Source organism: Mus musculus, chromosome 6 (assembly GCF_000001635.26).
Source record: "Mus musculus strain C57BL/6J chromosome 6, GRCm38.p6 C57BL/6J".
NCBI lineage: Eukaryota > Metazoa > Chordata > Mammalia > Rodentia > Muridae > Mus > Mus musculus.
The window spans coordinates 47,407,983-47,530,041 of NC_000072.6; the positions used below are offsets into that span (position 1 = coordinate 47,407,983).

At 40.0% G+C, this 122,059-nt stretch overlaps 1 protein-coding gene and 1 pseudogene across 5 annotated transcripts; one reads left to right on the top strand and one right to left on the bottom strand.

The window, feature by feature from the left end:
- Gm18584 (predicted gene, 18584) lies at positions 24,141–24,838 on the bottom strand (annotated as a pseudogene).
- On the top strand, positions 45,750–118,162 carry Cul1 (cullin 1). Of its 5 annotated transcripts, none has more exons than NM_001355551.1 (22): positions 45,750–46,047; positions 76,762–77,062; positions 87,085–87,259; positions 89,239–89,406; positions 93,186–93,236; positions 93,717–93,807; positions 94,445–94,608; positions 100,244–100,406; positions 100,991–101,121; positions 106,813–106,920; positions 106,997–107,103; positions 108,493–108,541; positions 109,120–109,251; positions 110,183–110,300; positions 111,154–111,230; positions 111,666–111,797; positions 112,811–112,903; positions 115,096–115,143; positions 115,222–115,304; positions 115,717–115,822; positions 116,535–116,648; positions 117,572–118,162. In NM_001355551.1, the coding sequence occupies exons 2-22, from the start codon at positions 76,923–76,925 to the stop codon at positions 117,650–117,652; spliced, it is 2,331 nt and encodes a 776-aa protein (NP_001342480.1). In that variant the 5' UTR covers positions 45,750–46,047; positions 76,762–76,922; the 3' UTR covers positions 117,653–118,162. The 5 variants fall into 5 exon arrangements, with proteins under 5 accessions (NP_001342480.1, XP_006506252.1, NP_036172.1 ...); XM_006506189.4 differs by having other exon boundaries at positions 45,985–46,196; positions 117,572–118,094; NM_012042.4 differs by lacking the exon at positions 45,750–46,047 and adding an exon at positions 46,337–46,501.
- The last annotated feature ends 3,897 nt before the right edge of the window (positions 118,163–122,059 follow it).

The following is a 122,059-nucleotide window of genomic DNA, read 5'->3' on the forward strand; positions in this document are numbered from 1 at the left end:
CCTAGTTTTCACACTACCATTAAAATTTAGTAAAATCCGACCATGTCATTTGCTTTCTAAAAGTATAACAATGGTCACTATTTCTCTTAAAGTAAATAAATTTCTGATTATGATAAGATCTAACATAATCAGCTCTCATGATCCCTCCTCCCTCTTCCCATACTGATCTCCTGTCTCTGCTAAATCACTTCCCAAGCCACACTAGTCATTTCTGGTTTGGATCCTAGCACACACCCTATTGTTTCTCTTCTGTGCCCAGAAGCATCTCTTCCCTTGAGCTTTTCAAACTGTCACTCCTGAGATGTCCCCACCCTCCTCATCCTTCAGTCCTCAGCTCAGTGTCATTTGCTGTAGAATGATGGGCTTCATCCTTCCATGTTGAATGTCCATCCTCTACAGCACATTCAATGCTCTATCAGTGCTTCTTTGTTTCCTGCTGCAGAGATGGGTTCTGCTTTCATTTAGAATGGTTTAAATGTGCTTTATTGCCTGTCTCCAAACCAGGGTGGGGAGTCTTTGAAGAACCTTGAAGGCCAGCTGGCATATGGAAGGAGTTCAGTGATATTTCCTGACGGAATTAAATGATGCCATGCTTCTTTCCCCCGAGACTACAGGTCAGTGTTTTTAGATAGCAGGAAATAATGCAATTCACGGAAAATGAATACCCAGCGAAGCTTAAAATCATGCCTCCTGTCTTTGCTCAGAGACTCTCATCGTGAGATTCATGCTTGCTCTTCTCAGAGGCCCTATTTCAGGAAGCTCTGTGGGACAAGCTCTTGAGACTCTTCAGTATAGAGAACCTTGACTTCTTTTTGTAGCTATCAGACAGCCCATGTGTTGCACAAATACGAGACTCTGATCTTAATAACATCTGACAACCCTTTCCACTGCAAATTATTTATATGCTTCAAGTAAGCAGTTAGAAAGCTGACAACAGCTCTGACATTAAATGGCCCTTCCTGATTTGCTCTGATGGCCTTCAGTGTGAGATAGATACCAATGGTTTTAGAAAGTAAGAAAAAAGGAGGGCTGGAGAAAAGGTGCAACAGTTAAAACACTTGATGATTTTTCAGAGGCCCTGGGTTTTTTGTTTTTTTGTTTTTTTTTTTTTTTTTGAGACAGGGTTTCTCTGTATAGCTCTGGCTATCCTGGAACTCACTTTGTAGACCAGGCTGGCCTTGAACTCAGAAATCCACCTGCCTCTGCCTCCCGAGTGCTGGGATTAAAGGCATGTGCCACCATGCCCGGCCTGGCCCTGGTTTTTATTCCAGCACCCGCACAGTGGCTCACAACTTTCTGTAACTCCAGTTGTCGGGTATTTAATACCCTCTTCTGACCACCATGGAGGTGATGCCCAAACACTTGCAGAAAGAAAAGGAAACATACACATACAATAAAAATGAAGTAAATAAAACTTAAAGAGAAAAAGCACTTCTGTGTTACAGTTATCTTTCCAAATGACTTGTCTTCATCCAAAGCACACGTGATTCCAAAAATCATCACTATGATTAAGCATTTATTCTTTTCTTACATTTGTTCTGGCTTTCTTGTTTGGGTAGCGCTGTGAATCAAACCCAGAGCTCCACCCATTCTAGGCAGCATTCCGCCACTCAGCTACGTCTTCAGCCCCTCTAGTGTAGCTTTTGTCCCTTCCCCTCCCCCCAATTTTTTTTTAAAACTTCTCAATGGTAAGGAAAAGGAAAATAAAGGGAGAAAAGATATACACACAAAGAGAAGAGGAACCTCACAGTATCTTCACATATGGAGAAAGATTTGCACATATTTATATATAATCTAGATATGTGTGTGTGTGTATACTTATAATAAGCTCCAAAATACTTATTATTAACTTCCAAGGTTGTCTTTTATAAGTGAGTAAAATTTCCATGGATGTATGTGAGCACATATAAGTATATATAGAAATGCATGTCACATGCATGCATACAGTCACATAAAAGATCACAATATACATATTAATATATACATATATGTGTATGTGTATATATATATATATATATATATATATATATATATATGTCAGTGAGGCACCTCAGAATGTGACAGCAGCAGGCCCACATAGCCTGCTGAAGGCCAGCTTATACTTCTTGCATGTCCCAGACAGGTCTCTGTGTGGCAACTGTCCTGTGTTCTTGTCTTCAAGAACAGATGACCTTCCCAGAGGAAGCCAAGGCCACCCTGCTGCCAGCAGGCCTGCACCTGGCTGAGCCACTCCTCAGGAGGAATGTGGGATGCTGTGTTTTTATGGACCAGAAGGCCTGGATTTTTACAAAGCTGTAGAATTAATTAGCTGTGCATATCTCTTTCCTTCTCTGAGCTGCCTTGGTTCCTCTCTTGTCATCTAAGGAATTTGAACGAAGTTATCTCTAAGTTCCTGTCAGTTCCATGATTGCTTTCTAACTTTCTAAGTCTCCTTTTACAGATGGGTATGTAAAAAGGTCACTGCCATTCCAGTCTATTCCATGTAATAAAAAACGTTTGAGGGGCTGGTGAGATGGCTCAGTGGGTAAAAGCACCCGACTGCTCTTCCGAAGGTCCGGAGTTCAAATCCCAGCAACTACATGGTGGCTCACAACCATCTGTAACGAGATCTGACTCCTTCTTCTGGAGTGTCTGAAGACAGCTACAGTGTACTTACATATAATAAATAAATAAATCTTAAAAAAAAACGTTTGAAAGTTTAATTAGAGCTAAATACCTTTTCTAATTAGGAGTCTGGGTAATCCAAAAGTAGATCGATGGTAGTCAATACTTTGAAAAAGGATCTTGCACATAATATCCCTTCTACTAGCTGAGCCTTAGCAGAGGAAGTAGTATGGAGAGGCCATTTGTAGACTAGCTTATCTCATTTAAGAAGTCTGGAAGCAACAACAATAGCAGACCTCCTGGCACAGATTCTGATGGGACAGGAAGATGAAATCTGGGAGAGAGGGGAAAAGATGGATTATAGAAAACTGGAATCTTTACTAGTATACTTGCATTTGATGTGTGAAACCATATGCCATTTTCACACTCAAAAGAAAAAGGTACATAAAATTAGTGAGACATAAACTCCCACAGCACATTTCTTATGTTCTGACAGGGTTTATTTTGCTCATGGCTGCCCTCTGGTTTAGTCCTGTTTCCCTTCTCCCTGTTCACCAAGATGAAAAGGAAAGTCTTACAGTTTAATTAGTAAAATATTAGAACCTTGTGCCACACTACCAGCAAGAGGGAGGGGAACACATAATTAGTTCTTCTCTTCAGAATGAATGCTTACTTCACGGAACTTTGAGTCCAGCAATGTCTCACCATGATCAGGCAAGACATAAAAATTTACTTGAGCAAATTAAAGGCCTGAAGGACAAACAAAGCACAACTGAAAGTCACTTACTAGTCTTTTAAGAGCCTTAGACAAATTTCAACTACATCACTTTACTGGGATTTCCTATTGATAATTGTATAATAAAGGGGAAATGGTTACTACCAGTGAAGTAAAATCATTTCACTTTTGTAAAATCTCTCTCTCTCTCTCTCTCTCTCTCTCTCTCTCTCTCTCTCTCGTGTGTGTGTGTGTGTGTGTCTGTGTGTCTGTGTGTGTGTGTGTGTGTGCTTTCATGTGCAGAACTGCCACAATATGCATGTGGGGGGTCAGAGGACAACTTTTGGGAGTCATTCTTCATCTTCCACCTTGTTGAGGAAGTATCTCTTGTTTTTGCTGCGTCTCTGCACATGCCAAGCTAGCTGGCCCTCAGGCTTCTGAGCAATTCTCCAGTCTCTGCGTCCCATCTTGCAGTAGGGGTGCTGAGGCCACAGGTATACACTATGTCTGGGTTTGTACATGGGTTCTAAAGACTGAAGACTTACACAGTCAGCATCTTTACCTGCTGAGCCATCTCCAGACCCCATCTACTGTTTGCATTGTAACTATAGCAAAAGCTACCAGTTATCCTTTGTGTCTTCTTTACCCATTTGCTTCCCCTTCTTATTATTTCAATTGTGCAAATTGATGGGCTATAATATGATAATTAAATACATCTAATAAGGAAACCAGCTAGTTAACATTTTAAATTTTAAAACATTCAAAATTTTCTGATAGTATGTATTATTAGATAAAGTTGTTTCTGCTGTTCTAGTCACAACAGCTAAGATACAGGACCAACCCACCCATCAATGGATGAGTGGGTAAAGAAAAATGGTTTACCACTCTAATAATCTGTTTTAATGAATAAAGTTTTATTGAAACACAGTCACATCTTTTAATCTATATGCTGCCCATAGCTATTTCCCCACCACAACAGTAGAGTGAGTTCATTCAGACATAGGCAGAAAACACACAAAACATAAAATATTGCCAGCTGGTCCTTTTTTGGGAAAAAAAAAAAAGGATTATTGACTCTCATTCTATAATAGAAGTCACAACTTCAAGTGTGTAGAAGAGAGAATTTCCTAGTTTTCCTGAAGACATGTCCTGTGTCTAAAGGGTGATAAGAAAGTGTTAGTGAGTACATGGTCACTGGTAAGTTGTCCATGCTCATATAGGCAACACTAATTAAACCTAGTGGGCTAATTTAAAAAAAAAGAAAAAAGGATGTGAAGTTAGGAGAGGCAACTGTTTCAGGGGTGGGGGGTGGGTGGGTACAGGGAGTGAGGTGGAAGAGTTGAGGTAGATACAGTCAAGATATGTGTATTACATGTATTACAATGTCAAAGAATAAATAAAAATATTTTAAGGAATAAGAGTGAAACAATGTTGTTTTCAGCTATGTACAAGATTTTAGAAAACAAATTAAGTAATAAGATAATTCCAGAAGTGTCCCCTAGTCCATTTAGCAAAGGCACTCTCATGGGAATTAGCAGCTTCCTCATCTAAAGCTGTGATGTCTCTGTCTTCCTTATTCTTAACTGGATGCAGAAAGGATGTCATTTCTTGTATTGACAATAACTATTCAGCAAAGTTGTCAGGTCCCAAGTAATTGAAAATGCTAAATCCAAAATGTCTGCTTTCCTAAACGTGTCATCACATATTAATTGACATTTGTTGGGAAACATAAGTCAGGGACATACTGACTGTGCCCTGCTAGCTGTGACTTTCTGTCTGCCTTCTTTGTTAGGTAGTGAAACTGTTCCATCTTACCAGGCAAGAAACCTGTGCCTGGTAACACAGCAGGTGTGAGTCACATGTTTTAACAAAATGCCTTTTTATTAATTTAATTAGCACCTGTGATCTCAGACACAAGAGGGAGAAGCCAAACACAGATTACAGTCTCCCCTCCCCCACAGCCCCAATCCTAAAGGCATTTGTAATGGTTACTCCTCTTTCTGGGATTAAAAAGGTGAAAACGGAGTACACACCTTTTTTCCCAGCACGGGGGTAGAGGGTGCAGGGGGAGGGCAGTGGTAGTAGGATCTCTGTGAGTTCCAGGCAAGCCTGGTCTACATAGTAAGTTCCAGAATATCCAATGCTACATGCATAGCTACCCTGTCTCAGGGGGAGGAAAAAAAGGTGAAAATGAGCCTTTTTTTTCCCTTTTTTCTATAGTAGAAAATGCAGTAGTTTACCCAGCCATTTCATTTTGCTTGAGAGAAAAGCTTTGAACGTTGGAGAATGTGTATAATTTAAATGCTTAGAGCAGAATTACAGACATTGAGATGGTAAAAAACAGCCTTGACCTCACTTGGTATATCACCTTCTTATTTTCCAGAATACTGACTGCTGTGGAAGTAAGGTACTTGGTTCAAAGTCATAGGAAAATCTGGGTTAGGAAACCAGTCTTTGATCTTGTACTCCAGGCTCCTTACACAAACGCCATGTACTCTTTCAGCCTCAAGCCTTATTGTTTTTAAATTTGACACTGAGCTTGTGTGACAGCTTGTGCCCCTATAGGGGATGTTTCCCAGGGAGCTTGGATGTCTTCGGGCATGCTTACAGGGTTGGGATGATGACAGGCAAACAACAGATGTCAATAAAGAAATCAAATCAAAGATTCAGCCATCCAAGACAATCAGAAAAACCTATAAACTCAGCATTCTTCTTAGTGTGTGGATTTGGCTCCACAAGGAAACTTTTGGATATGACCATCACTCCAAGTTCATGCCATTGCTTCTGGTTTTGTCTGTTTGACACAGGGTCTCACTATGTAGACAGGCTGGGCTGGTATTCACCAAGATCCACCTGCCTCTAGATCCTTGGGATGGCAGATATCACTACCATGCCGAGCTATACATTGTTTTGTTATTCTCTTTATCACTTAGTAACAACTCCAATTTTCTTTCAATTGTAGAAAGTATCCTTTAGTTTTTTAATGATAGACCAAAAATAGAGGATAAATGATAGATTCATTTGCAGGAAAGTTTAGGATACAATAGTTTCAGACAAGCTTGCATGCAGATGTTAAGTGACATCATTAAGAGTCTGCTTCCATCTGTCCACATTGCTTCCTTCTGTATTAGCTTCCTCCTCCAGCCACGTATTAAATTGTGATGATAAAAAGACTACTGCCAGCTGAACGCTTACATCAGCTTACTTAGTGACCTCAGAGGGGTCATGAGTATACCCTGTAATTGTTACATGTGGTCAAACTATTTGAACCATATGGGCTCAGAAGTGTGTGGTGGAAGATGCCTGTTGGAATGCTGACATAGGTTAAAACAACCCAAAGGACAAGACCCTCATTTGTAGTTTGCCAGCTTCCTTGTAAACTTTCACTGGGGGCAGGTTTCAAGTTAACCAGGTAGTTTGTGAGCTGTTATAGCTCTACCTTACTGATAAATTTCTACAGCTTTGAACCATGGAAAATCAGAAAATGTAGCAGAACAATTAGAAAATGATGGCTTCTGAGTATAGATTAGCCTTTCTTTCTTTCTTTCTTTCTTTCTTTCTTTCTTTCTTCCTTCCTTCCTTCCTTCCTTCCTTTCTTTTTCTTTCTTTTGCATTCTTCCTCCTCTTCCTCTTCCTCCTCTTCCTTCTTTTCAGAGACAGGGTTTCTCATATAGCCCAGAGTGGCCTTAAACTCTGTGTACAGCTGAAGATAACTTTGACTATCTGACTCCACCTCTCAAATGAGATTGATTACAGGCATGTACTTACATGTACAGTTTACACCCTGCTGAGGATTGAACCCAAATTTTTGTGTCTAACAGGTGAGCATTCTAACAACCCAGCTACATCTCAACCCCTATAACTATTATTTTCAAAAATATATTGAACTCACTACAACTTTACAGCCTCCCAAAGGCAGAGATTACATATATGGTGCCATGCCTGTCTTAAATAATATGTTTAGATACACTGATAGTTTGAGTATGGTTGGCCCTGAGAGTGGCACTATTAGGAGATGTGGCTTTGTTAGAGTAGGTGTGGTCTTATTGGAAGAAATGTGTCACTGTAGGGGTAGACATTGAGGCTCCTATCCTCGAGCTCAGCCCAGTGTGGAAGACAGCCTCCTCCTGGCTGTCTGCTGAAGCCAGTCCCCTTCTGATGCCTTTGGATCACGATATAGAACTTTTGGCTCCTCTACTACCATTTCTGCCTATACAATGCTATACTTCCCACCATGAGGATAATGAACTGAACCTCTGAAACTGTAAGCCAGCCCCAATTAAATGTTTGCCCCTATAAGAGTTAGTCCCTGCCTACTCTACTGACTAGCAGGGGGCTTCTGTTATTAGTAAAGGGGGGGGCTGAATGCTAAATAGGCAAAAGAGATAGATGTCTGTTGGAATGATGTTTTTGTTCATGGTATGAAGATGTATGTGTCTCTGTCCTTCCTTGCCTGCCTAAGGTACTTTCTGATTAGTTAGAATAAAAAGCCTATGATCTATAGCAAAAGGCAGACTAGTAAAGTGGGACATCAGGCAGAGAGAGGAATTCTAGGAGGCGGGAGGATCAGGAATTCAAGGTTATCCTCAGCTAACATACATAAAGTGAGTTTGAAACAAGCCTGAGCTACATGAGACCCTATCTTAAAACAAAACAAACAACAAACCAAAACAAAATAAGAAAAGCAAAAACAAACAAGCAAACAAAAAACTAAACCAAAACAAAGCAGAATTATTTATGAAATTGTAGAATTTATAAAAATTATGGTCATGTAGTTCAGTATTTAATATAATGAGGAGTGTCATATTTTTTTTACCGGTGTTGATCTTGCTAAAATTAAATCTTTGCAAGATATTATGGCTACTAATCTGCTTCTTTGAGAGGGGTTCATGTCTTTGTATTGATGCAATTTTTAGGCATGTTACTATTAGAAGGATGCTATATTGTTATTCTTTAAATAGCAGCTAGACTTCTGTTCATTTTTTTAAAAATCAGTATTACTTCAATTGAATCTCTGCCATTCCTCAGAAGAAAAAAAAGGCCAAAGGCATAAAATTTAAATTTTTAAAACATTTTTATCTGTTTTATTGGGTGGTGTGTGCATATATGTGTGGAGGTCAGAGGATACTTGTGAGCACCTTTTACCTGCTCAGCTATCTCTTTTTTTTTTTTTTTTTTTTTTTTTTTTTCCGAGACAGGGTTTCTCTGTGTAGCCCTGGCTGTCCTAGGACTCACTTTGTAGATCAGGCTGGCCTTTGAACTCAGAAATCCACCTGCCTCTGCCTCCCAAGTGCTGGGATTAAAGGCATGTGCCACCACGACCCGCTCAGCTATCTCTCTAGCACCACAGATGGAGCATTTTAAAAATATGGGTAGGGGGTGAGAAGAAAACTCAGTGATTAAGAATGTTCTGTGCTCTTGCAGAGAACCAGAGTTTGATTCTCAGAACTCATATGCCAGCATGCAGGTCAGAGCCTCCTGGAACTCCAGCTCCAGGGGATCTGACACCACCTCCGACCTTTGAGATCACCTGCACTCACAGAGACATATACCCACACATAGATACACACATAGACATAATTCAGAGGCACATAAATGAATCTTCAAAGTTGTTAGTCAATAAAACACAGCAAGCCACTTGTGTCCTCAGCACAGAACTGTCCATTTCTTATTTCCTGCCACATTTTCAGAAAAACAAAACAAAAACAAAAACAAAAACAAACAAACAAACAAAAAACAGTATCTTGGAGAGGTAGGTCAAATAGCACTTGCTGGCTGACATTCTTGAATCCTCATCTCACATTGACCATGTTTTCAGCAGGTATCATTTTTGTGTGTGAAATGTGTTTGAAATAAATGCACAACTCCACACATGTATACATACACACACACACACACACACACACACATCAGAAGAACAGGCTAGTGAAATAATCAAACATACCAGATCCATATAAGTCCTTCAACTTGAACCATATAAAAGGAACAACCCCTTAAACTAGGAGATGGTTACTTCAGACAGTCTAGTACATGTGCCATCAGACTGACTGTCCCTGGGGCTACAGCTCAGCATGGTGACCCTGATTGATATGTACCAATCACATTGCCATATGCCCATACCCAGGTGTCCCCACAGCCCTGTGCCTCAGGCCTTGCCTGACTTTACCTTGAGCTTTAAATCAGCTCTTCACCTTCCAACAACTCCCTACCTGGCTTCTTTATCCAACCACCTACTTATACTTTTGATACTTTTCTTTGCGCCTCCTCAGATCTCTGCCTCTGCCTTCAGTACAGCCTCTTTGAACACAGTAGCTCCTTTAACCCATTCTTAGCCATTATTTATTTATTTTATGTATATAAGTATACTGTAGCTGTCTTCAGACACACCAGAAGAGGGCATCAGATCTCATTACAGATGGTTATGAGCCACCATGTGGATGCTGGAATTTGAACTCAGGACCTCTAGAAGAGCAGTCAGTGTGCCACTGAGCCATCTCTCCAACCCCATTCTTAGCCATTTTAACACATACAATTGTGTAATGTATACCTAGTGAGAGCTGAGAGCTAATATTAGCAATAAAGACTGGAATTTAAAAAAAAAAGTTACACTGGGCAGTGGTGGCAAATGCCTTTAATCCCAGCACTCGGGAGGCAGAGGCAGGTGGATTTCTGAGTTCGAGGCTAGCCTGGTCTACAGAGTGAGCTCTAGGACAGCCAGGGCTACACAGAGAAACACTGTCTCAAAAAAAAAAAAAAAAAAAAAAGAAAGAAAGAAAGAAAGAAAGAAAGAAAGAAAGAAAGAAAGGAAAAGAAAAGTTACAATTGCTGTCCCCACCCCTTCCTATGAGTTGGGTCTACCTGGAGCTCAATCAGCAGAGGTAAGCTGAACACTGTTCCCTGACCTCCATCTTCTGGCCCACAGCTCTCTCTGCTTTCCCACGGAGGCCTGCAGGAGCACTAAGAACATCCAGCTTAGACCTCCTCCACCAATCCCCTGCTTGCCAGGTCCACTTGGGGCACAATCAGCAGAGGTTAACAGAGTCTTGTTCCCTAAGATTCATTGTCACGCTCTGCCTGCCTCCCTGAGGAGTCATTCTGGCATCAGGAACATCCAGCCAACACCAGGGACAACCAGATGGCTAAAGGACAGTATAAGAACACAATCAACAAAAGCCAGAGCAATATGGCACCATGGCACTACCAGAGCTCAGTCAGATATCCTGCCACACCAAGCACCACCGGGTATCTTAATACAACCAAAGCACAAGACGATAACCTTAAATCCAATATTATTACAAATTATAGAGGCTTTTAAAGAGGAAATGAATAAATCTTTAGCTTTAATTTTTTTTCAAAGTATACTTTTAATGATGATCCCTAAACTCTTTAACCTCCCTTCTAGCCCACCACACACCAGAGGTAGTAGAAAAGAAAGGATATGGGGGAGGTAGACTTGTTTAGAAGTTGTTCTTTGTAGCAAATCCCATCTGTGTTGTTAGGAAATCAGCAATTCAGTTAACAGATCAGCAGCAGCAGCAGCTCCATCTCCTCACAAACACTTCGTGGAATATACCAGCAGTCCAGTTCAGTAGCAGCAATGGTAGGTGTGACCTAGCAGGAACAGCCTGGCTTCAGCCAAATCAACTCGAGTCAGCAAGAAGGGTTAGAATCATCAGGAGCACCAGGAGAAGTTCTTAGCTGTGCCTCTCTCAAAGAAGTGAAGATCAGCAAAGACTCAAGACCAAGAAGTGTTGCACAGCTAGCTCGACCAGCAAGCCTCTCACAGTCCGCTGAGTCCTATTTATACTCCCTCCAAACATTACATGTCCTGAATGGGTCTTAGCTTACCATATGTCTTGCCTCAACATGTGAGTCTGTCTCAGCTGACATCACTCTGCCAATCAGCCAGAGTCCAAGAGACAGGAAGAAGTTGCAGCATACCACCACAAGTTTTTTGGTGTGTTTCTCTCTATGAAGTCCTGACAAATGGAGCTCAACTATGCATTGTAAGGTAGACCAATACATCTGAGTCCTTAGCAAAGAATCCTTTATCACGTGTCCTTTCACATGCTTGCTTATGCAGAAAGTCCTTTCACCCATGTCTGCTTTAGTGAAATGTTCCTTCACAAGTCTGCCTTAGTAAAACACTCCTTTACATGTTTGCCCCAGCACAACACCATCTGACACAACTGACTTTCTAAAGAGCCTTTTAAGTTTCCACTTCATAAATCCCTTAAAGAAATACAGGAAAATACAATCAAACAGGTGACAGAAGTGAATAAAACTGTCTAAGAACTGAAAATGGTAATAAAGCAAAAAAACAAAAACAAACAACAAAACAAAACAAAAAAATCCTGAAGGAATCCTGGAGAGGGGAAACCTAGCGTAAAGAACAGGAACTACAGATGTAAGCATCACCAACAGAATACAAGAAAGAGATGTAAGAGTGAATCTCAGGCGTAGAAGTTGCAGTTGAAGAAATCAACACACTAGTCAAAGAAAATATTAAATAAAAAAAGTTCATAACACAAAGCATCCAAGAAAATCTATGAAAAGGTCAAACCTAAGAATAATAAGAATAGAGGAAGAAGAAGATTCCCAGCTCCTAGGTCCAGAAAATATTTTCAACAAAATTATAGAAGAAAATTTCCACCAGGAAGTGGTGGCACATGCCTTTAATCCCAGCACTTGGGAGGCAGAGGCAGGTGGATTTCTGAGTTCGAGGCCATCCTGGACTACAGAGTGAGTTCCAGTAGAGCCAGGGCTATACTGAGAAACCCTGTCTCGAAAAACCAAAAAAAGAAAAAAAATTCCTCAAACCTAAAGAAAGATATGCCTGTATACATACAAGAAGCTTATAGAACACCAGATAGATTGGACCAGAAAAGAAAATCCTCCTGACACATAATAATTAAAACACTAAATGTACAATACAAAGGAGGAATATTTAAAACTGCAAGGGAAAAAGGCCAAGTCACAAATAAAGGCAGACCTATCAGAATGACACACAATTTCTCAACAGAGACTAAAAGCCAGAAGGGCCTGGGCAGATGCCTTCCAAACCCTAAGAGACCACAGATGGCAACCCAGACTTTTATATCCAGCAAAACTTTCAATCACCAGATGGTGAAAACAAGATATTTCATGACAAAACCAAATTTAAACAACATCTATCCACAAATCCAGCCCTATAGAAGATACTAGAAGGAAAACTCCAACTCAAGGAGGCTAACTATAACCCAAGAAAACAAAAGAAATAAATAATCCCTTACCAGCAAATCAAAAGAAAGGAAGCATGTCCACACATATACATACACACACACACACACACACACACACACACATACACACACACACACACACAACCACCACCAACACCAAAATAACAGTAGTTAACAATTGTTGGTCATTAATATCTCTCAACATCAATAGACTCAAAATCAATAGACTCAAAAGACATAGTCTAACAGAATAGATGTGAAAACAGGATCCTTCATTATGCTGCATATGAGAGACACACAATGAAAGCAGTGGTAAGAGGAAAACTCATAGCTTTGAGTGCCTCCAAAAATACACTGGAGAGAGCTTACACTAACAGCTTGAAAGCACACCTGAAAGCTCTAGAATAAAAAGAAGCAAATACACTCAAGAGGAGTAGACAGCAGGAAATAATCAAACTCAGGGCTGAAATCAACCAAATAGAAAGACCTGTAGCCAGACTAACCAGAGGGCACAGACGGGACCAGTTTCTTATCACAGAGCTTGAGATCAGACATTAACTCCATCAGGGCTTTCCAGTCTGAATGTGAAAATCAGTACTAACTCCATAATCATTTCACCTACCTTTGGAGCCAAACTCATCTTTCTGGTTAGAAAGCTGAAGCAATTATCACTTAATCATCTAATTGTTCATACCACACATTAGAAAAGTAAGAGTCTCTAATACTATAATTATGGCACCCTCTGCAGCCTCTGTACTTCCTAGCTGCTTCCTAGACACCCTGCTAAAATAGCTTCTGGCTAGAATTCCCCAATTTAAAGGAGATTTATTCTGTATATCTGAAGCTCTTTCCTCTTAATTTTTATGTCCCAGCTTGTTGGGCCAGCTGCCTTAAGCAGATGGGAATTCGGTCCCTTAAATAGCCTGTGACTGTTGTGTACCTGCTGGCATAATTTCCTTCCATTTGTGTTGAATTGCAGATACTTTTGCCTGCTGGCTTCTCCAGCCACACCTTAAATTACACCTAAATTTAATTTTCATTCTAAATACAAATTAGAATACCAAATAAAAAACACCTAATTAGAATGTTTTAAGTTCCTAGTATAATAATATAAGGAGAACAGGGAGAAGTGCTATAAATATAGAAATAAAGAAAGGGTATGTCTAGGATGGAAAGCTGGATCAACCAGTAAATGCACTTTTCATGAAGCCTAGTGGCCTGTGATGGATTGCCAGGATGGATCCTTCTATCCTTATTGTAGAAGAGAACTGACATTAGCTCCTACAAGTTGACCTATGCACACACACCATAGCACATGCATGCCCACACATTCTCCCTATCCAACCCTCATAAAATTATTAAATAAATAGAGAGGATATTCCATAGTCACCAATACTGTTAAATCTTCTCCTTTACCTATATACAGAGAGAAATAGAATATTTTGTTCTAAATTTTTTATTTTATTTTAGTGTGTGTGTGTGTGTGTGTGTGTGTGTGTGTGTGTATCTGCATGTATCTATATAAACGACATCCATGTAGTGTCTGCCAAGGCCAGAAAGGGATATAAAGTCCCCTGAAACTGGGTGGTTGTGAGCTTCCCAGTGTGGGTGCTGGACATTGAACAAGGGTCCTCTACAACAGCAGTCAGTGCTCTTAATTTCCAAGACATCTCTTCAGGTTCAGAAATAGAATATTTTTAAATCATCACCAAATTGTCCTGCTACCCCCTAGATTCACAGACTACAATTTTGCATAGCTGGTTTTCTCACACAGCTGAACAACTATGCCTTTAAGAATCAAGCCTTTGTAACTGGAAAGATGGCTCAATGGTTAAAAGAACTTGTTTCTCTGAAAGAGAATTCAGGTTCAATTCATCACCCACATGGCTCACAAACATCCTTAATTTCAGTTTTAATCCAGACAACTTCTTTTGATTTCCACAAGCACAAGGCACACAGAGTATACATGCAGAGAAAACATTCAAGTACATAAAATAGAAATAAATAAATCTTAATAACTAATCAAACATTTAAAACCATAATCATTCTTACTTTGAATGTTTTTCAAGATGTATTCTACTAAATTTATAAATATTTAATGTACTTTTTCATGATAGTCATCCTTATAGGCAGTGTCCCTTGGACAACATATTTGCTACAGTTACCACAATGAGACAAAAATAAGACTTGTTCATTTCCTTCCAATACCACAAACATTTGCTCTCTCATTGCCAGACATGATGCTGAATCCTAAGAATAGAAATGAATGAAATATGGGTCCCATGTCCAGAGTTATTCATTCTCGCAGAAGTCACATGAGAACGCAGGACATGCACAGTGAGAGGTCCAAGGCAACTGGCCTTTACCAGATAAGCAAGAATCAGATTATAAGACTTTGGACTTGACGCTGAAGTATTTTGCAGAGAGAGGAACCTGACCAGACTCAAGGGATTACCCAAAGAACAATATGAGTACACATGGCAAAGGCAGACTCCGAGCCAAGAAGAGGAGAAGCTTAGCCTAGCCTTACAGGAGAAACGCTGCAACACAAGCAACGGTGCAAACGACATGTGAGGGACTGAGCTGGTGCTATCTACATGGTGCAGTGAAGAAGGAAATATCTTGCTGGGGCAACTGGGTAGATGATGTTATGAGCCAAGATGGGGAATTTGGAAAGAATGGACTTCCCAGGGAAAGTCCTGAAATCTTTTTTTTTTGTGGGGGGGCGGGTTGGGAATAGTGTTTTTTGGATTTTCTGTTTCTATTCTTGAGACAAATTCTCACTATCTAGCCCAGGCTGACCTCAAATTCATATAACTCTTGCCTCAGCCTCCACAGTATTGAAATTATAAATATGTGTCACTGCACTCTACACCCTGAATTTGTTTTTTATTCACTCATTCAATCAGTTCTTATAGGCCACATAGGCGATATCAGTCACTACACTGGAACTTGGGATACAAAGGTAAGCAGAGACAAACTTCTATCCAAGGTTATAAAATAGCATTTGCAGAATAATCTCCTAAATGTATATGCAAACACATCAGCTGAGATGATTGCTAGAAAGGAGAAGAGTGTGGGGCTATGGGGGCCTTTAACTGAAACCACTGAAGAGGTTTTGATTCTTAAGAGAGTCAAAGAAGATTCCTGATGAATCCGTCTTGGATCAGAGGTAGGAAGAATGAGGGTGAGCCAAGAGATGGAGGGCAGAAACAGAATGTCCAAGGCTGTCCAGTGGGCATGAAATATTTTCAAGTAACTCACAGAAAACCAATGTGATTGGAGCAGAGAGGATAGGAGACAAAACTAGAAATGTGGATAGATGCCAAATCACAAGAGGCCATGGGAGCAGTCTGAAGGACTACCAATATGTGCCAGTGTGACAATGATGTTGTGATGGCTTTACCCATTTCCATGCCAATTCTTGGGCTTAGAGTGTGAGATATCCCCCCATAGACTCGTGTGTTGACTCTCAGTGGCACTTTTTGAAAGGTTACGGAACCCTTAGAAGATGGAGTGAAAGTGTGCCATTGGAGATGGGTCTTGAGGTTTTTATGACTAGATCCCAGCTCCTGTTCCTTCTCTACTTCCTGACTGTGGATGCAATGTGGTCAACTGCCTCATGCTCCTATTTCTACTTTCCCCACCATAATGAACTATAACTCTTTAAATCATAAGCCAAAATAAACTCTGTACATTGAATTGCTTCTTTTCAGGTATTTGGTCACTGCAACAGGAAAGGTAACTAATACAATAGTTGACAGCTGTTACACTAAGCACACCCTAGTGTCTCTGTTCCCCCACCCCCTACTTCCTATAGTTGTTTCCATAGGTGTTCATCCTCAAGAATTAGCATACAAAATAGTGATGCCTGGCATAATAGAAGGAGGGATAGAAACACTTCTCTAAGATGCTGAGCTGTTCTGATGAGTCAGTACCTGTGCACTAATAGTCATTAAATATTTTGACAAGAATAATGAGACACCTTTGAAATAGATGAAATGATCAGGAACATGTTTTGAGAATAGCACGCCAAGTGCAGGGTAAATAAGAGATTGGGGAGGAGCCAAGGGGAAGGCAGATGGACCAGTTGGTAACTGATTCATACTGGCTTCTATTAGGGTGCCGAATGTGGTAAAGATGTAGAGAAACAAAACAGATTCAAAACATAGAGAAGAAATCAAAATCAAAATCAAAATTCTAACACTGATGCTCTGAGTTTGATCCCTGAGACTTATGGAAGAAGAAAAGAATCAGCTCCCTCAAGCCATCCTCTGACCGCCACATGTGTACCATGGCATGCCAAAACAAAGAAATAAAATATAATTTAAAAGAAATGTAAAAATCCCAGTAGCCTGCATTAGAGAAATCAACAGTCTGACTATAAAGTGTATGAGGAGAGTTTAAACGTTCTCACTAGTCAAAGTCTAGAATAGACCAAAAGGAAAATAAAGTTGAAAGATTGTTTCTAACTGTAAGAGCTGTTCCTAACTGTAAGAGCTACTAGACCAAGTACAAATTTCAGGATGGTTCCTTATGGCATAATGATAAACAAAACATTGTAAACGGAATGTAGAACAATCCAGTTTTTATTTTGTTTTGTTTTCAGCCTTGGACGGGCTTGGGAGTAGGCTAGACTGCATTTCCAGTGAGCCTCTGGGATCTGCCTGCCTCTGTCTCCCTGGTGCTGAAATCACAAGTGTGTACCTCTATGCCTCATGTATGTGGGTACTGGAAATCAATCTTAGGCCCTCCTATTTGCAAGGCATTCTACTGACTGAGCCATCTCCCCCAGACTCTTGGCATTTTTTTTCCTTTGGGTTATTTGTTGTTGGCAGGAAGACAACTAATTTTCAAGTCTTGGGTTTGTATCCTGCAACCTGGTTATGTTTATCATTGTCTTTAACAATTTTGTTTGTAAACTCTTTAGGATTTTTACTTCTAAAATCACACCATCTTTATACAGACAGTTTTTCTTCTCTATTTCCAGATTGGATTTTTTTGTTTATTCAGTTGGTTGGTTGGTTGGTTTGGTTTGGTTTTTTGTTTGTTTTGTTTGGTTGTTCTGGCCAGCCTTTCATTACTATGGTAAATAAAAGGTGCAAATACTGGCATCTTTATCTTACTCCTATCTTTAAAAAGCTGTCAGCTTTTCACCAGGAGCTTAATGCCAGCCGTGTGTTTCTTACATCTGGCCTTCCTCAAGCTAAGGATGTTCCCCATTACTTGGATATTATGAAAGATATGAATTCTGTCAGCTGTTTTCCTGAACTCATGAAAATACTCTTTTTTTTTCCTGTTAATTCAGAATATCATTGTTGTGGGAAATATTAAAAAAGAACCACCGAGTTCCCATGCTCCATCTAGCTACTCTCTGTCTGCCAAATCTCTGGTGGGGTTGGGGCTCCTGAGTTCCTTTCACTGCCACACCAGCCTCAGGTAATGATCTTCCACCCCTTGGTCAGCCACCACAACACGCAGCAACCCGGTAGAAACAAAACTCTAGAAGTGCCTCCCTCGGACCAGCCTCAGTCAGCCTCCGTGGAAGAAATCGGGGATTCCGGTTACAGGCGATTCCGGTTGGCGAGAAGGGGCTGACAAACAGACACAGACAAAAGGGAGTGCTGTACCTGGCTGCAATTTGTCTCAAAGCATGCACAAGTCTTATAAGTGACTTTTACACAAAACAGAGGAATGCATACAAAAAGCTAACTGGAACCAACTGGGATAGAAATCAGTGTTAACAACTGGGATCAAAAGCAGTTCCACCTAAGGTAAGCTTAATCTTAGAAGCCAGGGGCAAGGGCTTCGTGCCCTTGCCTTATTTCCAATTCAAGTCTATTGTATAGTCCACCTTCCCACTAGGCCACTATAAATTCCTGTGTATGGAAGTGGCTCAGCTATCTATTGTTCTAAGTAATTACTCTAGTTCCTTCTTAGACCACAACCTTCCTTCTTCCTAGGTCACTGTAAATTCTTGCATATGGGAGTAACTCAGCTATTATTCTAAGTGATTTTTGTGGGGGGACTTTCTACTAATAAGTAATATAGTCTGCCAAACATAACTATAATAAGAATTCTAAACTTACTTTGCTAAGCTTGCTCTGAGATTTCTAACTCTATGTAGTAGATAGTAGTGCCTGATTTCTTTCACCGTCTCTCTTACAATACTAGAGGCAATTCTGAATGTCACTGAACATTCAGGCAACATTCTTACTGAATTCCAAGCCCAGGGTCAACTACCTAGGGCATTGGTGAAGGCCAGGAAGCAAAGTTCCATTTTGCTTAGGTATTTGGCAAGTCATTGCCTGGAGACACCTATAATAAAACAATACTGAGGGAAAGCACACAGATCTGTTCACTGACTAAAGCCAGGACATTATTGGAACATTCGTTATACAGGATGCCACGGTTCCAGGAGACTAAGTTTCCGTGAACTTTTCGCCTCGGGACTGCATCCATGCTTTTGGGCCTGTCACTCAGGTCATTACTGGAGTGGATATAACATAGAAGTTTATAATTAACAAGTCAGATTTATGTATCATTAAATTCTCAGTTGACAAGATGCCCAAACAATAATTTCAGAGCCAATTGATAATGATACAAGCTGCCCACCTAGATCAGAAAAGTTATCCCAATTATTTCATCCCTAGATGATATACATAACTACATGAGGCTATTTAAAAACAGAATCTTCTTCCTGTCTGTTAGCCTCTATCTTGGATTCTCCCTCCTGAGACACTCTCTGTCTCTACCACTCTTAGTGACACCTCCATTTTCCCTGTTCAATCTCAGGCCTCCTGCTGCACTAATATCTTAATGTAATTGGATAGGGAAAATCCTGCCACATATCATGATGACTGTTCATTTTTGTTTTTCACATTTGTTTGTGTCATGTATGTATGTGTGCTTACCACAGCACTTGTATAGCAGTCAGAGGAAAACTTGCAGGACTAATTCTCTCCTTCTACCAAAGGCAGTTAGACTTTGCAGTGAGAGCACGAACTCTCTGATCCATCTCACCAATCCTAGCTAAAAAAAAAAAAAAATTATTATTTTCTTTATTTACATTTTAAATGCTATCCCGAAAGTTCCCTATACCTTCCCCCTGCCCTGCTCCCTTATCCACCTACTCCCATTTCTTGGCCCTGGCATTCCCCTGTGCTGGGGCATATCAAATTTGCAAGACCTAGGGGGCCTCTCTTCCCAATGATGGCCCACTAGGCCATCTTCTGCTACATATGTAGCTAGAGACATGAGCTCCAGGGGGTACTGGTTAGTTCATTTTGTTGTTCGACCCACAGGGTTGCAGACCCCTTCGGCTCCTTGGGTACTTTCTTTAGCTCCTCCATTGGGGGCCCTGTGTTCCATCCAATAGATGACTGTGAGCATCCACTTCTCTATTTGTCAGGCACTGGCATAGCCTCACACGAGACAGCTATATCAGGATACTTCATTCCTCCTTAGGATAGGGAACAAAATACCCATGGAAGGAGTTACAGAGACAAAGTTTGGAGCTAAGTCGAAAGGATGGATCATCCAGAGATACCATACCCGGGGATCCATCCCATAATCAGCCACCAAACCCAGACACGATTGCATATGCCAGCAAGATTTTACTGAAAGGACCCTGATATAGCTAAAAAAAAAAAAATTAACATTGAACAATCCTTGTAGTTCACTGATAAATCCACACTGACTGACTGATTTTTTTTTTTTTTACAAAGATCCTAAAGCAAGTCAATGGAGAATTTTTGCTAATAATCGGTGCTCACAAAAGTTGGGTTTACTTATGGGACACAAACAAACCTGGACTCTAGCCTTATATGACAATCCAAAACTATCATAATGAATCACTGAAGAAAGATCTCCATAAAACTTTGGGAAGGAAGCACTGGCCAATATTTTTGTGACCTTGGTTAGGCAATAGTTTCATAAACAGAATTTTTTAAATTACAAATAATATCTTTTGAATGGAATTTCCAATATACACTTTACAAGTTACTTGAAGAATTAATTTAGACATTTACCTAATAGTCCTAGTTTTCTGACTGTTACTATAATAAACACAATGATCAAAATGCCACTTAGAGGTAGGAAAGGTTTATTTCAGCTTACACTTCTAGGGACAGACAGTTCATCTCTGTAAGAAGTCAGGGCAGGAGCATGAAGCAGAAACAATGAGAGAATGAATTTGGTTGCTGTCTTGCTCTCTGGTTCACAGCAAACTTTCTTATAAAGACTGGGTAGCCCACCTATGGGTGGTTCTGACCCCCTATGGGCTGGGCCCTCTCACATCAATCCTCTCAGACATGGCCATAGGCCAATGAGATGCAAACAATCTCCCAGATGAGACTCCCTCAGATGACAGTGGAAGTGTGTCAAGATAACAGTTGAAACTAAGTAGGACCTCATACAATCTAGTTGTCAAATCCCTTGGTATTTGCCTAAAAGGACTGAAAGCTTAAACATACACAAAAACCTACACAAGAACGTTTATGGCACCTTTAGTCATAGTTGTCACTTCTTGGCCTAGTGAGATGGTTCAGTGGGTAAGAATTCTTGCTGTCCAAGCATGAGGACATGAATTTGTATCTGTAGCATCCATTCAAATTGTTGGGTGTAGCCAAGACATGCCTATAACTCCAGCAGTGTAAGGGACAGAGACAGGAGGATTGCTGGAACTTACTAGCTACTGCTCTAGCTCCAAGTTCAGTGAGAGACCTGGTCTTAAGGGAATAAGACAGATGGTGCTAAAGTAGGACACCATAAATCTTCTTCTGGATTCCATACAAACATATGCCTACCCACCCACCCAGAGATACTCAAAAACAACAACAAGACCATTACTAATTGCTTTAATATAATATCTTCTTTTTTGAGAATTTCGTATATGCATCCAATGTATTTCAGTCATATTCATCTCCAACTCCTCCCAGAAGCTCCAGTTCATGACTGGAAGTAACCAAGACTTTCTTTAGTAGGTTAATGGATAAATAAATTATGTACATCAAGAGAGTGGAAATATCATTCTGTGAAGAACATGAAGGAACTATAAAATCACATGAAGATTGGGAGAAAATTTTAATGCATGTCATGAAGTGAGAAGAAATAAATCTGAAAAGCTGACCCAGTATATGACATTCTAGAAAAAGTCAAAATTATGAATGGAATGGTTGGTGAGGTTGGGGGCTGTGTGTGGATGAGTATATGGTACATAGAATTTCAGGGCATTTAAACTCATCCATGTTATACTCCAACTGTGAATTCACATCATTATGTATTTGTCCAAATCTATGGAGTATACAAGACCAAGTGTGGTCCTTGATGCTTTGGATGATAATGATGTGCCAGTGTAGGGTCAAGCCACATAAGAGTATCTGAAATAAGTGGAAATTCTCCATCCTCTTCTGCTCCCAGCCAGTTCTCTAGAGAGAATCAATGTTTTCAGGGTATGTCCTCTCAAAAGCCTGTTACTGCAGAAGCCAGCAGCACTGGCTAACTACGCATTCAAATATCTGAAATAATGGTGACCATTCTTATTTAAGCTACCACAGATGCCATGAGTTCAAGGCCAGGCTAGACTACAGAGCGAGCACCCTGTGTTGAAAATGAAAAAGACACTCTATGATAAATCTTAGCAATTCTAAATTACATCCTCAGTGCTAAATTCAGTTTATGTTTTAAAACATTGACATGAACTAATGTATGTTATATATGCATCATATATTCTTGTAGTTGAAACATTTTTTTTTAGTTTTTGTTGTTATCATTTAAGAGAGTTAAATCCTCATTTTGTTAGGTATATTTTAATGAAGCTTTTCTGCATTGAAAAAAAGCAAGGAAAAAAATGTTTAAAACAACAATATACTCCTTCCTACTTGGAAAGCTGAGGCTACTTTGAGATTACTTGAGCTCTAGGAATTTAAAACCAGCCTAGGCAACACAGGAAGATTTTTATCCCAGATAAGTTGGTTATTATGGTAATTTAGTTAAATTACTAAAATGCAAGCTTCAGAGTGAGAGAAAACATTTACAATAAATATACCTGGTATTTATATCCAGAGTATAAACTAGTTATGATAGACTCCACCTTTAATCAAAACACTCAAGAGGCAGAGGCCGGCAGCATGGGCTACATAGAAAATTTCAGGCCAGTCAGTGTTACACAGTAAAACTCATCTCAAAATAATAATAATAAAAAAAGATCATAAATCTCTCTTACAACTCAGTAACAAAAGAACGAGCCAAAACAAAACAAACAAACAAAACCATACAGAAGGACATGTATGTGCCTAGAAATAGGGATGTGTGTGAATTTACCACTTTGACTGTTTTAGATGTGTGGTGGCACAAAATATCTTAATATAGTTTCAACATGACCACCACCTACAGTGAGAGCTTTGTAGTTTCACAAACTGAAACTCAGTACCCACTAAATAATAACTCCCTGTTTCTTGTTTCTATGCCTCTTGGTAATACACAATTTACTTCCTGTTTCTATGAACTCCACCCCTTTAGGTATCTCACATAAGCAGAATCATGCCATGTTTGCCATTGTGTATCTGACTTGTTTCACTTAGCACAGTCTCTTTGGGGTCCATCTGTGCTGCAGCCTATGTCAGAATGTCTTTGCGTTTTACTCTACAGGTTGGTCACATTTTGTTTATCCATTCATGTGTCAGTCAACACTTGGATCAAATCTTTTGTTGGCTGAAATAAATAATACTACTATAGACAAGGAGGGTCAAGTGTCTGTTTGAGACTTGGCTTTCAATTATTTGGATTATGTACCGAGAACTTTTGAATCATTTGATGACTCTTGGTTTAAGCTTTGGAGAAGGAAGTATTTTAAACTATTGAGACTGTAGTAAGTATTATTATTGTTTTGGTGATGGGTGTGGTATTGTAGGAATAAGGGATGAAATGAGTTATGATGGGCACATGGAATACTGTCCTTTCAACTTTCCTAAGAGAACAGCTCTAGGAAATTTGATGGAAAGAGTTCCAGCAGAGTGACCCTGGCAGGTGAAGTTACTGCAGCTGAGGATGAGAGAAGTTCAGGACACTGCATGGGGAGACCCACCTTCATGCTCCCCCAAAAGATAGATGAATGGAAATGCTGAGTCGAGGGAAGAAGTGGGAAAAATAGACATGAGTGATAAACATCAGGACTAAAAAAGGGGAGACGAGTCATGATTCTCAAAAGAGATGACAATGAGCAAAGAGATTGTCTTAGTTAGATTTCTTTTTTTTTTTTTTTTTCAAAAGGAGAACAAGCTCACCATGTTTATTCCTTATACCCTCATGACCCAAGGCCAGAGAGAGCAGGGTTTTGGAAGCCAAAGAGCAGCATTTATTCAGGACTCCAATAGATTCATCCATCACCCACGGAATGAGGACAAATCCTGTGCTGGCTGGGGCCCTGTGGTTCATGGCTCCTTGCTTGCCTGTGCCTTCCTCAGTCTCAAGGCAGACAGGCTGTGTCAGAGGTAGAGATGGCACCTCTGGAGGGTACCAGAGCTAGGTGGATACATGGACCCAGGGGCAGAAGGAGCAAGAAGTAAAAGATGCATATCCATCACTGCAGTGGGATGCTACTTGCTACCCGCCATGATCCTGAGGTACTGTAGGGCGCTGTGAGCAGCATCACCTCGGGCTGCCTCCCTGGTGGTTGCAGAACCATAACACACAGTGGCTGGCTGGGTGGACAGTTCCACTAGGCACTGGCAGAGCCCACTCAGGCTCAGTTCCTCAATATCCAGATAGCTGACATGGAAAGCCTGCTCCTCAGAGAGCTCACTGAGGACACTGCAGCAGGCAGAGCCCAGAGCCCCTAGAGAGCCCACGGAGCAACTTCGAAGGGATAGGATCTTTTCTCCCACAGAATTCCGCAAGGAATCCCAGGTGCAGCCTGGCCCACGATTCCTCAGTCCATCCAGGCGGGAGCTCACGCCAATGGAAAAATGATCGTCATCAGGCTCTGCCTCATTGCCATCCCGGGCATCCAGAGGTACAGTGTGCACTCTAAGGAGCATCTTAACTGCTGCGTTACGCTTTGCCAGCTTTTTGGAAGTGCCACTGCCAATCTCAATGAAACGCTCCACCCGGCAAGTCATGGTGAACTCTTTGCGGTGAGCAGGCCCAGACTCTTGGGTCACCATGTACTCTGGCAAACGCCAGCCTTTTTGCACCACCAGCTCCTGGTTAGTACAGCAGATGGAACAGGGGCAGCAGCTTCTGCAGCAACGACAGGAGTGTCCTCAGGCGGTGAAGAGTCTAGGAGAGAAAAAGAACTGCTGTCCTCCAGGGCTGGTTCCAGCATGCTCCCCCCTTTGAGGTGTTTGAGGGCCACCTCAGCTGCCTTGTGCTTGGCTGCCTTCTTGCTGGGGCCCTGACCAGTGCAGCTGGTGTCGCCAACGGTGACCCGAAAGGTGAAATTAGGTTGATGGGCTTGGCCCTCGGCTTTGAGAAGGTCGTACACGGGCGTCTTTCCTATTCTGGTCCCATACTCCTGAAGAAGGCTGATCGGGGTCTTGCCCGGGTTGGCGGCCAGCATTTGCTCTATGCAAATACACTGAACGTCGGGGCATAAAGCCCAGGGCTCTAGTGCAGTCTGGGAATCCTTAGTTAGATTTCTATTGCTGTGATATAAACAACAAACAAATGACCAAAGGCAACTTGAAGAGCAAAGGGTTTATTTGGATTACATATTCCAAGTCACAGTCTACTGACAGAAGCCAAGGTAGGAACCTGGATAGTAACTGAAGCAGAAACCATGGTGGAGTGTTACTTATCTCTTGCTTATTTACAGCTTGCTCATCGTGCTTTCTGACATAACCCAGGATCATCTGCCCAAGGTGGCACCACCCCCAGTTAACTGGGCCCTCCTGTATTGATCCGTAATCCAAAAAAATGCCCCCATAAAATTACCTAAAGGCCAATCTAGTGGAGGCAATTCTTCAACTGAGTACCTTTTCCAGATATGTAAGGTTTGGGTGAAGTTGACAAACACTAAGCAGCAAAGTGAAAAATAGCTTGGAAATGGCAGCTCAAGGCCAGACAATGCAGAGATATCTTTTTTTCCTGTGCTGTGGTCAGGACAGAAGACTGAAACACTTTGTAACAAAACCTTGAAAAGATTCAAGTTTCAATTGTAACAGGCCTCAAGACCTTAGCACAACAATTGCCAAGTTAGAGGCACCATTTTGACCTTAGAACTCAGCACATGGGCCCCAACACTTGCCAAAACAAAGACAAAGATCTAATCGTCAGAGACCTAGTCCATAGTTCCAGGATTCTGGAAAGTTCCTAAATGTACTAACTTTGCTTTTTTTGACTTTTGTAGCTTTGCATCTCACTAGCTGTTCTTGCTAATCAAAGAATGTCAACCAGCATCTGGATCTGTGAATAGAAGGCAAAGACCCACCAGTGAGGCTTGGGCTGCATGGTTTGGGCAAATTCCACATGCAGCCTCTGGCCAGTAATACAAACTTTCTATTTAGCTTTAAGAATGTCCATGTGTCCCTCTGCCACAGCGTTGGGAGAGAGGGAGACTCACAGGAGTGCAGACAGGCCTGTGAGGGCAGGAAGGACCTCCACTGCTTCTCAGAGGAACAAGCCTGGAACCCTCAGGACACAGGAACCTAGAGGCTGCCAGGGACTGGACTCTTCCAGTCTTCTTCTATGCCCAGAGCTGATCCTGTGCCACAGAGCTACATACACAAATACTGCAAGGATTGAGCTGGTCTCCCAGGAGTGCCTACACATCTTCAAGCACAGGTAAGACCACCACTTCTCTTCAAATTCCTGGACCAAGAGGGAGCCTCACAGAGCCGTCAGGACACAGGAGCCAAGGATCAGCTGGGGACAGGATCTTTCTGGTCTCTGTCTGCACCCCAGAGCTGACCCTGTACCACAGCTCTCCATACGCAAATTCCTCCAGGAGAGAACTGATCTCCCTGGAGTACTGACACACAGGCTTGCAGGAGAGATAAGCCATAATCAGAGACACCAAGACCAGCTAACAACAGAGATAACAAGATGGCAAAAGGTAAGTGCAAGAACATAAACAACAGAAACCAAGACTACTTGGCATCATCAGAACCCAGTTCTCCCACCACAGCGAACCCTGGTTACCCCAACACACCAGAAAAGCAAGACTTTGATTTAAAATCACATCTCATGATGATGATAGAGGACTTTAAGAAGGACATAAATAACTCCCTTAAAGAAATACAAGAGAACAAAGGTAAACAGGTAGAAGATCTTAAAGAGGAAACACAAAAATCCCTTAAAGAATTACAGGAAAACACAACCAAACAGGTGAAGGATCTGAACAAAACCATCCAGGATCTAAAAATGGAAATATAAGCAATAAAGAACCCACAAAGGGAGACAACACTGAAGATAGAAAACCTAGGAAAGAGGTCAGGAGTCATAGATACAAGCATCACCAACAGAATACAAGAGATAGAAGAGAGAATATCAGGGGCAGGAGATACCATAGAAAACATTGACACAACAGTCAAAGAAAATACAAAATGCAAAAAATTCCTAACTCAAAACATCCAGGAAATTCAGGACACAGTGAAAAGACCAAACCTAAGGATAATAGGTATAGAATAGAGTGAAGATTCACAACTTAAAGGGCCAGTAAATATCTTCAACAAAATTATAGAAGAAAACTTCCCTAACCTAAAGAAAAAGATGCCTATGAACATACAAGAGGCCTACAGAACTCCAAATAGATTGGACCAGAAAAGAAATTCCTCCCATCACATAATAATCAAAATACCAAACACACTAAAAAAAGAAAGAATATTAAAAGCAGTAAGGGAAAAAGGTCAAGTAACATATAAAGGCAGACATATCAGAATTACACCAGACTTCTTTCTCATCAGAGACTATGAAAACTAGAAGATCCTGGGCAGATCTCATACATACCCTAAGAGAACACAAATGACAACCCAGACTACTCTACCTAGCAAAACTCTCAATTGCCATAAATGGAGAAACCAAGATATTCCATGACAAAAACAAATTTACACAATATCTTTCCACAAATCCAGCCCTACAAAGGATAATAGATGGAAAACATCAACACAAGGAGTGAAACTATACCCTAGAAAAAGCAAGAAAATAATCTTCTTTCAATAAACCCAAAAGGAGATAATCACACAAACATAAAAATAACATCAATAATAACAGGGAGCAACAATCACTATTCCTTACTATCTCTTAACATCAGTGGACTAAATTCCCCAATAAAAAGACACAGACTAACAGACTGGATACGTAAACAGGACCCAGCATTTTGCTGCATACAGGAAACACACCTCAGTGTCAAAGACAAACACTGCCTCAGAGTAAAGGGGTGGAAAACAATTTTCCAAGCAAATGGTCCCAAGAAACAAACGGGAGTAGCCATTCTAATATTGGATAAAAATCAACTTTCAACCAAAAGTCATTAAAAAATATAAGGAAGGATACTTCATACTCATCATTATAATAGTCAGAAGCTGGAAAGACCCTGATGTCCTTCAACAGAGCAATGGATACAGAAAATGTGGTACATTTACACAATGGAGTACTACTCAGCTATCAAAAATAATGAATTTATGAAATCCTTAGGCAAATGGATGGCACTAGAAAATATCATTCTGAGTGAGGTAACCCAATCACAAAAGAACACAGATGGTATGCTTTCACTGATAAGTGGATATTAGACCAAAAGCTCAGAATACACAAGGTACAATTCACAGACAACAAGAAGCCCAAGAAGAAGGAAGACCAAAGTGTTTACTTCTTAGAAGGGAGAACAAAATACCCATGGGAGGAGTTACAGAGTCAAAGTGTAGAGCAGAGACGGAAGGAATGACCATCCAGAGACTGCTCCACCTGGGGATCCATTTCATATACAGTCCCCAAACCCAGATACTGTGGATGTCAACAAGTGCTTACTGACAAAACCCTGATATAGCTGTCTCCTGAGAGGCTCTACCAGTGCCTGACAAATAGAGAGGTGGATGCTCTCATGCAACCATTGGACTGAGCACAGGGTCCCCAATGGAGGAACTAAAGAAAGGGCCCAAGGAGCTGAAGGGGTTTGCAGCCCCATAGCAGGAACAACAATATGAACCAACCAGTACCCCCAGAGCTCCCAGGGACTAAACCACCAACCAAAGAGTACACATGGAAGGACCCATGGCTCCAGCCACATATGTAGCAGAGGATGGTCTTGTCAGTCATCAATGGGAGGAGAGGCCCTTGGTCCTGTGAAGGCTCTATGCCCCAGTGTGGGGAAATTCCAGGGCCAGAAAGATGGAGTAGGTGGGTTGATAAGCACAGGGAGGGGGAAGGAGGCTGGGGGTTTTGGAGGAGAAACCAGGAAAGGGGACAATGTTTGAAATGTAAATAAAGTATCTAATAAAAAAAAAAAACCTCTAAAAGAAGAAAAAAAACAAAACAAAACAAAAAAGAATGTCCATATGGTGGTCTCTGGTGGGCTTACCTCAAACATTCTGGAGTTCCTAGTGAGATTCCTAGAAACTGAGATGCCAGAACACAGGTGGCCTTGGGTCCCTACTAAGGTAATAGTGTGGAGAATGGACAGTTTCGTGGGGGTGCACACCCTGAGAAATTGCAGAGCCCTGGAAACTTCTCTCACCTCTATTCCTACTGCCCCAGCGGCTCCAGATGCCTCCACTCTAAATGGGAGATTATAGAAAGTCATCTAATTAGTCACTTCAAGAGGTGAGTCTATCTATGGTGCCATCTGAGTAGTACATGTAGGAAAGACTGCATGAAGCCCAAATTCCAGTGTCTAGGATCTGTATGAGAAGCCAACTGATCCCCTAGGTTAAGTCTTTACTTGTCCCTATCTGCAGGTCCCTCTGTGGTTTTGTCAGTTCTATTGGCTGGAAGAAAGGAAGCAGTGTTGGGTTGGGATGTGTTAATAGACCCAAGATACCATTGAAGTGTATGTAAAACCATGTCAAGGTAGGTTTTGTAGATGAGGATGTGTATGGTCTCCATCTCTTGCTTGGAAAACTCCAGACCTTCTGTGAAGTATATTGGCCTTCTTTTAAAGTCAGGTGGCCCAGTGATAGATCTCTGGACCCCCAGATGGTTCAGGCTATCTGGAATGTGTTAAGTAGACACTCAAGCCACACTGACCAATTTCCTTACAATGACTTATGGTTTTCTCTGGTACATCCCCTTGGCTTAAAGCTACCCCTTTGTTCAGAATGGAATTAGGTATGCCTGGGCTACAGTTGTCACCTTAGACAGAAAACAGTTTGGGCCCAGTCTCTCAGCCAAAGGACATCAGCACACAGGGACTGATTAGTCCAGGCATTTAGTAGAGGTTGGGAGTACCTGTGTATTTGGGGCAAAGTCATCAGTGTGTGAGGTGTGTGCACAGACTATTCATATGCATTCACCACAACTCATGTACAGGAGGCTCCTCACCTCAGCTGGAAAGAAAATTAAAAACAAAGAAGAAATTCCGGCCTCCAGAGTGCTGCTTCATTATAACGATGATGATCATAACGATGATGCAGCAGCACTCTGAAACTGCTACCAAGCCGTCAATGAAATGGTTTGCTTTATAAATTGTCTTGGTTATGGTGTCTCCTCATGGCAATATAACAATAAATAAAACAGAAGAAAAGTCTTTCTGCATTCATATATTTGTTAATACAGGTCAGGGAGAGAAGTGAACGTGTACGTAAAACCCATTTTTTAGCTAAGTTCTGTTTTCAGAAAGTTCCACTAAATGGTTTTTATAAACCTTATGTAATGATTCACAAAGAATCTCAAAACCCTGACTATCATATTGTATTGTCAACTGGAGCTTCCTTTTTGCATTACCTGTTAGCATGTTGAATGACTGCCTATTAAACAAATATGTAAAGACCTAAGTATCAGAAACTTAAAGGTTAGGGAAAGCTTCATGAGAAACTTATAAAGTTCTCTTCTCTCTCTCTTTTTTTTCTTATTGTCTGCCTTCTCCTTCCCTTTAAAAAAGTTCTTTCCTGTTATTTATTCCAGTCATCAGATTGCATGCAGGACTTTTATGGGCTCTAGTTTCTGCATCAGGAGGTTCCAAGAGAGGTCAGTCGTAGGCTGACAATGGAAAGAAACTTCAGTCTGCTTTTCAGAATCTTAAAGGCAAACTCAGTAATTGTGCAGTGCCTAGAAGTCTTTGAGTATTACCTTTCTACAACAACCAAAATAATTAAATACTATGTTTTAAGCATCAAATTGAATGCTACTATTTGCAAAGCAATATAACAAAGTTGTTATAAAAGAGAAGACAGGGGCTGGCGAGATGGCTCAGTGGTTAAGAGCACTGAAGGTCCTGAGTTCAAATCCCAGCAACCACATGATGGCTCACAACCATCCGTAATGAGATCTGACACACTCTTCTGGTATATCTGAAGACAGCTACAGTGTACTTAGATATTATTTTTAAAAATAAATCTTTAAAATAAAACAAAAAACAAAAAAGAGAAGACAGAGATCTGGTCCTGAAAGCCCTTACACACACAGCTCAGTGAAACAGACAAGAAACCCCAGAAACAATAGCTTATATATATGTTTGACTGCTTCTCTTTTGTTTGACATATTTCCAAAAAGAATAGCCAATGGAGAAGGAACAGCTTTTTTCAACATATGCTTAAACCCCAAACCCTACATTAAAAAATTAACTCAAAATGGATCTCACAGTCAAATGTAAAACAAAACTATAGGGCTGGCAGGATTGTTCAGTAGATAAAGGCACTTGGAATGGAAACTTAAGGGTTCCTTGGAAAATTAGTTGTGTTGGATGGTATTTTGCTAAAGTAAGCACATGAAGGAATATTTCCTTAAGTGAACATAGGTAAAAGACTAAGGCAGACTCACGAAGGAGTGTTTTGCTAAAGCAGACACAGGAAAAAGGATGTTTTGCTAAAGCAAGCAAATGAAAGAACATGTGATGAAGGATTCTTCACTAATGACACGCATGCATTGGTTCACCTTACATTACAGTTAAACTCCATTTGTCAGGACTCCATAAAGAGAAACAAGCCAAAAAGCTTCTGGTGGTGTGCTACAGTTTCTTGTTACTTCTGAGGTCTCTAGGGCTGATGGGCAGAGTAATGTCAGCTGAGACAGACTCACATACTGCAGCAAGATACCTGCTGAGATAAGCCCCATGGAGGACATGTGATGTTTAGAGGGAATACAAATAGGCCAAATGGACAGTGATGGAGGCTGAGCTAGGCTTGCTTGTAGACCTAGCTGTGCAACACTTATTGGTCTCTAGTCTTCGCTGAAAGAGCCACAGCCCAGAATTTCTCCTGGCATCCCTCCTGGTCCCTCCTGCTAACAGAGGCTGAGCCCTGGTTGTCTCTGTTAGGTAGTGCCACCGCTGCTGATTCATGTTTGCTATCCTGACTCTATGGAACTAGAATGCTGGTACATCTGTGAAGTGTTTGCAGGTGGATCAAGCTGCCACTGCTAACCTGTAAACTGAACTGCCAATTTCCTGACATTGCAGATGGGAGTTGCTCCAAAGAACCATTTCTAAACAGGTCTATTTCCCCCATATCCTTTCTTTTCCACTACCTCTGGTGGGTGGTAGGCTAGAAGGGAGGTTAAGGTATTTAAGAACCATCATTAAATGTAGACTTTGAAAAAAATTAAAGTTACAGGCACTTGTTGCCAAGCTTGATGACCTAAGTTTGATCCCCAGAATATACATGTTAGAAGAAGAGAGCTGACTCTGCAATTTTTCCTCGGACCTCTACAGTTTTGCTGTGGCATATGCAAATTTATGTACATACACTGGAATAAATAAATACATACATAAATAAAAATTATAGCATATTTAAGGAAAATTTTAGAATATCTTCGAAGTCTATGGTGAGAACATTCTCAGACTTGACAGAATAAGAGGATAAGCTGGACAAAATGGACATTATCAAAATGAAAACACTTGCTCTGTAAGAGACCATATATGAAGATGAACAGACAAGCAGCCTAGTGAGTAGTGAGACAGAAATATAAACAAGACACTTATAGAGGACCAGATAAGGTATCCCAAGAACATAAAGGAAGATGAGAATCTCATGTGCCCAGGGACTCTTCAAAGTCTGAAAAGATGAGACGTGACCTAGGATTTAAAGGACAAAGAGACACAATGGATGGATAGACTCAGGAGAGCAAGGAGCATGCAAGACAGAATGAGCAACTTCCAAGGAAGGAAAGTGCAGGGCATGCTGTTGTTAAGGTACCCTGCCCAGTACAGATGACAGTATGAGAGAAGAGCCAAGGAAAGGAGACCTGGAAAAAATGATGTAATTGACAATGGGGCCATAGCCCCACTTCAAAACAGTTGACTGCTAGAAAGCATTTAACACCATAAGAGGTGTAGAAATAACTAACGGGTATGATCTCTGGGCATTTAGAAGAATAGAGTCATTTGGTTAGGGGCCATGTCGAAAGATGCCCATTTGCTCCACACAGAGACTGAGGGTAGGAAGGGCAGAAAGGATGCTGAGCTGTTTTTTGTGTAAGGTGTAGTGATGATACCCAAGCCTGTCTTTGCCCCATGGAGCCTCTTCTTTCTCATACTATGAGTGCGGATGTAAAGGCTGATTTGAAGTACAACCTTGGTGGGGTGACATCTTTCCTTGCACTACACTTTTTGGATTTGGGGAGGAGAAAAAGGAAACGGAGGTCAGTTAACAAGGAGTTTATGAAATGTTTACTTAAGAAATACATCTCAGCAAAGGCTTTACTATGTCCTCTAATCCATTGTATCATAAGTGACTCTCCATTGAGCCAAGAAACTGCCATTTGGGGACATTCATCTATGCCCTCCTGAAAAACAGGAAGACACACACACACACCACCACCACCATCATCATCATCATCATCATCATCATCAGGTTCTGTAAGGGAGCCTAATAAATTCATTGGTTACCCTGAATGAATTTTGGTAGAATTATGCCTGCTTGTCACTAGAACCTTGGGAGGAGGGGTAGGTGCTACTTTATGTCTGTCCCTTGGAATGAATTTTAGCAATATATAGACATCCTGGGATTTTTAAAAGTCATCTTGACAAGTTTTATATTTACTGTACACATCTACTCCTCTAATTTAGTCAAAAGAGTTGAGCCCTAAGCATTTATGACTCAGTAAACTTTACCAGTTGCCATTTCCTTCCAGTGGTGTTAGTAGAATACTCTCAAGTCCTTTTGAAGTATTCAAGTAAACAATGCAGGCAACTAAGCCAGTAATCTTTTAACAGCTAGGGACTAGGTGGCTGGATGATTGCCTAGTGCCAATCATTTAATAAAAATTAAGGGTTGGGTGTTACACAGTGGTAGAGCACTTGCCTAACATGCACAAGGCCCTGGTTTGAACACCAGCACTGAAAAGAAAAGTGGTAGAGAGAGTTTGATGGTTACTATTGTTTGTCAACGTGACAGGATTTAGAATCACCTAAGAGACAAGCCTCTGAGTACACTGGTGAGAGATAACCTAGGTTAAGTTAGCCTCTGGGTATGCCTGTGAGGGGATATCTAGATTAGGTTCATTGATACGGGAAGATCCATTTTTATTATGCACAGTGCCATACTATGAGCTAGGATACTGAATTAAAAAAAAAAAAAACTTGAGCTGAGTATCAGCATTTATCACTCTCTGTTTCCTGGCTGTGGATGCAAAGTGACCAGCCACCCCAAGCTCCTGCCACTTCTTCACCATGCTGGACTATAAATCCCTGAACTGTAAGACTAAATAAATCTTTAAGTCGCTTCTTGCCAAATGTCTTGTCACAACAATGACAAAAGTACCTAGCACAGAGGGGCTGGGAAAATATGAAAGAAAAGAATAGGAAAGTTTACCAACTAGGAGCTAAGTCTGGGTGCTCAGTGCATTGAGCTGTTGACTTTCTGCCTACCTCATCTCTTGCTCCACCTAGCAAGTTATTCATGGGGAACAGTTGCAATACTTGTTCCTATCTCATGTTTCCCTTGGATGTTTAACTATTGGTGTTCCCAGAGGCAGACTTGAGGCTGATGGCATCTTTATGCTCAGAGAAATCAACCAGACAACCTACTTAATGACACAATTCTAAATTTCTATGACATTATTAGTAAAATAATATGTACCACTCATGGTAGAAGGGCCATTTGACTTCTGACTTTACTCGACATACAAAGCAGAGTTGGTAATCCAGATTCTAACTCTAAATTAGATACACATTCTTTAAAAAAAAAAAAGTGGTCAAAGAAAACTTACAAATTCCAAACTGGTGTCTTTATTGCCAAGAACATAACATTTTAATTTTGCCCATTATATTTGTATTGCTTACCTTCCGGTTATTGAGGACACCGGTCTTATGGCTCCCTGTGCTTTATTTTCTATCCCTAAAGTAACCATAGAGTTAAAAGCAACTGACCTTACAGATCAAGAAATCCAAGCTCTTAGGTCACAGGAATTTCTTGAATGCTATGTGTATATTCTCTGTCTTTAAAACACACAGCAGATACTGGTGATGAGTAATTGCTTACTTTTCTATAGCTATGACAAAACACTGCAACCAAGGCAACTTAGAGAAGGAATAGTTTATTTGGGCTTACAGTTCCAGAGGGATAGGAGTCCATCACCATCACAGCAAGGAACTGTGGCAGCAAGTACCTGGCATGGGGGCAGAGCGGCTTACAACTCACATCTTAAACTCAAGCAGGAAACAGAGCAAGTGAGGATGGTGAGAAGCTTTGAAACCTCAAAGCTTACCCTCAGTGATGCACTTCTTCCAGCAAAGCTACACCCCCTACCCTCTCCCCAATGCTCAAGAATATGGGTGATGTCTCATTCAAACTGTCAAAATGGGCCATCAAGTTTTTCCTAGAACAAATGCACTTACAACATTGAAAACATTCTTTATTATTCATGACTAGAATGTTCTCTCTAATATCCACTCTACTGGCTAGTTTTGTGTCAACTTGACACAGCTGGAGTTATCACAGAGAAAGGAGCTTCAGTTGAGGAAATGCCTTCACGAGATCCAACTATAAGGCATTTTCTCAATTAGTGATCAAGGGGGAAAGGCCCCTTGTGGGTGGGACCATCTCTGGGCTGGTAGTCTTGGGTTCTATAAGAGAGCAGGCTGAGCAAGCCAGGGGAAGCAAGCCAGTAAAGAACATCCCTCCATGGCCTCTGCATCAGCTCCTGCTTTCTGACCTGCTTGAGTTTCAGTCCTGACTTCCTTGGTGATGAACCCTTTCCTCCCCAACTTGCTTCTTGTTCATGATGTTTGTGCAGGAAACCCTGACTAAGACATCCACCAAAACAAACTTGGAATATCCTAGGATGTACTACACAAGTGTTACATGGGTGCATGTACAGGCCATTAGTAGTTCAAAACTGAAACTCAAATTTTGGCAATTGACAGAGAAAGTTCAGGGAGAGAGAGTTTCTCAGAGGTCTTACATTCAGTATTTATGGATCCCAGGGCACAGTGAATGCATTGTTATAACTTCTTTCTTAACACTGTTCTATGAAGTGTTCCATTTTATAGATTAAAGAGACTAAGGCACAGACGGGTGAGATAATTTCCCCAAGGTAGTCTGTGCATAGTGATAGACATTTCAGTCTGGGCCATCCAGCACCAGAACCTCTGCTTCTCTCAGAGACTACTATGCTGGAGAAAACAATGTGGTTCTGTGGATGGTGAATCAGAGCACAGACCAGAAGCAGGATGACTTGTCTAGAGACCAGCGAAGCTATCCAAGTGAAAACTAAACAGGTCTGAATTGGCCAGGATGTTATTTGAGATGTGGGGGAAGAGGGACTCTAGGTGACACTCAGTGGTAGAGTGCTTCCATAGCATGAACAAAGCCTGATGTTTGATCTTCAGTGCTCAGGAAAAGTGAAGGTGAGACTAAAGAGAGAACAGAATGAGAACAGAGGCTTCTGCCTTGAATGACAAGGTAGAGTTGAGACCAATAATATCGCCTGACTCCACCCCAACTTTCTCTCTTCTGGGAATGAAATGTTGGAATACTCTAGATATTTGGCAGGACATGTCTAGGTGATCTGTTTGAGCTGAGCTAGGAATATAATTTGAGTTTCAAGTGCTTTATCTATGAAGTTTTCATGCATAAGTAAATTATCACAAGTCATTTGAGTGTGGACGTTTTATTGGAGAGACCCCACCCTAAACTGTGCACAAAAAATCACCACAAATCCTATATGTGTCCATGGACAGAATTGGAGGCAACGGGTAAATAGACAATTGATACCAGCAAGGTCACATGATAAGGGAATAGACTATGAAAAGGTAAAGAACTGGCATTTAAGTGTAGGTAGAAGATAGCAAAGGAAAAAAATCTTATCACCTAGAGGAATCACATGACTGCATGAATTTGGCATGAGAATAAGAAGTTGCAAACTAATTTGGGGCTGCATCATATATCACATACAGAAGAGAAACTTAAACTCAATAGGTAGGTATACATAGGTTGGAGTCATAGGAAGCAAGAAATCTGAGGCTTTGAGGCTGTGTGGTTTTTTGTTTTTATTTATTTTATTTATTCTTTTTGTTGTTTTTTAGAAGCAGGGTCTCATGTAGCCCCACTGGCTACAATGTCTAAGCCTAAGATGACTTTGAGCATCAAATCCTCCTGCTTCCATCTCCCAAGTCCTAGGATTGTAGGAGTGTATAGAGAAAATATCTTGTGTCTGTATGGATGTGGCACCTGTCAATAATAATTCTGATGGTCTATAGCTTAGGCAGGAAATAGGGGGTGGAACATCCGGTAGGAAGAAAGGATCCTGGGATAGTGCCAGATAGGAGACTTGCCTGGGAAAATGTGATGTGACAGAAGCATGCTACCTGAGCACAGGTAACCAGCCATGTGGCAGAATGTTAATTAAAATACAAAGGTTGTTATGATCTAGTCAGAGAAGAGCCTAGCTATATGGCCAAGATATCTGTAAGTACATTTTGAGTCTGAGTCTTATTTCTGGGAGCATGGATCTTGGAGGAAGAACTACCTATCTTCAACAAGAGTGAGATACCATGGTGGGTTTTATTCAGTTCTCAGGATCTACCCAGGGTTTTGTGCATGTTAGTCAAGCACACTATCAGTTGAATTGTCCCCATTGCCCATCTTTTTATAGAGAAGTCTAATTCTATTTGCTATGTTATGTCTAGGGCATTCTGCTCAGTTCTTATGTCTTTCATGACAATGCCTTGATATTTGGTCAAACATTACTTCACATATTTCCATGAGGGTTGGTGCTTGTTTGCTTGTTTGTTGGATAAGATTAAAACTCACCAATAGACTCTGAATGAAGATGATTACTATTCCGATGAACCTCATACAGGAAAACCACAAAAGAATAGCATCTAAGTTAAATATGGACATTGTAGTGGTTGAAGTATAGAGGGTTATAAAGTGTCCTGAACGAAGAAATTTTAGAACACTGCTCTGAATAATTCTTCATAGAGACTAGGCTGAGTCTTATTTCTGGGAGCATGGGCCTAGGAGGAAGAACTTTCATGAGTCCAGTCTAACAATGTTATGGCAATGACTTGCCTTCCCTAAAATGGCAGATTTTAAAGTAAACATTTACCCCAACATTTTTCTGGGTCTGAAAACAAGAGGCCTAGGACTGGCAATACACAAAATCCAAACTTGGACACGGCAATGTTTTAAATCTTTTCTTTTCCTGCATTCCTTTTTGAGAGACAGGGTCTCATCCTATAGCCCAGAATGGCCTCCAAATGATAGCCAAGACTTTTGCCTCAGCCTCTTTAGTGCTGGGATTTTAGGTGAGAGCTATCATGACCAGCTTCATTCTCTTCTTGCTTGTTTCCTCTTTCCAGAAGCTTTTGACAAGGCCTTCAGCCTGCCTGAGGCACTTGGTGTTTCTGCCAAACCTGATTTGCCCAAAACATTTTGTTTTCAGGTGCTACTCATAAATGTGAGACAAAGCCAGGTAACCTGATTCCGCCAGGTAATAGGAATCTGTGACTATCTAGAGTCTGCTTACCACCTCAGAGCTGAGTCTTTGAGAAATGGTACTTAGGAATCTTTGGTACAAATGTAGCCTAGAGAAACAAGGTCTTCACATATCTATTTGAGAGATTTAGTAGGCAGGAATTCAATGCATTGGGTGACTTAGAAGTCAAGAGCTGAGAGCTGGCTGTACAATGGCACATATCCATAGTGTTAGCTACTGAGGAAGCAGAAGCAAGGTTGCTGAGCCGGGAGCTCACCTAAGTCACAGAAAGACCTGGAGAAAGAAAGAAAGAAAAATTCTGTTTTTCACTCAAGCAGTTCCTGACTTTAAGATAATATTGGCTTTGTATTCTGCATCTAGCTGCCTTTGCACATCACTAAAAATATTTCTTCATTGACATTTGATGAACCAAAATGAGCTATGGACTTTTTTTTTCTAATTAATTAATATAGTCGATTGAAAATCTTCTTCAAACAAGTTAAGGTTGTTTGAAGTGAAACAATCATATTATTTAACCACTTTTCTGTTTCTTTCTGATACATCTCTTGTTGAATTGTTCTGTATAGATATAGGACATATGTAGCAATTTTTTCCTAAGAGGAACTGGTTTTTCTTTAAAAAATATGAATATATCTTCAATTTGGATTAAGTAAATAAATGTAACCTACAAGGGCTAGAGTGGCTCAGTGGTTAAGAGAACTTACCACTCTTGCAGAGGACCTCAATTCAATTCTTACTACCAACATAATGGTTTACAACTGACTGTAACCCTCTTTTGACCTCTAGCATGTTTGCAGTGCACACACACACACACACACACACACACAAAACAGATGAATATTGAAAAAACGTGCAAATTAGTTTGTGCTGTATCCCTCGAAGGCAGTTCTGTTGGACCTGATCCCTCTTGGAGACTCTGAGAAAAACTCCCACCAGAGAATACACTGTCATGGAAAAGGAGATCCCAACAAGCCAAGAGGCAAAATGTTTTCACATATCACACAAATACAAAACAAACAAAGACTGTCCTGAAAGAAGAATCTGAAGGCTGAAAATGTGACAATAAAGTTGACAAAACTTTTTATGTATGGTGGTCTGATTGAGAATGTCTGCCATAGGTTGTTTTTGAATGCTTGGTTCCCAGTTCGTGAAACTGTTTGGGAAGGATTAGAAAGTTTGGCCTTTGGGAGGAGGTGTGGTACTAGGGGTGGAATTGGAGGTTTCAAAAGCCCAAGATATTCTAATCCACTACCTTTCTATGTCTTTGGCTTGTGGATCAGATTTAAGCTCCTAGTTGCTGACTCAGCATCATGTCTGCTTTCCTTCTGTGTTACTCACCATGATGGTCATGGACTCACTCTCAGAAATAATAAGCAAGTCCCCAATTAAATGCTTTCTTTTGTCTTGGTCTTGGTATCTTTTCACAGAAATAGAAAATTAACTACTACACTATGCCAGAGATAAAAGTTAAGCTTCTCCCAAAGGTAATGAGAAAAAAAATCCTAACCTTCTGTAGTGGCTATTCTGGGTTGTCAACTTGACTATATTTGGAATGAACTACAATCCAGAATTGGAAGGCTCACCAGTGACCCTTATCTGGAGGCTGGGAGATAGAAGTTTCTGATCTGGATCTTGGTATGGAGATCTTGAGGCACAGTGGCTATGGATTCCAGAAGATTTAAGACAGGGAGATCTCTTGAGTTCAAGGTCATCTGGGATTAAAGATGTGGTGGAACACACCTTTAGTCTGGGCTACAACTTCTGCTGGAGACCATATAAGGACATTGGAAGAAGGGAGTCTCTCGCTCCTTTGCCTGCTTGCCGTGTGGGACTGAGTAACTGCTAGATCCTTGAACTTCCATTCACAGCTACTACTGAACCATTGTTGGGAATTGGACTGCAGACTGTAGGTCATCAATAAATTCCTTTACTATATTGGGACTATCCATAAGTTCTGTGACTCTAGAGAACCCTAATACACCTTCATAAAAGACTACCACCTTATTCTTTCTGATTTGCTCTGAACATCATCCAAAGATAAAAAGCAAACACATCCCTCCACTAGGAATACTCCAAAATGTAGTGAAATGTGGTCTGAATAATTAGCTAAAAATAACCAGATGAACAGAACCCAGCTAAAGGAGAAATATGCAATGGATGCCAAGGACAGAAGCAAGGAGGAGGAGGAGGAAGAGGAGTAGGAAAAAGGAAGAGAGGAGTAAGATATGAATAAACCATTTTGTGATGTGTGAGGTGTATGTGAATTTAGGCAATTGTATGGCTAAGAACAGGAATTCAAGTGTAGCTCAACAAGAGCTTCAGCATAAAAAACAAACTTTTTGAAAAGCTGGTAATATTCTTTGAAAATATTTAAGAAAATGGAAGTTGTAGTTCTGTGAGGGCTACAGAGACTACAGCTTCTGTTATTGGATGTTCCTGTTCTATGGTGTTTTTAAATTTTTTTTTTATGTGTGGCAGCATAACTCTACAAATTATCACCAGTAATGCATTTAAAACTTTTTTTAGAATGTTGCATTTGTGTTTTTTGTTAATTGCGATAGAATTATATAAACTTAAAAAAATCTGAGGTGGGGAGTGGAGAGATTGCTCAGCAGTTAGAGCACTGACTCCTCTTCCAGATGATGCAGGTTCAACTATAACTCCAGCTCTAGGAGGTCCAACCACCTTACACAGACATACATGCAGTCAAAACACCAATGTACATTAAATAAATTTTAAAACATTCCGAGGTTATCAATGGTATATTATGGTTTGGTCTTTTGCTATGAATTGTAATGCTGAATACTGGTCCCCAACATCTGGTTGCCTCCAGTGATGAGGACATCCTCATGTACACTGTGATGTTATGTAACCTTGCTCCTTAAAATTATTGGTAAAATAAAGATGCCTACAGCCTCTAGCTGGGCAGAAAAGAGGTAGGCAAAGTTTCAGCTACTACGCTTGGGGTCTGAGGCAGAGACCACCATGAGAAGAGAATGTAGAGAGAGGAGAAGATGCCATGGGGTGAGGGAATGTGAGAACTGGCCACGAGGGCTGGCCAGTCAGAGTACGAGGAGACCAGGTATAACATGGCAAGTCAGATCTCAGGGTTATGGGCAGGGAAGTAGACATAACAGCACAGAGGGTAGACACATGCCCAGCTCGAGCTGATTAAGGCTCATTACAAATATAAAAGTTTTGTATCTTTTATCTGTGAACAAAATGATCTAAGGTGGGGTAGAAACCCCCAATTAGAAGTCAGTTATGTCAACGGATGTTTACCTGAAGCAGACACAGGTGAAAGGATGTTTTGCTAAAGCAAGTACATGAAAGGATGCGTGATGAAGGATTCTTCACTAATGACTCACATGTATTAGTTCACCTTACAGTATAGCTGAGCTCCATTTGTCATGACTCCATTGAGAGAAATGCACCAAAAACTTCTGGTGGTGCTCTGGGGGCTTCTTACCACTTCCTTAGACGCCTGCTGATTGGCAGAGTGATGTCAGCTGATACAGACTCAAATGGAGTTTTGCTAAGGCAGACTCACATGTTGAGGCAAGACTTTTCATAAGGCTAGACCCATGGAGGACACGGGATGTTTGTAGAGAGTATAAATAGGACTCAATAGTGACAGGCTTGCATAACTTTGTAAAGTTTCTTGGTCTTGGGTTCTCATTGATCTTCATTTCTTTAAGAGAGGCACCACAAATAACTTCTCCTGGCCTAATCATGCCAGGGCTGCTGATTTGTGTTTGCTATACCGACTACTAAACTGGACTGCTGGTGTATTCATGAAGTACCTGTGAGTGGATCGAGCTGCTGCTGCTGCTGAATTGTGTGAACTGAACTGCTGATTTCCTGACAATGCAAATGGAATCTGCTCCAAAGAACAATTTCTAAATGGGTTCACTTCCCCTATCTCCTAATAACCTTTCTTTTCTACTAGCCCTGATGGGTGGTGGGCTAGAAGGGAGGTTAAAGCATTTATGAACCATTATTAAAAATAGGGTTGAGAAAAATCAAAGGCCTACAAGGATGTACTACTTTTGACAAGGAACCAGGCTTAGTCTCCAGCACCCTCTGGAGACTGGCCTCTTCACAAACTGTAAATTCAGCTCCAGGGATTAGATACCTCTGACCTCAACAGATACCTGATTTTACATGTACATACTCATACACCCCAAATACATACATAAGTAATCAAAAATGTCTTCAAAATTGTATACACAATTAAAAATAAATATATATTTTAAAAAATCTCATTTACTTGACTGACCGACCCCTGGTCAGTTTTGTGATATAGGCTGGCCTTAAATTCACAAAGATATACCTTCTCTGCCTCCTGAGATTAAGAGCATTTGTCATTATGCCCAGCCTAATCCTTTTATAACAATTACGTTGAAGGCTAGGGAGATGGCTCAGTGAATTAAGAGCTTTTTGCAGAGGACATGAGTCCTATTCCCAGCACACAAATGGTAACTCATAAGTGTCTGTAACTCCAGATCCAGGGGCTTGAACACTCTCTTCTGGTCTTCTCAGTACCAGGTACGCATGCACAGATAATACATATATGTGAAGGCAACACACTTATACATGCAATTGCAGGTTTTGCTTTTATACAGTGCACAAGAGAGTCTCTCAACACATACCCATAAAAAATTAAAAATTGCCAGGTGTGGTGGCTCACGCCTTTAATCCCAGCACTCGGGAGGCAGAGGCAGGTGGATTTCTGAGTTCGAGGCCATCCTTGTCTACAAAGTGAGTTCCAGGACAGCCAGGGCTGTACAGAGAAACCCTGTCTCGAAAAATCAAAAAAAAAAAAAGAAAAAAATTAAAAATTACACAGCCTAAAAACAAATTAAGTTCATTAGAACATATAAAGCATAGTAAACATTGTAGGATTATAACTTTAAAAACTTGGACAGAAGGAACATGGAGTGGTTCCCAAATTCAGGTTCTGGGTCTTTATTATCATCAGAAATATCAATGTTTAGCTAACATTCCTTGAGCTATTATCACCTCCATATCAGAGGATGATGAAACACTGAGAAGTTTAATAACTTGCTCAAGCCTACCCAGTTAAAAATGGTTCACACAAATATAAACTCTGGTAGTGTCAGCTTCTGGTTTTGCTCTTTTCCTTCCAAGTTTGGGTCTTAGATCTGAAGTTTGCAATTATGTCTCTGGGTAATTCACAAACCTGTGAAACCCATTTACTTTCCACAGACTAGTTTCTTACCCAAGTCTTAGAAATAATAGTTCCTATGGTTGTTCAAGTGACTCAGTACTCTTCAATCTGAGTAGTAAACATGCTGTGAGCAGGCTTCAATGTTCTTCCAGCAAAATACTGGAAAAAAAAAAAAACTGGCAAACTTAAGAAAAAATCCTGCACCCCAACCCATACCTGAAGGCACACATGGGAAGCTAGCAATGAGGTATTTTAAAAATAGCTATTTTAAAAATAGCTAATCTAAAACTTGCGTTTTTTCCAGTTCATTATTGTTTCTAATTTACAAAGAGATTTTAATCCCATTGACTTTGTCCTGATAAAGACCTTTGGGACAGTTTTGAGCTTTGATTCTGGTGTCACTCTCTTTCCAAACTGGCTCATCCAAAGAGATATCCATTTTGCTGAGACAGAGAAGATGAAGAGTGTTTTGAGCATGAAAGTTACTATTATATCTTTTTATCCTGTTAGGTAGGGTTATCTGCTCAGAACAGATGCCACCTGGTTGCAAAGTGGACACAGGTGAATGAACAAATCAATGAAAATGATAGTATTGACAGTAAATAAGATACTTTAAAACAAGGAATGGAGGCAGGGCGAATCAGGGAGTGGATTCAGATAGATTAAATACTTGTATTAAGGCAAAATGGGTTGGAGAAAACCCTCAAGTTGACATACAAACTCATATCCAGAGGTGAAAAATCACAGGAAAGGAGACCATATAGACTGGTGAGACTGAAGACAACAGATTAGGAAATATAGAGAGGAAGTAAACTGTTTTCTATGAATACATGGGAATCCAGTTTAAAATGAAAGCCAAAATATACAAGGAACAAGCCTTACATTTATCTCCACCCTTACCATATGTCTACAGAAAAGTTACTAAAAACATGTTTCTTTTGAATGAGTTATTGAGGTGTTTGACATAAAACAAATTAAAAACCTTTTCCCCAGACAAACGTAAAGATAATATAATTTGGTATACACATGCAGAAACAACACTTCTAAAAAATACTTAATAGATGTTGACAAAAAGCTACAGTTCGATAGAAGACACTAAACCAGCAGTTCTTAACTTCCTAATGCTGTGACTCTTTAATACAGTTCACCAGGTGACCCCCAATCAGAAAATGGTTTTTGTTGCTATTTCATAACTGTAATTTTGCTGCTATGAATCGTAATGTAAATGTGTTTGGAGATAGAAGTTTGTCCAACGGGTGTCCATCCACAGAATGAGAACTGCTGGACTACACACCAGTGGGACTTTCTTTTGAGAGGAAGCACGGGTTACTCAAGTTGTGGATTTGAGACCTGTCAGGTCTGCTGAGGATTTCTGCCCCGAAATGGTGCATTAGAAAGAATCTCTGTGGTGTTCTAGTTTGGTGAAAAGTTACAGAAGTTACATCAAATACATCTTTGGCCCAGATGATGAGCTAACTGAAAATCTTCCCTTGCTAGTTCACAGAATTAAATGGCAGATCTAAGCTAGGATATTAAAACAGCTGCCTCTAACAAGGTATGGGGTAAATCCATTCTTTCTCCAGCCTCTCACCTGTGGCTAGGGGTGTTGCCAAATTTACAATTGAATATTACAAAGCACAAGATGACAGCAGCTGATTTCCAATGGGTGAGATTATTCTAGATGTAAGAATACTACTTCATGCCATCCCAGGTTGGAATCGCAACTCCCAACTCTCCCTAACTAAACCATATACAGTGAAAGTGAAAAAAGGCTCTCAAGAAGGAAGGGAGGCCACTGCTGAAAAGTATTAAAGAGGGAGACACACATCCACGTGGGTATGTGGGCAAGCTGGAGGTTTCCGCAGGAGGATCTCCAAGGCCTGCAGGTAGAAAGGGGGGTCGGTGAAGCAGTAGCACTTTTCTCTTGAGTCCGCCTGCCCATTTGACTTTCTCATCTCACGGTTGGGGATACTGCCTCTGGTTCAACTCCAGGACAGGAGACACCAGCCAGGATCAGTGCAGTTGGGACCCATGTCAGCTCCCGGGAGGTGCATGGAGGGGAGGGGCAGGGGAGCTCAAAGCCCCTCTCCCACAGCCGCTTCCGGAAGTGTCTTCAGAGGTCAGAGCCCCCAGCCTCGGCTCGGTCTCCACGAGAAGTCCGAAGTGGCGGGAAGCCGGCACTCGAGAGGCCGCCCCGACGCGAGGGCGGCGGGAAAACCTGGCGGAGGATTCCGCTCGTCCGGCAGGACCCGGCTCGGCGTTTGGGAAGCAGAGGCCATGGCTCGCAGGTAGAAATGCCCGCGCGAAGCGGGTCCTGGCCACGAAGCGGGTGACCAGGGCCTCTGGGGGGGCCGTTTCCGTGCCCCTCCCGCGCCGCCGCAGGCCCGGCGATGGCGGCGACGGTTTCTTGGCTCCCCCGCCCCGGACGCCGATGGCGGTGCGTTCCGGCCCTCCCTCCCCCACGGCTTCGCCCCGCGGTCGCCAGAGCCGGTGAAGCCGGGAGGGCGGGGAGCGGCGGAGGGACGGCGAGAGGGCGGAGGTTGCGTGGTGCAGGCGGCGGCGGCGGCGGCGGGAGGAGGAGGGCCGGCAGGCGGGCAGGGGAGGAGGAGGAGGAGCGGGCGCCGTGTCGCACGCAGCTCCAGGCGGGGCAGCCCGGGCGCTGAGGGACGCGGCCAGACCTCGGCGGGCCCCGCGAGCACTACACGCCGTCGCCCGAGCGTCGGGGGGCGCCCGGAGATGCGGGTGAGTAGCGGCTCGGGCCGCGGTGGCGGGAGGCAGCGCAGGCCACGGCGGAGCCGCGGCGTCGCAGTGACTCGGGCCGCGGCGTCCGAGCCCGGGCTGCCGGCGAGGCCTGAGGCGCCGCGCCGCGGCTAGGCGGAATGGCGGCCGGGCCGGAGAAGTCGTGGGCGTAGGACGCCGAGGGCGGAGCGGAGCGGCCAGGCCCGGCCTGAGTCACCCGGCCGGCCAGGCTCGGCCTGGGCCGGGACTCGCAGGGCCAGGCCCTGGCTACGCACTGGGAAAAAGCCGGACTCACCGCGGCCTGTGGCGCCGACCTCGGCGCCTCACGCGCCACCCCTCCCTTCCCCTCGGCCCTGGGGGTTCCGCTTGGCCGGGGTGGCTCAGGGCCGGGGGACTCGTGCTCTCGGGGATCCGGGGGCACTCATTGTTGCGACGGTGCGGGGCATGATTATTGGGTAACAGTGGTGCCGGGCTCCGTTCTCTCTGGGAGCGTGGCCGAGCAAGGCGCGCCGGGATGCGGTGTGCTTTTCCAAAGGAACGGAGCCCCCGGGCGTCCGCCAGCTCTCCTCAGTCGAACTGGGCCCTCCCTGTGCGGCGGCCTCGGCGCGTCCCCGGTCCCGGCGGGAGCGCGCGCTCTGACCCCAAAGGTAACCCGGCACCGGGCCAGGAGGACTGAGTCGGGGGCTGTAGACTCTGCGGGCCTCTATTCTTAAATCCCGCGTGGCCCTGAGAACCCCCTCTTTCTGTCACCTGTGCACTGTGTTGTTACTCAGGAGATAACTAAGAAAGCAAGGAACACTTGCACTCTCATTCCTTGAGCCTAAGCCCCAAAGTTAAGGGAGCTAGGTATGCCAAAAAAGGAGGATTCCCCTTTTCTGAGAGGTCACTGTTGATACTTGTGGTTAGTTCACAGTCGTTGGGGGTTTGTGGGACGGGCACGCATGCCGAAATGCAGTCAAGTTGTTCAAGTGCTTTTAGTTGCCCTGTGTGTACTTGCTCTTTGCTGGAGTAGCATTAAAACAGCCAAAAGCTAAGAATGGAATAAATGATTACTGTTTTAGAAAGGCACTGGGGTGACAAAAGAGGAACTAAGCTCCTTTTACTTCAATTTTTAGGACCTAAACCTAACACTCTGAAGAAGCCAGTGTAGTTGAGGAAAATAAGGATATGAGGTCTTTCTTTGTTTGAGAAGGCTTTAAGATTTCTCTTTTTACTTAAAACTTGTATTTGTTGCTTCCCATAGTAAGTTGAAACAGTTATAGCTCATTTTAAATTCTGAGTATGCAACACAACACTGGCTTGTTTTATCTTCTATTCTGCCCATTTTTGGAGGTTTTGGGGAGCATTTACTAAGCCTTAAGCCTGGGAGAAAAGACCAAAGTGCTTTCTAAAAATGCTAACCTTTCTCTTTCCTCCCTGTTGGCATCATCTTTAAAAAACTGTTTTGCCCAAAAGACAACCAATTTTAGATAGGCTAGGGTGTTTGTAAGATACATCTTTCCTGAGTCTTATGGTCAGGCCCTGGAAGGTGTGGCCCAAATTCCTAGTATGTCACATACATCTGAAGTCTGAGCTAATTTGGCCAGGTGTCTTTAGATATTACATAGACTCTGTTGTTCAGGGAACTCCACCTTCTTGCGCTAATTAATTTTGTCAGTGCAGGCTTATTTCCCATACATGTGACTATGAAATCATTGAAGACACAGACTAAGTCCTTTACTTTGTAACCCTCAGATAACAGAACATGATCTTGCTGGTACCATGAATGATTTTTTTTTTCTTTTTTGGACTAATCCTAGGGTTTTACTACTCCCCTTCATTTTGGCTGCAGAAAACATAGTCACTGTTGCTGCTGAGCTTGTTAAAAGTGCAAGTTTACTATTATGTTGCATGCTTCCCTAGAGTGAAAACTGTTATTTTTCTTGTGTCCCCCTTCCACCTGCATAACTACATACTGTATCCTAGGGAAAAAATGGTTGAGGGTTTCTTTAGTTGTGGAAATCTAAACAGTTTGTAAAATTAAAATTAATCATTCTAATTTAAGGAGTCAGTATTTTTTTAAAAAACAAGTTTGTTTACCCCTTTGCCTTTGAAGTAAAGCCGGTTAGTATTTAAGGCTGTTACCTGCTGGGAAGATAGTCCAGCCCAGTTGTACCAAAAGTTTCTGTGGGAGGATAAGGGACCTTCATTTCAGCAAGGAAAATTATGTTTAAATGAACAAACCTTAAGTCAAACAATAGTTACTTGGCATTCTTAAGATTTAATTTGTTAGGGCCCCTCAAAGTTATAACTGTCTTGAAGTTTGAGCACTTCATAAGTCCCAAAGCCTAGTCTTTTTTACCTTTCCCATGAAGTCATGGGATAAATTGATTTTTGAGAATCAGTGGTTTCATTTTGAACTCATCTTTTAGGTATGCTTGGAGGAAAAAGCTGTTAACCATCTATTTTAAAGGACAGTTCTAAATTCATCTTTTAAAAAAGCATGTATGTGCATGCACCACAGTGCACGTGTGAAAGCCAGAAGACAAACTTCATAGTCTCTTCTCTATCTTGTGGGTCTCAGGGATTCCGTAAACTTGGCAGCAGTTCCTGAGTCTTGGCAGCAAGCACCTAAGGTAGTTTTTAAGTGATACCATCTAACTTCTAAGTTCTTAAAATGAGTGGATTCCATGGGAACATAACCAATGAGACATTGGAGAACTACCTTATAGAGCATAGTATATCATTTCATGTTTGATCACCAGGGTTATGTAAAGTCTTGATAGTATTTTTTTTTTCCCTTGGGAAACCTGGACAGAAGGAAGATTCTGCTCTCTGGCTTCCACTCACGCTTCAGCTTGATTGTACTTCTGATCTGTTCTGGGTCTTTTTCTTATCACTTTAGCTCAGGCATCTTCATTTTAGGAAAGCTGGTCTTGCCATCCTGTCTAGGACCTTTCCCTAGGTCCTCATGTTGTCTATGTTGTTTATGTCATGTTGTCTATGGATCTATCCCAGTGCTTAACATTCTGATGACACTTGGTGGTTTCTTCTATTAGACTGACTTTACCTAGGGGCAGGTGGAACAAATCTGACTCTAATACCTAGCACAATGCTCATGTCAAAATCTATGTACATCCTCCCACTTCAGATCTTTACAAAGCCACGTGAAGTGTAAGTACTGACATTTAGCTCTCCTTGTAGAAAATAGAAGGGTCCTGGACTTTGGGTAGTTTTCATCAAGACTATGAAGGTGTAAAGCCTCAGGTAGGAGGTTAGAGCAAGATGGTCATCCCAGAGTTTGAACTTTTAAACAAGGGACTCACCTTGAAAGTGATGTATATGAAATTAAAGGAAGATTAGCAGAGATTAAAATGAAAGAGTCTTTAAGGATTGATGTCTGACCATTACAACAGAATTCATCATACATAATAAGTATGGTTGGTTCCCAAGAATGAGTTTCTTCTTCCTGGTCCTTCAGAAAACACTAGAGAGTAGACAGTGATGGTATAAGCATAAACATTTGTAGAACTTTGGGGCTATTGTTAAATTGGGTGTAATGTTATGATTCATTGGCCTTGCAAAAAATCTTAAATCCATTTAATAAGCTAATTTTTTAAAGGCCTGTGTCAGAAAATACTTAAGAAAACAGACTACCAATTTAAGTATGTGTAAAGTATGCAGTGGCTTAAGTAATTAAACCACTGTAAAATAGTAGTGATTTTAGGTGAACTTGTGTCTTTTAAAAGATTTTTATAAAAAAATTAGTAACAAAGAAAGTATCAATTTCAAGTCTCAGGTTTGAGAAACTTAATACCAAAAATAGACTTTAAAGAAGAACTGATTACTTCAGACTTGTAAAACTTCCTTATGGTAAAATCTTGTAAACAAAATAAAAGGCAAATGACAAACTAAGAAAATGGTTTTACATGCAAATTTATTTTTTATACTATCAAAGGGGGCTTGTAGACTAATGGGAAAAAGATTTCCTCCTATGGTAAAAAAATGGGAAAATTGGAATAGGAAACATGAAAAATCCTGAGCTAAACTAGCAGTATTCCCAGAAGTGGAGATCTGTAATGTTTTAAAATAAGTCACTTTGTTGAGAAGATGGAGAAGTATGCCTACTCATTGCTAAAAAGAATATAAGTAAATATAGTTTTTTAGAGTACATTTTTTTTAAAGGTTTGTTTTATATAAGTACACTGTCACCGTCTTCAGGCACACCAGAAGAGGGCTTTAGAACCCATTATAGATGGTTGTGAACCAGCATGTGATTGCTGGGAATTGAACTCAGAACTTCTAGAAGAGCAGTCAGTGCTCTTAACCACTGAGCCATCTCTCCAGCCCATAAATACAGGTTTTTAAAGAATTTGGTTTTGTGTGTATGAGTTTTTGCATGCACATGTGTATACATTCCATATGTGTGCCTGGGCCCAGAGACCTTGTGACCTCAGAGGGTAGAAGACAACATTAGATCTCCTGTAACTGGAGTTAAGGACTGCCATGTTGGTGCTGGGAACTGATCCTGGCTTCTCAGGAAATGCTCTTAACTGCTGAGCCATCTCTTCAGCCCCAATTAAATATTTTTCAAGAGCAAAAAGTGTAGCAGAGACTTTCAAAATGATGTGTAGTTTGAAATAGCTCACCTGCTTTTAAGGAATTTGTTAACAATATAAAAAGGTGATCAATAGATTAGTGATTTTTTTTCCCTCCTGTATTCTTATCATTCATTTTCAGCTTGGGGTTATTATGGATGACTATTCCAGCATTGTTTAGGTAAATCCTTGCATTTGTGTAATACTATATTGAATATTAAAGTACAAAGATACTAAAAATTAATATGTATAAAACTTTTTACAAGTGTGAGTGTATGCATTTTGGAAAGTAAGTACATGTTAGTGATTATCTTTAAGAAGTGGTTCATTTTAGGGTTTTTTGTGCTAATTTTACTATACTGCATATGTTTTTATAGATAGACAACTGGGAATAAAATATAGTGAGTTGGTTTTTCTTTGGACAGTTTTTGGAGCAAGATGTTGGGGATTGAACCCGGGGAAGCTTCAAAGTCTTTGTATGTTAGGCAAGTCCTCTACTACTATTTCCCAGGACAGTGAGATAATTTTCAAAAGCATAAATCCTAAGAAAATAGTAATAGAAGAATCACTGTCAAGGAAGATCATTCTGCTTATTCAATGCAGAGTTACTTGGTTTTTGATTTCCTTTCCATGTGTTAATAGGTGGGTTAAATGTCTGACTTGGTAGCCTGATTCCAGTGGTCAAGTTCTCCTTTGTCTTCTGTTCTCATTCATTCTTGTGTCATCCTTCACATTCCTGCCATTAAACAGTCTTAATCTCATGACGCTCAATATGTTTTGATATTTTATTATTTATTTAAAATAACCTTCATAGGGGAAGTTTCCTTTTCCTTTAAAAAAAGGTGTGTGTGTGTGTGTGTGTGTGTGTGTGTATGTGTGTACACATATATGTACACAGGCATGCCACCACACAGTTGTGGAGGGCAGAGGACAAACTTGTAGCATTCAGTTCTTGAGATTAAACTTGTAAAGTCACCAAGCCTGCAGGCAGGTGCCTTTCCCTGATGAGCCATCTGGGCAGCCGAGTATTCCTTTTCTTGGTGATAATTGAACTTCCCAATTTGTTTTGCTTAGTTCATAACTCCTAATAATAGGAGATACATTTTAAGTTGAATGTTTAAATTATGATGCCTCCATTTATAGCAATAAAACTTACTAAAAATTAATTACTTGACACAGTTGCTCGGTTTGTTTAATCAGTTTTCTGTGAAAGATCCTTTAAATTAGAAATACTATGGGAGTTAGGAGAAGAGAGATATATAGAAATGTGCATAAAATGTACAGAAACTGTCACCAGATATCAATGGAGAAATACCTTTGGTATACAAAATACACTAGAGTCTCACTAAAATAGCTAAAATAGCTGTGCCTGATAGGCATCTTAAAGTCACAAAGTGGAGAAAAGATACAAGAACTTAGATCTTCCTTCCTGGGGTTTGGAAAAAGGCCTGCTCTGGTCATACTAGAAGGGGAGGTTTGGGATCCTGCATGAGCATGAGGTTGGTAAGCCATGGAGCAGACTCCCCAGTTCCAAGTGGAATCAGATCCCAGGCTTACCTTTAGGAAGTATGAGACTGGTTTGGGAGAGAGATGGAAGAGGGTACAGGGTAATGAACTTCTCCCATCTTAAGGATTGAGTCTTTAAGTTTTGCTTATGGGTTAATGTTAAAGGAACACTGATGTTCAGCATTAAGTTTGTGCCACAGACTTTTTTGACTACATGCCTTTGACTTACTGGCTGCTGCTCCTCAGCTTTCTCCTTCTTGTAATTAAATGCCTTATACTGGAAGAAGTCCATCTTTGTTGTCCTGGTTTTGACATGTGCCACAAAAATGTATAATGCTAATCATCATATAGTCTATTGAGGTGAAAAGATCTTATTTGGTGAAAGAAATTATGCAGAAAGAAGTAGGTCACTATTATCAGGGGCCCCAAAACATACAGAAAGAAGAAAACTCATAACCGGTGGAGTAGTTTTGCCTGTTAGCATTTCAGTGTTAGCTTTGTACATGTTTTGTACATAATTGACTTTGCCTTGTACAGAGATTTTGTTTTGTTTTTTTTGTTTTTGTTTTTTTAAAAAATGTATATGGGTGTTTTACTGCATGTATGTGGTGGTTTGAATAAGAGTGACTCCCATAGGCTCATGTATTTGAATGCTTAGTCACTGGGTTGTGGCACTATTTGAAAAGGATTAGAAGGATTGTGAGGTATGGCTTGGAGTAGGTGTGGCCTTGGAGGAAATGTGTCCATACTGGGGGTGAACTTTGAGGTTTCAGAAGCCCACACCAGGCCCAGGCACCCAGCTCCAGCATGCTCTCTCTCCTCCTTACTCCCCCACCTCTGTTTGTGGATCAGGATGTAGCTCTCAATACTTCTGCACCTGCCTGTATATGCTCCCTACCATAATGATAATGGACTGAGCCTGGACACTAAACCAGCCCTTAGTTAAATGCTTTCCTTTGATAACGGTTGCCTTGGTTTTGGTGTCTCTTCAGAACAATAGAACAGGAACTAAGAAAATATGTGCACCGTGTACATGCCTGGTGTTAAGGAGGCCAGGAGAGGGTGTTAAATCCTCTGGAACTGGAGTTAACAGCTCCACCATGTGGGTTCTGGGGACCAAACTTTGGTCCTCTGGAAGAGCAACAAGTGTTCTTAACCAGTGAGCTAGCCCATTTTGTTTTGTTTTTAATAAAAGAGATCACTTTGGATATTCCAAAGTTTTGATTTGTTTGTTTTGATTCTAATACTTTATAATGAATAGACTCATCAACCTGTTAACTGCTTTTTCAGAATTAAAATTTTTTTTCCTTGTCAGTACACATGCAAAGGTCAGAGGACACTTTGAGGAGTTGTTTTTCTCTTTCCACCATGTGGACTTGAAAATCTAAGATCATGAGGCAAGTACCTTCATCTGCTCAGCTATCTCACCAACCCCTTGTGAATACATTCTTAGTGCTGCTAAAACTATGGGGGAAGTCTGGATTTTGTAGTTTTATTATTCTTTATCTTTAAAAAAATAAGTGTATTTTCACATGGAAACATGGATAATGGATTTTTAAAGCTACTTGAAGATGAGCTTGAAAGCCTTTCTTGAGCAATACCCAAGTAAGTGAAGCAAGTTACGTGACAGCAAAAATACTGAAATTGTTGCAGTTTGATTGTTAGATGTACTAGGGCCTTGGTAATGGTAGGAAAGTAACTATTGAGCTATAATTTACCTCCAGCCCTTTTTATTTCTTTGTTTTTTTCCAACATGCTCCCTGCCAAAATGTCTCTAGAAATTATATGTGTTGGCCTTGAACTATCTCTGCAGCTTAGGTTGTCCTTAGGCTGCAGCTTAGGTTAGGTAAGCTTTCTTAGCTTCCATAGTAGCTGGAATTAATAGGTCTATGCCATTAGTCCAGTCACCAGCATGGTTTAAGTTTAGTCCCCTACTTTAAAGTACAGCAGTAAAGACAGTGTGTGGCTTTGTGTAACACTAGTTAAAACTGGTATAAGAATAGAGAACATGAACACCTTTGCAGGGAGAGTGTGCTTTATGTTTATTTAAAATATAGACATCAGTGTTGTTTAGTTTGGTTTTTGGTATTGGGCATTGAATCTAGGGTCAGACTTCAATTATTGCAGATGAGACTTTAGTGTGTCTCTTCTGCCTCTCAACAGTACTTGCAATCCTAGCTTGAGGTGGGAGGATCACTGGAGCCCAGGAGTGTGAGGTCATCCTGGATCCAGTTATCGCTAGGAACTGGTAACTAGAAATCCTAGTTACCTTATATTTCGACAGATAAAAGTAAGCTAAAAATGATTTGTAATAGAAAAGGAAGACATGAATCTTGATTAGGAACAGGTACAGTTCAAGAAAAATCTCCAGCTTTTACAAAATGTTACAAGCTTATTTGTTTGAAAAACATTTTCTAAGGGGAAGTTGATATTGCAAGATGTTAGTCTCCAAAACAAAACCCAAAGCAGGTTGATGGCATCTGAGGGGCACTTAAGGTTGGCCTCTAGCTTCCACATACGCATGGACATGATGGCTTTTTGTAAATGTAGCATGACCACATGCCCAAAACTGGGTGACAGAAGAAGGTACACCAAACTTACTATGAACTCTTGGGTGCTTTTAAGATTTACTATCCAAGGTGCTCATCAGAATGGGCCAAGATTGGTGTGCTTGACCTCTCATTTCTTTACTTGAGGTCAATACAATAGTAAGTTGTCTTCAAATCAAACGATGTAGAACTCCTTAAAGGTGGTTCTGGTGTGAAGATCTATAACCTCAGCTACACAGCAGGCCAAGGCAAGAAGATCACAGGTCAGGTTAAGCCCCAGCAACTTAGTGACCTGCCTCAAAGTGAAAAATGTGAACTATGTTAAGGCTGCAGCCATGTGCAATGTACAATGCTTGCCTAGTGTTTCATGATGACTCCTGCCACAAAAAAGGAAAGAGAAAAATAAAAACCAAATAAAAAAGTGTATTCTCTTCAGCTAATTTGTAGTGGAGTAGGAAGATTGCTTGAATGATGGCCTAAGTAAGGAGAATGGCTGATGAGTTTTCAGACCAGAGTTAGATGAGTTCTTTTAGCAAAATAAAAAAAAGAGTGAGTTGTTTGGTTTTTTTTTTATTTTTGTTTTTTTTTTTTTTTTGTTTTTTGTTTTGTCTTTAATTGAAAACCTTGAAGAGGTGATGAATAGCTGGATGTTTTCATCATGATGTGCCACTTTAAAAATCTTATTCAGCAGGTAGTTTCTCGGACCTTGTATCCACTGGCCACAGAACAAAGTGGTCACTGCACATGAGACCTTTGGAAATTGAGTAGGATTTGTGGGGACTATGAGTTGAAGTAGAGTCCATTGCTGCAGTCATCACATGCTTGTACTTCTTAGCTGAAGCAGTTTTCATGGACAAGCCTAAGTGACAGAAGGAGAGAGACAAGGGATCATTACAAGGGACCAGTACAACTCTACTGGGAACATTTTGGTGTGGATTTGGGGGCAGTATTGACTCTGTACCATCATATCAAAATATTGTGGAATTTAATGGCAGCATTTATTTACTTCATTTTGCCTGGAAAGCCAGTATTGTCCCCTACAGTAAAAGCTCAGCAGTGAAGAGATCTACTAGTGAGTTGTGGTGAGGATTTAAAGTTCCATAAACACATTTGTCTTTGAAATACTCTTGTGTTTCTAATAAATAGTACTGGAGACATCTGCATCTGAAATGCTTAGTGCTCTGGGTACATCTTTGACTGTCTAGAATAGCTTGGGATGGGCAGTCCTTTCCACCAGCTAGATTCCTGAACTCAATAAAAAGGAGAAAGTTAGCTAAGTATAGACTTTCATCTGCCTTTGTTTCCTAACTGTGGCTTCAGTGTGAACAGCTGCCTCATACCTGCCACCATGCCTTCCTCTTCATGATAGACTGTTCCTTTAAAAGATTCAGAGTAAAGCCTTCTTTCCTTGGGCTGCTTTTGTGAGAATATTTTATAACAGCAATAGAAAAAAATAACAAGTGCAATACATTTTCATAATAACCAAAAATAATACAGGTATAATGTAAACCCTACTTAATAAAACATTGATTACCCAAATAGCAATAATTATTAATAAATAAAACATTTAATATTAGTATCTTTTGTTTACTAATTTTTCTGTCCTGTAGAATACAAGTGTGTTTCAGAAGTACGATAAAGAAACTTAACAGTGAACTTCTAATTTCCTTTTTAAGGAAAATTTTACAAACACAAGAATAAGTTCACCCTAGGACTGCTCTTGTGTTTAATGGATTATAAGCATTTTCTAGTAAATGCACATGAGTAGAAGTTTATGGGTTTTAAGGAACATCTTCTACCACTCTTAAGTTTTAGAAGGAAGAAAGCAATCAATTGTGGGGAGGGTTCCTACTATGTCCAAGCTGTATTTTTACCCACAGGGTTGTATCTAATCTTTACATTAATTCTGAGAATTTGATGTTTACTTTCCCTCCCCCAATCTTTCTTAAGATGAAACTTGTTTATATTTCTGATATACAGCATGATAATTTTTTCTTTGTTTTGTGGTAGTGGGGTTGAGACCTAGGGCCTCAATATATGCCAGACCAGAGCCCCTATCTCTGAGATGTTATACTTCAGATCCCCTAAAAGTGGCTAAATAATGAAATCAAGTTATAAATAATTTTAATAACCACATATTTATCCTTTTGTAAGAATTTTCAGGATTTCCTTTTAGCACTTTTCTTGTTTCTCAGTATGTATCCAGTATGTTATTAACTACAATCACTATGCTATGTAGTAGCTCTGTAGAGCTTATTCATGTGCTATGACTGAAACTGAATCCCTTGAACAATCCCTGCACTTCTCCCTTCCTGTACGCTCCACACCCTGTGTTTAGTTTTTAAGGATTCCTTTAAAATGAAGTCAATAAGAACTGTTCACTATGGAAGGACCCAACCGTTTTGACTTCTAGGTGAATCTGCTAGTCACACTTGCCATGTTTATCTAATCAGCACTTGGTGTGTATGTTCAATGCCATCTGGTGGTGAGCTGAGTTGGGGGTCACAGTGTTGAGGTTGCCAAAAGGACTTATTTAAGTGAATGGAAAGCAGAAAAAGAAACATGCTGCAGCAGAATATACTGTTTTGTATCAGGCTGTGAAATCATAGTCACATAAATTCAGCAAGGAGATGCACAGAAAGGACTAATTATTTCTGAATAAAGTATGTGGTTTATTTTTGGTAATTGAGGCATGATAGTTATCATAGCTACCCATTTATTTGTAAGTTACACTTGCATTCTAGCTTCAGAACTCAAAACTCACATCTCATTCTAGTGCTCTAGTGGAGTAAGCTCTCACATCTGAGATGTTCTGGGGATCCTACTGTGACAATGGTCTCAGGAGGGGCAGTGTCTGCTTCTGTTAGCATCAGGAATCCACCATCCTCTTCTTAGAATTGTTTGGAGTGGGCTGGTTTCCATTTTTACCTGCCCCATGAGTATTGGAGATTGAACCTAGGGCCTGTGCACACAGCACTCTACCACTGGCTATTAATTCATCTGAAGTAATATTCTTTTTTTCTTTCTTTTTGGTTTTTCGACACAGGGTTTCTCTGTATAGCCCTGGCTGTCCTGGAACTCACTCTGTAGACCAGGCTGGCCACAAACTCAGAAATCCGCCTGCCTCTGCCTCCCGAGTGCTGGGATTAAAGGCATGAGCCACCACGCCCAGCTTGAAGTAATATTCTTTAAGGTCACCTATCTCCAGACACTTACTTTAGTCAATGACTTTTTCCAAACAGATCTTTTTGTTGATAGGTGGTCAACCTTAGTGCTGTTGCGCTCATCACACTGTATCTGGCACAGCACAGGAAATCCTATGGCCTGGTGGCTTATATTGTGAGTACCAGTCCTCATATCTATTCTTTTTTATATACTTTGAGAATATTGTCCAGGCTGATGCCTGTACTTGTGCAGTTTTGCTTATTTCTTGAGGTGTGGTTTCCTTTCGGCTTCAGTTTTATGTTTTACTCTTTTACACATATTTATTTTGACATTTATCATGACACACCTATGGAGGTCAGTGGACAACTTTCAGGAATTGATTCTCTCCTTTTACCATAAGAGCACAGGATGAACAAACTCAGGTCATCAGGGTCAGGGCAAGGACCTTTGCCCACTGAGCCATTTCACTGGCCCAGTTTTATATTTTTAAAACCTGTTTGCTTGGGCATTTTCATTTTGTTGTTCTTCTCCAAGTTAATATATGTAAAATTAAGACCCTTTATCTCCATTCTTGCATCATGCCTCTTCACGTAACTTATTGTTCATACATGAGAACTTTCAAATCAAGTGTTCAGTTTAGTACTGCAGGAAGTTTCACAGAAACTAACAGACCACTAACAGGTGTCTAAATGATCATTTAGCCGGTCTAGAATTGTTATGAAGTAGCATACTTTTGAATGCCATGTTTGTTTATAATGTGGTATTGTTAGGTGATTGCCTAAACAGGGCACAGTTGGTTGAGATAATACTGGTAGCTGTGGTCTGAACCTGTTTCTATAACTCTTAATAATTTTTTGAATTTTTAAAATTTTATTTGTGTGTTTTGCCTGTATGTATGTGCATGCATCACAATCATGCATGGTACCTGAGGAGGTCAGAAAGGATGTTAGCTTTCCTGGGACTGGAGTTTCAGATGGTTGTCAGTCATCATATGAGTACTGGGAATGGAAACTGTTCTCTGAAAGAATAGTCAGTGTTCTTCTGAGCCTTTGCACCATGAGAAATGTTCAAGTGTAACAGACCTGTCCACCAGAGACTTAATATTTACTTCCCACTTAAAAGGTAATGAGTGGATTCTCCTGTAATCTCAATATTGGTGGGTATAAATGATACTGGAAATAACTGTAGCTAGCCAAGAAAATCACAAGTTTCTTTTTTCCTTATACTGCCTGCCTGTCTGTGCCTGTCTGTCTGTCTTTCTCTCTCTTCCCCCTGCCCCAACCCCCTTCTCTTTCAAGACAGGGTTTCTCTGTGTAGCCCTGGCTGTCTTCAAACTCAAAAAGATCAGTCTGCCTCTGCCTCCTGAGTGCTGGAATTAAAGGTGTGCCCCATTACTGCTTGGCTGTGTCTGTGGCCAGCATTCATAATCAGGGAACTGTCACATTTCAGACAGGTTAATGAAAATCAGGATGTTGTTTTCTTCTTCATTCACAATGTCCCTGAATTTATCTATATATGAGTGTGAAAGGATGCATGTGGGTTCATATGGAAATCAGAGGATAATTTTCAGGAGTCAGTTCTCTCCTTCCCTGCAAAAGACTATCAATTTGTCAAAAACAAACAAACAAACTAAAACAAAACAAAACCACCCCCCCACACAAAAAAAAAACAAAAAACAAACAAACAAAAAAGACCCTGAATTCAGGCCATCAGGCTTTCAGTACTTTACTTCTGAGCTCCTTTACCAGTCTCATGCCTATGAGTTCTATCCATGGACCCCACTGAAGTTTCTTTCACTTGACCTAGTTTGCCAAGCTTCCTCCTCTGAAGCTGGCTTTTTTTTTTTTTTTTTAAATCTTTCTAGAAACAAAAATATACTCGTGTCCGTATGTTGGTATTTGTTCTTCCCTATACATAGAAGGTCTCCTGCTTTGATCAGCTAATGTCTACTGAGAAATGCTTGTGTGGTCAGTACCCAGAGGCCCTCCTCATTCCTTTGCATAATTGCATAGGACACCAAGGTGTGGACAGGTCTTCTTGTCCCCTGCTGATGGAATTTTTTTTTTTTTTTTTTGATAAATTACTAGTGTTTTGCAGTGACTAAACTTGAATTTACAACTTCTTGGAATTTTGGCCTGTTTATTTGGGGGAGAGATTCCTACAAATGGATTTCTGGGCCAAAGGTAAAATGTTTCCGTTTTAGGAAGAAAAAAAGCCAACTTTTCTATCATTGAACATTTCTACTAGTTAGAACAAAGTTGCACTTTTAAAAAAGATTTACTTTTATTTATTTCAAATTATGTGTGTGTAGGGGAGAGGTATGTGTGCATATTTACATACAGGTGCCCTCCAAATCTAGACGAGGCATTGTCAAAACCCTGATTGTGCTAGAAACTTTGGACCTCTGCAAGAGCCCCAAACACTGTTTATAGCTGAACCCTCTCTCCAGCCCCTTGAATGTTAATTGTTATTGTCTGTTCTGGAATTGAAAGAGAAATTGTTGGAGGTTTGAAAGTACCAATCTGCGATAGCCATTGTTGTCTTTCAGTCTTTATCTGTGCTACTATTACACAGTTTATTTACCATAATTCTTACTTTATGTTTCTCATCTGGTCTTTGTTTTTCATTGCTGATGTGGGTATTGAGACAGTATCTCAATTGTCTTGTTAAAGTTCCTGTTAGTTTTACTGCCTGTGTCTGCTCTTAGGTCAAACTTCACAAAGTTGTCAGACTAAAAAAAAATTTTTTTTTTTTTGTTTTGGTTTTTCGAGACAGGGTTTCTCTGTATAGCCCTGGCTGTCCTGGAGCTCACTTTGTAGACCAGGCTGGCCTCGAACTCAGAAACCCGCCTGCTTCTGCCTCCCGAGTGCTGGGATTAAAGGTGTGCGCCACCACACCCGGCAAAGCCTTTCTTCTTGATCTTTGTGCCCAGACAAGACTTCTTTCCCTTCTGAACTTGTATTCAACTACTATCACTATGTCTTTAGGTCTTTAGTAGGATGATGAACACATACACACACACACACACACACACACACACACACACACACACACATATATATGACCAGTGAGTTTGGGTAATTCTTGGAAATTGTATTTTTGCTTGTTTGTTACAGGGCAAGGTTTTAAGTTGGAGGGCTCAGTAATTTGACTTTTAGTGGTAGGTTAAAGCATGTATATATGTAGAACCAAAGTCAGCTTATAGAGATGTTCTTGTTTCTGTAAATGAACAAAACAACTCATAAAAATTTAAAGCTAGAGTGTTTAAGTTTAGTCTCATCCGCACCCCCAAGAATTCATTTTTATTCTAATGTGTAGCAATTAAAATTAATACAAATGTTTGTCGTAAATTAATACAGTGACTTTTTTTTTTCCTTTATCCTAGCTAGTTCCTCAGTAATGACACAGACCAAGATTTACTCAATCAAGCTGTATCACATAAAACCTGGGCAGTCATTGATCTATTTTAATCCTCTAAGCAAATCCCTGAGATACTTGTATTTTAGTACTGGTCTGGCCCTCTTGGCTCTAGATGTATTTTCCCATAATGTCTCCTCTCTCTTACTCTTCTCTCTCCCCCCTTACCCTGGCTAGCTGAAATCCTGCCCTATTCTCTCTATTGCCTAGTTATTTGCTTTTCCAGCTTCTGTTGATAAGGCAGAGAATAAATGATGAACATTGTTTACACAAACTTGAGACAGGAGATTCTTGACTTAAGCAATACAATGCTCTATCCAGATTGCAGCTAGATATGAGGGCAGAGAAATCAGCATTTGAGTAACTCAAAGATAAACTTTACAGAGTGCACAATAACATTATGGCTACACTAGTGTATGAATATTTTGCCTGTATGTGGGTCTGGTGCCCAAGAATTCCAGAAAAGGGCATTGGATCCCTTGGAATTAGAGTTAAGAGTGGTTGTGAGAGCTATTTGGGTGCTGAGAACCAAACCCAGGTCCTATGAATGAACAGCCAGTGCTCTTTACTGCTGAGCCATCTCTTTAGTCCTTCTTTCCTCCTTAATAACTTTGTTTAGGTCTTGTATATCTTAAAGCACACCTGTTTAAATTTATAATTAGATTATCTCTAGGGAAGTTAAGAGTTATGCAGCCAAGGCTACATCTAATTTAGAATGTTTCTACAACCTAAAAGATTTCTGTGCCTATTTGCAGTCATTCCCACCCTGGACCTAGGCAAACACTCATCTACTTTTAATGTCTAGAGATGCTTTTATTTAAAATTGGTAGCACGGGGGATAAAACAGTATTCTACCGTTGAGTCACTGTGTCAGTCCTGATTTAATTTTTATGTGCTTCATATCATAGTTGTTTGAATAGAAGTTTCCTTTCATTTGTATTTAAGAGAGATAATTTAAGTTTTAAGTGAGAGTTTCATGAGCCTTGAATTTCAGTACTTTACAAAAAGAATGCTGATTTTCAAATACACAGGTAGTATTTACAACATACCAGTTTCTGTTCTGGTGTGCTTAAATGGATTTACAAAATAGTAAAAATTACAAATAATTACTAAAGAGTCAAACAAAAGTTTTGAATAGATTTGGAAGTATGAGTAAAAGTCAAGGCTGTGTAATGACCTGCTCACTTGGTAGCAGTGTAGACTTGTCTGCACCTGTACCATGAACCTTCTCAACTGTATTTTTGCATGGTTCTTTTGGGAGCACCCAATGCTAGTTGTAATATTGACTTATAAGTAACTCTTGGATACAGGCTCCTTTAGGTAGTGAAGAGGCCCACCTTCATAATGAAGCAACATGTGGCAGGGGATAGAATATAGATTCCAGAATTTCAATTTTTAGGTTGGAATCTTTGACATTCAGTAATACTGAGTTTGAGCAAATTATTTGATGTCGCTGAACCTGAGGTTTTTTTGTAAGATGTAGATGGTGTCATCTCTGGGGGCTCTTGAGTTTGGGGCAGCAAAGTGAGATCCTGCCTCTAAAACAAAACAAAAAGTGCTGTATAGGCAGTCCAGTGTAATAACCTATAGTGGATTTTAGTTTCTTTCCTTCTGTGGGATAGTTCTTTATGGTGGAGTGGTTTGAGAATGGTTGGGGAGGTGGTACATCAAAAGCAGGTGTAGAAGATTAGGATTAAATCATTTAACAAAGTGTATATTTCTCTACTGTGGAGATTTTCTGGGGCAGCAGTTTAGAAAGTTGATTAGAAGGGCAAGATGTCAGTGAGAGCAATGAAGACCCTCAATCCAGGTGGAGGTAGTGCCCAACCTCTAGTAGTCATGGGTGTGAAGAGACTGAATGGATTTAAGAGATAACTGAAAAAGCTAAGATTAATAAAACTGACTTTATGTTTCGATAAGAACAATAAGAATCAAAATGACTTCTCTTACCAGGGTGGGAAATATAAAAATAATATTTATTTGATGGATGGGAGATGAATCAGGAGGTTGGACTTGGCCTGTAAAAGATACCCTTCTCAGAGGGCCCAGGGGAAAAGGGTGTGGTGTATAAGTGGCCTTAAGGAAAAAGTGGTGCTCTCTCAGTTTTGAGTTGACCAACAGAGCTTTCCTTTATAACCTGGGAAGTCAGGGAGAAAGAAGGAAGGAAAGACTGCCAAGGAGTTTTCAGATGAGATTTTGCAATGAACTTCCCTTCATTTTTGTTTGTGTCCTGAGATTGGGAGAGTTTAAGTATAATGGTGAATGACTAATTGGCAGAGGAACTTGAGGGCAGGCCAGCATTCAGGCTCTATGGCTGAGGTATTGCTGGCTTCTTTGAGCCAAGTATACAGAGAACTGTCAGTAAAAAGTAGAGTGCAAATGTTTAGAAATTTTATAGTTTTTAGTTTATAGTTTAAATGTTTTATAAATTTTATAGAAAAGAAATGAAGGTAGAGGCCAAGGGAATATGGCTTTTGAAGAGATTGGAGCATTAAAAATAGTGCTCAACATGGCACAATAGGAAAAAAGTTTGAAGGCATAAGAATTAGTCAAATACCACCATCACAAGCTCAAGGGTAAGGAAGAGTGAATTCAGTTAACTTTCCCTTGAGGAGTACGTTTAGGGGTACCCTGCTCCATAGGGACACCTTAGAGTTTTATCTCACCATGCTTAACTATGTAGTACTCAAAGCCAATGTGATTTTTATCCTAAAGGCCCCAGTCTGACAAATTTTGAATGCATGATGTGTACTTTTCTTGTGTGGAAAAATGCCTGAGTATGAGATTTTTGAGCATACACCCAGACTTCAAAGGAAATCTTGGAAGGCCAGGCAATCAGTGAGAGAATGAGAAGATCCTTCAGTTAGCACCTGCAGTGCATAAAACTGGAAAGTCAAGTGTAACCCTGTTGTTGGAGATGCCAAGAACTTGGCACATTGCCAAGGAAAGCAGAGGCCACAGATAAAATCATGTTAACATGGAGCCCAGGTGGACTACAGTAGGAAGATCATCCAGATGTGGGTGCTGAAGCCCTTTGACAAAGCTCTAGATACTATACAGCTCTCTGAGAATTGCTTTCCCTTCTAGATAACAGTCTTCTTGTGGTCCTATCCTTTTTTGTCTCTATTTTCTTTTTGAATAGGATTGTTAAAAGTTCTGTGCCATTGTATCCTAGAATTGTATAATTTGTTTTTGGTTTTATAGGGGCTTACAGCCGAGTTTGCCTTGAGGGTCAAAGGAAATTGAGCTTGGACTTTGAACAGTGTAGGAACTGTGAAGACTCTGGAGAATCCTGGTGAACTGAATGCATTTTGCATTATTAGATGGGTGCGAGCACTTTGAGTGCCAAGGAAGATATGTTTGGGTGTCAGGTTGATGAGAAGTAGACTTGTGATGGCTAGTCTTGATTGTCAGCTTAATTGGATTGAGAAGAGCTTGTGACATTAGTAAACCACACCTCTGAGTGCATTTGTGAGGACCTTTCTAGGAAGGATTAATCAAGGAGAGAAAACTACTCCTGAAGGTGATTGGTATTCAGCCTTGCCTAGCCAGGATGCCCAATAGACCTCTGAAACTATGACTAGCATTCTTGTTCTTTTAAATTATGTCAGGTATTTTGTCATAGCAGTGAAATAGGTAACTAATTCATTAGCTATCACATAGCTTATTTGTGAATTCTGCTAGTAGATATGTGAACTGTCTTCCCTATTCATATAAATATTCTTATAAATAGCCAAAGTCTGGTATACACATGTAGAAGTTTCTCTAGGTCTGAATAACTTTACAGTACATTTTTTTATGTTCACTTCATTTTTTTTTTTTTTTTTTTTTTGAAACAGGGTTTCTCTATAAGCCCTGGCTGTCCTGGAACTCACTTTGTAGACCAGGCTGGCCTTGAACTCAAGAAATCCGCCTGCCTTTTCCTCCCTAGTACTGAGATTAAAGGCGTGTGTCACCACGCCCAGCGAACTTATCATTTCTTTTTTTTTTTTAAGATTTACTTTTATTATTATATGTAAGTACACTGTAGCTGTCTTCAGACACTCCAGAAGAGGGCATCAGATCTCATTACAGATGGTTGTGAGCCATCATGTGGTTGCTGGGATTTGGACTCAGGACCTTTGGAAGAGCAGTCAGTGCTCTTAACCACTGAGCCATCTCTCCAGCCCCACTTCACTGTTTTAAATAATTTTTTTATTAGATATTTTCTTCATTTACATTTCAAATGCTATCCCGAAAGTCCCCTGTACACTCCCCCGGCCCTACTCCCGAATCCTGGCCCTGGTATTCCCCTGTACTGGGTCATATAATCTTTGCAAGACCAAGGGCCTCTTCTCCCAATGATGGCTGACTAGGCCATCTTCTGCTACACGTGCAGCTAGAGACACGAGCTCTGGGGGTACCGGTTAGTTCATATTGTTGTTCCTCCTATAGGGTTACAGACCCCTTCAACTCCTTGGGTACTTTCTCTAGCTCCTCTATTGGGGGCCCTGTGTTCCATCCAATAGATGACTGTGAGCATCCACTTATGTGTTTGCCAAGCATTGGCATAGCCTCACAAGAGACAGCTGTATCAGGGTCCTGTCAGCAAAATCTTGCTGGCATATGCAATAGTGTCTGCATTTGGTGGCTGATTATGGAATGGATCCCTGGGTGGGGCAGTCTCTGGATTGTCCTTCCTCAGCTCCAACTTTGTCTTTGTAACTCCTTCCATGGGTATTTTGTTCCCCATTCTAAGTAGGAATGAAGTATCCACACTTTGGTCTTCCTTCTTCTTGGTTTTCATGTGTTTTGCAAATTGTATCTTGGGTATTCTAAGTTTCTGGGCTAATATCCACTTATCGGTGAGTGCATATCATGTGTGTTCTTTTGTGATTGGGTTACCTCACTCAGGATGATATCTACCAGGTCCATCCATTTGGCTAAGAATTTTATAAATTCATTGTTTTTAATAACTGAGTAGTAGTACTCCATAGTGTAAATGCACCACATTTTCTATATCCATTCCTCTGTTGAAGGACATCTGGGTGTTCTCCAGCTTCTGGCTATTATAAATAAGGCTGCTATGAACATAGTGAAGCATGTGTCCTTATTACCATCTGGATTATATGCCCAGGAGAGGTATTGCTGGATCCTCTGGTAGTACTATGTCCAGTTTTCTGAGGAACCGCCAGACTGATATCCAGAGTGGTTGCACAAGCTTGCAATCCCACCAACAATGGAGGATTGTTCCTCTTTCTCCACATCTTCGCCAGCATCTGCTGTCACCTGAATTTTTTATCTTAGCCATTCTGACTGGTGTGAGGTGGAATCTCAGGGTTGTTTTGATTTGCATTTCCCTGATGATTAAGGATGTTGAACATTTTACCAGGTGCTTCTCAGCCATTCGGTATTCCTCAGTTGAGAATTCTTTGTTTAGCTCTGTACCCAATTTTTAAATGGGGTTATTTGATTGTTCTGGAGTCCATCTTCTTGAGTTCTTTGTATATATTGGATATTAGTCCCCTATTGGATTTAGGATTGGTAAAGATTCTTTCCCAATCTGTTGGTGGCCTTTCTGTCTTATTGACAGTGTCTTTTGCCTTATATAAGCTTTGCAATTTTATGAGGTCCCATTTGTCACTTCTCGATCTTACAGCACAAACCATTGCTGTTCTGTTCAGGAATTTTTCCCCTGTGCCCATATCTTCGAGGCTTTCCCCCACTTTCTCCTCTATAAGTTTTAGTGTCTCTGGTTTTATGTGGAGTTCCTTGATCCACTTAGACTTTAGCTTTGTACAAGGAAATAAGAATGGATTAATTCACATTCTTCTACATGATAACCTCCAGTTGAGTAAGCACCATTTGTTGAAAATACTATCTTTTTTCCACTGGATGGTTTTAGATCCCTTGTCAAAGATCAAGTGACCATAGGTGTGTGGGTTCATTTCTGGGTCTTCAATTCTATTCCATTGATCTACCTGTCTGTCACTGTACCAGTACCACGCAGTTTTTATCACAATTGAGGTCAGGCATGGTGATTCCACCAGACGTTCTTTTATTGTTGAGAATAGTTTTTGCTATCCTAGGTTTTTTGTTTGTTTGTTTGGTTTTGTTTTTCGAGACAGGGTTTCTCTGTGTAGCCCTGGCTGTCCTGGAACTTACTCTGTAGACCAGGCTGGCCTTGAACTCAGAAATTTGCCTGCCTCTGCTGGGATTAAAGGCGTGTGCCGCCATGCCCGGTTGCTATCCTAGGTTTTTTGTTATTCCAGATGAATTTGCAAATTGCCCTTTCTAATTCTATGAAGAATTGAGTTGGAATTTTGATGGGGATTACATTGAATCTGTAGATTGCTTTCGGCAAAATAGCCATTTTTACTATATTAATCTTGCCAATCTGCGCATTCCTTTAATCCCCACACTTGGGAGGTAGAAGCAGGCGAATTTCTGAGTTCTAGGCCAGCCTGGTCTGCAGAGTGAGTTCCAGGACAGCCGGGGCTACACAGAAAAACCCTGTCTGGAAAAAACAAAAACAAAACAAACAAACAAAAATCCTGCCAATCCATGAGCATGGGAGATCTTTCCATCTTCTGGGATCTTCGATTTCTTTCTTCAGAGACTTGAAGTTCTTATCATATAGATCTTTCACTTCCGTAGTTAGAGTCACACCAAGGTATTTTATATTATTTGTGACTATTGTGAAGGGTGGTGTTTCCCTAATTTCTTTCTCATCCTGTTTATCTTTGTGTAGAGAAAGGCCACTGATTTGTTTAATTTTATATCGAGCTACTACACTGAAGCTGTTTATCAGGTTTAGGAGATCTTTGGTAGAATTTTTAGGGTCATTTATATATACTGTCATATCATCTGCAAATAGTGATATTTTGACTTCTTCCTTTCCAATTTGTATCCCCTTGATCTCCTTTTGTTGTCGAATTGCTCTGGCTAGGATCTTCAAGTACTATATTGAATAGGTAGGGAGAAAGTGGGCATCCTTGTCTAGTCCCTGATTTTAGTGGGATTGCTTCAAGTTTCTCTCCACTTAGTTTGATGTTGGCTACTAGTTTAGTGTGTATTGCTTTTATTATGTTTAGGTATGGGCCTTGAATTCCTGATCTTCCCAAACTTTTATCATGAAGGGGTGTTGGATTTTGTCAAATGCTTTCTCTGCATCTAACGAGATGATCATGTGTTTTTTGTCTTTGCGTTTGTTTATATAGTGGGTTATGTTGATGGATTTCCATACATTAAACCATCTCTGCATCCCTGGGATGAAGCCTACTTGATCATGATGGATGATTGTTTTGATGTGTTCTAGGATTAGGTTTGTGAGGATTTTATTATTTTTGCATCTATATTCATAAGGGAAATTGTTCTGAAGTTCTCTTTCTTTGTTGGGTCTTTATGTGGTTTATGTGTCAGAGTAATTGTGGCTTCATAGAATGAATTGGGTAGAGTGCCTTTGAATAGTTTGAGGAGAACTGGAATTAGGTCTTCTTTGAAGGTCTGATAGAATTCTGTACTAAACCCATCTGGTCCTGTGCTTTTTTTTTTTTTTTTTTTTTTTTTGGTTGGGAGACTATTAATGACTACTTCTATTTCTTTAGGGGAAATTGGACTGTTTAGATCGTTAATCTGATCCTGATTTAACTTTGGCACCTGGAATCTGCCTAGGAAATTGTCCATTTCATCCAGGTTTTCCAGTTTTGTTGAGTATAGCCTTTTGTAGTAGGATCTGATGATGTTTTGTATTTCCTCAGGTTCTGTTGTTATGTCTCCTTTTTCATTTTTGATTTTGTTAATTAGGATACTGTCCTGTGCCCTCTAGTTAGTCTGGCTAAGGGTTTCTCTGTCTTGTTGATTTTTCTCAAAGAACCAGCTCCTGATTTGGTTGATTCTTTGTATAGTTCTTTTTGTTTCCACTTGGTTGATTTCAGCCCTAAGTTTGATTATTTCCTGCCTTCTACTCCTCTTGGGTGAATTTGCTTCCTTTTTTCCTAGAGCTTTTTGGGTGTGTTGTAAGGCTGCTAGTGTGTGCTCTCTCTAGTTTCTTTTTGGCGACATTCAGAGCTATGAGTTTTCCTCTTAGGAATACTTTCATTGTGTCCCATAAGTTTGGGTATGCTGTGGCTTCGTTTTCATTAAATTCTAAAAAGTCTTTAATCTCTTTCTTTATTTCTTCCTTGACCAAGGTATCATTGAGTAGAGTGTTGTTCAGCTTCCCCATGAATGTTGCCTATTATTTATGTTGTTATTAAAGATCAGCATTAGTCCATGATGATCTGATAGGATGCATGGGACAATTTCAATATTTTTGTTTTTGTTGAAGGCCTGTTTTGTGACTGATTATATGGTCAGTTTTGGAGGAGGTACCATGAGGTGCTGAGAAGAAGGTATATCATTTTGTTTTAGGATAAAATGTTCTGTAGACATCTGTTACATTCATTTGTTTCATAACTTCTGTTAGTTTCACTGTGTTAAGTTTCTGTTTCCATTGATGAGAGTGGGGTGTTAAAGTATCCTACTATTATTGTGTGAGGTGCAATGTGTGCTTTGAGCTTTACTAAAGTTTCCTTAATGAATGTGGCTGACCTTGCATTTGGAGCATAGATATTCAGAATTGAGAGTTCATCTTGGAAGATTTTACCTTTGATGAGTATGAAGTGCCCCTCCTTGTCTTTTTTGATAACTTTGGGTTGGAAGTCGATTTTATTCGATATTAGAATGGCTACTCCAGCTTGTTTCTTCGGACCGTTTGCTTGGAAACTTGTTTTCCAGCCTTTTACTCTGAGGTAGTGTCTATCTTTGTCCCCGAGGTGGGTTTCCTGTAAGCAGCAACATGTTGGGTACTGTTTACATAGCCAGTCTGTTAGTCTGTCTTTTTATTGGGGAATTGAGTTTATTGATATTAAGAGATATTAAGGAAAAGTAATTGTTGCTTCCTGTTATTTTTGTTGTTAAGAGTTGGGATTCTGTTCGTGAGGCTATCTCCTTTTAGGTTTGTTGAAAGATTGCTTTCTTGCTTTTTCTAGGGCATAATTTTTCTCTTTGTGTTGGATTTTCCCTTTATTATCCTTTGAAGGGTTGGATTCTTGGGAAGATATTGTGTGAATTTGGTTTTATCATGGAATACTTTGGTTTCTCCATCTATGGTAATTGAGAGTTTTGCTGGGTATTGTAGGCCTGGCTGGCATTTGTGTTCTCTTAGAGTCTGTATAACATCTGTCCAGGATCTTCTGGCTTTCATAGTCTCTGGTGAGAAGTCTGGTGTAATTCTAATAGGTCTGCCTTTATATGTTAATTGACCCTTTTCCCTTCCTTACTGCTTTTAACATTCTGTCTTTATTTAGTGCATTTGTTCTGATTATTATGTATCGGGAGAAATTTCTTTCCTGGTCCAGTCTATTTGGAGTTCTGTAGGCTTCTTGTATGTTCATGGTCATCTCTTTCTTTAGGAAAGTTTTCTTCTATAATTTTGTTGAAGATATTTACTGGCCCTTTACGTTGGGAATCTTTACTCTATTCTATACCTATTATTCTTAGGTTTGGCCTTCTCATTGTGTCCTGGATTTCCTGGCTGTTTTGGGTTAGGAGCTTTTTGCTTTTTTGTTTTCTTTGACTGTTGTGTCCATGTTTTCTATGGAATCTTCTGCTCCTGAGATTCTCTCTTCCATCTCTTGTATTCTGTTGCTGATTCTCGAATCTATGTTTTCTGATTTTATTCCCCCTAGGATTTCTATCTCCAGAGTTGCCTCCCTTTGGGTTTTCTTTAATTATTTCTACTTCCATTTTTAGATCTTGGATGGTTTTGTTTAACTCCATCACCTGTTTGGTTGTGTTTTCCTGTAATTCTTTAAGGACTTCTACCTGTTTAGCAGTGTTCTCCTCTATTTCTTTCTTTAAGTGAGTTATTAATGCCCTTCTTAAAATCCTCTACCAGCATCATGAGACATGATTTTAAATCCGAATCTTGCTTTTCAGGTGTGTTGGGGTATCCAGGACTCGCTGTGGTGGGCGTACTGGGTTCTGATGATGCCTAGTGGTCTTGGTTTCTGTTAGTAAGATTCTTATGTTTGCCTTTCACCATCTGGTAGTCTCTGGTGTTAGATGTTCTAGCTATCTCTGCCTGGAGATTGTTCCTCCTGTGATTCTGTTAGTCTCTGTCAGCACTCCTGGGAGTCCAACTCTCTACTGAGTCCCAGTGGTCAGAGTATTCTCTGCAGGCAAGCTCTTCTCTTGCAGGGAAAGTACACAGAAGTCTGGAGCTCAGATCCACCTCCTCAGTTCCTGGGGTCAGAGCACTCCCTGTAGGCCAACTCTCCTCTGGTGGGGAAGGTGCCCAGGGGTCTTGGTCTCAGCTCCGCCTCCTAGCTGAGGATGAAGGCCAGAAGGTACCCTGTCCAAGAAGCTCAGTTGCTTCTGCTGCTCACATGCTTTCCTGCATACACTGATCTCAGTGATCCCAAGATCCTGGGTGTGTTAGGGTGCTTGCGGCATGTAGAGACCTGTGGGGACTTTGGGACCGTCGGCTGAGTTTGCACCTAAGATGGCACGGAGCTCTACAGTTCATTTCTTAAGTATGTGCCACATTGCAAGTAAAAGCCAGGGTATTGTGTATACTTTTGACCAAGAGATAGAAAATAATTTATCGAGTAATGCCCAGGATCATTTAAGTTTTTAATCGTATTAAAATGTTACGTACTAAGGCTGCAGAGATGGCTCATTGGGTAAATCACTTGTCGCACAGTTTTTAGAACCAGAATTTATGTTCTTACTCCCAAGTAAACACTGGTGGACTGTAATTCTAACATTCAGAAGACAGACATGATTCTGAGAACAAGCTAGCTGGCTACACTAGAAGAATTGGCAAACTTTGGGTTTAAGTGAGTGAGAAACTGTGCCTGTTTGAGGTATATGGTAGAGAGCAGTTAAGGAAGATATACCACATCAACCTCCTGCCTTCATCCATATATGTGTGAACACCATACCCATGAATAAATAATAAGGGACCAAACTAAAGCTAAATTTAGTCTTATTTAAATTTAAAAGCAAAATTTAGATGTACTTTTCATTAACTCTAGGCTTTTGTCTTGCTAGGTTTTTTTTTTTTTTTTTTCCAGCAGCAATCAACCAAAGCAGTTGTAGTCTTTTTCTTGAAAACCCCTAATTCTTGTGTTCCTGTTACAACTCTGATTTGAATCATCTCACTTTAACACTTCTCAGCTTTGGCTTCAGCAACAGCATCTGGTAAATGTTTTTAGTCTCAGTTTATAGAAATGAAGTCAGGTATGACACATTCTAGAGGGCTGGAGGAAGAATTGAGATGAACACACAGTTGTTTACCCTTAAGGTTAATGGATTCTGCCTTTGAGTAGAGATGTATTTAAAGGTGTTAAGAATTTATATTCTTTGGTGCTCAGCTTTCAGGAGAATGATGCTTGAAGAGACACATTAAAGTTTCTGACCTTTAAGTTCATGCAGTTGGTGGCTCTGAGATAGCCAGGTCTTGCAGAGTAGAGGCTGTCCTCTTTGAGTATACAGCCACTTCTCCTAGGCCTGTTTATTTTGACTGTTGTGTTCTATTCTTTTTAAGACAAAAGCAAAGACTGGAAGCTATTGTAATTCACATAGGCTTCATGAGCCAATGGGTACAACTGAGTGTGGGGGTACAACTGATTCTTCCATCTGTGACTTGTGGCAGTACTTGGTTGGTGATGTTTTGTGCCTTAGTCGCCTATCAGGAATTTGTGACCTATGCATCTTCCATTGGAATTGGAAGGAGCCTTTATGGCTAGGGTTCCCGAAGAACACTGACTTGGTGTAAGGAGATCTATATAGCTGCCTTAGGTGTCATTACTTCTCTCACTGGCAACCTAATCTACAGGCTGTTGGGACTACACTCTCAAATTATGTTGCAGATGATGTGTTCTCAAAAACTTGTGGAGTTTTGCCACCCAGCTTGGTAATCCTGTAATGCCAACAGCACTTGAAAACAGCCCGATTTCCTAAGTGTATCTTGCTAAGATTTTGTTGAAATTAACTGTAAGTTGGAGAGCTCCCAAGCCTTCTGGATGTGTAATAAGAAAAGAGGAAACTTTACTTCTTAAACTATCTGAACTCTGACTTAGGAAATCTGCTGAAATTTTCAGGTTTTTAATGACTTAGATGTTAGAATATAGAGGATGTCTAGTGTTAAAATCAAGAGTGATAATAAGCCAGTCATTTGTGGGTACCAGTATTCTGCTTTACTGCTCGAGTTTTGCAGTCAGTTCATCTCACCAGCATTGGGCAGTAATAAAGGCAGATTAAGCACACATACTTGTATTTTCGCACACATAACCTAGGCTGGCAGATTCCAAAGCCACAGCCTATATGGCTGTTGGCATGGTCTGATGACTATTCCTAACTTGCTGAGGTGCCCTGTGTGGAGAGACTGCTCAGAGATAAATAAATACAGGTCAGCTTTAGCTACAGGCTGCCCTGCTCTCCTGGTCCCTGCAAGTTTGAAGGCCCTGTGAAGCAAGGACAGAGGTGTAACTGGTTGGTTTGCCTTGGGTTTTATGACCTGAATTACAAATCACCTCAGCGCAATTGGCTTTCTGATCTTTATTTCACAAATGCCTATAAGTTAAGATTATTTGCCTACATTGGTGACTGTACCAGCTTGTGATCTGCCCTTGAGATGTTTCTGCAGTGTGCTTATGTTTAACAGTTCCTTTCAGTCTTAGATTTGGGTTCCTCTGCTATATTAATTACAACATACTAGGGTGAGGCTATCTAGGAGATATTACAAATGGTAAGATAAGGTTGTTCTTTACACTTGCCCTCTTATATAGATACTGACTTGGAAGTCTTTGAGGACCTCAGATTGGTTGATTGTGAATTTCAATACTCAGTATGGATAACTAGAGAGAAGGCACAGAATACAAAAGGGAGGGAGGACAGTGCATAGAGTATGTATCAAGCATATTGTTTATGCTAGGATGGAAAATATTTTGTGTATGCATATGCCAGGCAAGTGGGTAAATATTAAGAGGACAGCTTGCAGGACAGTATGGTCCTGGGGATTGACCATTTACTTGGAATTAGGCTGACAGTTTCAAGTCTGCTACTTTAAGAAGGGACAAGGGCTGGTTGCAGATGGATAGATGTATGAGAGTCCAGTTTATAAAAATGATGGCCACTGGAAGCAGTAGGGATTCAATTCAATGTGAAGTGTCCTTGGCAGTATCAATAGCACTCTATCAGAATCTCCCCAAGAGTACTAAAAGGTGGGTAAAGTGATGTTCCCGATTCTGAGTTGGGCTGCTCATGGAGAATGTACTCAGGTGCTGGAGAATATTTTTCTCCATTGTTGGTAGGAATTAGAAGTTACTGCACAGTTGATTCTAGTTTAGACAAATCTAAGTTCTCCATGGAGAAATGGTAAAGAACTGGTGGGAGATTTAGGAGTAAAAGCTGATCCTATAGCATCAGTCTAAAGGCTGATTATTATCAAGTGGGGTAGTGTACTATATTTCCCCCAAGGTGAGTAAAAAAAGTTGAAACTGTGTAGGAAACATTTTATCTTTATCTTGCATTGTATTGGTTATGTTTCACATTTGAACACACATTTGAATATATGAAATACATTTAGGATAGGAATGATGGTATAGTTTCATAAAATATCTAGTCCTATTAATCACATTATAAATGTTAGAGATGATTGAACTTTCAGTAGTCAAAAGTTAAATTATGGGCTGGAGAGATGGCTCAGTGGGTAAGAGCACCGACTGCCCTTCCAAAGGTCCTGAGTTCAAATCCCAGCAACCACATGGTGGCTCACAACCATCCGTAACAAGATCTGATGCCCTCTTCTGGAGTGTCTGAAGACAGCTACACTGTACTTACATATAATAAATAAATAAATCTTTTTTAAAAAGTTAAATTATATGCATGACCTACAAGGGCCTTAAATGGGCCTAGTATTGTGTGGAATTTTGTCATGTTAGTGAAAAGATATGGTGTGCTGAATGACTTGAGGTATCCCATGCGTTGATTTGTAGACTAGCAACCTGTGCTGACATCTCTCATTCCATTTTCTTCATTTACATTTTGTAAAGTCATTAAAAAATTGGCAATTTTTGATTTGTACTTAGAAACACTTATGTAAAATTTCTACATTTTAATGTGATATGTATAAACAATTCTATAGAATGTGCACACTGTGAAGTACCAACTAAATACAGAATGGTATTCCATAGAGTCCTTGATTGGTGACTCCAACATCAGAAGCATTACAAATTGTGTTTTGAAGTAGCACCATACACTTATAAATAATAATCATATTATCACATTATTTCCATATTAACAATACCATAACGATTTGGTAAGCATTTACTGTCAAATATTCTATTTATTTTCTATATATTTTATTATCTTTAAATTTTACAGCAGCCATGTCAGGAAAGTAATTTGCCTCCATTTTGCAGGCTAGGAAATTCAAGATTAGTAAGGAAGGTATGAGCTGAGCTTCAAGGCTTGGAACCCGGGGTACTTTGTAAATTTAGATAATTCTTCCCAAATTCCCTTGTAAAAAGAAAGTCCTATGTCCTTTTATCTTCACACTTACCAGTGTTAGCTTTTCCAAGTGTTAAGTGAAGAATTTCTAAAACTTACAGGCAACTAGTGAGATTGCATTGCTTTTCTTACCTTTTAGCTAAACTCTTCTCATTTTTCTGGGAATTTCCTAAGCTTGTTCTCTGCTGTGTCTTCTTTTGAGTTTGTCTGACTATTATGTAGGTCCAATGCTCTGTTTCAACCTTTGATGACTTTAGAAGGTAAAGAACGACAACAGTCTCTTATACTTGTTTTTCTCAACGTTTTTTCAAGAACAATAATAGTTGAATGATTTTGGATGAAATGTCTAAATATATTTTACATACATACCATAGAGTGAGTTTATTTCCATGTAGAAAGTGAGAATGTGTGAAATACCTATAGACACCCACAGATTGTTTCTGTCAGTGTCTTGTCCTGTTACCAACCCCAGAAAGTAGAATTGACCAGTTCTCTCTTATTTCATCTTCAGGTTTGCCTGCAATGAGACTTTACTCTCTACACTTAAAGAACATTCTTTCTGAGCTGCTGTGAATAAATTTGGAATGATTTTGTCTATTTTCAACTAATGGAGAACTAGCTGTAACTTGAACAAGGATTACTGTACTGGACAACTTCAGAACATTGCTCACAATGTCATCAAACAGGAGTCAGAATCCTCATGGACTGAAGCAGATTGGTCTTGACCAGATCTGGGATGACCTCAGAGCTGGAATTCAGCAGGTGTATACCAGACAAAGCATGGCAAAGTCCAGATACATGGAACTCTACACGTATCCTCTTGCTTGAGCTGTAGTTGGTGTGTCTAGGGTTGGATTATTTTGTGTTATGGTGTTTGAATTATTAGGAATGTTATGTCATATTTCCTTCTTTGTTTACCTATAATAAAATTCTAAGTTCATTTTTATATCTCTTTTTCAGCAGAGGTATTTTGGCTAGATAGATATTTAAGGTGGTGCTGGCTAGTAACCCCAGATGTTTGTGTGTGTGTGTGTGTGTATGTGTGTGTAGCACTCATGGAGGACAATTTGAAAGAATCACTTCCTCCTGACATCACATTGTGGGTCTCAGGGTTGAACTTAGGTCTTTAGGCTTGGCAGCAAGCACTTCTACCTGCTGAGGTTCTTACCAACATTATCCTCCCCCCACTCCCGCCCCACCATATCATTAGCTTCTATGTATGTAGATTTAGCCAACTATAGATTGAAAATATTTGAACAAAAAAGTCTCTTTATTAAACATGTAGACCCTTTTGGTCATTATTCTCTGAGCTTGTAACAGTTGTTGTGTAGCATTTGTGTAGAATTAAGCATTTTAAGTAATCCAGAGATGGTTTAAAGTATAGTGTGAAGATGCAGGTAAATTATATACAAATTCATTGTTATATTTTATCATGTAATAGTTTAGATTTCCCTTGGGAGGTCCTGTAATGATTTACACCATTGTTTAGTTACTTTTCACTGTTCTGTTGCCACTATGAGAAACCATGACCAAGGCAACTCAGAAAAGACATTTAATTGGGAGCTTTCTTAGAGTTAGTTTCAGAGGGTGCGTCCAGCAGGCAGGCAGGCAGGTATCTTGCTGGAGCAGTAACTGAGAGCTTACATCTCATACACATCTTGGGGGCAGAGGGGCTAATGGGGAGAACATTGAGCTCTTGAAACCTCAGAGCCCATTATTCCCAGTGACTAATCTCCAAATAGGCCACATCTTCTAATTGGAAACAGTTCTTCCAACTGTGAATCAAATATGAGCCTATGATAGCCATTCTCATTCAAACTACCACACCTGTAAACACGAAGAAGTAACTATATAAAATTTAGGTCCTTAGCAATAATACCCATATTTCAAAGTGCTCAGTGGCTAAATAATAAAATATATTGTAGAAAGTTCTGTGGGCAGTATTGTCCTAAGTGGGTTTAAATGCTCATTGTGGCTGCTATCATGTTACAGGAGAATAAGGTAGTTGTATCACAGTCTGGTCCACAAAGTCCTAAAATATTTTCTATCCATCCTTACCTATGCAAAAACTGCTTACCAGTTCAGAATGACACACCTAGAACAAAAGCTTGAATATTATGATCCTATTTGCATTACTCAGTTCTAAGAGAATATGGTAATTAACTTTTCTGTTTGCTCTAACAAAGCAGCTTAAGGAAATAAGAGTTTATATGTGTTTATAGTTCACAGGTACAGTTCATCACAGCAGGGAAGATGTGGAGGTAGAGTCAGGGTGATTAGGAGTTCAAGGACATCCTTAACATAGCAAGGTCAAGGCCAGCCTAAACTTCTTGAGACCTTCTTTTTATTTTATTTTATTTTTTTAAAAATGAAGATCTAAAGCTCAGCTAACTGAATGGAGCAGATTGATACTGATCCGAGAAGCAGCTCTACTGTGGGCACTGTGATGGCAGGAGTGTGCGGCTGCTGGCAGCAGTGTCCACAGGAAGCAGTGTGATGAGTGTTCGTGCTTCTCTTGCTCCTCACTCTTCTGTCTAAAGGTGCTATGCTGCCCATGAGCTGGTACTGCTCATCCAAAGTGGATCTTCCTCCTCAGCTAATCCCCTTTTAGAATTCTCCCACAGGTACCCACCAGAGATGCTTCTTGTAGGTAATCCTGAGTCCTCTGGCCACAGTGGAGATTAACCATCACAAAAAGCAATTTTATTGGGTTTTGGTTCATAATGTATATGAAGGACTATGCTAGCTCTTGTAAAAGTTATAAGGTTTTAAAAGGCATAATTCCTGCTATTATAACATTCTTTAAGATTTATTTTTATATACTGTGTATTTGTGTTTTACCTACATGTATGTAATGTGCACCACATCTGTGCTTCCTGAGGAGGCCTAAAGAGAGCACCTGTTCTCCTGGAACTGGAATTATGGATACAGTGCTAGAAACTAAAACACTGGTCCTCTGCAGGAGCTACAAGTATTCTATACCACTGAGCTGTCTAGCCTCTAATTTGTAGTTTCTTGATTCTGTACAAATATAAAATTAAAATTAGAATTTACCAGTCAGGCTTGGTGACTCAGGTCTATGATTCCATCAGCTCTAAGGAGGAAGAGTCAGGGTCATCAGGAGGTCAAGAACATCCTCAACATAGCGAGGTCCAGACAGGCCTAAACTCTTTGAGACCTTCTTTAAAAAAGGAGGAGGAGGAGGAGGAAGAAGAGGAAGAAGAAGAGGAGGAGGAGGAAGAAGAGGAAGAAGAGGAGGAGGAAGAAGAGGAGGAGGAAGAGGAAGAAGATGAAGAAGAAGAGGAGGAGGAAGAAGAGGAGGAGAAGGAAGAAGAAGAAGAGGCGGAAGAGGAAGAAGAGGAAGAAGAAGGAAGAGGAGGAAAAGAAGAAGAAGAAATAATAATAATAAAGCTCAGCTAACTTAATGGAGCAAATTGATACTGATCCAGAACGTTTAGTTGCTCATTTAATTGGTATGTGAGTTTAAAACTTTAGTATATATCAGTACTTATCAAAACAGGTTATATAACATTTAAAATACTTTAATTTTAGAATACTTAAATTAACTTATAAATAAATGTCTATTATATATCTAATATATGTGTCTAATATGCATCCATAATATAAATGTATTTTTATACTTAAATGCATTTATTCTGTTTACAACCACCTGTAACCAGCTCCAGAGAATTGGATATCCCTATCCTTCTCAGGTAATCCCACACATACACACACATACTCACACACACAGACATAATCAAAAATAAAAAAAAAAAAGCTTAAAAGCAAAAACAACTTTGGGTTGACAAGATAGTTCAGTTAATAAAGGCCCTTGCTACCAAGCCTCACAACCTGCGTTAAGTCCCTGGATCCTACATGGTGGAAGTTAAGAACTAAGCTTGCCTCTGACCTCTACAGGCATGCTGGGGCATGTGTGCCATCTCTCCATCACCTCCACTAAAACAAACAAACAATTAAAATATGGGTCTACCAGTATGATGGTGTAATACCTTTAATCTCAGCATAGAGGCAGAGGCAGGCGGATCTCTCTTGAGTTCAAGGCCAACCTGGTCAGGTTTATACAGTGTTACACAGAGAAACCCTGTCTCAGAAAATAAAAAGCAAAAACAAAAAATTAAAGCTTGGGGCTAGAGAAATGACTTAGTGGTTAAGAGCACTTTTTGCACTTCAGATAACCTGAGTTCAGTTCCAAGCACATATATTGGGCAGCTCACACAGCCTGTATATCCAGCTTCAGGGGACCCCAGCACCTTCCTCTTACCTTCTTGGTCACACACATAAAAATAATGCAGTCTTTAAAAGAAAATTCGAAAGTAGTAACAGCTTAGTTGAAGTATTAACACACTTAAAATTTTTCAGCATATTTAGTTTTATAACTATCAGTGTCTGCATTTAGTGTGTGTATATAAAATTTTTGTTTAGTTATATGAGTAAGGGTTTTAGGGTGTTTTACTTGCATGTATTGTGTTAGATGCCCTGGAGGTGGAATTACAGTCACCTGTGAAGTGCCATGGATGTTGGAGATTAAATCCAGGTCCGATTACAGAAAGTGTGTTTAACCACTGAACTAACTCTCCAGTGCCCTTAGGATATTTTCCTTACCCCTGAAAGATTCAATTAGGAATTGAATCTCCACACCCCCATGCCCCTTCTCTGGCAGTCACTGATCTAGTTTCTTTGAATTTGTGTGTTCTAGACTTATCCTGTAAACATTTATACAGTATATGGCTTTGTGTCTGGTATCTTTCACTTAGCATAATGGTTGTAAGCGTCTTCCTTTCTTTCATGACTGGTTTGTATGGACGTTTTACATTGTGCATATCCATTCGTCAGTGATGTATGTCTTTTGTTATTTCCTTGTATTTGTGTTAGATACTTTGTTATGAACATCGTGTACTAGTTGTTGAGTGACCGTATGTTCACTCATTCTCTTGAGTAGGTAGGTACCTGTGAGAGAAATTGCTGAGTCATAGATAGATATGTTGGGTACTTTTAAGGAAAATGGGAGTTTTTGCCAAATGAGTGGATAGAGTATCTCCCAGGCTTTTGCTTGCTATGACTGACTTGTGGCTGGCTTGCTTGTAATAGAACTAAAAGGCTGATTTCAGTGGTAAAGCAGTTTTCAGTTGGTAACATTTTCAGAAACCCATGTGGTTGAGTTTTTGTTATTCTTCACAAAAGCAGACCAGCATTACTTTGGTGACCAAGGACACTTCATTACTAATCTATCTATTTTTTTGTTTGTTTGCTTGCTTGTTTTAATTTAAAAATACTTTGTTTTTTGAGATGGACTCATTATAATAGCCCAGACTAGCTTTAAACATGATTCTCCTGCCTCAGCCTACCAAGTGCTAGGATTTGTCTTACAGGTTATTATAGGTACCTGGCCCTAGGAAATTATTTTAGTTGGTTGTTTAATTTGTGTAAGTATGTGCGTGCATGATATGGGGAAGAGAACTTCATGAAGATACTTCTTTCCGTCTACACTCATGTGGGTTCTCAGGTCAAATTCAGGTTGACAGGCTTTTGTGTAAGCTTCAGCAGCCCAAAATTTCTTAGTATGTAATTTTCACTAAATTAGATAGGTTTTTTTTTTTTTTTGGCAGATTATTTTTGCTTTGGTAGGGCTGTGAGGAAGTAGAAACTTTCTATGCTTAAGAAATTACTGAATTCTCTTATTCTGTAGATAATTTATTGCTATTTTGATATCTGAAAAGTTTTAGCTTTGGGCCCTTGTTTTCACCTTGAGTGTCATGTGTGTGTGTGTGTATTCACAATAGTCACAATGGAGTACTTTTTTATAGAAAACTATGAAGTCTTTTCTAGGTAGTGAGTAAATAATACTTATTACATAATGTAATCTTGGTTCTCTTCTTAGGGTTATTTCATATAATGCCCTATACTGGGCTGAAGAAATTTTTAGTTTTAAAAAATCCTAATGTAAAGAATTTAAAAAGCATTCAAAGTTTATTTTCCAACAAAGAACATCAGCAGGCACTGGGCTTATAAAAGTGCTTATCCATAGAACATATTCCCAGAAGGAGCCACTGCTCTGTACTTGGCTGCTTCAGGTTGAACAGATACTGTTGTGTACACTTTCCATTCTAGAAGAAAGAGGGTAGCTTAGCAAAGAGTTGTTTTTAATACTAGAGTCAGGTGGAACAATCAAGAAGCTTGAGTAACATCCACATTTCAAGAAAGTCCTTTGATAGAGAGGAGAAAGATCCCTCACTCATGAGTTGGGCCTTTCTTCATGAGACCCTCAGCAACATTTCATTGTCTACTTAATACTACATGTACAAAAGGTAATTAAAATAAAGGAATCAAAAGAACATCTTGACTATCTGCTGTTTCTGTCAGCCCAGCAACTCTTAGGTTTCAGACTGGCCTGGGGCTTGGTAGAGTGCTTGCTTGTCTAGGTGCACACACTTCTGATTTTGAGGTGCACACGCTGCTTTTTTTGAGGCAGGGTTTTTCTGTGTAGCCCTGGCTGTCCTGGAACTCACTGTTGTTTTTGTTTTTTTAAAAAAAACAGTTGTCTTCCTTTCTTTGTATGTTTTCAGTATAAACATGCACTTAAAGATATATATATATATATATATATATATATATATATATATATATATATTTGGTATCAGTATACTCCACAGAAATTACTGACATGTAAATGATTAATTGAGTGGTTCAGTTTGTTTGTTCTTTATTAGTATATGTATGGTATATTTCTACTTTCTTTTAAAACTTAAATGCATGGTCTATATATTCAGATTAAACATTATAAAATGGGTTTTGGTATGATGCTCAGAGGTTAAGAACACTGGCCACTCTTGTGAGCACCACATGGTAGCTCACAACCACCTGGAGCTCTAGTTCTAGAGACCAAGTACCATCTTCTGTCTTCTTCAGACACGAGGCAGAGACTTGTTGGGCATATAAACCTTCAGGTACTCAGAACTACCTTCAAATAGCTGTTGCTGAGGATGACCCTAACTTTCCAAGTGATGCTGACATTCCAGGTGTTCAGGACCATTGCTGTTGCTTTAAGAGGCAGTTCTCTGATGAGGAAATACTGCTGTTGGGTGTTTTATTAGTTGTTTGACCTTCTGTCTGTAGTATACTTCGGTCATGTTTGTTTACAGTTTTTACCTTGTGTTGATTTAAATTATGTTTTTAGGGTGCTAGGTATTAACCTAGGACCTTGATAGGCAAGCAAGTGCTCTACCACTGAGCTACATATATCTCCCCAGCCCAAATAAATTTGCTCAAGATAGTAACTCTCCTTGAAGGTAGTTTTACTTTAACATGTTCAGATTTTCAGCTTAGATATTGGTGATTTTGTTTGGAAAGGTGATCTCCAGCTTGAGAACAGGTAAGTGACAATTTCTGCATCTTCATTTTATTCTTTTAGTTTATATATTTTTGTTGATTCATTTGTGATATATATTTGAATTATCCTTAATGTCATTTATTAAGTAATCTTTTACGCACTGATTTTGGAAGAATCTATACAGTATGTCCTTAAATACAGTAGAAGAGTATGTCTTCATTGTGTGTCCTGTTTAATGCTCCCCCTGTCTGACAGCAGTAGTTGTCATAAAGGTTATAACAGAGGCAGTGCTCTCTTTGCCTTTGTCTTCCCCATCCTCAAGTTCTATCATGCTAATACGTAGAGGCAGCTGGTTCAGCTTTTCATTTCTGTTCCTGTAATTTCTATGCCTCTGTTTCACAGTGGTGTATTGACCCGATGCTGTTGTCCAGTTGTATACATCTGTGACTCTATTGTTGTATCAAGCTATCACTGTTCTGCATGCCCTTTGCTTTGTATTTTTGAGTAAGTCTACTTCTGAGTCATCTGAAAATAATGTTTCAGTTATTTCGGTATTTATAGTGTGTACTTCTGGCTATGTTATTTGTTGCCAAGTATCATTGACTTTGATTAGTACTGGCTTTTGTTTTTCCAAAACCAAATACTGCAATTGCTTTTTTCCTTGAAATTTGCAACCTTTCTAACCTGTTGGAATTTTTAGGACTGTTTCTACAAAATCAGTCATGTTAGGCAATCTTATAGGTCTGGGGTTTTTCTTGATATTCTTTCAAGAATGTTCCATCTGTTTTTCAGGCTTGTGGGCATCCTTGTGAATGGACTTGCTGTCTTTTTTTTTTTCTTTCTTTCAATTGAGCTAATTTTTATTATATTCAACACAATATATATTTTTATACCAATCATAAAAATGGCGGACATATTATTAGATGAACATAAATAGATAAAGTCTTTTTGTTTGTTTTGTTTTTAGTAGAGCTTTAAAATCTTGGCTCTTACTGTGGTACAAACCCAAAATAAGAACAATTTTTAGACATTGGAGTTCATTGTAATAAGGCTGTACTTCAGTGCCCCTCACATCACCAAAGAATTTTACTTCCATAGTAGCTAAGCTAAGAGTTGACAGTCCTGCTGCACCAAGGAATGTATTGTAGGCATGATTACTTGGCTACATATTTCCTGCTATGGTCAAAGCTATTTGACTTGAGTGATTGTCATCATTCTCAGCCTACAGGGAACAGGTTACATTCATTTAAGAAATGGTGTGTGTATTAAGATGGTCTATCCATGAAGTCATTCATCAACTGCTTCAATGAACAATGGTTCTGCTTGGAGGGAGGCATAGACATTAGGTGAGGGTAAGATTCTGCTTCATTGGCTGTGATGATTTTAAAAGCATTCATCTCAGAAAAAGAGTAACTTATAAGGTCCTCTACTTCAAAATTGATACAACAATTATAAATATCAAGCAAAACATTCAGTCTCACTCTTAATTTGTTCTCTTACAAGCCACCTCCCAAATTAATTGTCTACATTTCTTTTGGCTGTATAAATAATTTTGAAATAAGCTGTTCTGAAAACCATAGTATACTGTAAAAACATCAAACAATCCTACTAATAGAGAGGCTGAGATAGGAAAAGCATGATTTCAAGACCATTCTATGGTCTACAGCAAGAAACTGTCACATACAAACAAACAAAGTGTATATGGGTTGTACAATATTGGACCTATTTCTACAATTACCAAATTAGAGAGACCACTGGATGACAGCCAACAAATTTCTAATTCTTCATATTTTTGAATTTCAATTGATTAGGATATGTTGGTAATATTAACTTTCTTATTAAGAGATATTAAGGAAAAGTGATTGTTACTTTCTGATATTTTGTTGATAGAGGTGGAATTATGTTTGTGTGGGTTTGTTGAAAGATGACTTTTCTTGCTTTTTCTAGGGTGTAGTTTCACTCCTTGTGTTGGTGTTTTCCATCTATTATCCTTTGCAGGGCTGGATTTGTGGAAAGATATTATGTAAATTTGGTTTTGTCATGGAATATCTTGGTTTCTCCATCTATGGTAATTGAGAGTTTTGCTAGGTATAGTAGTCTGGGTTGGCATTTGTGTTCTCTTAGAGTCTGTACAAGATTTGCCCAGGATCTTCTATCTTTCATAGTCTCTGGTGAGAAGTCTGGTGTAATTCTGATAGGCCTGCCTTTGTATGTTTCTTGACCTTTTTTCCTTACTGCTTTTAAAATTTTGTTTAGTACATTTGGTGTTTTGATTATTATGTGAAAGGAGGAATTTCTTTTCTGGTCCAGTCTATTTGGAGTTCTGTAGGCTTCTTGTATGTTCATGGTCATCTCTCTCTTTAGGTTAGGGAAGTTTTCATCTATAATCTTGTTGAAGATATTTACTGGCCCTTTAAGTTGGGAATCTTTATTCTATACCTATTATCCTTAGGTTTGGTCTTCTCATTGTGTCCTGGATTTCCTGGATGTTTTGGGTTAGGAGCTTTTTGCTTTTTGTGTTTTGACTGTTGTGTCAATGTTTTCTATGGTATCTTTTGCACCTTAGATTCTCTCTTCTGTCTCTTGTATTCTGTTGGTGATGCTTGCATCTATGACTACTGATCTCTTTCCTAAGTTTTCTGACTCACGGGCTGTCTCCCTTTGATTTCTTTATTGGTTCTAGTTCCATTTTTAGAGTGAAGATTCCCAACTTTAGGTGGTTTTGTTCGTGTCCTTTGCCTGTTTGATTGTGTTTTCCTGTAATTCTTTAAGGGATTTTTGTGTTTCCTTTTTAAGGGCTTCAGGTTATTTATCTTTGTTCTCCTGTATTTCTTTGAGGGAGTTATTTATGTCTGTCTTAAAGTCCTCTATCACCAGCATGATCTTTTCTGCTGTGATGATGTATCCAGGACTTGCTATGGTGGGAGAATTGGGTTCTGATGATGCCAAGTAACCTTGGTTTCTGTTGCTTATGTTATGCTTGCTTCCCACCATCTGGTTATCTCTAGTGCTACCTGCCCTGGCTATGTCTGACTGGAGCTTGTCCTTCCTGTGACCCTGGTTATGTCAGAACTCCTCAGAGTCAAGCTGTCTCTGGGATCCTGAGATCCTGGTGTGACTAAGCTCCTGGGCTCCTGGGATCTTTGGAGCGCCTGGGAGTGGAGCTTGCTCTGGGTGTTGTGGGACTGGCTGTGGAGTTTGCACCCAAGGTCTGCACAGGGAACCAGCCCAGACCAGAAGGAACCTGTGCCACTGGTCTGGTGGAGTTCCTGCGTGCGGGGTCCAGCTGGTCCCAGTTGTTCCCTGTGTTGGGACAGATCCTCCTCACCTCTGATCCTGTGCTCGGGCTTGCTGTCTTTTAACTTTACCAGCATTTTCCACTTTAGTTTTATTGGGAATCTATTGCTATATAAACAGAAGGAAATATGTTTATGTTAATTACTGTTACGTCTATGGTATGTGTTACTTTCCTTAACTTTCTCCAAGTCATGTTTATAACTACTGTACTAGTGTGCATCAGTCCAACCAAGCCCGGGGTGCTGGAGTCCCTCCTTCCAAGTCAAAAAAGGGGCAGACTCCTGGGGGAGCTCAGTTTGTTGGCTTGGAGTTATACAAGCGATTGAAGGAATTTTTGAAGAATTATTTGACAAATCTTCTTAAGGTAAGATGTCTCGATGGTATAAGCATATAAAAATGTCCATTTTGTTCACTTTTTTCTTACGTGCAATGATTTTTTTGTGACTGCCATCTCTGTCATATTTGCTGCTTTAGATTAAAATTGTGCTTACACTGGGTTAGCTCTTGCTAGATCCATATCCTATGAGTTAGGGGCTCATTAGCTCAAACCATTGCTTAGGCAAAGGTGAGTCTTTTTCCTTTCATTTTTTTTCAAAATAGGGTTTCTCTATGCAGCCTTGGCTGTCCTGGAACTCAATTTGTCTTGGAACTCAGACCCACCTGCCTCCTGAGTGTTGTGATTTAAGGCGTACACCACCACTAATGGTGAAATCTTTTACCTTAGCTTCTGCCTTTGGTTTTTAGTAGTTTGTTCTGTAACAAAGGAAGTGGGTTGCCTTACACTCAGCCATCAGGTGATCAGGTAGCTTCCTCACCTGGTATTGTGTATATGATGTCTTCAGTCTACAAAGGTATTTTTACTCCTACCTGGGAAAGTTCTCAGTCTCTTCTATGTATACAGTTCATTTTTCTTTTAAAATTTATATAGCTGTTATACAATATTTTCTGCATGATATAAAACTCTTGTTTTCTTAATTATTTTACAAGCTAAGTGGAAACACATTCTAACAGACTGTAGTTGACTCATAACTAATGTATCAGTTTCATGTTCTTAAACATGTGTCCTTTGACTTTACAGCACTTGGTAAATAAATAAGTCTTGTAAGCAAAGTCTGTTCTGTTTTTAGTAGCTACTTCATCAGCAACATACTTGTTTTTTATATCAAAAATAGACCAATTTATGTTTTCAAATTCATTTCATTTAAATACACAAAACATTTGGTTGTCTCTGGGTGTGACCAGGTATTTACATAGATGGTTGGGTCACTTGAATGTTATTGCTTGTAGAATTACAAGTCTGCTGGACTTTGGCTTTCCACATGAAGACAACTTCTTGGTATACTTAGCACAGCATCTATGAATAGTAGTGCAGTGTCTTTAAAGGGTAGGACACACTTTGGAATTGTCATTAATATCTAAGAACTTTTTTCAAGTCAATCCTATTCAAATAAAAACTAGTGAGTTTTAAAGTAGGAATAATTTGGATAACTTCCAGTTTTCTTTCTGAGGCTTTGTTAAAGAAGAAATGTTGTATTGTTGTTATGTTGTTTTTGTTACAAAAATACAACAAATACTAAAATTAAGATGAATAGTTTTGTAATCTTACAAATTTGTGAAACACTTCATATTTTTAAAAAATGAGTATACTTTTATTATAATTTGTTAATCAGATAGATTGATTTAAAATAAAAAACTGGGAAGATATCAAACAGAGATGCTTTGGAGGTAGATTCCCTAATAAGAAGAAATTGCTTAAAAACTTAAAAAAAAAAAAAAAAACAGGACATGGAAGTACATACCCTGGAATTCCAGCACTGGCCTGTAATCTTAGCTTTCTGGATGTGGAGGAACAGAAGTTACAGGTCATCCTCAGCTACACTGTGAGTGTAAGGCTAGCCTTGGAAAGCATGAGATCCAAGGAGTGGGTGGGTATGTGCTTGGGCTACACAACTGAGTTTAAGGCCAGCCTGAGCAACTTATTGAGACCCTGTCTTAAATTAAAAGTAGAGTATTGAGCATTTGACCCTAGCACCCTTCAGTCACTAGTACTGAAGAAAAAGCATAAAAGAAAGTAAAAGCACCTTCCCATTTTGAAAGCTTAGGGTACACTCTACGACTGCATATACCTATTCAACCCATGAAAAGTTCTGGTTTAATTGGATAATGAAAGACCTTTTTAGTGTTCTTGTGAGAATTTTCCATTAGCTTGTTTCTGTACATAGCAATTGACCCATCTGTAACTGCATGCATTTGTACATTTTGATGCAGTAGCTTTTCCAGTAAGTTTTAGCTTGATTATGTGACAAACTATTCATATTAAAGTCTTAGTGAACTTGTTTTTAGGATGGAGAAGATTTAATGGATGAGAGTGTCCTGAAGTTCTACACTCAGCAGTGGGAAGATTACCGATTCTCCAGCAAAGTGCTGAATGGAATCTGTGCCTACCTCAATAGACATTGGGTTCGCCGTGAATGTGATGAAGGACGAAAAGGAATATATGAAATCTATTCAGTAAGATTTTTTTTTAAGAATAAATAAATAACCTCTAAAAATGTTGTGACAAGAAAGTAGAGAGGTGAGAAATTAGAACTATAAAATAAACATAGTTAAATAGTTTTGTGTTTACTTTTAAAGTGTCTCCAATTAATTGGGCAATTATTACGCTTTGCATCGAACTGCTTGAGTTTTAGCACTAGAATCCTAGATGCTGGCAGTTGCTAGCAAATCAGGTACCTTATCTGAGGATTAAGCTCCTAACCTGGGCATTCATATACTTTTTTGGTCTGAGAGTTCTGTATTTGAGAGAGGACCTTGAATTAATTTTTTTCTTAGTCCTCAAGGTTTTTGTTTTAGGCTTTCTGGTTTCTCAAAAGTATGACTGCTAAATGTGTATTATCAGTGTCACCTGGGAACATGATAGAGATGTATATTCTTAGACCACCTTCTAGACTTGGAGACTTTAGAGATGAGCCAATGGTGGGGGCAGGTAGCTCAGTTAACACAGTACTTTTCTAGTGTCTATGAAGTCCTGGGTCCAGTCTTCTGTTTTGTTTATGTTAAGTATTATGGTACACATACCTGTAATCCCAGCACTTGGATGTCAAGGCAAGGGAATAATAGGTTTACATATTAGCCAACTTGGGCTAAATGAGCCCTGTCTAAATAAATAAATAGTCCACAGAGTTGGGGGTGTTAGCTTAGTCAATAAAGTATTTGCTTTGTAAACAAGAACCTAAGTCCCCCAGGACCTGTGTAAAAAAGCATGATATTGATGTTTGTAATCACAGTGCTGGGAGGCAGACACAAACAGATACTTGGAGCTCATTGGCCACACAGCATATCATTCTGACAAGTACAGGCCTATAGGTAGATGGTTCCTGACAGCAAAGGTTGTCCCCTGGGTGCTATATGCACACACACATACATTCATGCTCACACACATTAAATAAATGAGCAAACAAACACTTCTCCAGGTAAGGAGAGTCAGTTCTAGAGAAGTTGAGGGAGGATTAATTGAAAACATTATAGTCTGCTCATGGATGTGTGTCAGATTAAAATCTTTTGGGGTCAGTTTTATTAAAATGTCAGTTTCTAATGTTGTGCCATAATAGCATTATTTTTGTTGCTTTGCTTTTACAAAATTAGAGAAAAACTAGCCCAGGTTCAAGACTTCTAGCACTCACGGAGCTCAGTTTCTGTACCCCAGTTGTACTTTATAGTACTGTATAGTTATATAGGTTTTTATTTTGGCTTTTGTTTGTTTGAAACAAGGTAGCTTCTGACCTGGAACTTCACTTTGTAGACCAGCCTCATACCTGTCTCTGACTCTCAAGTGCTAGGATTCATGGTGTGTACCATTGTGCCCAGTTAGTTACATGGTTTCTAATAGTTCTTTGAAGTTTTTGTATTTTTCTTTTCTTTAATATATTTTAACTGACAATTATATGTTTATTCTGTTGAACATGTTTTGAATTCTGTCCATCATAGAATGGTTGGTGTGCTTCCCTTGTGTCAGAATTTGCAGAATGGCACTCAGTGTGGTAGATTTCCTTTTGGAAACTGCTTGACCTGATGTTCCGTGTGTATCTCTATAGTGGTATCACAGCTCCTAAAGGCCATCCCTGCTTTTTCACTTTCCATGTTCTTGGTTCAACAGTTAAACAAGTTTAGTAAAAAGTACCAAGATACTTTGTTTCTCAAGATTGAGCAAGACATAAGGCACAGGTCTTTTAATCCCAGTTCCGGGGAGGCAGAGGCAGAGGCAGGGATGTATCTGAGTTCAAGGCCAGCCTGTACTATATAATGACACTTTGTCTCAAATACATAAGTAAATAGTAGACAAGAGTCAGCCACTTTCATTACTTTTAAATTTTACTTTCAAATCCTACACTTTCTGTTATCAAATAGTGTAGCCACTGTTTGGAAATGCAGCCATAAATTCTAGCAGAGGAAACCCTGATCAAGTCATTTGCTAGTTTGTGTCAAAGTTCGGTGGAAACATGTGGTTTTTGTTAATAGCCCAGTGTCTAGCAAATGATACTGTTTTGTCATGTAGTTCAAGGTCAAGACAAATGATAAGGCTTTTACTTTAAAAAAAAAAACAAAAAAAAAACAAAAAAAAAAAACAAAAACTCTTTTCTAAATTGTTTTTCCCCTTTTTAATTAGAGAAAGATGTTGGTTTGCTTCCAAGTCTCCCAGAGGATAAAAGCTGATTTCATTGTATGTTGAAGTGCTACTGGCAAAACTTGTTTCTGTTACCCTATTGTGAGGTTTCTTTGCTTTGCCTTCTATAGCTTCTGTCTTCTTTTGCTTGTTGGTTTTATTCCTTTGAAGTGATAAATCATCCAGAGTCAGCCTAGGTCCATCCAAAGGTGGGGTTGCTAATTTAGAAAGTAGGTACAACAAAATAATTTTTTAAAGTAGGGATTCTGTTAGAAGCTGATACTATAGCCTGATGTTTTCACTGCTGCCTTACTCCAGTTTTGAGGGCTGAAGAGGCAGGGAGGAAAGTTTGCTTTTCTCTAGACAGTGAGGTTGAGTCGTCAGTACCTTTGCACACCACAAAGCAAGAGTCTTAATAATGCTGGGCCTAGTGCTGCACCCCTTTAACCCCAGCTCTTGGATACAGAAGCAGGTAGATCTCAGTGAATCTATGCTGGTTTTTAAGCTGATACAAATGTCAGAACTACAGAGGGAAAAACAGACCCAAAAAATGCCTTAAATATTGATTTTTATAGTATTTATTTTATTGGAGACACTACTTGGAAAACACTTTCCATAGACTAAATTTGCATATTTTTTACAAGCTTAATTTTATTTCTAGTTGGAGAGGAGATTGGAGAGGAAGTAAAATAAGACTAAGACATTTATGTTTAATTTCTTGACAGTTTATGTGTTAAAGTGCCGTAAATTTCAATTGTGTTTTATTTAACTTTCTAATACCTCTCCCAACAGACGTCTAAAAATCATACATAAATTCTAACTTTTTTCTTTCAGAGATCATTTTTACAGTAATTAATCAGTATAACACTTGAAAGAAGTTTAGAAATGGAAACGAGAGCATGATAATTATACATTCGAGTGAAAATGCATCTCCCGGGCTGGGGAAGATAGCTTAGTAAGAATGCTTGAGTTCAGATACCTAGCACCTATATAAAAGCCATGAGCTTGAGCTTACTGCTGCTGGTCTCTCAGTGAGAGAGTTTGTCTCAAGGGAATAGGGTGGAGAGTGATAGACACAGGAAGTTCTCACCTTGTCTCCAGCCACCTGTTTGTGCATCTTCACATGCTCATGTGAGCATGTACCATGTACACACAAATGTGCGTTTCACACATAGTCTCCTGAAGACACAAAGGACAGTGGGTGTTCTTAATTTATGTACAAGAAACTGCATTTAAAATGCACAATCAAGATTGGAAGATTTTTATAATTTCTAAAATGTATCTTGATATGTTAGGAAACTGAGAGTAACTAGAATTAGTTTTAGCAGGTGTTTCTGGTCAAAACTGATTGGATCCAGGGAATTCATTTATAGATAGAATCTATGCTGGTTTTTAAGCTGATACAAATGTCAGCCTTAACAGCATTTTCTTTCTGAACTTTGTTGTTAAATTGTGAGAAGGTAAACATCTATACAAAGTGATTAACTTAAGAGAGCAGCTCTGACTTCATTGTGATATTATGTTTTTACTAAGTTATCTAAAGATTTTGGTAAAATAAAGAATTCAGGTTATTGTCTGTGACAAGTTTCAAGGATATTCAATACATCTTTTCCCCTTTTTCATCCAGCTTGCATTGGTGACATGGAGAGATTGTTTGTTCAGGCCATTGAATAAACAGGTATCTACTATGGGATATGTGTGTGTTTCCTTAAAAAAAAAAAAAGCTTTCCATTTTGATCTTGTCTCCTCAAGCCTTTTGACTATCTCAAGAGTATTTGTTGGGCTTAGTCTGTAAAGTGCTTGCTATGTAAGCATGAGGACATGGGGTAGATCCCCAGTGCCACGTATAGTGCGTATAGTGATGCCCACTAGTGATCCTAGCACTGCAAAGGTAGGGTCAGGTAGATCCTTAGTGCTTCCTGACCAGGGCCAAGCTTGCCACCTGAATGAGCTCCATGCCAGTGAGAGACTGTCTTAAAGACACAGTGAATTCTTCCTGGCAAACAGTTCTTGAAGGTGCCCTTGGTCTATGTCTACACATGCATGTACCCATCCCCCTAAAATATTTGTTACTTTGTATTATTTAGTGGCTTTAAATGTTTAAAGGATATATAAGATACATTGTGAGCTATAATATACCTTTTGTGTGTTCTTAAAGGTAACAAATGCTGTTTTAAAGTTGATTGAAAAGGAAAGAAATGGAGAAACCATCAATACAAGACTGATTAGTGGAGTTGTACAATCTTATGGTAAATAATTTGCCTTTATTATAATAGTGCTCTAATATTCATTTTAAAATATTTATTAAAGATTCTCAGGAATGTTAGTTCATCTTTAAGGTACTTTTAAATAGTAATTTTACAAATCGTAAAAAATATTTAATCTTTGTACTTTAAGGAAATTTTGTGAAAAAAATTTAATTATATTTCTTTTGCTGTTTTCATGAGGAATTACTAATATATAATTGTTTTTTGAGCTAAATAATAACCAGAAAACTATATCAACTTGAAAAATTTGAGATTGAGACACTGATTAAATGATGCGTTATTGAAGCTTAGGTGAGTTGGCATTTCTGTGAAAGTTTACAATGCAATATTTATATCACTTTTGGAAATGTAAACTTTCTCTAACTAAACTTGTAATTTTGAAGTGTTCCTGGCACAAGTAAGGATTATTTGCTGCTATACATCTTGGAGTTTATTCTTTTTGTGTTTTCATTTATTGGCACAAGCATACTTCAATACTAGTAAATAATAGTTACCTTACAACCCACCATTTCACATTGATCTTTTAAGTGTAACTTAAACTGACTGCTACATCAAAGTATTGTCTGTAAAATATAACAAGAAATACGGTAATTGAAATATAGTTCATATTTATTTCTAGTGGAATTGGGGCTGAATGAAGATGATGCATTTGCAAAGGGCCCTACGTTAACAGTGTATAAAGAATCCTTTGAATCTCAATTTTTGGCTGACACAGAGAGATTTTATACCAGAGAAAGTACTGAATTCTTACAGCAGAACCCAGTTACTGAATATATGAAAAAGGTAAGCTTAAACATAGTATGTAAAGTGGATATAAGTTAAATAGTTGTCACTCTTCCAGTGAGTTCTTGGCATTTCAGTGCTCCTCACCAGTCAGGCTTGTCACTGCTGTCACACCATGTCAGCAGGCCTAGCTCATAGAACTCTCCAGGGGACTTTTATACATTGAGAATCATGAGTGAGTGTTCCCCTGCACATCCAAAGAGATGTATTCATAGCTGCATGCCTTCCAGGTTTTTGCATTGTCTTCCCTTGAAGTGTGGCCCTCAGGATTTTATGTCAGTGAGAAAATAAGCAAATAGTCCTAGATTTGCTATTTTTTGCTTTTGCTGTTTTTCTCCTAAAATATTCCCTAAGAGTCATAGTTTAACCCTTCAAGTTTATATTAGGAAGAAGGATATAAATCTGACTTAGGAGAAGATCCAAGGTGGAGGCAAGGATTCTAACTTGCTCTTTACTACATGATGCTTCCATGAACTTCTAATAGGATTTTTCTTTGCTCTCTTTCTTAGAAATTCAGGAATTCTGGATATTGGGTCTGAGGAATGACTATGTCAAGAGATGGCAAGCTTTCTGCTATATAGTACCAGCCAGTAAATAATCTTTAGGCTTTTCATCCTAAGATTTCTTCTGTCATTGTTCACCTCTAATGTTAAGAAACAAAAGCAGTCATGGAGATATAGAAATAAGCAGGAAACAGGTGCAGCAGGATTTTGCCAGCAGATTGTATATATAGTTTGGTAACCCTCTCATCTGTATGTGTACACACACACACACACACACACACACACACACACACACATATATATATATATATATTTTTTTTTACTTTTGGGTTTTTTGAGACAGGGTTTATCTGTATAGCTCTGGCTGTCCTGGAACTCACTGTGTAGACCAGGCTGGCCTCAAACTCAGAAATCCACCTGCCTCTGCCTCCCAAGTGCTGGAATTAAAGGCATGCACCACCACTGCCCAGCTTGTATTAAATTTTTAAGAGTCGAGGTCATACCAAGTCTAATACCTACTTTGCCCTCTCTTAGGCAGGAAATGGACTGCCAAGTCATTTCCGTGTTTAAAGAAAGAAAATATAAGCTCAACCACTCTGCTTCTGACATATAGAGAGAAAGCCATGCCCAGCTTGTGGTGTTCACAGTGCATTTTCGTATGGTGCACTGAATATAAGTGGGCCTTCTAAGTTTGAAATTGAAAGTCAGTTACACATTTTTGATATCTCAAAATTCAACAGAAGTAGAACTAGTCGGTTGTATATGCGGGATAGTGGTAGTTCTTTATAGTAGATCTTTGTGTCTGTTTTGTATATGACTGAGACCTAACCAGCTCCTTAAGGGTATTTGAAACATAATCTGTTTTGAATCCTGGTATTGTTCATTACTTAATTTTGTAGTATGACTGTAGGCTTTATAAGCAGGTCTTTTACTGAACTCTTTTAAAACTTTTTTTTTTGCACTTATTTTGTATGAGTGTGTACATATATGTGTGTCTTTGTGTGTACATGTACAATGTATGTGTGCCATGTTAGCATATGTATGTGTATATGTTCTTTTACCATATAGGCACCAGGGATTGAGTTTAGGTCATCAGGGTTAGCAGTAAATATCCTTAACACTACTGAGCCATTTTGCCAGTCCAGTAGAGATTTTTTTCTTAAATTATATCTTTAAAGTGGAATCTTCCCCAACATTGCACACCACTATGGTGCCAGCCTGCCCTTTGTAGACAACGTTATGATTTGTTGTGGTGTATGCTGCCCATGGAGATAGGAGGAGTAGTAGTAGTACCTCAACATAAGGAGAACAACTTTTAGGACAGAGCTGCATGCACACTCTAAACACAGAAATCTGATTTTTAAAGTTTTACAACTTCGAAAATAATAGTGTCTGGTGGGTGGGTGTTTGCAATCTAACCTCTCCTCAGCCTCCAGGAAGCTCTCTAAAAGCATTAAAAGTTTGGTCCTGACCAACTTAGAAGTCTTATCAAACATGACTTCTCATCTTATTCAGGAAATCCACAATTCAGGCTCTAAAAACCAAACAATATAGAGATAATCTTATATCGCTGTATCTTGAACTGGGCCACCAGTTTTCAAGGTTAAAGAATGACCTTAAGCCAGGCATGGTGGCACACAACTTTAATCCCAGCACTTGGGAGGCAGAGACAGGTGGATTTCTGAGTTCGAGGCCAGCCTGGTCTACAAAGTGAGTTCCAGGACAGCCAGAGCTACAACACAGAGAAATCCTGTCTCGAAAAACAAACAAACAAAAACAACAACAACAAAAAAGAATGACCTTAACCGTTCCGTTCCTTAGTTTCCTCACCTGTGAAAGGAGAATAATAATATCAGGTGATAGTGAGAATTTAGTGAGCTTTACTTTTAAAAAACTATATAAGCATTGAATGTCTGTATTAAAGGCTTTATAAAAAGTGTAGCAAAGCAAACATAATGGAGGGCTTTGACCTTACATGTGCATACCTCATAGTCTCCAGCCTGTGCCTGGGCAGGTATAGGACCACCAGAAAAAAGTTGACAATTTCAGTAACTTGAGGAAAAATTACATTTATATTAAAACAATCAAGTAGAATTCAACATCTCAGGAATGATTTTGAGGTAAAGATTAGCTTTCAGGAAATATTGTGCTTTTAATGGCCAATTTGGGCTAGATATTACAATCCCCAGAGGTCTCTTTTGAGTTTACTGTCATCAGGTGGGAGTATTTTAGTCTAAACAGTTGATAATGGTTGGCCCATACAAAAATGCTTTTGATAACTGAATAGCTACAAACACTTTATTAACAGCTATATCAACACTTTAAAAATCAATGTCATGTGATTGAGACTAATCTGACTTAAAAACAACAAACAAAAATGAACATGTTTGAATATTTTAAATTCCTAATCTTTTTATTATTTAAAAATAAAACATGAGCTCAAAAGATTGCTCAGCAGTTAAGAGTGGGTGTTACTCTTGCAGAGGACCTGGGGTTGATTTCCAATGTTAGATCAGTCATCTGTAATCACAGTTCTGAAAGACCCACAATCCTCCTCTTGTCTCTGTGTGACTTCATGCACATACTGTACATGCAGTCAAAACATTCACATAAAAAAAAGAGAGAAAGAAAATACCTCATTTCATTAATTTTTACCAACCTTTCAGTTCTGATTTTTTATTCCTTTTTGTTTCTAATGGAGTTAATCAGGGTCATTTTCAAGAACCTTAGGGTACTTAGTCATTTAAATATGGTCCTGGTGTTCCATGGTCTACATGAGACAGCAATGGTAAAGATACCTGCTGTCACAAATTAGTTCCCAGTTACTACTTGTTTTTTTTTTGCTACTTTTTTTTTTTTTTTTTTTTTGGTTTTTTTGAGACAGGGTTTCTCTGTATAGCTCTGGCTGTCCTGGAATTCACTTTGTAGACCAGGCTGGCCTTGAACTCAGAAATCCACCTGCCTCTGCCTCCCGAGTGCTAGGATCAAAGGTGTGCGCCACCACGCCCGGTGGGACCTGCTACTTCTTTTCTGCTTGGCCCCTGCAAGGAAGCTCTGTAAACTCACTATAGTCCGCATCCCTGTGGAGAATTCACAAGGACATCAAAGCCTACCCTCTCTTCTGAGAAGGAGTAGTTTTGTTTTCCTGACCAAGATGATATATGTTCTCCCAAAAACAGATTGACTTAAAAGAAGAAGAATGATAGTATCTTGGGTATTCTAAGAAAGAAGACCAACATGTGGACACTTCATTCCTCCTTAGAATAGGGAACAAAATACCCATGGAAGGAGTTACAGAGACATAGTTTGGAGCTAAGATGAAAGGATCCAGAGACTACCGCACCCGGGGATCCATCCCATAATCAGCCACCAACCCCAGACACTATTGCAGGGACCCTGACATAGCTCTCTCGTAGGAGGCTATGCCAGTGCCTGGCAAATACAGAAGTGGATACTCACAGTCATCTATAGGATGAAACACAGGGCCCCCCAATGGAGGAGCTAGAGAAATCACCCAAGGAACTGAAGGGATCTGCAACCCTACAGGTGGAACAACAATATGAACTAACCAGTACCCCTAGAGCTCCTATCTCTAGCTGCATATGTAGCAGAAGATGGCCTAGTCTGCCATCATTGGGAAGAGAGGTCCCTAGTTCTTACAAACTTTATATGCCCCAATACAGGGGAACACCAGGGCCAAGAAGTGGGAGTGAGTGGGTAGGGGAGCAGGGTGGGGGGAGGGTATAGGGAACTTTCAGGATAGCATTTAAAATGTAAATAAAGAAAATATCTAATAAAATAAAATAAAAATAAACAGCTACTAAACAGAAAAAAAGAAGAATGATAGTTCATTATCTGATTTTACTTACCAGACCAGAATGTTGCTGTGGGTTTTTGGGGGGCGTGGGGGCTTGTTTTGCTTTGTTTTGTTTAAACTTACACATTAATGATTTGGAATATTTTAGTGGATAATATTTTGTTTATCAAGTGTACTATGAATTACCTTGATATTTGAGTTTCTTACTAGAAATATATTAACTTCTAACATTTTGTGGTTTTTTTGTGACTTATCTGTTCCTCATTCCAGCTTTTTTGGATATACTTACTGCTTTGTTAGAGGTCATTCTGTGTTTAGGATATGGACTTGGTGATTAATACACAGTTTACTGTTTAAGCTTACTTTGCATGATAAGCTTTCTGCTGAGTATGAGTGTGCTATGGCTCAAGCTGCTTTCCTGTGATTGAATAACCACTCGTGATCACATTTAATGGTCCAAGCTCTCCTAGTCGGTTTTCTGGGTATTGAATGTTTATTTAATTCTAATAGTAATTCTCCAAATTTGAAAAGTCTGTGTGGAGAGTAAATACAACTCTTGTCTTCTCTTATTCAGATCATCTGAGTAATTCAAGACTTAACTGCAGTTTCTTCCTTGTTCTGATGTCTGCAGTGACCCTACCCCCACATGTTTCTGGTGACAGATTCTAAAATATACTGTCTTTCTTGAGTTTCTGTTGTGTTAAATTGTCTGTTAGCCCCTCTTTCTTGGAAAGAAATTCAAGAAGTTGAGACTCTGCGGTGTCCAAGTGGGCTTTAGAAGTGTGTTTTTAGTGCTTGACAAGGGAAGGCTGCTGTGTTCGACCATCCTTCCTTTTTTTCCTTTTTTTTTTTTTTACTCCTTATTACTGATTATTATTTCTGAATGGTCATTTCTAGGATCATATTGGTATGACCCTTGACTTCAAACAGCTTTCAGACCAAAGTAGAGCGTCCTAATCCAGTGTTCGCATGCTGAAGAAGACCTGTAGGTTTTTCCCACAGGGGTGGGGAATATTGCCTTCAAGATGTGAAATACCATTTACCCAAAGAAAAATGATAGGAAGACATTTGAACTGTTAATTATGATAATGTTCTTAAGGCACTTAAAGGACTAGAGCTTGTATTTCAGAAAGAGTAGAATAGACCAGTGACTTTATAATATGGTTGGCAGTCACCCTACAGTCTAAAGTCCTATTTCTCTTTTCTTAATCATGCTTTACTGGAATATTTGTGAATTTAATTTGTTGTTCACATACTAGTTCTTTAAAAGTGAAGCAAGCCATTCATTGGTTTACTTTGATTGAATTTTCTACAGGCTGAAGCTCGTTTGCTTGAGGAACAGCGGAGAGTTCAGGTTTACCTCCACGAGAGCACACAAGATGAACTAGCACGGAAATGTGAGCAGGTCCTCATTGAAAAACACTTGGAAATTTTTCACACAGAGTTTCAGAATTTATTGGATGCTGACAAGAATGAAGGTGAATATAATTTGTTCCATACACTTCTGTTGGTATTACCAATGGTGGGCAGATTGTTTTGTTTTTTATGTTTGAGTATTCCTCCTTCTATCCTTTTAAAAGATGAAAAGATGTTTTTGTTTTGTTTTTAGTTCCCTTATTTGTTCCTCGGTGCTGGTGGGAGCTGTTAGTGATTCAGTCACATTGTTTTGGGATTTAGGACTTTCCATCTTTACCATAAATTGAAAACATATGAAATGAAAAATTTGAGGATTCCTTTTGTGACTTATAGTTGAAAGAGGTATCTATATTAAGTTTATTTTTTAGGCAAATATTTTAGTACCTTTTGGGGGCATAAATAGCTTATCAAGATTTTAGAAAGCATTCAGTGCTTTTCCTCAATGGTACATTAGCAGATTCTTGTGGTAAAGGGGAAATATAATTTTAATAACCTGACCCCGTTGTTGATTTTAACAAAGTACACCAGATCTAGAAGATGGTTTCCTATTTCACAGTGTTTTTCACTTGATATAAGTACTTAATGAACAGAATAAGTATGCACAGTTGGTTTCCATGCATACAATTGGTTCCTTTTTTTCTTTCAGATTTGGGCCGCATGTATAATCTTGTATCTAGAATTCAGGATGGCCTAGGAGAATTGAAAAAACTACTAGAGACACATATTCATAATCAGGGTCTTGCAGCAATTGAGAAGTGTGGAGAAGCTGCTCTAAATGTAAGTAGGACCTGACTGAAAAGCAATTGAGCCCATTATTTTCACATGCCAACTGCAGGTGTGTGTGGTGAATCTTTGTACAGTTTTACCGATACAGAGAACCTGTTTTGACTTTTTTTTGTTTTTGTTTTTTTTTTGTTTTTTTCAAGACAGGGTTTCTCTGTATAGCCCTGGCTGTCCTGGAATTCACTTTGTAGACCAGGCTGGCCTTGAACTCAGAAATCCCCCTGCCTCTGCCTCCCGAGTGCTGGGATTAAAGGCATGTGGCACCACGCCTGGCTCTGTTTTGACTTTTGAAAGTAGAATGTTGACAAAATCCTTAAATTATTCTAGCATTGCCTCCCTTCCAGCCCCCTTTAAGATGGATTTCATTATGTAGCCCATGCTTGAATTTACAGAGATCCATCTACTGCCTCTTTACTTCTGCCTCCTTAAAGATTTGCACCACCACACCTAGCTCTCTCCAGCACCTTTTTAAGTATTGATAGTCTCCTTTTTAATTTTTGTCTTCTTTTAGTGTTTCTGTCTGAATGCATGTATGTCTGAGGAGGTCAGAATAGAGAGGGTCTCAGCGCTCCTGGAACCGGAGTTATGAATGGTTGTGAGCCATTGTTTAGGTGCTGGGGACTGAACCCTGACACTCTGGAAGAGCATCCAGTGATCTTAACTGCCTCTAGCCTCTCTGTTTTTGTTTTGTTTTGTTTTAATGTTTTTTTACTTTGTTTGTTCATTTATATTTTTTCACTATGTTAAAAAATGGCTTTGTGTTTATGGGTGTGGTGCCCACAGAAGCCAGATTTGTTGTGAGTCACCCAATTTGCATGCTGAGAAATAAACTCTGGTCTTCTGCAAGAACAATACATGTTCTTAACTGATGAGCCATCACTTAACCTAAATTTGTGAATGATAGGTCTGTAACCTTGGGAGAACAAGAATAGTTTAGATTTTTCTTGTAGAACAAAACTACACACAAGCACAGAAAAACATACAATAATCTTTTAAATCTAGCATGACAAAACTCATTTTATATCCAGGATACTCTTTTTTTTTTTTTTTTTTTTTTTTTTTTTGCAACAAAAGGAAGAGTTTAATTATTCTATAAGGGAACTCCTTATGGAAGCAATTCATTCCCAAATTAGTTTTTATTCCACATCAAACTAAATTCTTATGTAAACTGTGTTGTACAGTGACAAGAACTAAAGTGACCCCCCTGTTGGTTCAACCTTGTCTCTCACTGTCCATCCTTTGTCAGATGGGCCATGAATTCAAGGCCATCCTGGACTACCTAGTGCATTCTAGACCTAGTGAGTTCTAGGTTAGAGAGTAAGACCCTATCCCAAAAAACAAACTACAAACCTAGATCTTAGATCTTAGGCAAAGCAAGTGTTTGGAGCTAAAAGGAGCAGAAATTGCAATAAGGAGAATAGATAGTGTCTCTCTCTCTTTTTTTTTAAAAAAAAAAAACAGTTTATATTTATTAGGTTGGCCGGGATATTTGGCATAGGATAGTGTCTCTTAAATTACTGGTGTTTGTCTCTGCTTTTCATGCTTTAAGCTACATGCATTCTTATTTCTGCTAATTGACAGAGAAGAAAAGGTCTATTAAACGTGTAAATCTGTACTATGTAGTGTGTGGGACCTTATGTTTATTTCCCTTTTCTCCTCCCCCCCCCCCATTTAATATCAAAGTTAGTTTTATAGCTAGGCATGGTAGTAATCGCCTTTATATCTAGCACCCAGGAGGCCAAGACAGGTGGATCTCTGTGAGTTTGAGACCAGCCTGGTCCACATAGTGAGTCACAAGAAAGCCAGGTCTGTGTAGACCCTATTTGTACCAATGAATGATTTTTATATTCCTGAACACACATGGGGTGGCTTGGTGGCTGATAAAGGAATTTCAGGATTAAACATTTAGTGGGTGTGCTACAAACAGTTGTCTCTTTTTCTGCAGTTGATGGTTTGTGGTCAAGGCATGTGTTTCTGAAACTTTGGCTTTATGTTGAGGTAGATGATTTATATGGACACAAAGTTACTCAAATGGCCAAGTACTTAAGGAAAGCAGTCATACTTTTGTCCCTAGATGATTGTATGATGTGTTTTCTTCTTCCTGGGAACAAACTATAATTTCTTTTCCCTAATTTCCAAAAAGTTAATTATCCAGAGTGTTCAGGAAGAACCTATGTATCCTGTAGTAGTTGTGTTGATAATGGTTAACTGTTTCATTACAGAGTTTAACAAGTTAACAGTTAAACAAACTTAACAATTGGCTCTCGTTGTCCCTGACCCAATGAAAAATACAGATTCAAACTTTGCTCTTCAAGGTGGCTCCAGGCTTAGGTTGAAAGCATTGTTTAGATCTATTAGAGGCCCATTTTACACACATGAAGAGTAAGATGTTTCTTTAAAAGCCTAAAGAATCCCAATTTATCTCTTTTGACAGTATTCTTGAAAAGTACTGGGTCAGAATTTGGGATCACAGCTGATCCTCAGAAGTGGTGTCTAAGTCTTACTATACAGCTCCTCTTATCTCAGCCTCCCACGTCATCCTACTATATGGGCATATGCCTCACTGCCTCAATCAGGCCTTTTTGAAGACCAGTGTTGGTTTTCTTGTGTGTGCATTGGAACTGGGGGTGTGTACATATGTGTGTACCAGTGCATGTAGAGGTCATAATTCATTGTTGAATGTAGTCTTCAGTTACTTTCCACCTAGGCAAAGAGAGATCCCACATAGCCCTTCAGTGACTATGAATAAGCACAGTCTAAAGAAATAAGTCAGGATTTAAGGAGATACTAGAAAGATTGGAGATAGCTGAGCAGATGTTGTGAGAACTTGGAAGCATGTTAATTATGTCAACTCTACTTGACGGACACAAGGAAAGCTGCTAAGCATATTATTATTAATAACCATGTAATTGACAAGACTAGATTTTTATTCAAAACATTGCTACAGTATAGAAAGTGAAACTAATGAGAGGCTGTAAGCACTTTGTTAAAACAAGATGAAATGATAGTGAGGGGAATTGATCACTTTGTGGCTTAGGAAGTATGGATCCCCATGATTTCTGAAGGTCAGGCCGTGCAAGCTTGCTGGGATTTTTGTCTAGATTGTTAAAAGTGTCAGTCATGGATGGTATAACAGCTTCAGAATCACGGACATGGAATGAGAGAGATCCCTTGGGAACTGAGAGGAGCTGTGTTTCTAATGCACAAAAACAAAAACCTCTCATATGTTGTTATGGGTGTGGACCAGATTTAACACTATTATGTTCATTTTGTTTTAAACCTCAACTTTTTTTCTCAAAGCCAGGCATAGTTGCGCATATTTGTAACTCTACCATTCAGGAGGCAGAGGCAGAGTGAGGAAGATCAGACCTAAGGCCACCCTTGACTATATAGTACATAGGAGACTAGCCTGGGCCATGAGACCCTGCCTCAAAACAAAGAAAAATATGTTTGATTTGGAGGACCCATAGTGGAATGAAGAAACTGACCCCCCAAAATTGTCTGAGCTCCATACTGGTGTTGTGGCACTCCTCTTCCATACCTACGCATGTCATAAATACACACTGTAATAAGGAGCTTTCTAAATCTACTTTTCTGGGGCTTGATATCTGGTACATTGTTCTTGTCAACCATACTCTACTGGGTCTTTATTATGAGGAATCTAGAATCAATCTGAAGGCTACTTTATTCTTTGCTAAGCATTGCATCTCCACGTGGGAATTTTTTCTAGGCATTTACTGAGAAATTTGATTCCAAATCCTGAATCTGAGGGAAATTTTAAAAAGCCAGAGAAACGGTTACAATTCTTCTAGCACATAACAATAAATATAGAGTCAATACTGATATCCAAGACTCTGTAAATTGCCACAAAGAGCAAGCGAACAGGTGTGTGGGGGTGAAGCTAAGGTCAGTACTTTAGGAGCCACAGAGAGAGGTGGGAACACGTGGTAAGGGATCTCACCTCTCAATAAATGGGAGTTTATCGCCTCTCTACTGCTAAGCTTGAGTCACTGTAAAATAAAAAAAAGTACCGGAATGTTTGTGTGTGTGTGTGTGTGTGTGTGTGTGTGTGTGTGTGTGTACGCGCGCGCGCGCCTCTGTCTGTCTATCTCTATATCTATATATATATTTACCTTGTATGAATCCTCTGAGTCATAGTCCAAAATAACAGGCTTTATAAGTAATGTGAGTGTTTAAAGTTGACAAGCAGTTGGTTCCTTTCAAGGATGCTAACGTCCCTATGGGAGCTGGTGACCCTAGTGCTTATGCATTTCCTGTGGTTGGACGCTCACTGTTGCTAGAACCCTTTGTAAACCCAATGACCATGGAAGTCATAAGGGAAGAGAATATGAATGGTTGCAGTGATTTGATGTGAGATCAGAAATGAGTTTAAAACCTGAGTTTGCCAAAGTAATATGGGCTTTAATGGCAAACCAAAATTAAGTCAAGCAAAGGGAAAAAATGCATTTCTTAAAAAAGAAGAGCCCATATGAAGCAAGGTGCATGCTTGACTTGTAGGTGCTCTCGGATGCTTTCTTTAGAGTGGTGCCATCTCTGCAACATACAGGAGTAGTTGTCAGGAGACAGGGACCAGATTATCTGATTGTATCAGGTAAAGACCATCTTTCCATCTCAGTGAAATTATATCATCATACTATATACTTTTTCATAATAATTTTGCATCTATTTATTATATTTTTAAACAAGGCATCCCTGAGTGTATAGAAAATTATTATATCATAAAATTCTGGTTTTATTCATTGTTAATTTAAAAAATTTTACCAAAAATACGAAGTAATTAGTATTTAGGGTTTCTGTTTTCTCATTCCTGAGTTGTGCAAGACAGTGTGTCAGGAACTGGGGTCTGGACACAGTGGTGGCAGCAGGGGAAGGTCATAAGTTTATGGTAAGCTTGGACTATATTGAGGAATGCTGTTTCAAAAATATCAGCAGTGAAATTGTCAGGAATTTAGAGGCATTGCCAGAATATTTGCTTTCTGTGCACCTGAAGCTCCTGGTTTAGGAAGGGCTAGTCAAGCGCCTTCCTGCCTCTCTGTGTCCATTGGCTGGGTCTTTCTATTTTGAAAGCTGAAGAGAACATGCCAGACTCAGGAGTCATCTCCCTGAGTCCTTTCTTGACTCAGCTGCCACAACTTTAGTAAGAAGTGTAACTTAAGTTTAATTATATAAAATGGACATTAAAAATTATACCTGCCACACATTATGGGTCCTTGGCTGGCAAATAGTGACTGCTACTTGACCATTGATATTGATTCCTTCTCCATCCATTTCCTGTATCTACCAGTACTGTCCCCTTTAGCATCTTCCGATATTTTCTTTTGTCTGAAGGGTCCCTGTCGCCCACACCCCGAGTTCCCAGTGCTTGTCCCTGACCTTGGCCACACAGTTTCCATTGTGTGTCCCCATCTGTGTTCAGACCTGTCGTTTGATAAAAACTAATTTCATGATCTTTTCAAGTTTTTTTTTAAGGAATTTAATTTTTAATTTGAAGAATTATTTTGTTTTACATGGAAACATAATGTCCTGTGTGTTTTAGTGATGGAACCAAAAGTATTTCTGATCATATTAACTTCTTTGAAGATGTAGTTAAAACTTGTAGAACGTTTTACAGCAGCATGAAATGTGTGTTTTTAATTGTTTGTTTTGGCTTTCCCTCTACCTAAGGACCCCAAGATGTATGTGCAGACAGTGCTGGATGTTCATAAAAAATACAATGCCCTGGTGATGTCAGCATTCAACAACGATGCTGGCTTCGTAGCTGCTCTTGATAAGGTAAGTATGTCACTGAGATGCCTATTGAGTATGTAGGTACAGGACACCTTTAACTAACTGTCTTTTATATACACAGGCTTGTGGTCGCTTCATAAACAACAATGCGGTTACCAAAATGGCCCAGTCATCCAGTAAATCCCCTGAGCTGCTTGCTCGGTACTGTGACTCCTTGCTGAAGAAAAGGTACTGACCTGGTATTATATTTTCCTAGGACCCTATTTAAACTTGAGTTTAATACAAGGGGTCAGTAGTTGCATTACATTTACTTGTATTGCACTACATTGTTGAAACCTGCATCAACTCCCACTGGCTTTCTGAACAGTCGGAGAAAACTGAATACTACAATATGGATTATGTGTTGGTCTACATTTGACAGAGCTGTTGTGTAGCTCAGGCTAGCCTCAAAACTCCCAGCAGTCCTCCTACCCACAGCTTTCCACATACTGGGTATATAGAGCACACCACCAAATTCAGCCATGTGACTATTTTAAAGTTTTGTTCTTATTTGGTCATTTGTTGGTGCTACATACACTTCATTTTCAAGTCACCATCTACTCACCTGACATTTTCCTAATCTTCTTAGCTGTATTCAGAGCTAGAAGCAAGCTGTATAATTAGGCTTGGCTGCCTCCTCTTCGTTATGTTCCCTTAGCTTCTCTCCCCGTCACAGTTTCATTCCTGCAATGTTCAAGGTTTGCCTCTGTCCCACAAACCACATCACCAAATGCTATGAAGGGGGCATAGGTCCCCAAATTTTACTGATTCTGATGTCAATATATTTTATAAAGCTCTCTAAGGCTAAGAAAATACCCACAATGTAAACAATGACAGTTTAACTCTCAGAGCCTGAGCAATGGATCAGCTGTTAAAGACACTTGCTGTTCCTGTAGAGGACCTGGGTTTACTTCCTAGTATCCAATTGGGCAGCTCACAAACATCTGTAATTCCAGTTCCAGGGAATCTGATGCCTTCTATTGGCCTGCATAGGTTCCTGTGTGTATATGTGGTGCTCATACAGACAAGCAGGCATACACACATACACATAAACCCTTTTTATTTTTTAAGTTAACAAGTCATCATCAGTGAGCTGGAAAATAATTGTACAAAAGGTAGGCCATGCAGCATCTTCAGACTGTGGGCGTAGATCAGTAGCAAAACCGAAACAGCTCACTATTGGGAGAATTGTGTTACCTGCTTTGTACGTGGTGGGGAAACATTGGGTAAGGTCACTTGCTATCTCAGATTGTAGGGAGCAATTGTAAGAATGCAGCTCACTTACTGATATTTAAATGGGTTGTCTTGAAGGGAAACTTCATAATATTATAATTAACTTCTGTCAGTTTTCATCTTAGATATCCTAGTGGCTATTTTGTAATCTCTTCCATGATGGGGTACAATGTGAGGCTGCCAGATTGCCTTAGGAGAGGAAAGTGACCTCCCCTAGCTCACCAGCTGATCTGAGAACTCATTATTAAATACTTGAAGCCACGTGGGATACTGCTAGTTTGGCAGAGTGGTATGTGTGCATGTCTGCTTGCTTGTTTGTAAACACCTTGCCCTTTTAAATTTCAGTTCCAAGAACCCAGAAGAGGCAGAACTAGAAGACACCCTCAATCAAGTGGTAAGGTGTTTCATGGCCACACCCATTGCCCTTTGTAAGGCTCTTTTTATATTGGGCCTGAAATATGCAAAGTCATAAGTATTTTGATTTCGAATTTATGGTTTTACTCCTAAATTTTACTTTTAATGTTGGTACTTCGCTTCTTTTTTGTTTTAAATTTTCAAAGATTATTTTATTGTATGCATATGAGTGTTTTGCCTGTGTACATGTATGTATATGTACTACATGTGTGCTTGTGCCTGAGGAAGTCAGAAGGGTGTTCTATCTCCTGGAACTAGAGATGGTTGTGAGCCACCATGTGCTAGGAATGGAACTCAGGTCCTCTGCAAGAACAGCAAGTACCCTAATCCTCTGAGCCATTTCTCCAGCCTTAGTACTTTGCTTCTTGCTACTAAGTCTAGTCCAGTCAACTGGGATTTAAGGAATGGATGGCGCTATTTATTGTGAACATTTCAGGGTGAGTTTGTGCCAGGTTAGAACATAGGCCCACCCAAAACCAAGCAGCTCCTGGAGGTAGCTAGAGACAAATGGGCTTGTGAGTTAGTTTCACTAAGGTGTTCTTTCCCTGGCTTTGCCAGATGGTGGTCTTCAAGTACATCGAGGACAAAGATGTATTTCAGAAGTTCTATGCAAAGATGCTTGCCAAGAGACTGGTACATCAAAACAGTGCGAGTGACGATGCTGAAGCAAGCATGATCTCCAAGTTAAAGGTACTATTCTTTTCCTGGAGAATCCCAATTTCCTCAGGGTTTATTGACTTGGTTCGTGCAGTGTGAGACCTGCTTTCCAGCCAGGCCTCCGGTGCTTTCCTTCCTCTGCCACCCTGTTTAGGGTTCTTCTGTTCCATGTAGCCCTTCCTTGGCCAGGCTCTGCTCACCTTTGCCACATCCTCACCTGCTTCCCACACATCCAGCCTTGTTGGCTCTGTGTGAATGCTTAGTGGTTTTCTTAGCTCAGACTGCCAAAACAAAATACCATGGGCCAGGAAACTTAGGCAAAGAAATGAACTCTCCATTCTGGGGACTCAGAAGTCTTAAAAATCTAGATCTTGTTTTTGAAGCAGGCTCTCCTGGCTCTCAGTCAACCACTGTTTGGCCCATTACTCACAGGGTAACATCCTCTTAAAGAGGCACCCTACACTCATGAACGCACAAGGACTCATCTTCAGATACCTCCACACCAGAGGTTTAAACTTCAGCAGGCACATTCTAAAAAAAGACAGTTTAGTGGTAGAATAAGGGACTAGCAGATTATTTGGGCTATTGGAAGGGTTTGGCTTGAGGGTCATTGACAGCCCAGGCTAGCCTCTTCCTGCTGAGTACGGTGCTTTCAGATGTGCAACATTCCACCTGTTTCTAAATTATTTCCTATCGTAATCTCTTTAAATTGCAGCTTTAAATGCTGCAATATGTTTACTGCATATTGAAGACCCAATTGTCCAACTTTTAATGGTCTTTTAGAACATAAAACTTTAATCTGTATATATTTATGCCATAAGATATGACTAAATCTTAGTAATAGCTTCAAAGAACTTAAGAAAAAATATATTGTATTGTGATTTCTCTAAAAATCCCTTATATGCATTGCATACATTCATGTTTCTATACAAATTAATGAGACAGTTGCCTGGGTTTATTTCAGCAAGCTTGTGGTTTTGAGTACACTTCCAAACTTCAGCGAATGTTTCAAGACATTGGTGTAAGCAAAGATCTGAATGAACAGTTCAAAAAACACCTGACGAATTCAGAACCGCTGGACTGTGAGTACTGAGTGCTCATAGCAGGGCTCTTTGGGCTCTTGGTAGCAGATGAGAGAAGTGACATAATACGGAGTGAGGGTGGTAAATGGGGTCAGAGTTTCCAAGACTTAGAAGCAGGCGTTTCCTTCCAAGTGCTCTCTCCTCCTCCTGACACCCAGATGGGATGGTGGCAGCTTTGCTGAGTGAGACCAGTCAGGTCTGCCTCGCTCTGTGCTGATCCATGGGCTTGTTGTGCCTTTGAACCTGAGTTTGAATACATTTCTTTCTTCTCTCTCTTACTTGTTTTTGAAGAAAGTTGGAGAATTTTATTCTTCCCAAATCAAAATTGCTGTCATCATTAAGCTTGTATTGCTAATGGACATCTACGTTATCTGTGAAAATGAAAGTGTCCTAATTAATAGGTTCCAGAAGTCTCTACTGTCGGTCTTGACAGTAGTACATGGTACACAAGTTGTGGTGGAGGTAGTGCTTTGCTCTTGTGCTTTCCATTTTCTTGTATTTGGGTCTGTTAAATCAATCATTCCTGGTCACCATCCATTGCTTGTGCATGCTGAACTTCATATCCAGAAGGGGAAAAAATAAAATTGATCAAGGCAGATCAGCTTAGAAACTCTATATTGACAGTAAAGTGGAAAACCATTGCCCTGGAGGACAACAGTTGCTAGGTTCTTCAACCTTTGGTTTGAAGTTTTGATCTAGGACATCTCACTGTGTATGTGTAGCCTACTAGACTTGTAATGAATTTTTAAATCTTTTGACTATTTCTTGTGTGTGTGTGTGTGTGTGTGTGTGTGTGTGTGTAACAATAGAATTTTAAAATTTGTAGAGTAATTAAATGTGTTCCTTCCCACAGTGGACTTCAGTATTCAGGTCCTGAGTTCTGGATCGTGGCCCTTTCAGCAGTCTTGCACGTTTGCCTTGCCGTCAGAGGTAAGGATAGTTTTGGTTTTGTTTCTTGGTCTCTTTCAGCTGGCAAGAGGGAAAAGGGCTGCCTGACCTTAGTGTGCTGACCGAAGTGCTGTGTAAGCAGTCAGTGCACTGTTTGTGGGGAATGTGAAATGGGCCTGTGTTAAATAGCGAAAGGCTCTCTGTTGCAGCAAACAGTGTTGACTTATTCCCGACAAGCAGAGTCTCACTGGTTACATGGTAAACTCTTGATGTACCTACTGGGCATGAGGTAGAAACCTGCTTTGGTACTCACTCTGCAGTCTTAAAGTGTTCACGAGACGGTCCCCGGCATTTGTAGTTCACTTCTCTGTAAGCACTGATTTTGTTCTCAGAACTTGGGGCAGGGACTTTTATTTAGAAATGCTGACTGTAGAATGGAAAGCCATGGATGCCGCATAGTGCTGTTCTTTCATCTAGTTGGAGCGCAGTTATCAGCGATTTACAGCTTTCTACGCCAGCCGTCACAGTGGCAGAAAATTGACATGGTTGTATCAACTGTCCAAAGGGGAACTAGTCACTAACTGCTTCAAAAACAGATACACTTTGCAGGTAAAATCTTTTTATTTGGGTAAAATATTTGAGTACTAATTGATGATAAGACAACTTATAGAAACCCAATTAGATAGCTCATGCAGTGGGATGCAGTTCATTCTCTGACAAAGCCATGTAGGGAGTAAAGCATGCTTGTCATGGGCAGGTGAGCTGAACTCATTTTCTCTGACTATAGATGCAAGTCACTTCCTTACTCTGAGCCTCAGGTTTCTCCTCCACTGAGTTAGCAGTGTTTGCTTACACCATAGAAGTGATCTTTGATAGGTTTGGTAGGTTTGCATGACATGCTGGGGTGACAAATTTAAAAGATGACATTTCACTCTCTAGTTCCAGTCAGAGCTCTCTGCAGCCTCACAGTGATAAGACTCCCTAGCACGTCTAGCAGTGTGCAGTGCCTAGTAATAACAGCTATGGGCTGATTGCATTTCTACAAAAGCTGGGGTCCAGTTAACTGTGGTTCAAAGTCTAGGTTCCTTCTACTCTCACTTCTGTACTCAGTGTGTTTCACAAGTAAAACTTACTTCATTCCTTGAAAAGGTCTCAGTAGTGAGCTGGTAATGGTAATTAAACTGTAGAGTATGTGACGAAAACTACTCACTAGTTTAACCTTTGTACTTCCACATTGATAAGTTAATTAAGTAACCATTATACCTGGTGTGGAGGTCTCTGGCAACTTAAACATACACATAATGTATAAATGGTATGCATCCCCAAAATAATTTTTGTTCTACTATGCATAAAAATTAAACTTATAATTAATGTCTCTATACCTGGTGTATGTTTATATTATAGGTATGCTCATATATTTATGCTTATATAGGGTACATTTCAGGAGAAAAATGAGTCTTTTCAGTGTTTGAAAGGTATCTTTAAGAAAAATGTCCATTCCCCTGGTTGTGACATTTTGTATTCCCTCTCCTTTTTTGCCTCTGAAGAATGCTTTTCATGAAAGCAGGTTGTACCTTTCCCATGTTTTCACATTTCCTCTTTCTTTCCTCTGGACCACGAAGGCGTCCACATTTCAGATGGCAATCCTGCTTCAGTATAACACAGAAGACGCCTATACTGTGCAGCAGTTGACTGACAGCACTCAGATTAAAATGGTATTTCCACTGTTTGGTACTCACGCTATACTCTCAAGCTGCCTCTTCTTTGTTCATTGGGATGTTGTGGAAAGGGGGAGAGGACATGGGTTTCTTTGGCTTACTAGATGTTAGCAGCATGGAGAAAAAAGTAAAAGCAGTAAACTCTGACCAAGGCACCAGAAGACCAGGCCAGATAGATCCACAGAGAGCATTTCACTGGGGTGTCTGACACCTTGGATGCCAACAGGACCACTGAGTTCTCATGGTTGAGTCAGAGAAGTTTATATAATGGGCAAGGTTCACTTGAGCCAAAAGTTAACCTGACTAGTCTCAAACTTGTGTGAGGAGCATCCAGCACATTCCTGGTACTGGTGGTACTAAGGTCTAGGGTGTAAAGCTCCATGTGCCACTATCACGACTTTATAACTTTATAGTATTTAAGCAAATTGTTTTGGAGAAAACATGGGTTCTCAGGCAGGCATGGTGGCCAGCACCTGTGATGGTGGTGGCCAGTTCCAGCTGTGTCCTTATAAACCTTTATGCCAGTTTCATAAGGGTGTTAAGAAATGCTCTCTTTTGTCAGCATTATAAGGACAGTGTGAGATGCTCTATTTTTTTTAAGGGTTTCTCTGTGTAGCCCTGGCTATCCAGGAACTCTCTTTGTAATCCATGCTGGCTATGAACTCAGAGAGATCTGCCTGACTCTACCTCCCATGTGCTAGGCTTAATGGTGTGTGCTACCACCACTGTCCCTTGAAATGCTGTTTTAAACCCAGTCAGTCACTGTCTGTCTCTGTCTCTATCTCTGTGTGTGTGTGTGTGTGTGTGTGTGTGTGTGTGTGTGTGTGTGTGTGTGTAGATATATGTACTTGTTTGTATTCACGTGTTGGAGACTAGAAGTAGATGTCACTGTGGTGCACATGTCATTCTTTCTTTGAAGCAGCGTCTGTCAGTGAATCTGGAGCTTATCCATTCAGCTAGGCTGCACAGCAGTAAGACTTGGGGATTCACTCATTTATTCCCCATAGCACTCCAGACAAGGCTGAGCTTTCACGTGAGTGCTGGGAAGCAGATAAAAGATTTTTTAACTTTCCTCATTCACTTTATTTTTTGTTTGGTTGGGATTTTCTGTTGCTGTTGTTGAAATAGTCACCTGTACTCTAGGATGACCTCAGATTCACTGAGTAGGTAGAGAATGCCTTAAACTAACTTACTGTCCTGTCTTTGTACATACATCTGTGTATCTGTGATAGATTACTGGCATGCTCCACACCCGTTTTTATGCAGTGCAGGAGATTGAATCCAGGGCCTTGGGCATGCTAGCCAAGTACTCCACCAGTTAAGAAGTGGTCCCTGCCCCCATTTAATTTTTTAGTTGACATGTGTACTTACTGATGGGTACACTGCTGTACATGCATTTTTTTTTTTTAAATTTCAATGAAACCTACTTTTTTTTTTTTTTTTTTGCTGGCTGGTTGGAAGGGTTGACAGGTCTGCCTCTCTAGTCTCTGCTTGGCCTTCTCCTCGATGCCACACCAATCTTTCTACTTCTTTGTATTACTAGAATTACCTTATGGGTCTTTAGCTGCCCTCCTCCAGACCCCAGTGCATAGCTGTCACTTCTCTGACAGCATGGGAGCCTTGGTTAAGAGTGCAGGTGAGAAAGTTAAGTCCCCATGCCATGAGGCTTGATGGTTCTGGAAATCACCAGAGCAGCTAATAACTACAGAGGTCATATGATGCACTGAATTGCCAACTAAAGCCAAGTTGGCAGCAAGTCAGCTGCCTCCAAGTCTCAGCATGTTCATGAATGCAGTGCAACTTTGGTTCTGCTGAAGCTCCTTACTGCTTCGTTCGCATGTTCAGGGGTGTAGTTTACTGGTAGAACACTTGCCTGGCACACAAAGCCTTGGGTTTGATCCACAGCACCACATAAATGTCTTATGAACCTTCAGACATCGAAGAAGTGAATCATTTCCTGTAGGTTTCATTGAAGAAGCAGGCCATATATTGTGTCCAGTGTTTGTGGGAAACTGCATTATTATTGCCTTTGAATAGTGGGTGCTTCAGGCCATAAAGAACAAGCCATGTCACTTTCTCTGACTAGTTCTGCTTTGAGGTGATGACCATTTCTGTGAGGCTGGGCCTCTGGGACAGGCACTGTAAAGAAGTATTCTTCCTCCTTGCTTACCATCTTTCTCTGATTGCAGGACATTTTGGCACAAGTCCTACAGATTTTACTGAAGTCGAAATTGCTGGTATGTTTGTATACTTTGTGTTGAGCTAGAAGACACCCTTTCCCTAGGATGTGCCTAGTAACAGTTATTTTCTTCTAGGTCTTAGAAGATGAAAATGCCAATGTTGATGAGGTGGAATTGAAGCCAGACACCTTAATAAAGTTATATCTTGGTTATAAAAAGTAAGAAAAATCTAACATGTAGCTGCTGGTCTTATCCCCTGGCACTGGCCTACTTCAGGATCGGCACGAGCCAGGGGAACTGGACTCTGCTTTTAATGCTGAGTTTGATTTTCTTTATCTTGAAAATAAGTCTTGAGTGGCTCATATGGCATGTTTAGACCTTTATATCAAGTTATTTTGGTGTTATTACAATTCACTAAATTGAGGGGTCAAGTGTCACTTCAGTCATCCCTCTGTGGTAAAATTACATAGCATTGGTGGAGGGGCAGTTCGCAGGTAGCAGTAGAAATGATGAGAAATGATATAGAAGAGATGGGTGTGAACCACCTGCCCAGTCCAGGGATGCAAAACGTGTAGTTGAAAGACAGGAAGCAGACTTTTCAATGACCTGTTTCCTCTGTTATCTTGACAGTAAGAAATTGAGGGTTAATATCAATGTACCAATGAAAACTGAACAGAAGCAGGAACAAGAAACTACACACAAAAATATAGAGGAAGACCGCAAACTACTGATTCAGGTGACTGAACCATGTCTGCACTGTACACTTAGGGAAACGTGCTGGCCTTGTATGTGCTCAAACGCTGCCAGAATGACAGTTCGGTGATGGCCAAAGATGACAATGCCTGAAGCCAGCACTTGGTGTCTGAGGGATGAAGTATTTTATGTTCCAAACAAAAGTAGTCTAATCTTCTTGCCTAAGTATTGGGAAGCAGGTAATATGTGGCAGATTAAAGAAACAGGAGATTGGGGGGAAGGGGACCTTCTATTCCTTTAGAGATCCATTTTTTCTTTATTCTTTAGTGCTTTATAGTTGGCCAAAATTAGCCCCTCCAAAATATTTAAGATTTACATTTAGTGTATATGCATGTTTTGTCTATATGTAGTCACATATAGATAGGGTTCATGTATGCTACTGGTGTCCCCAGAGGCCAGGAAAGGATGCTGCATCTCTTTGGTTGTGAGCTACTCCATAGGTCCTGGGAACTGAAACCAGGTCCTCTGGAAGACCTCAGTGCTCTTAAACCACTGCACCATCAATCTAGCCCCTTAGACAAAACATTTTAATGGATAAAGCTGATGGATAGAGCTGATTGCTTGTACCCTCCCTGACCTGTAGGATAGTTGTTACCCTAGCATGGAAGTTGAGTATGAGGTGGTACAGGCTGCCTTGAACTTTCATGCTCAGCTGTTAAACCTCTAAGCATGTGTTTTTCTTGTTGATTGCATAGGCGGCCATCGTGAGAATCATGAAAATGAGGAAGGTCCTGAAACACCAGCAGTTACTTGGTGAAGTCCTCACTCAGCTCTCCTCCAGGTTCAAACCTCGGGTCCCGGTGATCAAGGTACAGGAATTACAGAGCATGGTTAGGAAACTTGTAGCAGAAGGATTAATGGCTGTTTCATGAAAATGGGAACTGGCTTACTCATTCATACAAAAAACTTCAACAAAGGAAAGTCAGCTAACTTCATTCTTGAAGTAAATATAAGAGGCATATGTGTCATAAATATACTTTTATAATTGATATTCTGATGAGGAGTACGTCACAGGCATCCAAGAAGTCACATGTTCCTCCCCTATCCTATGTTTCTCTGGCAATGAGCTAGCTGTCCTGCAGCCTTGGCTGATTTTGCCTGGTGGGAAGTGGTGTACAGTGTTCTCTATTGAGAACCCACCTGGCAGTATGAGGGGACTCATTGGGGCTGCATTGTTGGGAAATACTTGTCCATTTCTGCTTCCGAGCAGGAACATACTCCCCTGTATCTAGGGGACTAATGATCTCATTTGCCAAGTTTTCTGATGGCAATAACTCAGCAGACCTTTCCTTTTCTGAAACGACTTGGGTAAGCCACAGCCATTGGAGAACCCAGGGATGGCGATGCATGGTGAGTCCTCAGTGGTCAGGAGCTATTAGCACCATGCTAGCATGTTCTTCAAGTTCTGACTCACCCATCCTGTGCTCCTGACCTGTGACAGCAGAGTCCTGCCCAGAAGCAGCCAGGCTTTGTTAAAAAGGGAGATTGTGGCCTAGATGTGCTAGAGCCCTTGCCTTCTTAATGCACAGGGCAGTTTGGAGTGGGTGGGGGTGCAGTCACCCACAGGTGTTGCTGAAGGTTCAGGTGGGTTCAGGACAATAGACAGGTTGAATTTGCTTCCTGCTGAGCTCAGTGGAGGGTAACTGTGGTGAGGGTGACAGACCTCTTTCCTGATGGTTATTTTCATTTCTCTCCCCCTTTAACTCCCTCTTCTTCCTAAAACAATGCCCAGAAATGCATTGATATTCTCATCGAAAAAGAATATTTGGAGCGAGTCGATGGTGAGAAGGACACCTACAGTTACTTGGCTTAACCCATCTAGCAGGGTCTGCATGACCCACAAGCAGATAGTTCCAGTGAATAAAATGGAAACAACTCAAGTTCATAGCAGCCAGCCTGCCGCCATTTGGACCTTCATTTTTAAAGCTGAGACCACAGTTCCCACCAGCTGGTTTCAGGCTACAGCAGGACTGCTCAGGACTGACTGACACATTTCAGTCTGTAAACAGACGCCAATGCCATTTACCCTAACTCACAGACAGAGGGGAACCGAACCTTCCATGCTGAGGCTGCATGCTACCGCACTTAAATCAATACATTGGCTCCCTGGTTAACAGCTGTCGTCTGAGGCAGCACACGAGAGCGAGTCTGAATGGACCCACGTGTAATCTGCTATGAAAACCATTTGTATAGTGTGTTTCATTTTTTTAATGTGTGAAAATAAAGAAAATTAAAGGATTTCTGTACAAGTTGCATTTGGTTTTGTTTTAAGTTTTTCTAATTTCTATATGTAAATAAAAGATTTAATGATTGTGCAAGTGTATATTCCCATTGTCTTCCTGAAATCCAAAAGGGCTGCATTCTTTGGATTGGAAATTAAGATCTTAATTTTTAAAGTCCTTAATCTTTTTGGGCACTGACCCTTGTTTTCTGAGACTTATTCAGTACCGTGAGTATGGCGTTTGAGAGGTACCATACTCCAGATTGCTGCTGTCAACTCTGCAGGGACTAAATGAATACTAAGACAGGTGTAGAAGCTGGTCTGTATCACTGCATCTAAATTATTGGAAACTCCCTGGCCACCAAGGAGGATGGTCAGCCCTCTCCACTTGTGTGTGAGAACTGAGAATCTCTCTCATTCCAGGTCCCTCCTAGTGAAGCTTTTCCAAGGAGGCTGCCATATTCACCCCAGGATGTCCCCGGAAGGAGGGCCCAGGCCAGGGATTGAAGGCTCTCATCTTCCTCAGATCCAGTCCAGCCCAGGGTCATCCTCAGACCTCCAGGGACTCTGCCACAAGGCACTGCACCGACCTTTGCTCTCAGTCTCCATTTCCTGGCTAAAGGGCAAGAGGAATGCAGAGGTGGTGATGGAATCTTCAGCCAGTCTCAGCGCTGTCACTCCACTCCATGGTTCATTCTCCTTAGGATGCCCTCAGGGTTCTCGGCTTCCTTACAAGCTATTCCTATGCTTGTGGAATTCTGAAGAGGCTGACACTGAATGCACTTAAGTTCCCATGCTTTATTTTGGGGTTAGGGGCACAGTTGTACTTATCAATCTCAGGCTTGCACACTAAGCCACATTGTTAGCCCTTTGCTTTGAGATAGCAATGTGTCTAACTGGGCAGCCTAGGCTGGCCTCAAATTTGTGATCTTGGTTCTGCCTCCCCAGTGCTGTGATTATAAGCACGCTTCATCATACCCATTCCTCAATTTCTCGTATGTCTTAATAATTAAGACTCTCAGTATATAAACCAGTTAACAAGTGAATCACCCTCAAGGGCTCTAGAGCTCCACAGACAATGATGCTCATGGCTTGCTTGTCCTAACAGTTGATTTGTTCAATTTTACAATTTAAACAAGCATGCTGTTTTTTAAGAATTTGCCTTAAATCCATGAAGAATAGGAGAAGAGGACAAGCAAGTTTGGCTGGGATCTCTTTGAATGCTCCATGTGTTTGTAGGTAAGTACACAGGATCTAGACTGCAGACTCCGCTAGGGCAGAAGGTCCAAAGTCCATGCTAACCTCACGTTTTAGATTGCTGGTAAGTGAACAGTGTTGTTGGTATGTGTTCATTCAGCTTCCTGCTCTGCTGCCACTCTTTTTTGCCATAATGGATTCTCCCCTTCTAGAATCCAAATAAGCTCTTTGTTCTATAAATCAACTTTTGGTTGTGATTTATCACAGCAAGAGAGAAATAACATACATTTATCTTCTTTTGAGGCTGTAGGGGCTAGGCAGGCAAATCTCTGAATTTAAGGCCATCCTGGTCTATATAGCAAGTTCTAGGCCAACCTAGGATACATGGAAGACCTTGTCTCAAAAGGGGGAAAAAAAACACCCACACACACAAAAACCTGGAAGGTTCACAGGAAGCTTCAAATATCTAGAAATGAGGTCAATGTGGACTATAGGTGGGTTTCTGGTAGTTAGATAAAAATCGGCATTCTTCAGGAACTGGTCCTCAGACCAAAATGAGTCATTTCCCTTATGGTAGAAGAGACATGAGAGCACATGCTCACAAGTACCTACTACACATTGCAAAGTCCATGCTAATCCTTAACCCTGCTTACCTCCTCCTCTATCCTGCTCTCCACTAGTAACCCTGTTCTTACTGTGTGCCCCACCCCCTTACTCATTCTGCTAATGCTTTTCTCAACAATGTTTTCTCTATTCTCTTTCCTCTGCTATTCTCACCCTAGCTATGTTCAATCTACTTCCTCTCTCTGCACTGGCTTCTTCCAGATGCCTCTGGCTGTTCTCTCATATCTCTAACAAAAACCATAGCATGGGGTGGTCATGTCAGTTTATACATCTACAAACCTGAATTTCTACCCCATAATAATATAGTTACTCCATGATAACAGGATGACTGTACAACTATGGATAAAATCTAGGTTACACTCAAGTATGTCAAAGTATTTACCTCCTGGGGCCATGAGTTGTCCCTGCCTTGGCAAATAAAACTTTAAAAAAAGGCAAAATAAGCAGAACCTAGATTCAGGGGTCTGCCCACTCCCAAAGAGATGAAAGAGTGAAAAAAAGGACCAAGTACTGGGGCAAGACTGGCAACTATTAGAGCAACAGAAGCTCACCTGTTAATCTTTTACCTTTTAAAGGCTTGCTTCTTTAAATCACAGTTCCTAGTCTGAAGACATGACTCAGTGGTAAGAGCACTTGCTGTGCAGCCTTAAGTACATAAGGCAAAATGTGTCCTCTGGCTGCCCTTTACATCTCAACTATGGATAGATTCTTGAGAATGGGGAATCAGTATTTAGTTGTGTGACCCATTTCTGAACCCACTGAGTTCAGAAGGATGGCTCCAAACCCAGTTGTAACACAGATGGCCCTGGTTAATTATGGTGGGTCAAAAAGCTAAAGGGATAGACATGAATGTTTAAGAGTTTTCATGGGACTGGGAGTCAGGGTAAGGGTGATGAGTATGCAAAGAGTACATGTGTGAAAATGAAAAACTAGACTAGAGAATAAAAAGGTAATGTCTGTGGAAATGACTTGACTTAACTGGAGACCACCAGGCTCACCAGGATAGCAAGTCACTACCTCTGTGGGAACTTGAAAATCTGCTTCCAAAAAGGAATAAGATTGGCTACTGAACCAGCAGGTTCTTGAAATTTAAAATAATAATCATTTTACAATGTTTATTCCTTACCAACATCTAATTTTCCTTCTAGAAACATAGATTTGAGGTTAACAAAACAAAAAAAACCCAAATACCTTTACAGTTCATGTAGCTATCTGGTGGCAGACCTAGCAAGACTTTTGACTAACCAGGTGAGCATGGGGTTATTTATAATACCTACACATATGGCCCTCACTGGAATCATTTATAGCAGGGTCAAGTGTAAAAATAAATATTCCGCCGGGCAGTGGTGGCGCACACCTTTAATCCCAGCACTGGGGAGGCAGAGGCAGGTGGATTTCTGAGTTCGAGGCCAGCCTGGTCTACAAAGTGAGTTCCAGGACAGCCAGGGCTATACAGAGAAACCCTGTCTCGAAAAACATAAATAAATAAATACTCCAGTCAGAATTAACAAAATGTTCACAGACTGTTCTGATGACCTGCCAAGAAACTTAATGTAATAGGCAGAAACTTCTAGTAGATAATGTAAGGGTTAGAGGTAAGGTGATACTGAAAAACAAAAGTAAATAACTGCTTTTTAATACAAGCTATAAAATATCTTGAATTTGGCAAGCAATGACATTGTGCTTTTCCCAGTCATCAGTCTGGAAGAGGTGGTATGGACCAGTTTACCTGTGTATCAGGCTTTGTGCCATCCTCCACTATACAAGGGCTTCTAGCTGACTGGATCTATCTAGAACTGAAGCTTATCAAATCAGTGAGAGAATTTGGTGGGTGAAGGCACTTGCTGTTGGGCCTGATAACCTGTTTTGAGCCCAGAGACCCACAGTGTGGAAGGAGAAAACTGATTCCTGTAAACAGCCTATGTTTCTTCTTTTTCTGAAAGGTCTCACCAGATATCCCAGGCTGGGTTTGGGTCTCCCCATACATCTTACCTTTTTGCCTTGGCTGTCAAAGTACTGGGTAAATCACACTTGTCTACCTACCAGCATCTGTAACCCTGGCTAAACTATAGAATCTAAGCTATGTAGGGTCTTAGAAATAACCTAGTCCAACCTGTACTTTTTATATGTGGACAGCAGACTGGAAGGTTCAACAGTTTTCCCCAGGGTACAAGTTGG

Coding starts and splice junctions, on each gene's coding strand:
- Cul1 (NM_001355551.1), top strand. CDS start 76,923: ATGTCATCAAACAGGAGTCAGAATCCTCATGGACTGAAGCAGATTGGT. Junction 77,063..87,084: donor AGATACATGGAACTCTACAC/GTATCCTCTTGC, acceptor ACTTTCTCCAAG/TCATGTTTATAACTACTGTA. Junction 89,407..93,185: donor GAATATATGAAATCTATTCA/GTAAGATTTTTT, acceptor TTTTTCATCCAG/CTTGCATTGGTGACATGGAG.